A 136,223-nucleotide genomic window follows, 5' to 3' on the forward strand; every position below is an offset into this window, starting at 1 on the left:
CCTCAGTTGTGACATCAGTTGTTCCCTCTGTGGTTGCTTCAGTTGTTGCAAAAGTTGTGACATCAGTTGTTGCCTCAGTGCTTGCTTCAGGTGTTGCCTCTGTGGTTGCTTCAGTTGTTGCCTCTGTGGTTGCTTCAGTTGTTGCAACAGTTGTGACAGAAGTTGTTGCATCTGTTGTTGCTTCAGTTGTTGCCCCTGTGGTTCCTTCAGTCGTTGCAACAGTTGTGACATCAGTTGTTGCCTCAGTGGTTGCTTCAGTTGTTGCCTCAGTGGTTCCTTCAGTTGTTGCCTCTGTTGTTGCTTCAGTTGTTGCCTCTGTTGTTGCTTCAGTTGTTGCACCAGTTGTGACATCAGTTGTTGCCTCAGTGGTTGCTTCAGTTGTTGCCTCTGTTGTTGCTTCAGTTGCTGCAAGAGTTGTGACATCAGTTGTTGCCTCTGTGGTTGCTTCAGTTGTTGCACGAGTTGTGACATCAGTTGTTGCCTCTGTGGTTGCTTCAGTTGTTGCAACAGTTGTGACATCAGTTGTTGCCTCAGTGGTTGCTTCAGTTGTTTCCTCTGTTGAGACATCAGTTGTTGCTTCTGTGGTTGCTTCAGTTGTTGCCTCTGTTGTTGCTTCAGTTGCTGCAAGAGTTGTGACATCAGTTGTTGCCTCTGTGGTTGCTTCAGTTGTTGCCTCTGTTGAGACATCAGTTGTTGCTTCTGTGGTTGCTTCAGTTGTTGCCTCTGTTGTTGCTTCAGTTGCTGCAAGAGTTGTGACATCAGTTGTTGCCTCTGTGGTTGCTTCAGTTGTTGCACGAGTTGTGACATCAGTTGTTGCCTCTGTGGTTGCTTCAGTTGTTGCGTCAGTTGTGATATCAGTTGTTGCCTCTGTGGTTGCTTTCTTTGTTTCCTCTGTTGTTCCCTCAGTTGTTGCAACACTTGTGATATAATATTTTGCCACTGTTGTTGCTTCAGTTGTGACATCAGTTGTTGCCTCAGTGGTTGCTTCAGTTGTTGCCTCTGTTGTTGCTTCAGTTGCTGCAAGAGTTGTGACATCAGTTGTTGCCTCTGTGGTTGCTTCAGTTGTTGCAAGAGTTGTGACATCAGTTGTTGCCTCTGTGGTTGCTTCAGTTGTTGCAACAGTTGTGACATCAGTTGTTGCCTCAGTGGTTGCTTCAGTTGTTTCCTCTGTGGTTGCTTCAGTTGTTGCACCAGTTGTGACATCAGTTGTTGCCTCTGTGGTTGCTTCAGTTGTTGCCTCTGTTGAGACATCAGTTGTTGCTTCTGTGGTTGCTTCAGTTGTTGCCTCTGTTGTTGCTTCAGTTGCTGCAAGAGTTGTGACATCAGTTGTTGCCTCTGTGGTTGCTTCAGTTGTTGCACGAGTTGTGACATCAGTTGTTGCCTCTGTGGTTGCTTCAGTTGTTGCGTCAGTTGTGATATCAGTTGTTGCCTCTGTTGTTGCTTTCTTTGTTTCCTCTGTTGTTCCCTCAGTTGTTGCAACACTTGTGATATAATATTTTGCCACTGTTGTTGCTTCAGTTGTGGCATCAGTTGTTCCTACTTTTCTTGTTTTGTTTTTTTCTGTTGCATTAGTTGTTTTATCCTTCATACTGGTGATGTCTTCTATTGGTATGCTCGTTGCCTTAGGTTGTCCTTGTTGATCACTTTTGTGTATGACATCCACTGATTCATGTGATAGCTCTGTTGACAACAGTGTTAGAGATTTTTTATCAACCTACGTTCAGATTTATTTTCCCTAATCATCAGTGTCCTTCTCATTCAATCTGAATGTTTTGGCATTTGGCAAGACACCCAGATGTTCGTATATTCAAGAATTCTGCCTGGGCTCCAAAAGTTGCAGCCATTTCTTTTTTCAAGTCAACTCATTAATCTTGGACCCAAGGTGAACAATCATAATATTGTTCCTATGTATTTTTCTCTTTTTCAGAACATACAGGACCGTTAATTAAGTCCTAAATTAAGGAGAATGAGCAGGGAATTACCTGTGATAGAGACGCCACAGGCCTGACCTGAACCTGCACCGTTCTGATTTGACACTCAGCCTCCATATATGGGACATGGGACACAGTCAGATATACATCTGACTCTACTTTTCAAAGCTGTGTTCTTAGTTTCCCTCATCCAGGTCCAGAATCCTTTTGGCTAATTTTATTTGTCAGATTCTGCTGCCATCCTGGCTCCAGCTCCAGCTTTTCATCTGACTTATTAGATAGCCTCTTTGATGTAGTGCAATAACATAAGATTTTTTGTCATCAGATAGTTCAGTATTCAAGTAGATGTTAAAATGACTGCCTTGGCACTGCTTTGTCAGTCAGATAGCACTGACTTCACTCAGGCTGAAACCCTGCTCATCATTTTAACCATGTCTTTGGCCTTCTTGTCATAAATGGCCTTGGTATAAGTCACTTTAAATTACGATGTTAGGTCCATCTGTCATTTTTCAGAATTAAAAAAAATGTCTGTTTCCCAAAAACTGCTGTAAAATAATAAACTTAGCACAAAAAGTAAGAAAATTTGTGTTTGGTAGATTATTTCTTTGTTGTAACAATGCTTCTTGGCAATAAATCTTATACCGTTGGAAAGCCTGTTTATTACCCTTTTTAAATGATGCCTAATTTGTAAGAAACATGAATTTGTGGGATGTGCAGCAGAGCTGAGTATGTGGGTTGCACCCATGATAAATGTGCCAAATCTTCTCTGCCAATGCCTAACAGCTGATTCTGCTATTGACTCTAGTTGGGTGTTTGGTAGATTGGATGATTGAAGTCTGAAGAAACAAGCCATATTGGCAATTTAACAATGTATTCATTTAACAAACAGGAGCCTCAGTAGCACATGGAAGAACCATACACAGCCACAACAGCCTGGCTCCTCCTCCTCATGCTGTTTACCAGCCTGGTCACACACTGCTGTGGGATGGCATCCCATTCTTCAACCAGCATTTGTCGCAAGTCAGCCAATGTGGTTGTGTTGTGTTAGTCTCTGATAAACCCCACTCTGTGGGGGTGAGCATTGTCACTAGGGGAGGATAAAAATATCAATTAATCGATGCATCCCAATATTTCCCCCCTCATTTCAATCATCACAATTTCCAAGAGGAAAGAAATATTAGTAAAGTTGACATGCACTTTAATTTTTCAGTGTTTATACAGAACTGTCATGTTTTTTACTTTTGTACTCCTTATGCACAAATATGTTATTGTTGTGCAAATTTTTATTTTCAGATGTTCTATTGCTAAAAAATGTGAGATGACCTACAACATATGTTCACATGGGCATGAAAATAAATATCAAAAATTGTCAACAGGTCATTTGTATATTTCTACTTCTTACTGAATCAAGATCAAAGCATTTAAATCAATATCGAATCGATATCGAATTGAATTGCAACCTAAAGAATCGAAATCGAATTGAATCATGAGGTTCTTAGCAATACCCTAATTGTCACCTTAGAAGATAAAGTTCAGTCCCAGTGTGGAGACATGGGATTGCCAGAGGTTGCAGAATCACATCTTGATATCTCTCTGCATTGAGATTGCCTCCAAGGATAACAAGCCTAGTTTTTCCAGTGAGGGAGATGCTGCCCAACACCATCACACTGCCTCCACCAAAAGATGTTACTCTATCGGTGCAGCAATCAGCATAGCGTTCTCCACGTCTTCTCCAAACTTTGACCCTACAATCCAACTGCCGTAGGCAGAATCTTGACTAATCGCTGAACATAATCCTCCACGTTTTCAGGTTCCAGTGCAATTGTTTGCATACCAGCGCAAACGGGCCTGATGATGAAGGGCAGTCATGGTGGGCCTCTTAGCAGCCCTATGAGACCGGAGACTGGAGATGCAGTCTGTTTCGGACTGTATGGGCAGAGAGCCGTCCTGCAAACCTTGCCTGCAAATCTGTAGAAGACAGCCTACGGTACCTAAGTGCTGACAGGGTGCAGAAAAGGTCTTCTTGGGACGCCTGCTTAATTGCCTGTCTCTGACATCCCCCCCTTATATGGAACTTGGCCTTCAGTTTGGAGATGGCACTAGGGCTCACTCCAAACAACAACACACCAGCTTGAAGTTGCCCTATCTCATGGGCTCTATCCAGATCAGTCAAGCATGGCATGCCGATTCTTGGAGCAGACACCTACTGACCACTGTAGCAGGGCCTTACTGGGGGTACCAGAGGCTCAAAACAAGAGTCAGTAGCAACAGTAAAATAAGCTGTTTGGCATTGGCAGAGAAGATTTGGCAAACTTTTCATGTTCACAACCCACAAACTCAGCTCTGCTGCTCATCCCACAAATGCATGTTCCTTACAAATGTAAGATTTATTGCCAAGAAGCATTGTTACAACAAAGAAATAATCTACCAAACACAAATATTCTTACTTTTTGTGCTAAGTTATAAATTAATATTTTCCTTTAAAACTACTTCAGCCTGAAAAACACAGGCTTTATGAAAGATGAATTACATTTTTTAACCCTTTAAAGGCCAGTATGTTTAGACAACTCCAGTGTTTTTAATTAAAAAAAAAAGCAACCAAAAATAATTTCCATATATATGGCTATTTTCTTTTTAAAAAGCTGGCAAATGTTGGTCAAGATAAAACCAAAATTGTGGGTACATGTTGCAGAGATGAACTGCCTTTACACTGAGCATGAGTCTTAAGTACCACCTTTGGGCAAAGCACATCTTTGCTAATGTTAGCTAACAAGATGCTAACAACAACAGGGGATCAAGCCATGGTCATGCCACTCACTTCAGCTGTTTCAGGCAAGTTTTCTTCTTCAGCTGCTCAGATAAATGCTGAAAAATGCCCCAAAACTTCGTAGCAAATCCTGTTCACAATATTAATCCAGTGTAGAAATCCACGAAGGAATTGGCAAAATTGAGGTTAATTAGTGAACTTTACAAGCTAAAGACGGAAAATATGATGCGTTCAGGTAACCTTAGTAAATTAGACGACTGTATTCTATATGTAATGGTATGTTCAAATGTCACATAAAAATAGGAAAATTTAGTTTTTGATGAGAAAATTAAATAAATGCAGTTGTTAATATGTGTTTATATGTGAGAGATACAATAGATGTGACAGGCTGAATCATAGCTTTTTAACTGAAGCACTACCCAGCTAAGACCACTTGTAGTTTAAATATTTGACCTTATTTTGTCTGTCCACCAAAAGTATGGATAGTGGTATCAATAAGGACTCAGATCAGCCCTTTCAATGTGCTACACATAGAATTAAAAGAATATAGATAAAACACTTGACAATAACAACCTTCAAAAACCGTGATTTATCATGATTAATCACAGTGCAGTGATGTGATTAACTTGAATATTTTTTAATCGAGTAACAGCACTAATACATATATATATATATATATATATATATATATATATATATATATATATATATATATATACGAGTCAATCATTTAAAACTACTTCAGCCTGAAACATAAATCTAAATATATTAATTATATTTCAGGGAAATAAACCCTTTAAAGGTCGGTATGTTTACTCAACTCTCATTTTTATATAGGACAAAATCAGACAAATGCAAAAAAAAAAAAAAAAAAAAAGAAAGAAAAAAAAACACATTTTTTTACACATACACTTATCATTTCAGTAGCAAGGCACCCTTGTAGAAAACAGTAAAAGTTTAAAATTGTATGGCATGCTTTAAATGGGAAAAAGTAGTGCCATCTGGTGGACAAATACAAAAATGAAAAAAATAAAAGCTTGTCATCCAAGATGAAATCCATCAAAAAGGAATTATTAGCTTATATTAACATAAATGTGTGTACAAAAATGGCACTTTCAATAACTTTTGTGCAGCTTAGCCATTCACGGCTAATTAAGAAACTAAGAAGACCATACTAAAAAATTAACAAAGTAAATAAGCTCTGGCAAATGTGAGCTATAATCATTCAAAACAGCCAAGATGGCTTGAAAAAAAAAAAAAAAACTGAGTGGAACAAAATGCCCTTATTATTACTGAAGGGTCAGTCATGGCTAAATATCAGAATCATCGTTTTTTAACATGTTTTACTGTTTTGATGGTTAATTTTAATCCAGACTTTTGTGGATGTGTAATGGCACAGCTAACTTTGATGTAAGTTTCAATTTTTTACAACCCCATTTCCAAAAATATTAAGGTGCTGTGTAAAATGTAAATAAATTGAGGGTAAACTTGATCCACTACAGTTTGCCTATCAAGCCGGGAAAAGTGTGGATGATGCCAAGCTCTTTATTTTAGACAGAGTCTATAGGCAAATTGAAAAGCCAAGAGCTCATGCCAGACTTTTATTTGCTGACTTTTAATCAGCTTTTAATAAAATGCAGCCTCATATTTTAATTGAGAGACTCTCCTCTCATTTTAAATTGCCTGCTCAGATTTTATTGTTGCTCTTAAATTTTTTAACAAACAGAGTCCAGCGGGTTTTAGTGAATGGTCAAATGTCCAAGCTTTTAATGTCCAACACTGATTCTCCTCAGGGCTGTGTCCTTTCTCCCCTGCTTTTTGTCTTGTACACAGACAGCTGTAGGGCTAGCCAAGAGGGCAGCTATCTGGTCAAGTTTCTCAGATGATACGGCTCTGCTGTCTCTTCTTCAGGGTTCTGAGTCAGGTCATGGGGATGCTCTATCAATGTTTGTTAAATGGTGTGATGACAGCATCCTTGACCTTAATGTCCAGAAAACTAGAGAACTGGTAATTGATTTCAGAAAGACTGGCCAGGGGCCTTCACCTGAGGCCAGCATCATTCATGGTGAAAAGGTACAAATTGTTGACTCTTACAAGTATCTTGGAACTGTGTTTGACTCCGACCTAAAATTTGTTCAGAACACAGAGTCCATAGTCAAACATGGTCAGCAAAGGATTCACTTGTTGCGGAAGCTGAACTCTTTTAGTGTTTCTGAGGGCATCTTATCTTGTTTTTATCATTCTTTTATTGAAAGTCTTTTAACATTTTATTTTGTGTGTTGGTTTAATGGACTGTCTGTAAAGGACAGGAACAGTCTAAACCACGTAGTTAAAGTCTGCTCCAAGATTATTGGTGTCCAGCTGGAGGACCTAAGCTCCCTCTGGAAGAAACGTGTGGTCCAGAAAGCCAGAGGAATAATAGATCAGCCTGACCACATTCTCTCCTCTGACTTTTTTCTTATGCCCTCTGGGCGGCGCTACCATGCACCCCCAAGGAAAACAAACAGATACTCGAACTCATTTATCCCTTCAGCTATCAGGCTGTTAAATGCTGAGAGGTGAACAGAATCTGATTGGTGTGTCTTACTTCTTAATGCGTCCTTGACATTGTATTTATTTTACTTATTCTATTATTGCTGATCCTGCGGATCTGTTGGCACTGACACGTGAATGTGGTTGTTTATATGCTGCGGTGAATGTTTTGGATTTGTTTGTTTTTGACTGTTTAGATTGTTTCAATAAAGCAGGGTAAACGGTAAATGGAATTGCCCTTTGGGGATTAATAAAGTCGTCTGAATCTGAATCTGAAATAAAAGCAGATGTCAATGGTTGTCAAATCTAATAGACCCATATTTGATTCATAATAGAACATAGACAACATATCAGATGATGAAACTGAGACATTTTACCATTTCTTGAATTTAAAGGCACCAACATTTCTCAAACAAGTAGGGTTGGGGCAACAAAAGTCTGGAAGAGTCAGCTGGCAAAGATTAAGGATAGGTATTGTTGCAGGGTGAACTATTTCCCCTCAAGCTTTCACAATGACTAATGACTAATGACTAATGACTAATGACTAACTTCAAATGGTTCTTTTAATTTCCTGCACTCATGCATTGAACCAGAAAATTCCACAACATATTTCCTGATATACAACAGGTGTTATTGTTATTTTTATCTTTATGGGTAACAAAACCCACCCCATGATTTCTACAGCACATTTTCAAAGATGACATTTACCAGAGCACTGCACAGGAAACTGACTTCAATAAAAACACAAAACCAGATTGGACATGAAAAACAAACACTGTAAAATAAGTTTAAATATGAAAGCTACTAAAAACATCACACACAAAATACACATTAAAGACAAGGGCTGCAAGCAGCACTGATCGGGCCCGCGCATCTTCACGCAGCTCCGGGTTTGTTGCACAACGGGCTTGTGGCATAGCTGCTAAATTCATTTTTTTAGAGACATCTTTCCAACACAAAACATCTACAGTTCTCTGAGGTGTCATGTCTGTTACAGCCAACATGAAACAATAATACACGGTGAAGCCAACTAAAGCATGCCATAAAATATTGCTTTGTCTTAATAAAGGTGGCTCATTGAAATATGCATTAATTCTAGTTATGATGACTGAGTCAATTTGCAGCCATGCCCTGTGGGTCATATTCTGCACAGACAAAGCAGCAGCAAATCTTCTAGCTGCTGATCAAATTTGAAGAGGATCAGAACACTCCCTGAAGTTAATTCTAGAAGGATCCCTGGAAATAGTTTCTTTTTTTTTTCAATTATTTTTTCAATTATTATTATTATTATTATTATTATTATTATTATTATTATTATTATTATTATTATATTTTTTTAGAAAAATTAAAATTCAAAATGCCTGACTTCCTGTTGATTTGGTGACATGAGTCAAGAGGCCTTTTTTAGGTCCTGTTATGCTGAATATTTGTGCAAAATATCAAGTATTTAGGTTGTATGTGGGGGCTGATTTTTAAAAAAATTAAGGGGGCACCACTGAGCCAATTTAGCCGCGCCCACAAACTAAACCGATATGTAACGTTTAATTATTTTCCACTGTGCTTATTCCTACCAATTTTCATGGCAGTGCAAGCCCTTTAAAGCCCTTCAAAACCCTTCACAAGACTACTTCCTCTTTTATGGTGACTAATAGGTCACCATGGCAACAGATTTAGCGTCAGATCTGTGGGTGTGACAATATATACCATGGGAACACTCAAAGTATGTTTCACACCAATTTTGTGTCAGATTAGGTCAAGTTTACAGGAGCTGCATTTGTTTATTTGAAACAAAGTCTGTTTCTGTGTCACTTTGGGACATCAAAGTTAGATTATCACATGGCTACGCCCTTTTAATTTTGTGCACGAGCCTGAGAAGTTTTCTTCACAAAGGTGTCTTCTAGCAGACACCTCAGTTTTGAGTCAAATAGAAGAAACCTTCAGAGGAGATACTCCTGGAAGAACACCTGGAAATAGCTAGGGTTGACCAATGTTGCTACAAAAAATCAAAATGGTGGATTTCCTGTTGACTTGGCGATATGGGTCCAAGAGCCTTTTTTGTAGGTCCTGGCAAAATACATATACCTTCCCATTTTCAAAATTCTAGGTTGAACTTGCTGCCGGGGCCGATTTTTTTAAATTTTCTTGGGGGCGCCAATAAGCCATTAGGCCAAACCAACAAAACAAATTTATATTAATGAGCTTGTTCATGCACTTAGAATTTTATTAACCAAGTTTCATAGCTGTATTATGGATAAGGAGTATCAATAACAGTATCAATTAAAAAAAAAAAAAATTAACATTCCCATCCCTACCAGTTAAATCTAGATGAGATTGACAGTATGGATGTTAAACCACCTAAGTGGAAGGAAGTGCAGGGCGAAGTGAAGCATGCAAAGGCATCTTCGGCCCCGGGGCCAAACGGAGTCCCCTACAGGGTTTATATAAAAACATGCCCGATGCCCTTAAGTTAAGCTGGTCTTCTTATAATAAGGTTTGGTCTTTATTATAATACTAATGATCCACTTTTGTACCATCTGACTCCTGAAGGTGAAGGGGAAGATTTTTTCCAGCATCATTTCACAGAGGTTATCCAGTTATTTAGACAAAAATTAAAGTAATAGACACAACAGTGCAGAAAGCAGGGATTCCAGGTTTTGCAGGACACACAAGCATAATTTAGGCAACTAAGGTGGAGTGAAAACATAATTTAGAGGTATTAGGATGGATATTAGTACTGCAAATTTCACAACAAGGGGGCAAAGATTAGAGGTAGGTATTGTGGCAGAGTGCACTATTTCCCCTCAAGCTTTCACAATGGCAATGGCAGTCATTTTTAGAGTTTCCTAGTGGGTGGTAGGTGAGGAGAGACAGCGGGATGGGATGTGCTTCCCACCGATCAGGGCTTACACTGATGAGATGACACTGGTGACCACAGAGCACCATGAATGAAAAGGCTACTAGATAGTCTTAATAAGAATCCCAAGTGAGCTAGCATGGAGCAGGGTGGTTTCCCACTTGACAGTTTTCTATTTTTTTTTTTTTTGTTTGTGCACAGTAAATTACAATTGTTGTACAGCTTTCACAAGGAAAGTACATATGAGGGTTTGTGCAGGTGAGGTTAAGAACTCGAGAGGGCTTTTAATTAGACCTCACCATGTAAATTGTCATTCGCCAATGGTGATGAGCGTAGACGTTAAAAAAGAAGAAAAACAAAACTTCAGTCCTGGTGAAGTGCTGGTTTCTTGCCTCCCATTGGTCTGCATGGCTGACTTGTGGAGGCAAATAATACTGAATGGGGATTTCTCTGTGGGATATGGAACTTTCTCTGAGCTCTGAACATATCTTTCTACTTTTTAAAGCCTAAATGAAGTCTGTAGGTGGACCTGAGCTGGAATTACAGGGCTTATAATGATGTGTGTATGAAGATGTTGTACTTATGTAATAACGTATGGTTACGCCTGGAGTTTCCTTGCTGTTAGGGAACCTCTGATTCACAAGAACAAGTTGATAACTGCAAACATCATGTAGTCAGACTCTCACAGCAGCATTAAAGCTTCTAGCTCAGACGCTAAGGGTCTGAGGTCAAATATTAACACGAGTTAAAGTCAATGACACGGTGACATTGTGACAGTCACACCAACGCCATAAATGCCACAGCAACTCAGATATCAGCAACAACAGCCACAGCTCAAAGGACATTATCCTCTGACATGTCTGTTACTCCTCATCAGAAACATCTGCTGGATAAGAGCAAATATTCTGAGACTGGACAACTGTTTATGGACTGTTCAGACACCCTAGAATGAAAGATAGTCCAGATTATAGGAGACTTGAGGATCCTGCTCAGGTTGGGGCAAATAAATAAAAGTTCAGACATTATTTTCAGATCAGTTTTTTACAGAATCATCATAAACTACTGGTGTTGAAATCCTGGGAGGGAATGCCCCAACTGTTATAAAAGCTCAGTTCTGATAGGCAGTGGATAAGTTATAAAGTGACCAAATTATCACAATAAACTGCTGACAGTGGCTAAATCCTAGGTGGCAATGGCATTAACATCAAAATCAGCAGCTAGCCATGACTATATCCTGGAATAAGGTGGCAAAACATCATAATCAACTGCTGGCTGTGATTAACTACATTTTTTGTAAAGCTCAGTTCAGTTTGTCTATCTACCCCCAGGCCTGATTACTGTCAGACCTGTTGAATCCAGAAATCCCTTAAATAGAATCTGTCTGACAAACTGGAGAGGCTAAAAGATCACAAAAAGCAGCACATCATGGCACCATCTAGAGAAATTCAACAACAGATGAGAAACAAAGTCACTGACATCTATCAGTCTGGAGAGGTTACAAAGACATTTCTAAGGCTTTGGGACTCCAACAAACCATGTTGAGAGCCATCTGATACTTCAAGGGTTATGACTTGTTTTTAATCATTAATCCCAACATGAATTGATTTCGTGCTGCAGATCTACAGTTGTTAATGTACCCAACATTTATCTGTTCTTTACTCCCTGGTAATGCGCCCAGCTAAACAATGCAGATTCAACGATTGTCCTTGAAAGATGTCTGGGATGTCTCACTTTATCACTTTAATTCCTGGCACTGACCCATCATTTTATAGGAAACCTTCAATGGCACTGAGCGGCACAATTATTTTATAGTAGTTTTATATTGTAATAGTGATTGTAATGCAAAACAACACAGAGAAGTTTCATACAAAGTGTTAATTTTGGCAGCTATTTCAAATTCATTTTCCTTTAACACTTACATCAGCCATATTTTGAAACTGGTGTAAACACTCAAGATAATACACTATCACTTCTTTTAAATATACTGATAAAAATACTGACACCCTTTGAAAGCTCTTTGACAATCTCTGCTTGTGTTTTGCCCATTATGGAGAAAAATCCTGGATTTTGGATGTTCAGCTGTTTAGCACAAACATTTAGGTCTCCTTAATGAAAACTAAACCAACTATCCATCAGAGATTTTGTCAAAACAGACAGTGGTGCAACTGGGTAAAAAGAATAGGGCCACTGAAGTTTCTCATTTTTTTTTTTTAATCCAATGTTTTTCTCATTTCTTAGATAACAGTCAGAAGTCTTTGATCAAGATCAGAATTCTTGGATTAAAGTCAGGATTTTAGGATCAATGCCAGAACTCTGAGATCAAAGTCAGATTTCTAAGATCAAAGTCAGATTTCTAAGATCAAAGTCATATTTCTAAGATCAAAATCAAAACTCTAAGATAAAAGTTGGAATTCTGAGATTACAGTCATAATTTTGAGACAAAAATCAGAGGTCTTAGATCAAGATCAGAATTCTTAGGTGAGCAGGTGGCCTAGTGGTTGGGGGCGCTCCCCATGTGTGCAGGCGGCCCGGGTTCGGGTCCGGCCCGGGTCCGGCCCCCCACTCTTGACCCTGTTTCCGACTCTGTCCACTGTCCTCCCCTGTCTAGTGATGGCACAAAAATGCCCAAAAATGAATATTAAAAAAAAAAAAAAAAAAAAAAAAAAAAAGATCAGAATTCTTAAAGTCAGATTTTAGGATCAATGTCAGAATTCTGAGTTCAAAGTCAGAATTCTAAGAATGAAGATGGAATTCTGAGATGAAAGTCAGAGTTTTGAGGTCAATGATTAAATTCTGGGACCAAATTCAGATTTCTGACATTAAAGTCGGAATCCTGAGATTAAAATCAGAGTTCTGAGGTCACGATGATAAATCTGAGATCAAAGTCAGGATTTTGAGATTACAGTCAGAATTTTGAGATCAAAGTCAGAGTTCTGAGATCATGATTTATGTGAGATCAAAGAAAGAATTAACCTGTCAGGTTAATTCTGCTTTCCCAGATGGATGTGTTTCACACATCCATCTGGGAAAGCTTCAATAGGAAACGTTTGAGAAAAGGCATAGGCTTTGAAAAAAACTGGGAGTGTGATTGGGTGAAGGTTCTGTCCATCACATCTCTACAGGCCAATCAGAGCAACAGAACATGTGATGTAGCTGCTATCAAGCTGCACGTGCGCAGCTACTGAGGAATAACGCGAAACATGGTGACTATAGACATGTAAGTACTCGACTTTTGTGGTTTTTGAAAAGAAAACAACTCACGGCTGTTCTTTGTTCTTCTTTTAACGAAGAAATGTCATCAAGTTCTGATAAAACTGGCACTTAAAGGTAGAATATCTGACATTTTACACTTAAATGTGATAAAAATCAAATATATGCTATGTAAATGTTTTTCGGAGTACAGTATCAACACACTGAATTAAAACTTAGGTACCCTGTAGTTTTGTTTATATGGGATGTTTATAACTCTGTCCCAGACCGGATTGGGGTGGTAACCTTCACCTCTGGCACACGCCCCTCTCCTCCTAGATGCGCCCCCAGGGGCAGCAGTGCTGCTGCAGGTAAATGTTTCACCCAAACAGCTGAAGGGGGTGTAAATGGCAGACTCCAGTCCGAAGCGGCCGACCTAAGGCCTGCCACCGGCTTCCCCTCCACCTAAAAAGTCTCAACATTTGTCTAGGAAACCCTCTGACAAAGTGAGAGGAAAAACTAGAGTTAATATCGTACTTGCTTTTCCTTGGTGGCGAGCCCTACGCGACGCTAAAAAGCTCTCTGACTCAGAACTGGCTTTGTTTCTCATGGATGCCTAAGTAGGCTACATCTTTTCATTCATTATGCGCATTGTCTCAACATTTGTCCAGTGTTGATTTATTGACACAGCACTATTCTTATGGTTGGACATTTAAGCTGAGTGTGATAGAGCGGCTGAGATAAATGTGGGGTAAAAATGAATGGAAGCTAGGTGTGCTAATGTTAGCCTGCTGCTAATAAATGGAGGCTGCAGACGGAGGTAGCTCGACTCAAATTAGGTAGTTTCTCAAATATGTTTATCTCAGATCACCCAAGTCTTGTTTGAAGCTGATGTTTTCATGTTTAATTGATGCTATAACATAACCGGCCAGGATAAGAGGAGCTCGTGAAATGGTTTACTGCAGCTAAAAAAGATATTAGCAGTAAAGGTTGCCTTGAACGTTACATATAAACTTGTATATGATTGGTGTTCAGGATCAACAGAGGCTAAAGGGGGAGGCTTCAAAGTGGCGGAGGTGTGTCAAAAACTCCTCTATGTATACATTTTCAAGGCTTTGCTCTCCTTCAACACCTAGTGGAAAAAAAATCGCATTGTCTACCTTTAAGCAGCATCCATGCTAATCTCTTCCTCCATAACTGCACCAGCTCTTGCTGCTGCTTGATTACGTCACGACTCTGCTGCACCTGAAAGTACTGCCCCTCATCGCTGATCGGTCCTGTCACTTTCTAACCGGGCCCAAATGGTTCGGATAGGAGCTTTGCAAGATGGATTCGCCAGTGAGAAACAAGGAAATGGGCGTGCCCATCTACTTTGCAAGGTTAAGGCAGAATTAGATTTAAGGTAGATTTCTAAGATAACAGTCAAAATTCAGAGATCATGGTCAGAATTTTGAGATCAAAGTCAGAATTCTTAGATCAAAAGTGACTGTAAAAATTGACTATAAAATAATAAAATTCTCGTGTTTTCCTTTACGAGGTTACTGATTAAGATTAAGAACGAAATAGGAGGGAAATTTTCAGTGCTTTAAACTTCTTTCTGCACATTTTTGCCTTTGTAAATGCAAATGTAATTTACTGTTTTCTACCCAATGATTTGTTTTATTCTTAATGGAAAAGGTTAGTTATTTGGTTAGACAGTATTTATTTAAGGCCCTTTAACTTAACTAACATGCGAATTGAGTGTTGGTTTAAGGGCTTGTAACTTACAGTAGAAGTAGTAAGAGAACACAACGTTCAAACTTTATATAATGCCACAAAATGCTCATAGACGAGTAAAGTTAGGTGGAAAATATTTCTTTTTCTGATGAAATGGATGGTTAAGCAGGAGGACTGCAAAGTTGTAAGGAACTCTGAATGCCACAATTAGATGACCCCCTAAAAGTCTGATCCTAGAACCGGCCCTGTATTTACAAAATGTAAGATGTGAATGAGCAAACTCCACACTCATTAATTTTAATATCTTTAATATCTGAACAGCAAACAGTCATAACTGAGGGGTGCAGATGTCTGAGCGGTTAGTTCCATGGTTGAACCAACTATTGTGGTCAGAACTTCAGTATTTTATCCGAGGTGTAATCTTGACTTTCCTGCAGCAATCGTATGAGGCTAAGAGCATGACTCACTCCTCTTCTAACAGTTATCAATTCACTGCAAACAGTTAATATATAGTTTTTTTCCCCTTGAAACTCCCCTGTGACTAACTTCAAACGGTTCATCAAATTTTCTGCACTCCAGAAAATTTCACAACATATTTCCTGATATTCGACAGGTTTTATTGTTATCTTTATCTTTATGGGCAATAAAACCCACTCCATGATTTCTACAGCACATTTTCAAACATGACATTTACCAAAGAACTACACAGGAAACTGACTTCAATAAAAACACAAAACCAGATTGGACATGAAAAACAAACATTGTAAAATATGTTTAAATATGAAAGCTACTAAAAACAAGAATTCATACAATAAAAGACACTGAGGCAAAGACCACCTGGGTCTGATTCTGAGTTAAAACCCAGAAACTGAAAATACTTTTTAAGACATGATTTAAAAGATAATGGAGCCAGTCTGAGCTCCACAGAAAAGACTGGAATTTTTAAGAAGAGGCTTTACTCTGGTTTTAGAGACAACAAAGTGAATCAGCAGATCTTAAACATCCTTAAGGGTATTAAACTTGTTAAAGGTCACAAATGACCTGGGATCAGATAGCAAAAATATTAAAATGTTAAAATGAATTCTTAAATGAATGAGGAGCTGGTGGAAGGAGGTCAAATGAGGGGGCTATGTCCATATTTTTAAGTACCTAATAAAAGACGAGCAGTGGTATTTTGGACTGAATGTAAACGTGCAGAGAAGCCTGGTTTACTCTTATAAAATGTAACTGTAGAGTTCCAAATGTGCTTAAAGAAAAGCTCACATCAAAACATTTAAAAATGCACTTATTTAGATCAGGAATATTATTTTTAAAGATGTATTTAAATTCAGTTTTTGGACCTGAGTAATTCAAACCCTGGCCATGGTTAGGCTGTACAACATGTACATGGACTAAGGTTTAAAAAGTGCTTTATTATTCAAATAATTTTTTAAAACTTCATTCAATGTTTTTATTTTAATTTAAGTTTTAATAGTTCTTACTGCTGGTGTGTGAGTTTAGTTTTTATTTTCCAAAGGTCTTTGTTTTAGTTTAGCTTTTATTAGTTCAGTGTTAGTTTTCTCAGTATTGGTTAACTTTAGTTATGTTAGGTTAGGTTTGGTCTGATCTGGTCTGGTTTAGTTTGGTTAGGCTAGGTTAGGTTAGGCTAGTGAAGGTTTGCTTGAGTTAAGTTAGGTTTAGTTCAGCAAGGCTTTTAAGATTAAGTTAAATACATTTGGTTAAGTTGGGTTAGGTTAGGTCAGACTAGGTTGAACTTTGTAAGCTCAGTTTAAGTAAGGTTGGGCTAGGTTTGGTTTGTGAGGTTAGGCTCAGTAAGATTAGGTAAGATTTGGTTTTTTAAGGAATGGTTTAGTAGCTTAGGTTTAGGATTATGATAGGTTAGGTAGCTTTTGTATAGTTAGGTTAAGTTAAGTTTGGTTAGTTTGGTAGGTTTGGTTAGGTTAGGTTACATTAGGCTGGGTTTGGTTCGGGTTAGGTTTAGTGACTTAGGTAAAGTTCGGTTAGGTTATATAAGTTGGGTTTGGTTTAGGTTAGGTTAGGTTAGGTTAGGTTTAGTAGCTTGGGTAAAGTTGAATTAGGTTATGTTGTGTTAGATTAGGTTGGGTTAGGCTCGGCTAGGTCAGATAGATTAGGTAGGTTAGTGAAGGTTAGGCATTGTTAAGTTAAGTAAGGTAAGGCTAGGCTAGGCTTGGACGGGCAAGGTTAGGTTTGGTTAGACTAGTTTGGTTAAGTTTATTTTAGCTGTGCGTAGTTTATTTTTGTTGTTTTTTTACATTCAAAACTCATCTAAACAGGTCAAATGATTATAAAGAACACCAAAGATAAAATCAAGACAAAACAGGAATGTAAAGGTGCAGTCTGGAGCCTTTTCCTGCTTTACCTATTCTGGTAATAGGGGATATGGAATACTTTTCAGGGGGTCAGACCCAGAAGGGCAGGACTAAGGGAATGTCTTCCCATTTTAAAACATACATTTAAATAGACTGCCCCTTACTTTTATTTGATATTTAAATGTTGCATCTGGATACAACTCAAGACCTTCTTCAACTAAATCAGACGTTTCAGACTCAGGTCTGGGTGTTTATATCAGTCTGCTGCTGCTGTCAAAGACAAACTAGAGATTTTGTCTGTAGTTTTAGTTTAGTTTTGTAAGCACACAATACAGTTTCTAATTGGTTTTCATTTTAATTTTAGATATTTCATTAGTTTTAATAATAACAACATTGACACAGACAGTCTGGGTTCAAGTTCAGCCTGTCTGCTCTCTCACGTGTCATTCCCTTCCTTCTCATCCTGACTCTATCCGCTGTCCTACCTCTATTGATGAAGGCATGAAATGCAAAATAAATGTATTATATAAAAATATAAAATTAAAAAGGAGAGGCATAACCGTTCTGTTTCAGCCATGCAAAAATCTTTAGAAGAAAATGATGAAAAAAGGCTCGCTCTCCAACGTTAAAAAAATGCAAAGCAAATCTTCAATCCATCAATTTATCATCTTGTGTTTTAATTATTTTAATTGACGAATTCCTGATTATTTGTAGTTTTAGTAGAATAATTTATTGCCCATCCCTCATGTTTTGGTATTACATAATTTCTGCTACAACGTCCGAGACTGTTCATGTATAATTTGGTACATTCTTAACTGTAATAGAGAGATTAAATGAAGGATTAAATCTTACCTTGTGTAGGTCTAGCAGCTGAAAAGGAGCAGATGAGTGCAAAAGTAACAATCACAAAAATTGACGACAGTGCCATCACCCCATTACATTCCAGCTTTCTAAATCTCACTGATGAGTGTCAGTGATGGAGTCCAAACTTTCAGTACATTTGTCAAAAATAAATTAAATAAATACAAGTCTCTGATGAGTCTGGAGAGGAATGAGCTCTGCCGGCCGCCCTCTGAATGTTCTGTCAGGCAGGTGAGGGAAATTTTAGAGATAACATCAGAGATAAGGTTTATCAGCACAATATTAAACTTTCAACCTTAGCTCAAGAGCACGTTTTCTGAAAGCCCTTCCTTGTTTTTTATATTCCCATTAAAACTACGTAATAGTTAGCCACAGCCTGAGTCACTGAGGATATTATAAAACAAAACAGCCAGAGGACAGCAACAGGTCCGAAGTTCTTTCCTAGGAAATTGAAACTTTCATCCAAAGTGTGATCATTCAATTAAAGATGCACAATCACCAGTTCACAGACTCTACAGCCCAGTTCAGACCAGAGGTTCACCAGTTAACATGTGGAACTACTTGCAACAGATTGCTCTGCAGTGTTCTGTAAACCTGAGTTTACAACTGGAGGAGACGATGCATCATTAGGAAAACGAATCTCAAAGTCACTCAGAATAAACAGATTTAATGCTTAACAGTCCTGGGTCTTCTCTGCTGGATATTTCCTTTTCAGATGCTCCAAATGTTTTCTATTGGTATAAAGGTCTGGACTGCAGGCAGGCCAGTTCAAGACCCAGACTCTTGTATTGTGAAGCCATGCTGCCGTGATGGGTGTGGTATCTGATCTCGCATTGTCTGGCCGAAATAAGGCCTTCCCTGAAGGAGACATCTGGTTGGGAGCATATGTTGCTCTAAAACCTTTATCTACTTTCAGCATTGATACTTCCTTTCCAGATGTGTAAGCTGCCTACGCCATGGGCACTAGGATTTAGGGGTAGGGGTAAGAGAAAGGGACTGAGCCTGAAAGCAGCATGGGACGTAGATCCTTTGGGATCATCTACTATTCAGAGTCTTGGAGGCAGACTCGGTTTCTACTTCCACGGAAAACCTAATGACTTTCAGTTTGATAAAGTTTATAGTTGAGTCCGCCTCAGACTTGACGTCTCGCTGTAATGCTTACAGTTCAGATTTTTAATTGTGGAGAGTCAAAGTTCACTGCAGCTATCAGCAGTGTTCATGAACAGTAAAAAATAGCTCAGGAGCTCCTCCTGTTTTTAAAAATATTTCATCTGCTGACTTTGGTTTACTGCCCATTTTGGCCTTGTTCTCAGATGAATCCAAGAAAGCAGGCCTTCTTAAATCCCAGTTATTAACAAAAAATTCTGTGTTAAAAATACTCATTTTTTGCCGTTTTCTTTTTTTTTTTTTTTTTTTGACAAATTTGGATGCTTGTTTGCCGTTTTGCCCAAATTTGCCACTTGTTATCAATTTTCGCCACTTTTTGTGCCCATTTTTGCTCTTTTTGTCCTTTTTGCCACTTTTAAATAATCGTCTGCCACTTTTTGATCCATTTTCACTACTTTTAAACCACTTTTTCTGCCTATTTTTTTTTTTTTGGCTGTTGTCTCTTTTACTGATTTTTGTCACATGCAACCCAATTTATGCTACTTTTCAACCAATTTACACCAGTGTCCCCCATTTCCTTTAACTCAGTCTTTGCCACTTTAAACCCATTTTCATTTCAATTTTTAATCTCCTTTTTTTTTTTTTTTTTTTTTTACCATTTTTCCTGACCATTTTTGTCTCTCTTTGTCCTTTTGGCCACATTCTGATTCATGCCAATATTTGCCGGTTTTTTTTCTGTTTTTTAAATATATCTTGCTACTTTCAACCCATCTTTTTGTCACTTTATGGCCCATATTCACTACTCTTCAATTGCTTTCCACCACATTTTCTGCCCATATCTGCCATTTCAAACCTATTTTTCCCCCTTCTTGCCCATTTTGACAACTTATTAAAGATATATTTTTGACATTTTTATTCCTTCATTAAAGGAGGAGGACAGTGGATATAGTCAGAAACAGGGAGGAGAGAGTGGGGGAGGGACATGCAATGAATAAAGTATCCATCCGTCCTTATATCCTTCCACCCATCCATCATCCCTCTGACCATCCATCATCCATCCATCCATCCATCCATCATCCATCCATCCAGCCATCCATCCATCCATCCATCCACCCAGCCATCAATCATCCGTCCGTCCATTAATCAATCCACTCAACTAACCATCAATCATCCATCTGTTCTTCTGTCCATCCACCATCAGTATGACCATCCATCATCCATCCATCATCCATCTGACATCCATCATCCATCCATCCATCATCATTCTGACCATCTTTCCTCCATCCATCCACCCACCCTTTATCTGTTTGTGCATCTGCCCATCTGTGCAACTACTGATAATCCATCTATCCATCATCGATCTGTCTGTATGTCCATCCATCCATCCATCCATCCATCCATCCATCCATCATCCATCCATCCATCATCCATCCATCCATCATCCATCCACCCTCCATCTGTGCATCTGTCCATCCATCCATCCATCCATCATCTGTCTGTTGATCCATCCATCCATCCATCCATTGTCTGTCAATCCATCATCCATCAAATCATCTATCAACGCACCCATCCATCCATCCATCCATCCATCCATCCATCCATCCATCCATCCAGGCATCCATCCATCATCCATCCATCCAGCCACCCATCCATCCATCATCTGTTTGTTCATCCATCCATATGTCCATCCATCCGACCATCCATCTATCATCCATCCATCCACCATCTGTCTGTCCATCCACTCATCCATCCATTCATCATCTGTCATCTGTCAAACCATCCACCCATCTGACTGACCATCTATCCGTCCGTCAGTTCTAAATCTTTATTGCTACCGCCAGTCTTGCCATTTTTTTTGCCACTTCAGACTTTTGTTTTTGTCTCTTTAAGAATTTTTTTGCCACATTTTTACCCCTTTTCGCCACATTCCTGGTCAATTTAGGCTTTTTTTCCCTCATTGTGCCTATTTTTTGCCTTTTTAACCCATTTTGACACTGTAACCCCTTTTCTTTTTTGGCACTTTGAATCCATGTAACCCTTTTTTGGCTCATCCTGATGTTGAATATATTTATCTGGCCAGTTTTTACCTCTTTTTTGCCTTTTGCTCTTTCCTGCCTCTTTTCATGATCATTCAATCATTATCCTTTACAGTTGTCTCTGTTACTTCTAATTTATTTCTTGGTATCCTGATGTTTGTGCATATCATGGCTTAGCTATGAAGTCTAACTTTCCTAATGGTGTGGTTCAGTGTTCCTATCTACATTGCTAACCCTACCAATAAAAAGGTAATTCTGATTTGAGCAAAGAGGTTGACATTTTTAAAAGGCTATATTTTACTACAGCATGAATAAAGACCTCTACCGGCCCCCGGTTGCAGTCCTTATGGACGGCCTTTCACATAAATCTACAACAAGGTAAAGCTGCTCAGATCTAAAAGGGCTGTAAATATATATTAAATACCAATTAACTTATTGCCCATAAAGGTCAGCGCCCTTCCTTCAGTTTTAGATTAGTTTTAGAGTTGGTGACACTCTGCTTTAGTCTGAGTCACTGTGATAATGTGATCACATCCAACGCCCAGAGAAAGGCAGCAGGTCCAAAGTTCTGTCAGTGTAACTAAAGACACATATCACCTGAAGTACAAGAAGGTTTGGCTTTATGATGACCAGTCACACGCAATTAACCACATGACTGCTAGAGTATGCAGCTACAGTCCTAAAGGTTCAGAACTACCATAAATCCTTAAAAAAGACCTGTAGGCATTGTTCCCTCTAATTTTCAAAACTCCTGAGCAGACATTTCACTCCCCTGAGCACCTACTCCATCAACTGTGGGCACCATCTGATGCGTACGCTACGTCCACACAGCAGCACCTTGGCATCACCTCTCCAACCCCAAATATCATTACAAGTGACTATAACTATAATGATTAATAATCATTGTTCAAGACGTGAATATCACCATTCAGTTATTCACAAGCCACTCTCAGTTTTAGCTAGCCTCAATTTTGATGTCTGGAAATCCTGTTTATTTTTAATCAAGGTTCATGTCAAGGCTTTACAGTCCTTTGAATTGTAAAAGAAAACTGTAATTATAACCTACAAGCATTTGTCCATAGGTGAAAACAGATATTAACAAAGTTTGCAGTTTAATAATAATAATAATAATAATAAATTGTATTTGTAACGCACCTTACATTTAAAGAAAATCTCAAAGTGCTACAGGGTTAAAAACAAGAGAACAGCAAGATGAGTGAGTTCAGCCAAAAGCTTTTTTGAAGAGGTAGATTTTTAGTCCTCGCTTAAAAGCATCAATAGTCTGTGGAGCCCTCAGGTCATCTGGGAGGGCATTCAACAGACTGGGAGTGGCCGAAGAGAATGCCCAATGGTGTTGAGCTTTGTCTTTGGGGGTTTGAGGAGGTAGGTGCCTGTGGAATGGAGTGTCTGTGAGGAGGTCTGTGGGGTGAGGAGTTCCTTAAGGTAGGGGGGGCATGTCCATGGATGCACTGGTGGGTGAGGAGGGAAACTTTGTATTCAATCCGGAGTGGGACAGTGATTTGAGGATGGAGGTGACGTGATCGTACTTTCGCACCCTCATCAGGATCCTGGCCATGCTGTTCTGAATGTATTGAAGCCTATTTAGGCTCTGGCCAGGGATCCCAATGAGGAGTGCGTTGTAGTAATCCAGCTTGGAGGCAACAAAAGCGTGGATGAGCTTTTCTGCATCGGAGAGAGTGAGAGAAGGTCGGAGTTTGGCAATGTTCCGGTGGTGGAAGAAGGATGTCTTGCAGAGAGAGTTTCATATAAAAAGGCAGAAATCTAGAACATCTTGGACGAGACAAAACACATGCTCTGTCCTCATGCTTTATCAACCTAATCACAGACAGGTCTCCTAAAGGACTTCTGCCAGCACATTACAGAGAAATCACACTGTTAGAAACATCAGGGCTTAAATCCTTTTGTTATCAGTCCATTATAGGAGATCAACTCATTCCTGGTCTCATTGTAGATCATTTTAGCTAGATTCATTCTTTAAAGCATCATATTTACATAAAAAAAGACATCCATTCAATGTTAAAGATGATTAATATTTTTTTATTAAAATAGATATTTAAAAATAGATTATTTGAATGTGTTACATTAAGTTAACACGTGGGAAAGATGTAATCAGCTGTTTTAACTGTCATTACTGAAATAAATGATTAAAAACAGAGAAATGTACAGCTCTACTCCCTTCAGCTGAAATATTTCTAACTACTGTAGAAGTTTTTTTTTCCTTTTCCCTCTGTTTCTCACTGCTCTGCTGATCACTCATTAGGATGTAAGAGATTAGGATGTTTTTGATCGGTTAATCATCAATATAAAGTAAATATAATATTTCCTGCAATGTGGCACATATCAAATGTTTTGATAATGAGCTCATATTGATGTTTAATTACTAGGGTGTATCGTTGTGATAACATATAGAAGTGGAATGTTAATGAATCAATAATTCAACAGTCTGGAGCTCACTAAGGAGAGAGAGAGAGAGAGAGAGAGAGAGGAAAGAGAAAGGGCGGTTATTCATAGACAGCAATGACCCACCAATGCGCCATGGTCAGAGACGAGCTTTAAAGCAGGAGAAAAGTTCAGTTCTGTGTTGGATCCTTTTCTCCTCTAGAGGAAAGAAGCCTCAGGTTTACACCACCAACACGTTAGCTTGTGTTCGTCTGTCTGTGAGTGGTGTCAGTGTTTGCGTTGTTGTGTCAATGACATGAAGCCAAAAGTGTTTGTGCAAAGATGCACCACAGACGCAGCAATAGACTCGGCCACATGGCAGTTAATTCGGGAAAAAAACCCTCCTTTTATGTGTAAATCAGTCATTGAAACAGGCATCCAATTCACACACACACGGGCACTAGGAGCCAAGCAACTCTCACCTCTGAGGCCCCCATGGAGGTAGAAACCCCAGGCAACAGTACCAGCTAGCCTGTGCAATAATGCGCCTTTGATCAATGCGCATATTAGAAAAAAAACAGTGAAAACTCGTCAGAGATATTTGACTGCGCAACTTTTTTTTCTTCTGATAGAGGTGGAGAGCAGTGCAAAATTGCGCAGAAAACCCTCCTTAGAGGGAAAAGTGCCTGTAGGTAAAGACTGGTTCACCTTTTGGGGTAACCTTAAGACACCCAGGTCCATAACTGTGTCCCATTTCCTGACAGAATTACAAGAAAATGGTGGACTCCGGATAATAATCCTCCTCATATGAAGACCTGACAGTCTACAGTTTTGTAAATAAAAGTTCAGCGTGTTATTGGAGGATTTAAGGTCAGTCAAAAGTCCTGGGTGGGGTCCAGCATGCACAAAAACTCTTCTGCCAGAGTTCTTCCCTTAGAGGAAGCAGTGTTTAGAAGAGAAAAGAAGAGAAGAAGAGAAGAAGAGACATTCACATGGTTAAATTGGTTTAATATGGCAGAAATGGGTTGAAAGAGGCTGGGGGAGATAAGAAATGGGTTAATAAGGGGTTACAAAGTGGTGAAAAGCAGTTAAAAGGTTGCAGAAATGGGTTAAAAAGAGGCAAAAATGGGCAAAGGTGGCAGAGTTGGTTTAAAATGGGGTTTAAAAATCACATTTTTTTTAGTATCAGAATCCAATTAAAGCTAGGCACACGTTTCAGCTTGAAAATGAGGAAAATTTTGGAGAAGATGCCAGCACCATTGATCCTGATCCAACGCCAGTACTAATCTCATCTATACATCTCAACTGGGATGGCTTATCTACTAAGTTTTCAGGGGTCCCTCTATGCCCATCAGTACCTCTGACCTTACCCTCACTCCCCAGCCCTGGAACCTTTGGTTCTTAGACTGGCCTTCCAGGTGTAACAGAAAATTTCTGTTGTCTTTTAAATTTTTTCAAATTTTGTTTTTTTTTCTCATTGTCTCAGTCTTTTGCTGTAGCTCTGTATATCACCTATCATCAGTCATTATTAGCTATAAAAAAAATCTAAGTCTCACGGAGGATTGAAGTCAGGAACATTTTATTAATATAAAGTGCATCAAAAGCATCAAAGCAGTAAAAAACATTAACATTTCATTAAACACATTATGAATAAAATAATCATTTGTTCACTAAATTTCTCCTCACTCTCATCATCATAGCTGTTAGCTACATTAGCTGTCGGTCATCCATGCTCAGGGTTTTATTTGGTTCTGATTAAAGGAATGGTTTAGACCACCACAACCATTCCTTTACCTGAGGTCAGAAGGTTTACAGAGACCAGAGTTTCTGTCATTCAAGATTAAGAGAGAGTTGAGCAAAGAAGGACTTAACTTTGAAATAATGAGGCACCAATATCTAAAGCAGAGCCTGTGAAGGGAAATAGGATTGCAGAAAGTGCTGGGATACCACAAGGTTCATTCCTAGGCCCACTGAAGTTCACAGTTTGCATATATTACTGTGAACAGAATATTTCAAATTCATCGCTATGCAGGTGATTCTGTCTTTTACACATGGGCTTGTGATATAAATAAATAAATAAATAAATAAACATATATATATATATATATATATATATATATATATATATATATATATATATATATACAGTGCTTTACAAATTTATTAGACCACCTGTTATATTTGTCTTAAAGACCATCCAGCATCATGAAGTGCTTTAATGTGGACTCTTTCATTTTCAGTGAGCTCTCCACTTTGTACCATTTTGAACAGGAATGAACGATCTCAAACTGAATTCACCTTTTAATACCCAAATTTGAGCCGGCTCACATGGCTTCTCTGAGAAGTCAGAAATTAATCAAGCATAACATTCAACCACTAAAACTCATTTTTCTGTTCAGGAATGCAAGTTAATAACTATAATTTGACATATTGATCAAGAAATCATAATGTGCTTTACTATTTTTCTGTTTTTATTAAATCAGTAAATTTGAAAATTCATAGATAACAATAATAATTCTATTTTAGCATTAAAAATATCATTTGGGTTAAAGAGCTTCTACATATTGGTGTATTAACCATTGCAGAAACAAAAAATGGTTTTGGTAAATACCAATGCTGTTAATTTAGGGCAGCTGTGGCATAAACCTTACTTTGGTTAGGGTTAGGGTGGTCTAATAAATTTGTTAAGCACTGTATATATATATATATATATAGAGAGAGAGAGAGAGAGAGAGAGAGAGATCATGTAAAACTGTGTTTTTTGCGTATTCTCTTTCTCAGTCTTGAAGGATGGAATCAGACAGAACCTCTGCTTTCTAGAAGTCAGGCACTTTTGTTGATTTCCAAACTGAAACTGAATCAGTAAAGAAAACTTTTGTTTCCTTCTGAACTTCCTTCCACAACTTGAACAACCTAATAACCCAGGCATGCTGTGGGAATATCATTGATTTATTTACATATTTGTTTGCACATCTGAACACCTTAATGTTACTGACTTTTTTACCATTGTAACTCTGAATTGCTGCCAGGTCTCCTCATATGAGAGCTCTTAGATCTCTGTGGGTCATACCTGATTAAATAACGGCTACATACAAATAAATAAATAGAAATAAAATGCTGGTGGGCTAGCTACGTAGACAAAGTCCTTGAGGTTGACAGCTGAGGTTCAGGTCTGACTTGTGTCTTCTTTCCCTGTTCTCCGTCTCCATCCACTGTTCGCAGATCATATGAGGTTTTTAAGACTGTGGTATTGTGTTTAGATCAAAATATACTTTTTATAGGTGCTTTTCAACTGCAGGAACCTTCCCCAGGAACTCTGAAACTTTTGAAGAGGTCAATGTCTTTAGACCAGGGTCTAAATTTAGTTCTGGAAAGGAAAGTTCCTACTTGGCTGAAGTTCTTTCCAAAGGCCTAGGAACTATAGGACATGGGGATGCAGTCCTGAACATTTCTTAATTTGGCACAAAATTGCCTTAAAATTCTGCACAGAAATGTATATAAAGGATTATAGAGTCTGTTTGTCCTCAATCCAGACTCTTCATAACAGAACATTGAAATAAAAATTATAAAAGGTATAATCTTTGTCTCTCTAAAGCTTGGCTGTGTCAGGATGCCTGATTTGTCCAATGCCCCTTTTGGAACCACAGGTACCATTCAGTTCCTTGAAGATAAGTTCCTGGGACTAAAAGTTCTGGGTACTTTTGGTCGAAGAGCACCTTATATATATCGTGTTTAGCCAGTTTTGAACTTTCTTCTTGGCTTCTTTCATTTCCTCCAGGGGCTAAAAACCTCTTTGCTGCTGTGTTTTCAGTTCATTTTCTAAGACCTAGTTTCTTATTGCTCTGCTCAGGCATCTCAGGATGTCCTGATCTGAGGCCTGTTGATCCTCATCTGGGGAAACAAGGAAGAAAGAAACAGAGATATGATGTTAACTCATTTTTAAGTTGGATATGAATGTACTTCTTGGGACAGATTATCAGAAATAAAGATAAGTCTTATGTGTTGGTGTGGACTTAAAAACTGACTGATTGGTTGGTTGGGCTTCTCTGTGGTCGGCCGAGACCAGCAGGTTGAGCGTACCCATTAGATGGAGTGATGTGTCTGTGAGCTGGTTGTGATGGGGAGAGTCTGTCTGATGGTCTGTAGCTGTTTTGTGTCGGTGGTCTGCTTGATTGGTAGGCTGGTGAGGGCTGTCTTAAACCGTTTGGCTGCTGTCTGTATGCGGCAGTATCATCGCTGGTAAACATAGGGTTCCTGTACATTTCTGGAAGGAGAGCAACAGTAAGGGTCCAATGAATGATCATATACAAAAAGATGAATATTTAAAGTTTCAACTGATTTAAACAACAAAAACAACAGTAGGGTAACAATCTGAGTCTCTCAGCAACAACAACAGGGGTCTATATATTACTGCCAACCATTTTTGTTTTTTTAAATAAAACAAAATGGAGAAACCAGCTGGTCACCAATCACGGTTTAGAAATAGGAATGTAAACAAAGGAAAAATGTCCTTGCAGGTTTTCATTTTCCACAGAGAAATTAGTAAATGTTCTTGTTTTGTGTTCAGATAAATAAAGGTAAAATCAATGAATGGACTGCTAGTGATGTAACATGAATGTTACATCACCAGTTTTCCATTTTCTTTCTTCTTTTTGATCTAAATGTAAAAACAAGAAGAAAAGGAAAGAAGGAAGATCAAATAATGGAACATTTGGGCTGCAACATTCTTTTATTTACATTTGTCTTGTGACTTGTGAAAAAAAAAAAACTTTATTTGTATAGCACCTTTAAAAACAGAGGTTTACAAAGTGCTTTGACAACAGCAGAATCACAGTTACAAAGCAAAACACAAACTGCAAAATGTCACAAGAAAGACAAAACCCCCACAACAGAAGAACCCATGAAAAACTCAGCCAGCAAAGTAATTACCAAATCATAAAAACTAGCTGAACATTCAAAAGATAAAAACGGTGTCCGTTTAGAAAGTCATCATAAAAACCAAGATATGTAAGATTCTGTAATAAAAATGAAGACCAAAAATAAAAATAAAAAATAAAAACCCAGAATAACCTAGACCAATCCAGGCAACACAGGAAGTGACTACATAAAATAGACCTAAGGACCAGAAATGTAAAAGCATTTTAAAATAATATAAAGAGACAAAAAGGAAAATAAATCAAAATCATAAGAAGGAGAATAAAAAAAATTAAAATGTAAAGAGATTAACAAGTCAGCATACAAAATAAAAATTCTAGACAGTATAAGATATTAATCATAATCATGATAATGATAATAGTCTGGTAAAACCGACATAGCAGCAAGAAAAGGGGGACACAATAAAAGCAGGGGGGGCTCTGAAAAGCGAGTAAGAGAGGTGGAGATATTGTATAAGAATTAATAAGCATAAAATACAAAGTTGCAAAGAGCAGATATAGAGGTTTTAAGTTTAAATTTGACAGTAAAGTAGAAGAACTAGAGAGGAAGAGAGTAAGAGACATTAGACGACATCACATAAAAGCAAGTCTATAAAAATGAGTTTTAAGAAGTGATTTAAAAGCTGTCACTGATTCAGCATGACTTATCTCCTCAGGCAGGTCGTTCCAAAGTCGAGGCGCCCTGGCAGAGAAGGCCCTGTCACCTTAAGTCTTAAGCCTCGACCTTGGAACGACCAGGAGGCCTCCGCCCGAGAATCTAAGGCTGCAGCCTGGCTCGTAGGGGGTTAAAAGTTCTGTTAAATAGCTTGGAGCCAGGCTCTTCAGTGCTTTAAAAGTAATTAGTAAAATTTTAAAATCAATTCTAAAACTTACAGGGAGCCAGTGTAAGGATGCTAAAATGGGAGTAATGTGATGCCGTCTGTTAAAACCAGTTAGAAGCCTAGCTGCTGCAGTCTGGGCTAACTGTAGGTGAGAGAGAGATTTTTGAGTGATTACGGAGAGAAGAGACTTACAGTAATCGAGTCTGGAGAAGATGAAGGCATGGATGACTTTTTCAAGGTCTGACTGGCTGAGTATTGATTTTATTTTGGTTATAGATCTGATGTGGAAAAAACATGACAACAAAACTTTACCTATATGGGTGGAGAAGGTGAGACCTGAATCAAATATTACTCCTAGATTTCTGGCTGTGGGTCTGACGTTTTCTGAGAGGGAACTGAGATTGGACTGTATGAGCTGGGTGGAGTTTTGAATGTTGAAAAGTATTATTTTTGGTTTTGAGTTATTGAGTTGAAGAAAGTTCTGAGCCATCCAGCAGTTGATATCATTTAGACAGTCTGTAACAGCAGCTAGGCTTCTAGGGTCCTCAGGTCTCAGGGGCAGGTATATCTGAGTGTCATCTGCATAGCAGTGAAAGGAGACCTTGTGATTCTGAATTATTTGACCAAGGGGCAACATATAAATAGAGAATAAAATCGGACCTAACACTGAACCTTGCGGTACACCATAGGTAAGGGTAGAGGTAGAGGAGAAGTGTTTACCTATGGTGACCGCAAAGGTTTGCTCTTAAAGATAAGAATAAAACCAGCTAAGTGCAGTGTCCCTGATGCCCACCAAGTCTCTAAGACGTTCTATTAAAACACTGTGATCAACCATATCAAAAACTGCACTGAGATCTAAAAGAATTAAAATGGCTCCCTCCCCTCTATCTGCTGCTAAAAACAAATCATTGGTCACCTTGAGGAGGGCCGTCTCAGTGCTATGACCTGCTCTAAAACCAGACTGAAATTTCTCAAAGAGGTTGTTGTGAGACATAAAAGATAAAAGCTGTGTAGAAACCACCTTCTCTAAAACCTTGGATAAAAATGGAAGTTTTGAGATAGGTCTAAAATTATTAAAATCAGAGGGGTCAAGGTTCAGTTTCTTTAAAAGAGGTTGGACCACAGCGTGTTTAAAAACAGAGGGAACTACACCTTCTGTTAAAGAACTATTAATTATTGATAAAATATTGGGTCCAACCATGCTAAAAACCTCTTTGAGAAATTTGGTGTGAATAAAATCAAGACTGCACTTGTTTTCATCTGGGCTAAAATTTCAGCTAAAAAGGACAAGGATACCGGCTCAAAACTACTAAAACAATTAAAAATGTCCCTATTTGTGTTTAAAATCCGGGAAGGGGGTGTAATGTTATCCCTGATGTTCTTTACTTTGTTATTAAAATAGTCTAAAAACTTCTTATGTCTCGTTGGAAGCATCAGTAAAAATGGGAAGGGGAGGGGGTGGTGATTGACTCTAAAACCTTAAATAAAACTCTAGGCTTAGAATGATTAACTAAAATTGAATTAGAATAAAAAGCTGCCCTTGCATCTTTAACTTCCTTTTGGTAGTTTTTCATTGCATTCTTCCAAATATCTTTAAAAACTTGCAAACCTGACTTTTCCATTTTCTTTCCTTTCTCCTACAATCCCTCTTTAGCTCATGTCTGGACTCTGTCAGCCACGGCTGGGGTGTACTGTTTGACCTTTTTACTTTAAAAGGGGCGACAGAGTCCAGGCCAGATTTACAGGTGTGATTTAAAAGAGAGACAAGCTCTTCTGTGTTAAAATTTGGGTTAAAGGCAGTTAAAGATGCAGAATCAAAGATCCCCTTAAACTTACCAGCAGACTCCGAATTAAAAACCCTTCTAAGACCAGGTGCATTTTCAATAAAAGCTGGCTGGGATAAAACCATGTTGAATAAAACCAGTTTGTGGTCTGATACACAGATATCCTTAGAGATAAAACCATCCGGATTAAGACCACTGTATAAAACCAGGTCCAGCGCGTGGCCTCTAGAGTGAGTGGGTTCCTGTATTGCCTGGGTGAGATTAAAAGATTCAAGAGTTTCCATAAAATCAAAGGACAGAGATTGTGAGGGACAGCATACATGTATATTAAAATCACCTAAAATAAGAATTCTGTCATGTTTGGAAATAAAATGGGATAAAAACTCTTAAAACTCTTGAATAAAAACACTATTGGGCCTTGGTGGTCTGTATACTATAATGATTAAAACAGGATCTTTTTATTTGACAATAAAAGCAAGGTGTTCAAATGAATTAAAACTGTTATTTAAAATGAGGGAGCATTTAAAAATGTTCTTATAAATGACAGCAACGCCCCCACCCCAGCCTGATAGCTGGGGCTGCTGAGGGTAGGTAAAATCAGGAGGAGTTGCTTCTATAAGGGGACTGTGGTCTTCTGGGGTCAACCAGGTATCAGTTAAAACAAGAAAGTGTAGGTCATTCTGGGTTACAAAATCATGACATAAAAACATTTTGTTGTGAAGTGATCTGATGTTTAAAAGTCAGAAGTTTGATGGGTTACTGTTAAAAGCTGGGCGGGGTAGCTGAGGTAGCAGGGGGATGTGGATTAAATTGGAGTGAGTCAGAGGTCTGATGGGTGGTGGACGAGATTGTCTGGTGGTGGTGTAGACGGGGATGGGGGACTCCGAGACTGTAGGGAGGGGGGAGGAGGGAAGGGGGAGAGGAGCAGGGATGTGGGTGTGGTTTGAGGGAGCAGTGAGATCAGGAGACAAGGGATTATAGTGAGGGAGAGAAGGTGTGGTCTTACCTGGGGTGCATGAACTGATGGCTGCAGACTGTCAGACACGTTGTGAGGAGTGGATGGCATATAAAATGTTTGCAGACAGCATTCGGCTACCCACCCAGTTAGGATGAATCCCATCATGTAGAAATAATGACTCATTATCCCCAAAAATATTAAAACTGTCTATTAAGGTAAAATTATGGGTGGAGCAGGTGGAGTGGAGCCAGGTGTTGAGAGCCAATAAGAGGCTGACGCGCTCCGCTCCACGGCCAAGTGTGGGGATGGGGCCAGAGATAAAAACAGCCTTTCCTATGTCCTTTAAAAGGTTAAAAAGCAAGTTAAAATCCTTTAGGTGCGTTCTGATTCCTGGTGGGTGGTGTCGTTTGTGCCAACATGAATGGCAATCTTTGTAACAGAGGGGGGGAGTGAGGGGAGGAGGTGCAGGAGTTTGTCCAGGATGACAGGGACGGTCGCTTCGGGAAAACAGTGAGTGATGGAATTAAGGAAACCAATAATCCTGGTTATGAAGTCACCAATGATTAAAGTGGAGGGGGGGATTAGAGGACGAGTAGATGTGCGGACACTGTTGCGGTTCCCAGTAGAGCCCTGTACTGGAGCCCTAGGCCCGAGGGGCCTGAGGGGCCCGACAGTCCGACAGCCCGAGGGCTGGGCTTCAGGCAAATGATCATATCATTACCTCAGACACGGGCCGGGCTCGGGCTCTTTTGTTTTAAACCTGCCAATAAGAGCAATGTGTTGTGTTTGTGTTTAACCAATTTAAATGGCAACACTTGAATGCAGCAGCCGCTCTGCCCCCTCCCTTCCCGCTCTACGTGTCCCAGCCAGCGGTGGCAGCAGCGAGTGTGCTTTTAGCGAGTGTGCTTTCAGCGCAGCTGGAAGAGTGATGGAAGAAAGGAGGACTGGACTTGCCCCTGAAACTGTGGATGCTATTCTTTTTCTGCATGATGCCAAGTAAACAGACTGTTCTTCTTGTGGTGTTTAAAGAACAGAGTTTGCCATGTTAAGCAGCTCACTGTTGTTGAATTGGACGTCGCCATGTTCAGAATTGATTAATAGTTCTACTATAGAATATAAGTGTTTATTTGTTAATAGGCCTACAATTGCTGTGATATGCAGGTCAGCTGTTGCTGTGCACTGCTGCATTGCGCGCGCGTGCAAAAAAAACAAACAAAAAAAACAAAGTCGGGCTTCATACAGGTTCGGGCCTGATAATTCTGAAAACCTGTCGGGCCAGGCTGGGCTAGGGCTCCACCCCCTCAGGCCCGGGCCGGACTCGGGCCCAGATAATAGGCCCGTGCAGGGCACTAGTTCCCAGGAGGCGGACTCTCGGTCCGCGCAGATGATGGTGGATTTGGGTGGGTGGACGTCGCAGGTGCAGAGGACAGAGTGGTGTCTGCCTCACACGGACAGCCCGAGCGTCTGTTGACAGCATCGCGCACCATCCTACACTGTAAACCCTGATTTTGTTTCTACTTAAACTTTTTAGCAATCATTACTTATTCTTTTATGTTTTGTCAAAAATAGTTGACATTACCAAATCAGATTGGTTGTTTTTACTATTCAGCTGAAAGATGCAATGCAATGATCATGTTAAGCTGAGATAATATGTTCAGTTCTTTAAGGGGAGGGGCTATTTCAAAATTTTCAAAAACACCTTGGGTGAGACTGTCAGTACATCTGTTGGCACTGGCAGGCAATGCTTTCATCATGGCTTCCACACGTGGTGGAGCCAATGCTTTGCCTCACCGTGTCTCCACCCCACCAGGGAGGCTGATCTGGATCACCGTCTGGATTCAGAAATGTATTTAAAGGACTCTTCACCATTGGGAGATAGGGCTAATGGTGGAAGTCTGCATTTTCTGAGTGCTTGTGTAGTTTCATATTGTGGCAAGCAGTGATGAGGAATGGCTCCCAGATAAGGTGAATAAGTCTGACAAGCTCTCGCACAGGAAGCATGAGGAGTTATTATTTATTCTGAACCACAGATACAGTCACGTACAGACAGGGTGGTCTGCAACATTGACCCCCTCACTCATGGTGTCACTTCAAAAAACACTTCTCACTAAAACACAAACTAATAAACTAAACATGCATAATTACAACTTTGCAATGAACATGAACATTATAAAAACAGTAGAAGAATACATTCTTACACACAAAGCACTCCCAGAAGTCCCTGCTACAGGTGACTACTTCCTGGATTGCTACAATATATTTTTATGTAAGTTAAACTTAGCATTGTTATTTCATACAACTTAGACTTCATTTATGTGAACTAATGATTTTTACTAAATACTACTACTATACACTTAATATGCCTACTGCATAAAATTAAGGTTCTGTGTTTATACAACTTAACCTCTTTCGTATCAGCTTGTGTAAAAACTAAAGTGGTATAAGGCAATTGGTTTACTCGTGCTTATTAGTAATGTCAACTAATTCGGGTTTAGAGTGTACAGCGTATCTGCATGGTCGCGGTGGGACGAGCAGTGCTGTCAGAGCTCCACACTCAGGGAGGAGACGAAGCTGCCACGGTTAGAGCAGGACCACTCGATTCAGGAGGGGCTGAAGCTGGAGGAGCCACTGAATCAGTGGGGTGGACCGGGTCCTCATGCGTCAGGGCAATAAAGCGGTTGGAGAGGGAAAGCCGAGATGGTGAAGAGGCTGTCCCGCGAGCCACAGTTGCCCAGGTTGGTGGCGCTGGCTTCGGCATTGAGCTGTGAACTGGGGGCGCCAAGAACCCCGTTTCCAAGCCGGCCCCGTGTTTTGAGGAGTCAGCGACCTGATCCACATGTGCAGCTGAACAGGAAACGTCCTCCACCAGATGCCACAGGAGAGGAAGGCTGCTCGCTTTGGCTGCTGGACCCTCAGCGCGGCCCGGCACACTGCCGGGATACATGGAGGAGACCCGGGGAGAGTGGCTGCTGAGGCAGAGACCAGCGCAGAGACCAGCTGATCTCGGGCTGATGGTGAAGCTTGTTGTCCACTAGCTTGCATGAAGGAGATATGCTTGGCCTGAGCTGTGGCTATGGAGATGAAGCCATTTATGAGCTCCTTCTTTTGTCTGATTTCTGATTTGACGCGTTGGAGATTGTCTTTTTAACTGAGAGTTGGTGAGATTGCAGTCCACACACACAGCCATGACGAATGTTCCAGTAGAAGCTTTAAGAACAGTTTAGCTTACTCCTTTCTCCTGTTGATCTGCAACTGCGGGGCTTCAGGAGCTGTCTGCGTTTGTTGGCAGAATGCTACAGCCCAAGTGTTCTGTCCTCGGATTTTCCTTTTTCGTCCAAACATAAAATAAGAACAATAGGTTAAAAAGGAAGATCAACCAATAGAACACTGGTGATGTAACATTCTTTTTTTCCACATCTGTGTGACTTGTAAAGGTGTTGTGAAAAAGGAATGCTACAGCCCAAGTGTTCTTTTCTCTGATCTCCAAGCATAAAACAAGAAGAAAAGGGGTAAAAGAAAGGAAAATCAAAGAATTTTTGTGGAACACTGGGGCTGTAACATTCATTTTCACATTTGTTTGACCTGCTGCAGGTGTTGCGAAAAATAAACATGCTACATAACCAGTGTTCTGTTCTTTGATCTTCCTTATTTGATCCAAATATATAGGCCCCGTCCACACAGAAACGAATTCAGGTGTATACGCAAAAATTTGTTGTCGTATCGGCGTTTCATCCACACGGAAACGGCGATTCGGGTGACTGTAAATGATGCTTTTTGAAAACAGGTCCCAGAGTGCATAAATCCGTAAACAACTACCGTTTCGTCTCTCTGTGGATGGCTATCCGCATCTTTCTTGAAACGCTTATGTCACATAAAGCATAGCTCTCTTAAGGCACCTGCGCGGGTCTGGCCAAAACAATCATGGCTGACTACAGGGTTGTGTTTGTGCTACAGAAGCTACTGAGCTTGTTATGGCTTTTACAGCAAAATCGGATGCTCCTTTACCACCACCACGAAACGTATACACCATATGTTCTTAAATCCAATGCAGAAAACAACCAGAAGGGCAACTAAAAGAAAGTTTGTGTCAGTTTTCTGTGATCTTCTTCTTCTCCTTTGGTGCATTTCTGTGGAAGCGTTACAGTGCCATGTACAGGCTTGGCATATGCACTACAGTGTTTTCAGTCATTTAATGGTTCCATGTTTACACAGATATTTCCTGAAACGATTCCGTCTTTATGGAAAACTTTTTCAAAATGAAACGGCAATATATCGTTTTCGTCTCCGTGTGGACGGGGCCTTAGACAAGAAGAAAACGAAAAAAAGGAAGATCAAAGAACAGAACACTGGGGCTGTAACATTCTTGTTCACATTTCTGTTAGTTCGTGCAGGTGTAATCAAGTAAAAGAATGGTACAGCCCCTACATTTTCACCATATGGGTAAACTCCAATCAGCTTTATTTGTGAAGCACTTTGAACCCCTAGAGGGTGCTGAGGCTATTTTTAGTCTTTTTTGGTCATTTCAAGGTTTGATTTTGTTGGGAATATAAATAAATAAAAAAAAAAATAAATATAGATAGATAGCTAGATAGATAATGAAAAAATGGAAAAAAAAAAGTGCAGTATTCTTTTTTTATTTTTATTTTCATTTTTTATTTTCATTTTTATTGTTTTGCTATTTATGTGTGACATCCAACTTTTGGTCACCAACACTTATTTTAATTATGTATTTAAATCTTTAAATTTTATAAATAATAATGAATAAAAATCAAAGTTGTTGCTCATTATTAACATTTTCAAGGCTGTGATAATCCCCTTCAAGGATCCAATTTGCACCTTCTTCATTTAAAATATTTAATTTTTTGTGTTTTCATATTATAAACATCAGGGTTTTATGCACTTAAACTGGAATTAAAAGGGTTAAATTCCTGAAATTAAAATGACATTTGATATTTATGATGATGCCTGATCTTGAAAATTGAATGCAAAAGAAGTTGGGAAAAAAACATTAATGTTTATTATTTTCATTATTTATGTATGCTGCCATTTTTGAAAACTACCTTAAGTGTAACTATTTCTTCTACACCGTCTCAGGGCTTACACATAAAAACCTGCAGCTCAAAGTGCTTTACAAAGAATACACAGACAGAAAACAATACTAAAAGTAGAATAAGAGGGATAAAACAATAAAGAATGAGTTAATACAAAGAAATAAAATTGATACACTGAAAAGTGATAAAATAGAAGGTCAATAAAGTCAATCAAATCAGAGATACAAACTAGAGCTAAAGGGTAGGGTTACATGGACCATGTAAATGGTGAAAATGATGCAAAGGTTGAGAGTTTGATTCCCATGATCCAGTCAGATTACGAGAAAAACTCTACAAAAGTTGAAGTCTATTGACTTGTTTGTTCATGAGTAGTTATAACCTATCCACCCTTTTTACTGTAATTATGATAAAGTGATGACACCAGCATGGTACTCCTCCCACTGACCTTCAGCCCTGCCCCACCATGTCCATCAATCACATAATCACACCCTGTGGCACTCTTTTTTCTCTCTGATATCATTTCACCATCTCATAACTTCATCATTTTATCTTTATAACCTTAAATTAAATCTGGCAAGGGGGTAATGACAACAGGTGGGGCAGTTTCCAACCTTTAAAAGGGCATTTGTTGTGTTTTTCCCTTCATTCTAAACTGTAATTGTGCTATAACTTTAACATCACTCCTTGGAAAGTTGCCACAGATTCAAGAGGATCTCATGCGAGTGTTATAAAGGCCTTACCAGAGCTGCAACTGTTTGTTCTGGACCGTTCTAAGTCCTCGTTCAGCCACTGATTCAACATCTGCTTTTTCATGTCTCTGTTTCTGCAAGCACAGCACAGAAAAAAAAACACATTTTATCACCGAGGAAACATTTATCCTGCAGCTTTAGAAAGTTAAACTAAAGAAAACTAGACTAAAACATGCAACAATAAGTACAGCTAATATTCATGTTTACTACAGTGTATTACCTTACCTTACCTTACTTAATCTAACCTAACATGATCTAACCTGACCCAGTGTGATCTAAACTCACCTAACTTAACCTAACCTAACCTAATCTAACCTTACCTAACATGATCTAACCTGACCCAATGTGATCTAAACTCACCTAACTTAAGCTAGCCTTATCTAACCTAACCTAACTTACTCTAACCTGACCTAACATGATCTAAACTCACCTAAATGAACCTAACATGATCTAAACTCACCTAACTTAATCTAACCTAACTGAATTTTATCTAAACCTACCTAAATTAACCAAACATGATCTAAACTAAACTAATTTAACCTAATCTAGACTTATCTAACCTAACCTAACTTAATCTAACCTGACCAAATGTGATTTAAACTCACCTAACTTAACCTTACCTAATCTAACCTAACCTACCCTAATCTAATCCAACCTAACCTGACTGAATTTTATCTAACCCAACATGATCTAAACTCACTTTACTTAATCTAACATAATCTAACTAAATCCAACCTAACCTGACATGATCATTACTTACCTAACTTAATCTAACCTTACCTGATCTAACCTAACTTAATCGAACCTTACCTGATCTAACCTAACCTAACATAACCTAACCTAACCTAACCTGACCTAACCTTACCTAACCTAATCTAACCTAGACTAACCTAACCTAGACTGACCTAGCCTAACGTAACCTAGCCTAACCTAACCTTATCTAACCTTACCTAACCTAACCTAACCTTACCTTACCTAACCTAACCTAACCTTACCTTACCTAAACTAACCTTACCTTACCTAACCTTACCTAAACTAACCTTTCCTAACCTTACCTAACCAAACCTAATCTAACCTTAACTAACCTAACCTTACCCAATGTGATCTAAACTCACCTAACATAAGCTAGCCTAACTTAATCTAACCTTACCTAACATGATCTAACCTGACCCAATGTGATCTAAACTCACCTAACTTAAGCTAGCCTTATCTAACCTAACCTAACTTACTCTAACCTGACCTAACATGATCTAAACTCACCTAAATGAACCTAACATGATCTAAACTCACCTAATTTAACCTAATCTAGACTTATCTAACCTAACCTAACTTAATCTAACCTGACCAAATGTGATTTAAAATCACTTAACTTAACCTTACCTAATCTAACCTAACCTACCCTAATCTAACCCAACCTAACCTGACTTAATTTTATCTAACCCAACATGATCTAAACTCACCTTACTTAATCTAACATAATCTAACTAAATCCAACCTAACCTAACATGATCATTACTCACCTAACCTAATCTAACCTTACCTGATCTAACCTAACTTAATCAAACCTTACCTGATCTAACCTAACCTAACCTAACCTAACCTAACCTAACCTTACCTAACCTAATCTAACCTAGACTAACCTAACCTAGACTGACCTAGCCTAACCTAACCTAACCTAACCTTACATAACCTAACCTTACCTAACCTAATCTAACCTAACCTTAACTTACCTAAACTAACCTTACCTTACCTAACCTTACCTAAACTAACCTTTCCTAACCTTACCTAACCTAACCTTAACTAACCTTACCTAACCTAACCTAGACTAACCTAACCTAACCTTACCTAACCTAACATTACCTAGACTAACCTAACCTAGACTAACCTGACCTAACCTGCCCTAACCTAACCTTACCTTACCTAACCTAACCCAACCTAACCTAATCTAACCTAAACTAAACTAACCTTACCTAACCTAACCTAACCTAACCTAACCTAACCTAACCTAACCTAACCTTATCTAACCTAACCTAACCTAACCTAACCTAACCTAGACTAACCTGAACTCACCTTCCCTAACCTAACCTTACCTAACCTAATTTTACCTAACCTAACCTTACCTAACCTTACCTAACCTAACCTTAACTAACCTTACCTTACCTAACCTAACCAAATCTAACCTAACCTAGACTAACCTGACCTAACCTTCCCTAACCTAACCTAACCTTACCTAACTTTACCTAACCTAACCTTAACTAACCTTACATTACTTAACCTAACCTTCCCTAACCTAACCTTACCTTCCCTAACCTAACCTAACCTAACCTAACCTAAACTAACCTAACCTAACCTAACCTTACCAAACCTAACCTTACCTAGACTAACCTAACCTAGACGAACCTAACCTAGACTGCCATAACCTAAACTTACCAAGCCTAACCAAACCTAACCTTACCTAACCTAGACTAACCGAACCTAGACTGACCTAGCCTAACCTGACCTAACCTTCCCTAACCTAACCTAGACTAACCTAACCTTACTTAACCTAACCTAACCTAACCTTACCTAACCTTACCTAACCTAACCTTAACTAACCTTACCTAACCTAACCTAACCTAACCTAGACTAACCTCACCTAACCTAACCTAGACTAACCTAACCTTACCTAGACTAACCTCACCTAACCTAACCTAGACTAACCTAACCTAACCTAACCTTGACTGACCTAGTTTAACATAACCAAACCTAACCTAACCTAACCTTACCTAACCTAACCTAACCTAACCTAACCTAACCTTACCTTACCTAACCTTACCTAAACTAACCTTTCCTAACCTTACCTAACCAAACCTAATCTAACCTTACCTAACCTAACCTTACCCAATGTGATCTAAACTCAACTAACATAAGCTAGCCTAACCTAATCTAACCTTACCTAACATGATCTAACCTGACCCAATGTGATCTAAACTCACCTAACTTAAGCTAGCCTTGTCTAACCCAACATGATCTAAACTCAACTTATTTAATCTAACATAATCTAACATAACCAACCTAACCTAACATGATCATTACTCACCTAACTTAATCTAACCTTACCTGATCTAACCTAACTTAATCGAACCTAACCTGATCTAACCTTAACTAACCTAACCTAACCTAATCTTACCTAACCTAATCTAACCTAGACTAACCTAACCTAGACTGACCTAGCCTAACCTAACCTAACCTAACCTAACCTTACATAACCTAACCTAATCTAACCTAATCTAACCTAACCTTACCTTACCTAAACTAACCTTACCTTACCTAACCTTACCTAAACTAACCTTTCCTAACCTTACCTAACCTAAACTTAACTAACCTTACCTAACCTAACCTAGACTAACCTAACCTAACCTAACCTTACCTAACCTAACATTACCTAGACTAACCTAACCTAGACTAACCTGCCCTAACCTGCCCTAACCTAACCTTACCTTACCTAACCTTACCTAACCTAACCTAACTTAACCTAACCTTATCTAACCTAACCCAACCTAACCTAATCTAACCTAAACTAAACTAACCTTACCTAACCTAACCTAACCTAACCTAACCTTATCTAACCTAACCTAACCTAACCTAACCTAACCTCATCTAACCTAACCTAACCTAACCTAACCTAACCTAACCTAGACTAACCTGAACTAACCTTCCCTAACCTAACCTTACCTAACCTAATTTTACCTAACCTAACCTTACCTAACCTTACCTAACCTAACCTTAACTAACCTTACCTTACCTAACCTAACCAAATCTAACCTAACCTAGACTAACCTGACCTAACCTTCCCTAACCTAACCTAACCTTACCTAACTTTACCTAACCTAACCTTAACTAACCTTACATTACTTAACCTAACCTTCCCTAACCTAACCTTACCTTCCCTAACCTAACCTAACCTAACCTAACCTAACCTAACCTAACCTAACCTAAACTAACCTAACCTAACCTTACCAAACCTAACCTTACCTAGACTAACCTAACCTAGACGAACCTAACCTAGACTGCCATAACCTAAACTTACCAAGCCTAACCAAACCTAACCTTACCTAACCTAGACTAACCGAACCTAGACTGACCTAGCCTAACCTGACCTAACCTTCCCTAACCTAACCTAGACTAACCTAACCTTACTTAACCTAACCTAACCTAACCTTACCTAACCTTACCTAACCTAACCTTAACTAACCTTACCTAACCTAACCTAACCTCACCTAACCTAACCTAGACTAACCTAACCTTACCTAGACTAACCTCACCTAACCTAACCTAGACTAACCTAACCTAACCTAACCTTGACTGACCTAGTTTAACATAACCAAACCTAACCTAACCTAACCTTACCTAACCTAACCTAACCTAACCTAACCTTACCTTACCTAACCTTACCTAAACTAACCTTTCCTAACCTTACCTAACCAAACCTAATCTAACCTTACCTAACCTAACCTTACCCAATGTGATCTAAACTCAACTAACATAAGCTAGCCTAACCTAATCTAACCTTACCTAACATGATCTAACCTGACCCAATGTGATCTAAACTCACCTAACTTAAGCTAGCCTTGTCTAACCCAACATGATCTAAACTCAACTTATTTAATCTAACATAATCTAACATAACCAACCTAACCTAACATGATCATTACTCACCTAACTTAATCTAACCTTACCTGATCTAACCTAACTTAATCGAACCTTACCTGATCTAACCTTAACTAACCTAACCTAACCTAACCTTACCTAACCTAATCTAACCTAGACTAACCTAACCTAGACTGAACTAGCCTAACCTAACCTAACCTAACCTAACCTTACATAACCTAACCTAATCTAACCTAATCTAACCTAACCTTACCTTACCTAAACTAACCTTACCTTACCTAACCTTACCTAAACTAACCTTTCCTAACCTTACCTAACCTAAACTTAACTAACCTTACCTAACCTAACCTAGACTAACCTAACCTAACCTAACCTTACCTAACCTAACATTACCTAGACTAACCTAACCTAGACTAACCTGCCCTAACCTGCCCTAACCTAACCTTACCTTACCTAACCTTACCTAACCTAACCTAACTTAACCTAACCTTATCTAACCTAACCCAACCTAACCTAATCTAATCTAAACTAAACTAACCTTACCTAACCTAACCTAACCTAACCTAACCTTATCTAACCTAACCTAACCTAACCTAACCTAACCTCATCTAACCTAACCTAACCTAACCTAACCTAACCTAACCTAGACTAACCTGAACTAACCTAACCTAACCTAACCTTACCAAACCTAATTTTACCTAACCTAACCTTACCTAACCTTACCTAACCTAACCTTAACTAACCTTACCTTACCTAACCTAACCAAATCTAACCTACCCTAGACTAACCTAACCTAACCTTCCCTAACCTAACCTAACCTTCCCTAACCTAACCTAACCTAACCTAACCTAAACTAACCTAACCTAACCTAACCTTACCAAACCTAACCTTACCTAGACTAACCTAACCTAGACGAACCTAACCTAGACTGCAATAACCTAAACTTACCAAGCCTAACCTAACCTAACCTTACCGAACCTAGACTGACCTAGCCTAACCTGACCTAACCTTCCCTAACCCCCCTAGACTAACCTAACCTTACTTAACCTAACCTAACATAACCTTACCTAACCTTACCTAACCTAACCTTAACTAACCTTACCTAACCTAACCTAACCTAACCTAGACTAACCTCACCTAACCTAACCTAGACTAACCTAACCTTACCTAGACTTACCTCACCTAACCAAACCTAGACTAACCTAACCTTACCTAACCTTACCCAACCTAACCTAACCTAACCTAACCTAACCTTACCTAACCTTACCTAGACTAACCTAACCTAGACTGCCCTAACCTAAACTTACCTTACATAACCTAAACTTACCTAACCTTACTAAACCTAACCTTACCTAACCTAGACTAACCTAACCTAGACTGACCTAGCCTAACCTAACCTAACCTTCCCTAACCTAACCCAACCTAACCTAATCTAACCTAAACTAAACTAAACTAACCTTACCTAACCTAACCTAACCTAACCTAACCTTCCCTAACCTAACCTTACCTAACCTTACCTAACCTAAGCTTACCTAACCTCACCTAACCTAACCTAACCTAACTTAGACTAACCTAACCTAACCTAACCTAACCTAACCTTACCTAACCTTACCTAACCTAACCTTAACTAACCTAACCTTACCTAACCTAACCTAACCTAACCTAGACTAACCCAAGCTAACCTAACCTAACCTAATCTAACCTAGACTAACCTAACCTAGACTGACCTAGCCTAACCTAACCTAACCTAACCTAACCTTACATAACCTAACCTAACCTAACCTAATCTAACCTAACCTTATCTAACCTAAACTAACCTTACCTTACCTAACCTTACCTAAACTAACCTTTCCTAACCTTACCTAACCTAACCTTACCTAACCTAACCTAGACTAACCTAACCTAACCTTACCTAACCTAACATTACCTAGACTAACCTAACCTAGACTAACCTGACCTAACCTGCCCTAACCTAACCTTACCTTACCTAACATAACGCAACCTAACCTAATCTAACCTAAACTAAACTAACCTAACCTAATCAACCTAACCTAACCTTATCTAACCTAACCTAACCTAACCTAGACTAACCTGAACTAACCTTCCCTAACCTAATTTTACCTAACCTAACCTTACCTAACCTTACCTAACCTAACCTTAACAAACCTTACCTTACCTAACCTAACCAAATCTAACCTAACCTAGACTAACCTGACCTAACCTTCCCTAACCTAACCTAACCTTACCTAACTTTACCTAACCTAACCTTAACTAACCTTACATTACTTAACCTAACCTTCCCTAACCTAACCTAACCTTCCCTAACCTAACCTAAACTAACCTAACCTAACCTAACCTTACCAAACCTAACCTTACCTAGACTAACCTAACCTAGACGAACCTAACCTAGACTGCCATAACCTAAACTTACCAAGCCTAACCTAACCTAACCTTACCTAACCTAGACTAACCGAACCTAGACTGACCTAGCCTAACCTGACCTAACCTTCCCTAACCTAACCTAGACTAACCTAACCTTACTTAACCTAACCTAACGTAACCTTACCTAACCTAACCTTAACTAACCTTACCTAACCTAACCTAACCTAACCTAGACTAACCTCACCTAACCTAACCTAGACTAACCTAACCTTACCTAGACTAACCTCACCTAACCAAACCTAGACTAACCTAACCTTACCTAACCTTACCCAACCTAACCTAACCTAACCTAACCTTACCTAACCTTACCTAGACTAACCTAACCTAGACTAACCTAACCTAGACTGCCCTAACCTAAACTTACCTTACATAACCTAAACTTACCTAACCTTACTAAACCTAACCTTACCTAACCTAGACTAACCTAACCTAGACTGACCTAGCCTAACCTAACCTAACCTTCCCTAACCTAACCCAACCTAACCTAATCTAACCTAAACTAAACTAACCTTACCTAACCTAACCTAACCTACCCTACCCTAACCTACCCTAGCCTAACCTAACCTAACCTGACCTTACCTAACCTAACCTAACCTTAACTAACCTAACTTTACCTAACCTAACCTAACCTTACCTGACCTAACCTAACCTTACATATCCTTACCTAACCTAACCTTACCTTATTTAACCTAACCCAACCTTACCTAACCTTACCTAAACTAACCTAACCTTACCTAACCTAACCTTACCTAACCTTACCTAACCTAGACTAACCTAACCTAACCTAACCTTACCTAACCTAACCTTACCCAACCTAACCTAATCTAACCTAAACTAACCTAACCTTACCTAACCTAGACTAACCTTACCTAACCTAACCTTATCTAACCTTACCTAACCTAACCTAATCTAGACTAACCTGACCTAACCTTCCCTAACCTAACCCAACCTAACCTTATTTTACCTAACCTAAACTTACCTAACCTTACCTAACCTAACCTAACCTTAACTAACCTTACCTTCCCTAACCTAACCTAACCTAACCTAACCTAACCTAACCTAACCTAACCTAGACTAAACTAAACTAAACTTACCTAACCTAACCTTACCTAACCTAACCTAACCTAGTCTAACCTGAACAAATCTTCCCTAACCTAACCTTACCTAACCCAATTTTACCTAACCTAACCTAACCTTAACCTTACCTAATCTAACCTTAACTAACCTTACCTTACCTAACTTAACCAAATCTAACCTAACATAGAGTAACCTGACCTAACCTTACCTTACCTAACCTAACCTAACCTAACCTAACCTAACCTAACCTAACCTTACCTAACCTAACCTTAACTAACCTTACATTACTTAACCTAACCTAACCTTACCTAACCTTCCCTAACCTTACCTTATCTAACCTAACCTAACCTAACCTAACCTAACCTTACCAAACCCAACCTTACCTAGACTTACCTAACCTAGACGAACCTAACCTAGACTGCCATAACCTAAACTTACCAAGCCTAACCTAACCTAACCTTACCCAACTTAGACTAACCTAGACTAGACTGACCTATATTACCTGACCTAACCTTCCCTAACCTAACCTAACCTAACCTTACCTAATTTTACCTCACCTAACCTTACCTAGACTAACCTCACCTAACCAAACCTAGACTAACCTAACCTTACCTAACCTTACCCAACCTAACCTAACCTAACCTAACCTTACCTAACCTTACCTAGACTAACCTAACCTAGACTAACCTAACCTAGACTGCCCTTACCTACACTTACCTTACATAACCTAAACTTACCTAACCTTACTAAACCTAACCTAACCTAACCTAGACTAACCTAACCTAGACTGACCTAGCCTAACCTAACCTAACCTTCCCTAACCTAACCCAACCTAACCTAATCTAACCTAAACTAAACTAACCTTACCTAACCTAACCTAACCTAACCTAACCTAACCTAACCTTCCCTAACCTAACCTAACCTAACCTAACCTTAACTAACCTAACTTTACCTAACCTAACCTAACCTGACCTGACCTAACCTAACCTTATCTATCCTTACCTAACCTAACCTTACCTTATTTAACCTAACCCAACCTTACCTAACCTTACCTAACCTAGACTAACCTAACCTAACCTAACCTAACCTTACCTAACCTAACCTTACCCAACCTAACCTAATCTAACCTAAACTAACCTAACCTAACCTAACCTAACCTAACCTAACCTAACCTAACCTAACCTTCCCTAACCTAACCTAACCTAACCTTAACTAACCTAACTTTACCTAACCTAACCTAACCTGACCTGACCTAACCTAACCTTATCTATCCTTACCTAACCTAACCTTACCTTATTTAACCTAACCCAACCTTACCTAACCTTACCTAAACTAACCTAACCTTACCTAACCTAACCTTACCTAACCTTACCTAACCTAGACTAACCTAACCTAACCTAACCTAACCTTACCTAACCTAACCTTACCCAACCTAACCTAATCTAACCTAAACTAACCTAACCTTGTCTAACCTTACCTTACCTAACCTAATCTAGACTAACCTGACCTAACCTTCCCTAACCTAACCCAACCTAACCTTATTTTACCTAACCTAACCTTACCTAACCTTACCTAACCTAACCTAACCTTAACTAACCTTACCTTACCTAACCTTACCTAACCTAACCTAGACTAACCTGACCTAACCTTCCGTAACCTAACCTAACCTAACCTAACCTAACCTAACCTTACCTAACCTAGACTAAACTAAACTAACCTTACCTAACCTAACCTAACCTAGTCTAACCTGAACTAACCTTCCCTAACCTAACCTTACCTAACCCAATTTTACCTAACCTAACCTAACCTAACCTTACCTAACCTAACCTTAACTAACCTTACTTTACTTAACCTAACCTAACCTTACCTAACCTTAACTAATCTTACCTTACCTAACCTAACCTAACCTAACCTAACCTAGACTAACCTGACCTAACCTTCCCTAACCTAACCTAACCCAAGCTAACCTAACCTAACCTAACCTAACCTAACCTAACCTAACCTAACCTAACCTAACCTAACCTAGACTAACCTAACCTTCACTAACCTGAACCAACCTAACCTAACCTAACCTAACCTAACCTTACCTAACCTTACTTAACCTTACCTAACCTAACCTTACCTTATCTAACCTAACCTAACCTTACCTAACCTTACTTAACCTTACCTAACCTAACCTTACCTTATCTAACCTAACCTAACCTTACCTAACCTAGGATAACCTGACCTAACCTTCCCCAACCTAACCTAACCTAACCTAACCTAACCTTACCTTGACTAACCTTACCTTACCTAACCTAACCTAACCTTACCTAACCTAGACTAACCTGACCTAACCTTCCCTAACCTAACCTAACCCAACCTAACCTAACCTAACCTAACCTTACCTAACCTTACCTAACCTAACCTTAACTAACCTAACCTAACCTAACCTAACCGAACCTAGACTAACCCAACCCAACCCAACCTAACCTAACCTAACCTAACCTAACCTTACCTAACCTAAACTAACCTTACCTTAACTAACCTAACCTTACCTAACCTAACCTAACCTAACCTAACCCTACCTAACCTTACCTAACCCAACCTAACCTAAGCTAGCCTAACCTAACCTTACCCAACCTAACCTAACCTAACCTTACCTAACCTTACCTAACCTAACCTAAGCTTACCTAACCTCACCTAACCTAACCTAACCTAACTTAGACTAACCTCACCTAACCTAACCTAGACTAACCTAACCTTACCTAACCTTACCCAACCTAACCTAACCTAACCTAACCTTACCTTACCTAAACTAACCTAACCTTACCTAACCTTATCTTACCTAACCTTACGTAACCTAGACTGACCTAGCCTAACCTAACCTAACCTTACCTAACCTTACCTAAATTAACCTAACCTTACCAAACCTAACCTAACCTAACCTAACCTAACCTAGACTAACCTGACCTAACCTTCCCTAACCTAACCTAACCTAACCTAACCTCACCTAACCTTACCTAACCTAAGCTTACCTAACCTAAGCTAACCTAACCTAACCTAACTTAGACTAACCTCACCTAACCTAACCTAACCTAGCCTAACCTAACCTTACCCAACCTAACCTAACCTTAACTTAACCTAACCTAACCTTACCTAACCTTACCTTACCTAACCTAACCTAACCTAGACTAACCTAACCTAACCTAACCTAACCTAACCTTAACTAACCTAACCTTACCTAGCCTAACCTAACCTAGACTAACCCAAGCTAACCTAACCTAACCTAACCTAACCTAACCTAGACTAACCTTACCTTACCTAACCTTACATTACCTAACCTAACCTAACCTTATCTAACCTTACCTAACCTAACCTAACCTTACCTAACCTAACCTAACCTTACCTAACCTAACCTAACCTAACCTAGACTAACCTAACCTAACCTAACCTATCCTAACCTCACCTCACCTCACCTAACCCAACCTAGACTAACTTCACCTAACCTAACCTAGACTAACCTAACCTTCACTAACCTGAACCAACCTAACCTTACCTAACCTAACCTAACCTTACCTAAACTAACCTAACCTTACCTAACCTTACCTAACCTAGACTAACCTAACCTAACATAACGTAACCTAACCTAACCTAACCTATCCTTACCCAACCTAACCTAATCTAATCTAAACGAACCTAACCTTACCTCATCTAACCTAACCTAACCTAACCTAACCTAACCCAACCTAACCTAACTTAACCTAACCTAACCTAACCTAGACTAACCTGACCTAACCTTCCCTAACCTCACCTAAGTAACCTAACCTAACCTAACGTAACCTAATTTTACCTAACCTAACCTTACCTAACCTTACCTAGACTAACCTAAACTAACCGTACCTTTCCTAACCTTACCTAACCTAACCTAGACTAACCTGACCTAACCTTCCCTAACCTAACCTAACCTAACCTTACCTAACCTAACCTTAACTAACCTTAAATTACCTAACCTAACCTAACCTTATCTAGCCTTACCTAACCTTAACCTTACCTGACCTAACCTTCTCCAACCTAACCTTACCTAACCTAACCTAACCAAACCTAGACTAACCTAACCTAGACTAACCTAACCTAGACTGCCTTAACATAAACTTACAACATCTAACCTAACCTAACCTAGACTAACCTAACCTAGACTGACCTAGACCAAACTAACCTTACCTAACCTAACCTTACCTAACCTAACCTATTCTAACCTTACCTTACTTAACCTTACCTAACCTAACCTAACCTAACCTAACCTTACCTAACCTTACCTAACCTAACCTAACCTAACCTAACCTAACCTAGACTAACCTAACCTAACCTATCCTAACCTCACCTCACCTAACCTAACCCAACCTAGACTAACTTCACCTAACCTAACCTAGACTAACCTAACCTTACCTAACCTGAACCAACCTAACCTAACCTTACCTAACCTAACCTAACCTTAACTAACCTTACCTTACCTTACCTAACCTAACCTAACCTAGACTAACCTGACCTAACCTTCCCTAACCTAACCTAACCTAACCCGACCTAACCTAACCTAACCTAACCTAACCTTACCTAACCTTACCTAACCTAACCTTAACTAACCTAACCTTACCTAACCTAACCTAACCTAACCTAGACTAACCCAAGCTAACCTAACCTAACCTAACCTAACCTTACCTAACCTAAACTAACCTTACCTTAACTAACCTAACCTTACCTAACCTAACCTAACCTAACCTAACCCTACCTAACCTTACCTAACCCAACCTAACCTAACCTAGCCTAACCTAACCTTACCCAACCTAACCTAACCTAACCTTACCTAACCTTACCTAACCTAACCTAAGCTTACCTAACCTCACCTAACCTAACCTAACCTAACTTAGACTAACCTCACCTAACCTAACCTAGACTAACCTAACCTTACCTAACCTTACCCAACCTAACCTAACCTAACCTAACCTTACCTTACCTAAACTAACCTAACCTTACCTAACCTTATCTTACCTAACCTTACGTAACCTAGACTGACCTAGCCTAACCTAACCTAACCTTACCTAACCTTACCTAAATTAACCTAACCTTACCAAACCTAACCTAACCTAACCTAACCTAACCTAGACTAACCTGACCTAACCTTCCCTAACCTAACCTAACCTAACCTAACCTCACCTAACCTTACCTAACCTAAGCTTACCTAACCTAAGCTAACCTAACCTAACCTAACTTAGACTAACCTCACCTAACCTAACCTAACCTAGCCTAACCTAACCTTACCCAACCTAACCTAACCTTAACTTAACCTAACCTAACCTTACCTTACCTAACCTTACCTAACCTAGACTAACCTAACCTAACCTAACCTAACCTAACCTTAACTAACCTAACCTTACCTAGCCTAACCTAACCTAGACTAACCCAAGCTAACCTAACCTAACCTAACCTAACCTAACCTAGACTAACCTTACCTTACCTAACCTTACATTACCTAACCTAACCTAACCTTATCTAACCTTACCTAACCTAACCTAACCTTACCTAACCTAACCTTACCTTACCTAACCTAACCTAACCTAACCTAGACTAACCTAACCTAACCTAACCTATCCTAACCTCACCTCACCTCACCTAACCCAACCTAGACTAACTTCACCTAACCTAACCTAGACTAACCTAACCTTCACTAACCTGAACCAACCTAACCTAACCTTACCTAACCTAACCTAACCTTACCTAAACTAACCTAACCTTACCTAACCTTACCTAACCTAGACTAACCTAACCTAACATAACGTAACCTAACCTAACCTAACCTATCCTTACCCAACCTAACCTAATCTAATCTAAACGAACCTAACCTTACCTCATCTAACCTAACCTAACCTAACCTAACCCAACCTAACCTAACTTAACCTAACCTAACCTAACCTAGACTAACCTGACCTAACCTTCCCTAACCTCACCTAAGTAACCTAACCTAACCTAACGTAACCTAATTTTACCTAACCTAACCTTACCTAACCTTACCTAGACTAACCTAAACTAACCGTACCTTTCCTAACCTTACCTAACCTAACCTAGACTAACCTGACCTAACCTTCCCTAACCTAACCTAACCTAACCTAACCTTACCTAACCTAACCTTAACTAACCTTAAATTACCTAACCTAACCTAACCTTATCTAGCCTTACCTAACCTTAACCTTACCTGACCTAACCTTCTCCAACCTAACCTTACCTAACCTAACCTAACCTAACCAAACCTAGACTAACCTAACCTAGACTAACCTAACCTAGACTGCCTTAACATAAACTTACAACATCTAACCTAACCTAACCTAGACTAACCTAACCTAGACTGACCTAGACCAAACTAACCTTACCTAACCTAACCTTACCTAACCTAACCTATTCTAACCTTACCTTACTTAACCTTACCTAACCTAACCTAACCTAACCTAACCTTACCTAACCTTACCTAACCTAACCTAACCTAACCTAACCTAACCTAGACTAACCTAACCTAACCTATCCTAACCTCACCTCACCTAACCTAACCCAACCTAGACTAACTTCACCTAACCTAACCTAGACTAACCTAACCTTACCTAACCTGAACCAACCTAACCTAACCTTACCTAACCTAACCTAACCTTAACTAACCTTACCTTACCTTACCTAACCTAACCTAACCTAGACTAACCTGACCTAACCTTCCCTAACCTAACCTAACCTAACCCGACCTAACCTAACCTAACCTAACCTAACCTTACCTAACCTTACCTAACCTAACCTTAACTAACCTAACCTTACCTAACCTAACCTAACCTAACCTAACCTAACCTAGACTAACCCAAGCTAACCTAACCTAACCTAACCTACTTAACCTAACCTAACCTAACCTAACCTAACCTAACCTAGACTAACCTAACCTAACCTAACCTAACCTAACCTAACCTAGACTAACCTTACCTTACCTAACCTAACCTTACCTAACCCTACCTAACCTAACCTAACCTTACCTAACCTTACCTTACTTTACCTTACCTCACCTTACCTAACCTAACCTAACCTAACCTAGACTAACCTAACCTAACCTATCCTAACCACACCTCACCTAACCTAACCTAACCTAGACTTACTTCACCTAACCTAACCTAGACTAACCTAACCTTAACTAACCTGAACCAACCTAACCTAACCTTACCTAACCTAACCTTACCTAAACTAACCTAACCTTACCTAACCTTACCTTACCTAACCTTACCCAACCTAACCTAATCTAATCTAAACGAACCTAACCTTACCTTATCTAACCTAACCTAACCTAACCTAACCTAACCTAGACTAACCTAACCTTACCTAACCTTACCCAACCTAACCTAACCTTACCTAACCTTACCTAACCTTACCCAACCTAACCTAACCTTACCTAACCTTACCTAACCCAACCTAACCCAAACTCACCTTACCTAACCTAACCTAACCTAACCTAACCTAACCTAACCTAACCTTACCTAACCTAAGCTTACCTAACCTCACCTAACCTAACCTAACCTTACTTAGACTAAACTTACTTAGACTCACCTAACCTAGACTGACCTAGCCTAACCTAACCTAAACTAAACTAACCTAACCTAACCTAACCTAACCTAACCTTACCTAACCTAGCCTAACCTAACCTAACCTAACCTAACCTAACCTAACCTAACCTAACCTAACCTAACGTATCTTAACTTAACTTAACTTAACTTAACTTAACTTAACTTAACTTAACTTAACTTAATTTAACCTAACCTAACCTAACCTTACTTGATCTAAACTAACCAACTTAACCTAACCTCTCCTAACTTAACCTAATTAAACCAAATCTTATCTAACCTAACTTGACCTAACTTAACCCTAATTATCTCTTGTCATTGTTCATGACAGTTAAACTGCTGAGCTCAAGCTTAAGTTCACAAACAATTTCCTTGTTTTTCAATCTTTCTTATTCTCCAGACAACATCTAGGCTTTCCTCACTGTCACTGTAGTCCAGAAATGCTGTATAATTCATGTGAGCAGATGTGTTGAATCACTGTGGGTTTCACCTCTTTTGAGAGATTTTGTTCCTCAGTGTGAATGCTGCCAGGACTCCGACCAGCACCATGAGAATGAGGAGCATCCCACTCAGGCCAGCGATGAAGGCCGTCTTCTGTATGGGCATGCTGCAGTCATCGCTTAGGTACCAGTTAGATTCCACATTTGCGCAGCTGAAACAGGAAACAGAGTGATCTCTGTGATACCTTTACAAGGAACCGTAATTCATGGGATTGCCCCTGGAAAACTACCACTATAATAAATCAAAAAATTGAATCAGAGCTCGACTGTTAAATAGAAAATCAGTTATTTACTGATTCTAGATGATCAATATCAAATCTGAGTAGTTGCAGGTTTAAGGTGTAAAACTCAATAAAAACAAATTTAAAAAGATCCTCTTTCAGCAAAGGGTCAAGATACACCCCAATTCCAAAAAAAAATTGGGTCATTGTTTAAAATGTAAATAGAAACATAAGTCAATGATTGTCAAATCTCAAAAACCCAGATTTTATTCACAATAGAACATAAACAACATATCAGAAGTTGAAACTGAGAAATTTCATGATTTCGTGAAAAATATTAGCTCATTTTGAATTTGATGGCAGCAACACATCTCAAAAAGTAGGGACAGGGCCATGTTTACCATTGTGTAGCATGCCCTCTTCTTTTAACAACAGTCTTTAAACATCTGGGAAGTGAGGAGACAAGCTGATGTAGTTTTGGGAGAGGAATGCTGTCCCATTCTTGTCATCAGAGATGCAGACTTTTAAACTGTGCTAGGATAACAAGCTGGATCATCCCTCTCCTCCTTAGTCCACAGGACAAGGCATCCGTGGTTTCCAAAAAGTATTACAAATTTGAATACATGTGACCACAGATCAGTTTTGTATGTTGTCTCAGTCCATTTAAAATGAGCTTTGCTCCAGAGAAGATGACAGCATTCTTGGATCCTGTTCACACTTTTTCCATACTTGAAAACACCCTCTTTTAAGAATAACATATATGCTGTTACTGATTACGGTTTACTGCTGTTATTTTATTTATGTTAACACAGGCTGCTGTGCAATATTACAAATGCACAATATTCCCACTGTCATACACACCCCTGTTTACATTGCACCAGTCAGGACGTTAGTTTTCTCTTTTGTATATTTGTACTTGTATAGGTTGACCTGTTGACAGTTAACCAAATTATTTTCAGAATGTTCTTCCAGCTGCTTTTCATTAAAGCTGCTTACTTTTCCTGCCTTTTGTTGTCCTATCCTTACTTTTTGAGACGTGTTGCTGTGATAAAATTCAAAACGAGCTTATATTTTTCACGAAATGGTAAAATGTCTCAGTTTCAACATCTGGTATGTTGTTTATTTTCTACTGTGAATAAAATATTGAGATTTGACAATCCTTGACTTCTGTTTTTATTTACATTTTACACAATGTCACATTTTTTTTGGAATGGGAGTTGTCTTGAAAATATCAGTGTGAAACAGTAAAAGAGGAGGGAGACACAGACAGGAATATTAAAGTGTTGGTATGTGTAAAGTTTAACTGTAACTCATCAAATGGACTCAGACTTACTCGCAGATTGCTCCGGCAGTTTTGAATACTTTGCACCGTCCACCATTGAAGCATCGTTTATAATTATCATGTTCAGGATGGCAGGCCGTCACACAGAGTATCTTCCCATTGATGTTCTTTGCCTGATAGAAATTTGCATCCTCTGAAAGACCCACACATTGTTCTGAAGAATGGTAAAAAGAAGATAGAAAGACTCAAAAAAAGTGCTGACAGAGTGCATGCAAAACAGTTATTGGCACTGATATGACAGGGTCAGCAAGACTAGTCAGAAACAGGTACTGAAATTAAGGTATTGCAGCGTTCAAAAATGAAATCTTAATTAGTTCCATTCCCTGTCCTTTCCTGTCAAAGTACTGCTGCCAGCATCAATGTGTCATCAAGATACAGTCAAGATCTGATATCAACACATTAGTTTGTTTAAATAGCATCTTCACTGGGGGGGAGGGGGCTTCTACCTGAGATGGGATCCCTAAGGGGGTTATATACTGTAGGTTGAAGTACAGTTGGGGCCACCATGGATCCTGCAGACAATCCTGCTTGGGACCCATATTCATTACCCAAATACTGTATAACCCAGATAATGGTGGAGAGGGATTTTTGGTTGGCCTGCTAGGATGTCCTGGTAAAATAGAGGGCTCAGGGAGAACAGGGATTGGCTAAAGCTGATCACAGAAGGAGTGGAGAACTGTTGACCTGGAATAGTGATGTTGTTTGGTAGAACAAGAAAACTTTAAAGACCTTGAAAACTCAACCCACATATCTTATGAGGAGGCAGAGTTTGATGATCCGGGGGAAGCCATCTGTCCTTGGCAAAGATCTCTGAGGTAGTCTTAAAAGTTTTTCTGGCAGGGCATCGGATGTAGCTAAGATCAACACCAGAACACTAAAGGCTAAAGGGAATGAACGCTGTTGGCTGTCCTGGATGGCATGCTTAGGGGCCTGTGAAATGGCAGACCGGGATGATGGTTCCCATTTTTAAAAATGGGTTGGAAGGGTGTGCTCTAACTTTTGAGGTATTTTACCATCCCCCCAGGAAAGTTTACTCTGAGACGCTGGATAGGAGGCTCTAATGAATTTTGGGTTTATGAGGAAGCAGGTTTGAAGAATCTGTTCTGTGGTTTAACATTTTTCTGCGCATGTAAAGAACAAAATTAAGGAACCCCATTTCCACCACTTAAAAAAGAAAAATATATAAAGATATATAAAGTTAGTAGAAGTAACTATCTGAAAAAGGTCTTTAGTCAAAATTATGATAAATGAGAAAGAATGATGGGATAACTCGTCAAAATGAGAAGTAAGGCCAAGATTATGAAATAAAAATTGAAATTATGTAATGACAGGTAAAAACTTGATAAATGGTATGTTAGTAAACAAAAATATGAGATAGAAAGTCAACATCAGGAGAAAAAAGGGGAAAGCATGAGATAAAATGTCTGATTTATAAGATAAAATGTTGAAATTAGGAGATAAAAGGTTGCAACCATGAAATAAAAAGAAAAAAATTTGATTAAAAAGTATAGTTAATTAGATGTAGACAAAAGTAAGGGAAAGAAAGTCAAAATAATCAGTTAAAAAGTTGAAACCATGACAGAGAAATGTCAAAAGTGAGATAAAAGGTCAAAACAATGAAATAAAAAGTCAAAACATCATTAAGAGTGGAGATCATAAGATTGAATCTCAACATTATGAGATAAAATGTCAAAATGATGAAAATATGTGAGATGAAATGTCACATTTTTAGACAAAAGACAAAAACATGACAGAAAGTTAAAACATGGAATTGAAAATTGAAATTATGAGATTAAAGTTTAAAATGATGAAATAAAAAATTAAATCATGATAGTGACTTTAAATTATAAGATCAAATGTCAAAACGTGATAACATGTTAAACTTATGAGATACAATGTCAAAATTCTGAGATAAAATGTAAAATTTATGAGAGAAAATGTGAAAATTACGAGATGAAACGTCACATTTTTAGATAATAGACAAAACATGACAAAGTCAAAGCATGGGATAAAAAAAATCACAATCATTAGATTAAAAAAATCTAAATTATGAGATTTAAGGTTGAAACAATAAAATCAAAGATCTTAAATGTGATTAAAAAAATAGGAAATTAAATGTCAAAATCAAGATAAAATGTTAAATTTATGAGGTCAATTGTCAATTATGAGATGAAATGTCAAACTTATACGATGAAATGTAGTAATCATACAAATCACAACTCTGAGTTAAAATGTCAAAATTATGACATAAAAAAACAAGATAAAATGTCACGAGATGGAATTTAAAGTTTTGACGTATCTAATTTGAAATACTTATTATCTTATAATCATGGCTTTTTGTCCAAAAATTGTGACTTTCTATCTTCTAATTTTGACTCACTACCTTATATCTTTAGAGTTCTTATAATGTAAATTCACTTTTACATCCCATAGTTAGGACTCACGATCTTGTAATTTAGACTTTTTTTCATGATTACCTAATCATCATATATTTCTTTTTCAGTGACAGAATAGGCTTCCATACACAAACAGAAAAACCTGACAAATTATAAAAATGGTAAACTCTTTCTAACACATGGCTTTTCATACATTCTGTACGAGCTGGGGTACTGACTTGTAAGATCAAGCTTTGTTGTCTGCACCGACGGGGGCAGGCCTGTAAGGTTGAAACTTGGACAGTCTGGAAATATAGAGAAGAAAAGATTAAAGGGTGAACTCTACAGTTGACAAAGAAAATTAGACATGACTCTTTGTTCCTACCGTCTCTGCAGCTATTAATGCTGTCGACAGCCTCCTGAATGATCTCCACATCGCTCTCATAGATTTCATCAGAGCCCTCTTTATTTGGGATCTCCAGGATCACATCATGTGTGACGTTAACTCTGGAAACAGAAGAGTGGGTTCATGTCACTATGGGTGAAATACAGCAGGATCTCAGGATGCAACACATGTGATTTATAGTGAGACATGGTAATTCTGGATATAGATAGTACTAATACAGAACAGGCTTTAAGTTTACGTTGGACCTCATTCACTAAATGTGTTCATAAAAACAACTACTTCTAACAGGATCCTGACATTTACCCAAGGTTTCATCTGTGATTTGGTCTAAGAACACTAGAGGGCACTGTTACTCATATTTGAGTGCTGCTATGAAGGTAATATCATTGTACTCAAATATGCTGGATAAAGAAAGGAACATAATTTAAAAGATTAATACTAATTAAAGCAGGCACCCATATATAGAGGCCAGAGTCTGCAAAGCAGCAGGCCTGCTCTTCACTATATGGACAAATGCATTCAGCCACTCAAATAATATAGGAAGGGCTGTTATGGTCAGATTGTATTTAAATCCTTGTGTTTTAATACAGAATTCTTTCCCACTCCTCTTTGCAGAATTGTTTTACTGGTATTTAAGCTACATCAGATGGTTTTCCACCATGAACAGCCCGTTTTAGGTCATGCCACTGCATCTCAACCAGTAAGTGAAGTAGATTAAAATATTCCAAGCCAAACACCATGGCTCCATCTAAGGAGGTTAAGGAATAGATGTTACAAAGACATTTCAAAGGCTTTGGGACTCCAGCCAACCACACTGAGAGCCATTATCCACGAATGGAGAAAACTTGGAACAGTGGTGAACCTTCCCAGGAGTGACCAGCCTACCAAAATGACTCCAAGAGTGCATAGACGACTCATCCAGGAGGTCCAGAAAGAACCAAGAATAACATCTAAGTCAAAATTTAAGTCCAGACTTTGACTAGACCACTCCAAGACCTTCATTTAGTTTTTTGCACATTCAAAGGTGGACCCGCTGGTATGTTTGGGATCATTGTCCTGCTCCATTACCCAAGTGGTCTTGAGCTTGAGATCATTCCAAGGTTTTCTGGGAGACAGCAGAATTCATGGTTCCATCAGTTACAGCAAGTGGTTCAGGTCCTGGTCCAGACCACCACACTACCACCACCATGTTTGACTATTGTTATGATGTTCTTTTGATGAAATGTGGTGTAAGTTTTATTTCAGATGGAACAGACTACCTTTCAGATAGTTCAGTTTTTGTCTCGTCAGTCAACAGGATATTTTCCCAAAAGTCTAGAGGATGACCAGGATGTTTTTAGTCAAATATGAGATGAGCCTTGTGTTATTTTTGGTCAGCAGTGGTTTTGGCCTTGGAAATCTCTCATGATGTTTATGCTCAGCCTCTTTCTTATTGTTGAATCATGAACACTGGCTTTAACTGAGTCAAGTGAGACCTGCAGGTCTTGAGATGTTGTTCTGGGCTCTTTCGGGACCTCCTGGATAAGTTGTCCATGTGCTCTGGAGTCATTCTGGTAGGCTGATCATTCCTGGGAAGCTTCACCACTTTTTATACCAGCAATCGTTCCCTTATGTTGACTGTCTTTTGTTGGCGGAACTGAAACCCTTGTTCCTTGCCAGTTCCATCCAAAAGTTTCCAACTATGGCCTATTATTTGGCAAAAATTGAGGAGAAATAACCCCAACACCTCTAGCTCCACCAGCATTCTGTCTTCTTCCTTTGATAAAGATGCCATCAAAGTTAACAAGCATTCCATCCATACCTTTAAGGGTCTGGATTCATCCATGCACTCTTGGAGTCATTTTGGTAGGCCTGCTACTCATGGGGAGGTTCACCACTGTCTAGAGTTTTCTCCATTTGTGAATAATGGCTCTCAGCGTGGTTGGTTGGAGTCCCAAAGCCTTCAAAATGTTTTTGTAACCCTTTCCAGACTGATAAATGCAAATGACTTTCTCATCTGTTCTTGAATTCCTTTAGGTGATGCGATGATGTATGGCTTTTTGAGATCTTGTAGCCTACTTCTCTTTGTCAGGCAGGTTCTGTTTAAAGGATTTCTGGATTCATCAGGTCTGACAGTAATCAGGCCTGGGTATGTCCAAATCCTGTTTGAAATAATTAGAATTTTTTAATTTAGTATCTCTTCCAACCTCTCTCCGGTCAGATGAAAATTAACAGCTTAATGCGTTGACATGTACAGTATCTGCAAAACCTGATAAAGCAGGCTACATATGCCCAGATTAGATAGGTGTGGTAATCTAGATCAGACGTCCTGGTTGACGTAAATATTTCTCCTGACACGGCTATTATACAGTCCAGTGCATCTTTATCGAAGTCCAGATTCTGCTATCTGCTCACCCCAACCTCTCCTCTGTGACAGCTGTGTCCCTCCTGAGTCTCATCTGAGATTAAAAACAAAACAAAACAAAACGATTAATAACCAGTTTAAAATGTTATTTTTCCACCTGATTTAAAAAATGTTTTGCAAAGCATTTATAATTCTTTACCTTCTCCACAGTGTTGGTAGAGAACCTGGTCAGTGGACTGCCTGGACTATAAAGGAGCAAAATAACAAGATGAAGAAAAAACACTAAGGCTATTTTTTGTTATTTCAATGCCAAGTATTAATCTGCCATCTATTTTTAAGTACATTACCTTACACCAGTGACATTCACTTCTTTAAAGTTTTGTACCTTCCTATCTCTGTAATATTTATCCATCTGGAAATACAAACAGAAATAGTACTTAAATCGGTCATTAAACCACTTTTACACTGCCTCTTAAAGTTTTTTATAGATCAATAAAAGGGTAATACATCCAAGGGGGTCTCTCTGCAGAGGGAAAACAACATCAGTGGATCTCACCTGTTCAGTGAAGTTTCTAACAAAGTCCTGGTACTCCGGTGATGTTTTATCTTTATATTTGTCGTCAAATTCCTGGTTGACCTCCATAATAACCACTACTGCTCTACTAACTACCTCTGTCAAAGCAAATACATCATGAATTAGTATAAGTAACTTGAAGAAAACAACTCAAAGATGTCTAACTGAAACTTAAAAGTGCTTCTCTAAAAATAGAGTCATATACCTGGGGTGACATCAGGAATAAATTCTTCACATAGTCCCCCCGTGAATCCAACAAGACATGTGCAGTTGAATCCATTGTCTGTTCCTCCATTCTGGCAATCTAAGGGCTTTCTGGTGGTAGTTGGTGTTGTGGATAAAGGTGTTGTGACATGAGGTGTTGGTCTGTTTGTGGCAGCTGTTGAAACCTTGGTTGTGCCCTCAGTTGTTGGTCTACTTGTTGCACCAGTTTTTTGTCCAGTTGTTGCATCAGTTGTTGGTTCTCTTGTTACCTTGGTTGTTGGTCCACCTGTGGCATCGGTTGTGGCATCAGTTGTTGGTCTACTTGTTGCATCAGTCATTGGCCTACTTGTGGCATCAGTTGGTCCACTTGTGGCATCAGTTGTTGGTCTACTAGTTGCCTCAGCTGTTGGTCTATTTGAGGTCTCAGCTGTTGATCCACTTGTGGCATCACTTGTTGGTCCACTCGTGGCCTCTGCTGTTAGGCCACCTGTGGCTTCAGTTGTGGCAACAGTTGTTGCAGCGACATCCATTGTTGTTTCAATTGTGGCATCAGCTGTTGGTCTGCTTGTGGCCTCAGTTGTTGTTCCATCAGTGACATCCATTGTTGGTCCACTTGTTGATTTAGGTGTTGCTTTAGTTGTTACACCAGTTGTTGCTTCAGTTGCCTTAGTGGTTGCTTCAGGTGTTTCTTCAGTTGTTACATCAGTTGTTGCATCAGTTGTTGTCTCAGTTGGTGCTCCCTTTGTTGCTTCAGATGTTACATCAGTTGTTGCCTCAGTATTTGCTTCAGTTGTTGCCTGAGTTGTTTCTTCAGTTGTTGCCTCAGATGTTGCCTCAGTTGTGGCCACAGTACTTGCTTCAGTTGTTGCCTCAGTATTTGCTTCAGTTGTTGCCTGAGTTGTTTCTTCAGTTGTTGCCTCAGATGTTGCCTCAGTTGTGGCCACAGTGTTTGCTTCAGTTGTTGCAACAGCTGTGACCTCAGTTGTTGCCTCTGTGGTTGCTTCAGTTGTAGCAACAGTTGTGACATCAGTTGTTGCCTCAGTTGTTGCATCAGATGCTGCCTCAGTTGTTGCTTTTGTTGTTGCTTCAGTTGTTGCCTGAGTTGTTGCCTCAGTTGTTACATCAGTTGTTGCTTCAGTTGTTGCTTCAGTTGTGACATCAGTTGTTGCCTCACTTGTTGCTTCAGTTGTTTCCTCACTTGTTGCCTCAGTTGATGCCTCAGTGGTTTCTTCAATTGTTACATCAGTTGTTTCCTCAGTTGTTGCTTCAGTTGTCGCCTCAGTTGTCACCTCAGTTGTTGCTACAGTTGTTGCTTCAGTTGTTACATCAGTTGTTGCCTCACTTGTTGCTTCAGTGGTTGCCTGAGTTGTTTCTTCAGTTGTTGCAACAGTTGTGACATCAGTTGCTGCCTCTGTGGTTGCTTCAGTTGTTGCAACAATTTTGACATCAGTTGTTGCCTCTGTGGTTGCTTCAGTTGTTGCAACAGTTGTGACATCAGTTGTTGCCTCAGTTGTTGCATCAGATGCGGCCTCAGTTATTGCTTTTGTTGTTGCTTCAGTTGTTGCCTGAGTTGTTGCCTCAGATGTTGCTTCAGTTGTTGCCTCAGTTGTTGCTTCAGTTGTTGCTTCAGTTGTTACATCAGTTGTTGCCTCACTTGTTGCTTCAGTTGTTGCCTCACTTATTGCCTCAGTTGATGCCTCAGTGGTTTCTTCAATTGTTACATCAGTTGTTTCCTCAGTTGTTGCTTCAGTTGTCGCCTCAGTTGTCCCCTCAGTTGTTGCTTCAGTTGTTGCCTTAGTTGTTGCCTCAGTTGTTGCCTCAGTATTTGCTTCAGTTGTTGCCTGAGTTGTTTCTTCAGTTGTTGCCTCAGATGTTGCCTCAGTTGTGGCCACAGTGCTTGCTTCAGTTGTTGCAACAGCTGTGACCTCAGTTGTTGCCTCTGTGGTTGCTTCAGTTGTAGCAACAGTTGTGACATCAGTTGTTGCCTCAGATGTTGCTTCGGGTGTGACATCAGTAATTGCTTCAGTTGTTACATCAGTTGATGCCTTAGATGTTGCCTCAGATGTTGCCTCAGTTGTGGCCACAGTGCTTGCTTCAGTTGTTGCCTCAGTATTTGCTTCAGTTGTTGCCTGAGTTGTTTCTTCAGTTGTTGCCTCAGATGTTGCCTCAGTTGTGGCCACAGTGCTTGCTTCAGTTGTTGCAACAGCTGTGACCTCAGTTGTTGCCTCTATGGTTGCTTCAGTTGTAGCAACAGTTGTGACATCAGTTGTTGCCTCAGATGTTGCTTCAGTTGTTGCAACAGTTGTGACATCAGTTGTTGCCTCAGTTGTTGCATCAGATGCTGCCTCAGTTGTTGCTTTTGTTGTTGCTTCAGTTGTTGCCTGAGTTGCTTCAGTTGTTGCTTCAGTTGTTGCCTCAGTTGTTACATCAGTTGTTGCTTCCGTTGTTGCGTCAGTTGTTGCTTCAGTATTTGCTTTAGTTGTTGCCTGAGTTGTTTCTTCAGTTGTTGCCTCAGATGTTGCCTCAGTTGTCTCCTCAGTTGTTGCTTCAGTTGTTGCCTCAGTTGTGACATCAGTTGTTGCCTCTGTGGTTGCTTCAGATGTTGCAACAGTTGTGGCATAAGTTGTTGCCTCTCTTGTTGCTTCAGTTGTTACCTCAGTTGTGACATCAGTTGTTGCCTCAGTGGTTGCTTCAGTTGTTGCAACAGTTGTGACATCAGTTGTTGCCTCTGTGGTTGCTACGGTTGATGCAACAGTTGTGACATCAGTTGCTGCCTCTGTGGTTGCTTCAGTTGTTGCAACAATTGTGACATCAGTTGTTGCCTCTGTGGCTTCTACAGTCGTGGCCTCAGTTGTGATATCAGTTGTTGCCTCTGTGTTTGCAACAGTTGTTGCAACAGTTGTGATATCAATTGTTGCCTCTGTGGTTGCAACAGTTGTTGCCTCTGTTTTTGCTTCAGTTGTTGCAACAGTTGTAACATCAGTTGTTGCCTTTGTGGTTGCTATAGTTGTGGCCTCAGTTTTGACATCATTTGTTGTCTCTGTGGTTGCCCCAGGTGTTTCCTCAGTTGTTGCTTCAGTTGTCTCCTCGGTTGTTGTCTCTGTGGTTGTTTCAGTTGTTGCAACAGTTGGGACATCAGTTGCTGCCTCTGTGGTTGCTTCAGTTGTTGCAACAGTTGTTACATCAGTTGTTGCCTCTGTGGTTTCTTCAGTTGTTGCAACAGTTGTGACATCAGTTGTATCCTCTGTGGTTGCTTCAGTTGTGGCCACTGTGGTTGCTTCAGTTGTTGCACCAGTTGTGACATCAGTTGTTGCCTCTGTGGTTGCTTCAGTTGTTGCCTCTGTGTATGCTTCAGTTGTTGCAACTGTTGTGACATCAGTTATTTCTTCAGTTGTTACATCAGTTGATGCCTTAGTTGTTGCCTCAGCTGTTGCTTCAGTTTTTTCCTCAGTTGTTGCTTCAGTTGTTGCTTCAGTTGTTGCCTCAGTATTTGCTTTAGTTGTTGCCTGAGTTGTTTCTTCAGTTGTTGCCTCAGATGTTGCCTCAGTTGTCTCCTCAGTTGTTGCTTCAGTTGTTGCCTCAGTTGTGACATCAGATGTTGCTTCAGTTGTTGCCTCAGTTGAGACATCAGTTGTTGCCTCTGTGGTTGCTTCAGATGTTGCAACAGTTGTGACATCAGTTGTTGCCTCAGTGGTTCCTTCAGTTGTTGCCTCTGTGGTTGCTTCAGTTGTTGCCTCTGTTGTTGCTTCAGTTGTTGCAAGAGTTGTGACATCAGTTGTTACCTCTGTGGTTGCTTCAGTTGTTGCCTCTGTTGTTGCTTCAGTTGTTGCCTCAGTGGTTGCTTCAGTTGTTGCCTCTGTGGTTGCTTCAGTTGTTGCAAGAGTTGTGACATCAGTTGTTGCCTCTGTGGTTGCTTCAGTTGTTCCCTCAGTTGTGACATCAGTTGTTACGTCTGTGGTTGCTTCAGTTGTTGCAACAGTTGTGACATAAGTTGTGGCCACTGTGGTTGCTTCAGTTGTGACATCAGTTGTTTCCTCTGTGGTTGCTTCAGTTGTTGCAACAGTTGTGACATCAGTTGTTTCCTCTGTGGTTGCTTCAGTTGTTGCCTCTGTGGTTGCTTCAGTTCTTGCCTCTGTTGTTGCCTCAGTTGTGGCCACTGTGGTTCTTGCAACAGTTGTTACATCAGTTGTCGCCTCTGTGGTTGCTTCAGTTGTTGCACCAGTTGTGACATCAGTTGTCGCCTCTGTGCTTGCTTCAGTTGTTGCCTCTGTGGTTGCTTCAGTCGTTGCAACAGTTGTGACATCAGTTGTTGCTTCTGTGGTTGCTTCAGTTTTTGCAACAATTGTGACATCAGTTGTTGCCTCTGTGGCTTCTACAGTCGTGGCCTCAGTTGTGATATCAGTTGTTGCCTCTGTGTTTGCAACAGTTGTTGCAACAGTTGTGATATCAATTGTTGCCTCTGTGGTTGCAACTGTTGTTGCCTCTGTTTTTGCTTCAGTTGTTGCAACAGTTGTAACATCAGTTGTTGCCTTTGTGGTTGCTATAGTTGTGGCCTCAGTTTTGACATCATTTGTTGTCTCTGTGGTTGCCCCAGGTGTTTCCTCAGTTGTTGCTTCAGTTGTCTCCTCGGTTGTTGTCTCTGTGGTTGTTTCAGTTGTTGCAACAGTTGGGACATCAGTTGCTGCCTCTGTGGTTGCTTCAGTTGTTGCAACAGTTGTAACATCAGTTGTTGCCTCTGTGGTTGCAACAGTTGTTGCAACAGTTGTGACATCAGTTGTTTCCTCTGTGGTTGCTTCAGTTGTGGCCACTGTGCTTGCTTCAGTTGTTGCAACAGGTGTGACATCAGTTGTTGCCTCTGTGGTTGCAACAGTTGTTGCCTCTGTGTATGCTTCAGTTGTTGCAACTGTTGTGACATCAGTTATTTCTTCAGTTGTTACATCAGTTGATGCCTTAGTTGTTGCCTCAGCTGTTGCTTCAGTTTTTTCCTCAGTTGTTGCTTCAGTTGTTGCTTCAGTTGTTGCCTCAGTATTTGCTTCAGTTGTTGCCTGAGTTGTTTCTTCACTTGTTGCCTCAGATGTTGCCTCAGTTGTCTCCTCAGTTGTTGCTTCAGTTGTTGCCTCAGTTGAGACATCAGTTGTTGCCTCTGTGGTTGCTTCAGATGTTGCAACAGTTGTGACATCAGTTGTTGCCTCAGTGGTTCCTTCAGTTGTTGCCTCTGTGGTTGCTTCAGTTGTTGCCTCTGTGTTTGCTTCAGTTGTTGCAAGAGTTGTGACATCGGTTGTTGCCTCTGTGGTTGCTTCAGTTGTTGCCTCTGTGGTTGCTTCAGTTGTTGCCTCTGTGGTTGCTTCAGTTGTTGCCCCTGTGGTTGCTTCAGTTGTTTCAGCAGTTGTTACATCAGTTGTTGCCTCTGTGGTTGCTTCAGTTGTTGCCCCTGTGGTTGCTTCAGTTGTTGCAACAGTTGTGACATCAGTTGTATCCTCTGTGGTTGCTTCAGTTGTGGCCACTGTGGTTGCATCATTTGTTGCACCAGTTGTGACATCAGTTGTTGCCTCTGTGGTTGCTTCAGTTGTTGCCTCTGTGGTTGCTTCAGTTGTTGCAACAGTTGTGACATCAGTTGTTGCCTCTGTGGTTGCTTCAGTTGTTGCAACAGTTGTGACATCAGTTGTTGCCTCTGTGGTTGCTTCAGTTGTTGCAACAGTTGTGACATCAGTTGTTGCCTCTGTGGTTGCTTCAGTTGTTGCAACAGTTGTGACATCAGTTGTTGCCTCTGTGGTTGCTTCAGTTGTGTCCCCTGTTGTTGCTTCAGTTGTTGCAACAGTTGTGACATCAGTTGTTGCCTCAGTGGTTGTTTCAGTTGTTGCCTCTGTTGTTGCTTTAGTTGTTGCAAGAGTTGTGACATCAGTTGTTGCCTCTGTGGTTGCTTCAGTTGTTGCCTCTGTTGTTGCTTCAGTTGTTGCAACAGTTGTGACATCAGTTGTTGCCACAGCTGTTGCTTCAGTTGTTTCAACAGTTGTGACATCAGTTGTTGCCTCTGTGGTTGCTTCAGTTGTTGCCACTGTGGTTGCTTCAGTTGTTGCCTCAATTGTCACACCAGTCGTTTCCCCTGTGGTCCCCTCAGTTGTGGCAACTGTGATGGCTTCAGTTATTGCAGCAGTTGTGACGTCAGTTGTTGCCTCTGTGGTTTCTTCAGTTGTTGCAACAGTTGTGACATCAGTTGTATCCTCTGTGGTTGCTTCAGTTGTTGCCTCTGTGGTTGCTTCAGTTATTGCAACAGTTGTGACATCAGTTGTTGCCTCTGTGGTTGCTTCAGTTGTTGCCTCAGTTGTGACATCAGTTGTTGCCGTTGTGGTTTCCTCAGTTGTTTCTTCTGTTGTTGCAACAGTTGTGACATCAGTTGTTGCCTCTGTGGTTGTTTCAGTTATTGCCTCTGTGGTTTCTTCAGTCGTTGCCACAGTTGTGACATCAGTTGTTGCCTCTGTGGTTGCTTCAGTTGTTGCCTCAGTTGTGACATAAGTTGTTGCCTCAGTGGTTGCTTCAGTTGTTGCCTCTGTTGTTGCTTCAGTTGTTGCAAGAGTTGTGACATCAGTTGTTGCCTCAGTGGTTCTTTCAGTTGTTGCCTCTGTGGTTGCTTCAGTTGTTGCCTCTGTTGTTGCTTCAGTTGTTGCAAGAGTTGTGACATCAGTTGTCGCCTCTGTGGTTGCTTCAGTTGTTGCCTCTGTTGTTGCTTCAGTGGTTGCTTCAGTTGTTGCCTCAGTGGTTGCTTCAGGTGTTGCCTCTGTTGTTGCTTCAGTTGTTGCAAGAGTTGTGACATCAGTTGTTGCCTCTGTGTTTGCTTCAGTTGTTCCCTCAGTTGTGACATCAGTTGTGGCCACTGTGGTTGCTTCAGTTGTTGCAAAAGTTGTGAAATCAGTTGTTACGTCTGTGGTTGCTTCAGTTGTGGCAATAGTTGTGACATAAGTTGTTGCCTCTGTGGTTGCTTCAGTTGTTGCCTCAGTTGTGACATCAGTTGTTTCCTCAGTGCATGCTTCAGTTGTTGCCTCTGTGGTTGCTTCAGTTGTTGCAACAGTTGTGACATCAGTTGTTGCCTCTGTGGTTGCCTCAGTTGTGGCCACTGTGGTTCTTGCAACAGTTGTTACATCAGTTGTCGCCTCTGTGGTTGCTTCAGTTGTTGCACCAGTTGTGACATCAGCTGTTGCCTCTGTGCTTGCTTCAGTTGTTGCCTCTGTGGTTGCTTCAGTTGTTGCAACAGTTGTGACATCAGTTGTTGCCTCTGTGGTTGCTTCAGTTGTTGCAACAGTTGTGACATCAGTTGTTGCCTCTGTGGTTGCTTCAGTTGTTGCAACAGTTGTGACATCAGTTGTTTCCTCTGTGGTTGCTTCAGTTGTTGCCCCTGTGGTTGCTTCAGTCGTTGCAAGAGTTGTGACATCAGTTGTTGCCTCAGTGGTTGCTTCAGTTGTTACCTCTGTTGTTGCTTCAGTTGTTGCAAGAGTTGTGACATCAGTTGTTGCCTCTGTGGTTGCTTCAGTTGTGGCAATAGTTGTGACATCAGTTGTTTCCTCTGTGGTTTCTTCAGTTGTTGCCCCTGTGGTTGCTTCAGTCGTTGCAACAGTTGTGACATCAGTTGTTGCCTGAGTGGTTGCTTCAGTTGTTGCAACAGTTGTGACATCAGATGTTGCCTCTGTGGTTGCTTCAGTTGTTTCCTCTGTGGTTGCTTCAGTTGTTGCAACAGTTGTGACATCAGTTGTTGCCTCTGTGGTTGCTTCAGTTGTTGCAACAGTTGTGACATCAGTTGTTGCCTCTGTGGTTGCTTCAGTTGTTGCCTCTGTGGTTGCTTCAGTTGTTGCAACAGTTGTGACATCAGTTGTTGCCTCTGTGGTTGCTTCAGTTGTTGCAACAGTTGTGACATCAGTTGTTGCCACTGTGGTTGCTTCAGTTGTTGCAACAGTTGTGACATCAGTTGTTGCCTCTGTGGTTGCTTCAGCTGTTGCCTCTGTGGTTTCTTCAGTTGTTGCCACAGTTGTGACATCAGTTGTTGCCTCTGTGGTTGCTTCAGTTGTTGCCTCATTAGTGACATAAGTTGTTGCCTCAGTGGTTGCTTCAGTTGTTGCCTCTGTTGTTGCTTCAGTTGTTGCAAGAGTTGTGACATCAGTTGTTGCCTCAGTGGTTCCTTCAGTTGTTGCCTCTGTGGTTGCTTCAGTTGTTGCCCCCGTGGTTGCTTCAGTTGTTGCAACAGTTGTGACATCAGTTGTGGCCACTGTGGTTGCTTCAGTTGTTGCACCAGTTGTGACATCAGTTGTTGCCTCTGTGGTTGCTTCAGTTGTTGCAACAGTTGTGACATCAGTTGTTGCCTCTGTGGTTGCTTCAGTTGTTGCAACAGTTGTTACATCAGTTGTTGCCTGAGTGCTTGCTTCAGTTGTTGCCTCTGTGGTTTCTTCAGTTGTTGCAACAGTTGTGACATCAGTTGTATCCTCTGTGGTTGCTTCAGTTGTGGCCACTGTGGTTGCTTCAGTTGTTGCACCAGTTGTGACATCAGTTGTTGCCTCTGTGGTTGCTTCAGTTGTTGCACCAGTTGTGACATCAGTTGTTGCCTCTGTGGTTGCTTCAGTTGTTGCCTCTGTGGTTGCTTCAGTTGTTGCCCCTGTGGTTGCTTCAGTTGTTGCAACAGTTGTGACATCAGTTGTTGCCTCTGTGGTTGCTTCAGTTGTTGCAACAGTTGTGACATCAGTTGTATCCTCTGTGGTTGCTTCAGTTGTGGCCACTGTGGTTGTTTCAACAGTTGTTACATCAGTTGTTGCCTCTGTGGTTGCTTCAGTTGTTGCAACAGTTGTGACATCAGTTGTTGCCTCTGTGGTTGCTTCAGTTGTTGCCTCTGTGGTTGCTTCAGTTGTTGCAACAGTTGTGACATCAGTTGTTGCCTCTGTGGTTGCTTCAGTTGTTGCAACAGTTGTGACATCAGTTGTTGCCTCTGTGGTTGCTTCAGTTGTTGCCTCTGTGGTTGCTTCAGTCGTTGCAACAGTTGTGACATCAGTTGTCGCCTCTGTGGTTGGTTCAGTTGTTGCCTCAGTTGTGACATCAGTTGTGGCCACTGTGGTTGATTCAGTTGTTGCAACAGTTGTGACATCAGTTGTTGCCTCTGTGGTTGCTTCAGTTATTGCCTCTGTGGTTTCTTCAGTCGTTGCCACAGTTGTGACATCAGTTGTTGCCTCTGTGGTTGCTTCAGTTGTTGCCTCAGTTGTGACATAAGTTGTTGCCTCAGTGGTTGCTTCAGTTGTTGCCTCTGTTGTTGCTTCAGTTGTTGCAACAGTTGTGACATCAGTTGTTGCCTCAGTGGTTCTTTCAGTTGTTGCCTCTGTGGTTGCTTCAGTTGTTGCCTCTGTTGTTGCTTCAGTTGTTGCAAGAGTTGTGACATCAGTTGTGGCCACTGTGGTTGCTTCAGTTGTTGCAACAGTTGTGAAATCAGTTGTTACATCTGTGGTTGCTTCAGTTGTGGCAATAGTTGTGACATAAGTTGTTGCCTCAGTGGTTGCTTCAGTTGTTGCCTCAGTTGTGACATCAGTTGTTTCCTCAGTGCTTGCTTCAGTTGTTGCCTCTGTGGTTGCTTCAGTTGTTGCAACAGTTGTGACATCAGTTGTTGCCTCTGTGGTTGCCTCAGTTGTGGCCACTGTGGTTCTTGCAACAGTTGTTACATCAGTTGTCGCCTCTGTGGTTGCTTCAGTTGTTGCACCAGTTGTGACATCAGTTGTTGCCTCTGTTGTTGCTTCAGTTGTTGCCTCAGTGGTTGCTTCAGTTGGCGCCTCTGTTGTTGCTTCAGTTGTTGCAAGAGTTGTGACATCAGTTGTTGCCTCTGTGGTTGCTTCAGTTGTTGCAACAGTTGTGACATCAGTTGTTGTCTCTGTGGTTGCTTCAGTTGTGGCCACTGTGGTTGTTTCAACAGTTGTTACATCAGTTGTCGCCTCTGTGGTTGCTTCAGTTGTTGCAACAGTTGTGACATCAGTTGTTGCCTCTGTGGTTGCTTCAGTTGTTGCCTCTGTGGTTGCTTCAGTTGTTGCAACAGTTGTGACATCAGTTGTTGCCTCTGTGGTTGCTTCAGTTGTTGCAACAGTTGTTACATCAGTTGTTGCCTCTGTGGTTGCTTCAGTTGTTGCCTCTGTGGTTGCTTCAGTCGTTGCAACAGTTGTGACATCAGTTGTTGCCTCTGTGGTTGCTTCAGTTGTTGCCTCAGTTGTGACATCAGTTGTGGCCACTGTGGTTGATTCAGTTGTTGCCTCTGTGGTTGCTTCAGTTGTTGCAACAGTTGTGACATCAGTTGTCGCCTCTGTGGTTGGTTCAGTTGTTGCCTCAGTTGTGACATCAGTTGTGGCCACTGTGGTTGCTTCAGTTGTTGCAACAGTTGTGACATCGGTTGTTGCCTCATTGGTTGTTTCAGTTGTTGCCTCTGTGGTTACTTCAGTCGTTGCCACAGTTGTGACATCAGTTGTTGCCTCTGTGGTTGCTTCAGTTGTTGCCTCAGTTGTGACATAAGTTGTTGCCTCAGTGGTTGCTTCAGTTGTTGCCTCTGTTGTTGCTTCAGTTGTTGCAAGAGTTGTGACATCAGTTGTTGCCTCTGTGTTTGCTTCAGTTGTTGCCTCAGTGGTTGCTTCAGTTGTTGTCTCTGTTGTTGCTTCAGTTGTTGCAAGAGTTGTGACATCAGTTGTGGCCTCTGTGGTTGCTTCAGTTGGTGCAACAGTTGTGAAATCAGTTGTTACGTCTGCGGTTGCTTCAGTTGTGGCAATAGTTGTGACATAAGTTGTTGCCTCTGTGGTTGCTTCAGTTGTTGCCTCAGTTGTGACATCAGTTGTTTCCTCTGTGGTTGCTTCAGTTGTTGCAACAGTTGTGACATCAGTTGTTGCCTCAGTGCTTGCTTCAGTTGTTGCCTCAGTGGTGGCTTCAGTTGTTGTCTCTGTGGTTGCTTCAGTTGTTGCAACAGTTGTGACATCAGTTGTTGCCTCTGTGGTTGCCTCAGTTGTGGCCACTGTGGTTCTTGCAACAGTTGTTACATCAGTGTTCGCCTCTGTGGTTGCTTCAGTTGTTGCACCAGTTGTGACATCAGTTGTTGCAACAGTGCTTGATTCAGTTGTTGCCTCTGTGGTTGCTTCAGTTGTTGCAACAGTTGTGACATCAGTTGTTGCCTCTGTGGTTGCTTCAGTTGTTGCAACAGTTGTGACATCAGTTGTTGCCTCTGTGGTTGCTTCAGTTGTTGCCCCTGTGGTTGCTTCAGTTGTTGCAACAGTTGTGACATCAGTTGTTGCCTCTGTGGTTGCTTCAGTTGTTGCAACAGTTGTGACATCAGTTGTTGCCTCTGTGGTTGCTTCAGTTGTTGCAACAGTTGTGACATCAGTTGTTGCCTCTGTGGTTGCTTCAGTTGTTGCAACAGTTGTTACATCAGTTGTTGCCTCAGTGGTTGCTTCAGTTGTTGCCTCTGTTGTTGCTTCAGTTGTTGCAACAGTTGTGATATCAGTTGTTGCCTCAGTGGTTCCTTCAGTTGTTGCCTCTATGGTTGCTTCAGTTGTTGCAAGAGTTGTGACATCAGTTGTTGCCTCAGTGATTGCTTCAGTGATTTCCTCTGTGGTTGCTTCAGTTGTTGCAAGAGTTGGGACATCAGTTGTTGCCTCAGTGGTTGCTTCAGTTGTTGCAACAGTTGTGACATCAGTTGTTGCTTCTGTTGTTGATTCAGTTGTTGCGTCAGTTGTGATATCAGTTGTTGCCTCTGTGGTTGCTTCCTTTGTTTCCTCTGTTGTTCCCTCAGTTGTTCCAACACTTGTGATATAATATTTTGCCACTGTTGTTGCTTCAGTTGTGGCATCAGTTGTTCCTACTTTTCTTGTTTTGTTTTTTTCTGTTGCATCAGTTGTTTTATCCTTCGTACTGGTGATGTCTTCTATTGGTATGCTCGTTGCCTTAGGTTGTCCTTGTTGATCACTTTTGTGTATGACATCCACTGATTCATGTGATAGCTCTGTTGACAACAGTGTTAGAGATTTTTATCAACCTATGTTCAGATTTATATTCCCTAATCATCAGTGTCCTTCTCATTTAATCTGAATGTTTTAGCATTTGGCAAGACACCCAGATGTTCGTATATTCAAGAATTCTGCCTGGGCTCCAAAAGTTGCAGCCATTTCTTTTTTCAAGTCAACTCACTAATCTTGGACCCAAGGTGAACAATCATAATATTGTTCCTATGTATTTTTCTCTTTTTCAGAACATACAGGACCGTTAATTAAGTCCTAAATTAAGGAGAATGAGCAGGGAATTACCTGTGACAGAGACGCCACAGGCCTGACCTGAACCTGCACCGTTCTGATTTGACACTCAGCCTCCATATATGGGACATGGGACACAGTCAGATATACATCTGACTCTACTTTTCAAAGCTGTGTTCTTAGTTTCCCTCATCCAGGTCCAGAATCCTTTTGGCTAATTTTATTTGTCAGATTCTGCTGCCATCCTGGCTCCAGCTCCAGCTTTTCATCTGACTTATTAGATAGCCTCTTTGATGTAGTGCAATAACAGATAAGATTTTTTGTCATCAGATAGTTCAGTATTCAAGTAGATCTTAAAATGACTGCCTTGGCACTGCTTTGTCAGTCAGATAGCACTGACTTTACTCAGGTTGAAACCCTGCTCATCATTTTAACCATGTCTTTGGCCTTCTTGTCGTAAATGGCCTTGGTATAAGTCACTTTAAATTACGATGTTAGGTCCATCTGTCATTTTTCAGAATTAAAAAAAATGTCTGTTTCCCAAAAACTGCTGTAAAATAATAAACTTAGCACAAAAAGTAAGAAAATTTGTGTTTGGTAGATTATTTCTTTGTTATAACAATGCTTCTTGGCAATAAATCTTATACTGTTGGAAAGCCTGTTTATTACCCTTTTAAATGATGCCTCATTTGTAAGGAACATGCATTTGTGGGATGAGCAGCAGAGCTGAGTATGTGGGTTGCACCCATGATAAATGTGCCAAATCTTCTCTGCCAATGCCTAACAGCTGATTCTGCTATTGACTCTTGTTGGGTGTTTGGTAGATTGGATGATTGAAGTTTGAACAAACAAGCCATATTGGCAATTTAACAATGTATTCATTTAACAAACAGGAGCCTCAGTAGCACATGGAAGAACCATACACAGCCACAACAGCCTGGCTCCTCCTCCTCATGCTGTTTACCAGCCTGGTCACACACTGCTGTGGGATGGCATCCCATTCTTCAACCAGCATTTGTCGCAAGTCAGCCAATGTGGTTGTGTTGGTCGCTTTGGCACGAACGGCACGCCCAAGCTGATCTCACAAGGTTGTCTCTGATAAACCCCACTCTGTGGGGGTGAGCATTGTCACTAGGGGTGGGCAAAAATATCAATTAATCGATGCATCGCAATATTTCCCCCCTCAATTTAATATCGATTCAGCAAATCCTCTGAATCGATTCACCTCCTGGCCAGTGGGGGTCACTGTGCATGTGATTCGCATTGTATGGACGGAGGCAACACTCAACCAAACAACAACCAACCATAACCATGTTATGTGAGGTTTATCACAATTTCCAAGAGGAAAGAAATATTAGTAAAGTTGACATGCACTTCACTTTTTCAGTGTTTATACAGAACTGTCATGTTTTTTACTTTTGTACTCCTTACACACAAATAAGTTATTATTGTGCAAATTTTTATTTTCAGATGTTCTATTGCTAAAAAATGTGAGATGACCTACAACATATGTTCACATGGGCATGAAAATAATTATCAAAAATTGTCAACAGGTCATTTGTATATTTCTACTTCTTACTGAATCAACATCAAAGCATTTAAATCAATATCGAATCGATATCGAATTGAATCACAACCTAAAGAATCGAAATCGAATTGAATCGTGAGGTTCTTCGCAATACCCAGCCCTAATTGTCGCCTTAGAAGATAGAGTTCAGTCCCAGTGTGGAGATATGGGATTGCCAGTGGTTGCAGAATCACATCTTGATATCTCTCTGCATTGAGATCGCCTCCAATTATAACAAGCCTGTAATGATGTGTGTATGAAGATGTTGTACTTATGTAATAACGTATGGTTATGCCTGGAGTTTCCTCGCTGTTAGGGAACCTCTGATTCACAAGAACAACAAGGTGATAACTGCAAACATCATGTAGTCAGACTCTCACAGCAGCATTAAAGCTTCTAGCTCAGACGCTAAGGGTCTGAGGTCAAATATTAACACGAGTTAAAGTCAATGACATGGTGACATTGCGACAGTCACACCAACGCCATAAATGCCACAACAACTCAGATATCAGCAACAACAGCCACAGCTCAAAGGACATTATCCTCTGACATGTCTGTTACTCCTCATCAGAAACATCTGCTGGATAAGAGCAAATATTCTGAGACTGGACAACTGTTTATGGACTGTTCAGACACCCTAGAATGAAAGATAGTCCAGATTATAGGAGACTTGAGGATCCTGCTCAGGTTGGGGCAAATAAATAAAAGTTCAGACATTATTTTCAGATCAGTTTTTTACAGAATCATCATAAACTACTGGTGTTGAAATCCTGGGAGGGAATGCCCCAACCGTTATAAAAGCTCAGTTCTGATAGGCAGTGGATAAGTTATAAAGTGACCAAATTATCACAATAAACTGCTGACAGTGGCTAAATCCTAGGTGGCAATGGCATTAACATCAAAATCAGCAGCTAGCCATGACTATATCCTGGAATAAGGTGGCAAAACATCATAATCAACTGCTGGCTGTGATTAACTACATTTTTTGTAAAGCTCAGTTCAGTTTGTCTATCTACCCCCAGGCCTGATTACTGTCAGACCTGTTGAATCCAGAAATCCCTTAAATAGAATCAGTCTGACAAACTGGAGAGGCTAAAAGATCACAAAAAGCAGCACATCATGGCACCATCTAGAGAAATTCAACAACAGATGAGAAACAAAGTCACTGACATCTATCAGTCTGGAGAGGTTACAAAGACATTTCTAAGGCTTTGGGACTCCAACAAACCACGTTGAGAGCCATCTGATACTTCAAGGGTTATGACTTGGTTTTAATCATTAATCCCAACATGAATTGATTTCGTGCTGCAGATCTACAGTTGTTAATGTACCCAACATTTATCTGTTCTTTACTCCCTGGTAATGCGCCCAGCTAAACAATGCAGATTCAACGATTGTCCTTGAAAGATGTCTGGGATGTCTCACTTTATCACTTTAATTCCTGGCACTGACCCATCATTTTATAGGAAACCTTCAATGGCACTGAGCCGCACAATTATTTTATAGTAGTTTTATATTGTAATAGTGATTGTAATGCAAAACAACACAGAGAAGTTTCATACAAAGTGTTAATTTTGGCACCTATTTCAAATTCGTTTTCCTTTAACACTTACATCAGCCATATTTTGAAACTGGTGTAAACACTCAAGATAATACACTATCACTTCTTTTAATGATAAAAATACTGACACCCTTTGAAAGCTCTTTGACAATCTCCGCTTATGTTTTGCCCATTATGGAGAAAAATCCTGGATTTTGGATGTTCAGCTGTTTAGCACAAACATTTAGGTCTCCTTAATGAAAACTAAACCAACTATCCATCAGATATTTTGTCAAAACAGACAGTGGTGCAACTGGGTAAAAAGAATAGGGCCACTGAAGTTTCTCATTTTTTTTATCCAATGTTTTTCTCATTCCTGAGATAACAGTCAGAAGTCTTTGATCAAGATCAGAATTCTTAGATTAAAGTCAGGATTTTAGGATCAATGCCAGAACTCTGAGATCAAAGTCATATTTCTAAGATCAAAGTCATATTTCTAAGATCAAAGTCATATTTCTAAGATCAAAATCAAAACTCTAAGATCAAAGTTGGAATTCTGAGATGACAGTCATAATTTTGAGACAAAAATCAGAGGTCTTAGATCAAGATCAGAATTCTTAGGTGAGCAGGTGGCCTAGTGGTTGGGGGCGCTCCCCGGGGCGCCCGGGTTCGGGTCCGGCCTGTGGCCCTTTGCCGAGTGTCTCTCCCCCCGCTCTTGACCCTGTTTCCGACTCTGTCCACTGTCCTCCCCTGTCTAGTGATGGCACAAAAATGCCCAAAAATAAATATTAAAAAAAAAAAGATCAGAATTCTTAAAGTCAGATTTTAGGATCAGTGTCAGAATTCTGAGTTCAAAGTCAGAATTCTTAGAATGAAGATGGAATTCTGAGATGAAAGTCAGAGTTTTGAGGTCAATGTTTAAATTCTGGGATCAAAGTCAGATTTCTGACATTAAAGTCGGAATCCTGAGATTAAAATCAGAGTTCTGAGGTCACGGTGATAAATCTGAGATCAAAGTCAGGATTTTGAGATTACAGTCAGAATTTTGAGATCAAAGTCAGAGTTCTGAGATCATGATTTATGTGAGATCAAAGAAAGAATTAACCTGACAAGCCAGATGGATGTGTTTCAATAGAAAATGTTTGAGAAAAGGCATAGGCTTTGAAAAAAACTGGGAGTGTGATTGGGTGAAGGTTCTGTCCATCACATCTCTACAGGCCAATCAGAGCAACAGAACATGTGATGTAGCTGCTATCAAGCTGCACGTGCGCAGCTACTGAGGAATAACGCGAAACATGGCGACTATAGACATGTAAGTACTCGACTTTTGTGTTTTTTTTAAAGAAAACAACTCACGGCTGTTCTTTGCTCTTCTTTTAACAAAGAAATGTTGTCAAGTTCTGATAAAACTGGCGCTTAAAGGTAGAATATCCGACATTTTATACTTAAATTTAATAAAAATCAAACATATGCTATGTAAATGTTTTTCGGAGTACAGTATCAACACACTGAATTAAAACTTAGGTACCCTGTAGTTTTGTTTATATGGGATGTTTATAACTCTGTCCCAGACCGGATTGGGGTGGTAACCTTCTCCTCTGGCACACGCCCCTCTCCTCCTAGATGCGCCCCCAGGGGCAGCAGTGCTGCTGCAGGTAAATGTTTCACCCAAACAGCAGAGAGGAGTGTAAATGGCAGACTCCAGTCCAAAGTGGCCGACCGAAGGCCTGCCACCGGCTTCCCCTCCACCTAAAAAGTCTCAACATTTGTCTAGGAAACCCTCTGACAAAGTGAGAGGAAAAACTAGAGTTAATATCGGACGTGCATTTCCTTGGTTGCGAGCCCTACGCGACGCTAAAAAGCTCTCACATGACTCAGAACTGGCTTTGCTTCTCGTGGATGCCTAAGTAGGCTACATCTTTTCATTCATTATGCGCATTGTCTCAACATTTGTCCAGTGTTGATTTATTGACACAGCACTATTCTTATGGTTGGACATTTAAGCTGAGTGTGATAGAGCGGCTGAGATAAATGTGGGGTAAAAATGAATGGAAGCTAGGTGTGCTAATGTTAGCCTGCTGCTAATAAATGGAGGCTGCAGACGGAGGTAGCTCGACTCAAATCAGGTAGTTTCTCAAATATGTTTATCTCAGATCACCCAAGTCTTGTTTGAAGCTGATGTTTTCATGTTTAATTGATGCTATAACATAACCGGCCAGGATAAGAGGAGCTCGTGAAATGGTTTACTGCAGCTAAAAAAGATATTAGCAGTAAAGGTTGTCTTGAACGTTACATATAAACTTGTATATGATTGGTGTTCAGGATCAACAGAGGCTAAAGGGGGAAGCTTCAAAGTGGCGGAGGTGTGTCAAAAACTCCTCTATGTTTACATTTTCAAGGCTTTGCTCTCCTTCAACACCTAGTGGAAAAAAAATCGCATTGTCTACCTTTAAGCAGCATCCATGCTAATCTCTTCCTCCATAACTGCACCAGCTCTTGCTGCTGCTTGATTACGTCACGACTCTGCTGCACCTGAAAGTACTGCCCCTCATCGCTGATCGGTCCTGTCACTTTCTAACCGGGCCCAAATGGTTCGGATAGGAGCTTTGCAAGATGGATTCGCCAGTGAGAAACAAGGAAACAGGCGTGCCCATCTACTTTGCAAGGTTAAGGCAGAATTAGATTTAAGGTAGATTTCTAAGATAACAGTCAAAATTCAGAGATCATGGTCAGAATTTTGAGATCAAAGTCAGAATTCTTAGATTAAAATTGACTGTAAAAATTGACTATAAAATAATAAAATTCTCGTGTTTTCCTTTAGGAGGTTACTGATCAAGATTAAGAACAAAATAGGAGGGAAATTTTCAGTGCTTTAAACTTCTTTCTGCACATTTTTGCCTTTGTAAATGCAAATGTAATTTTAGTTATTTGGTTAGACAGTATTTATTTTAGGCCCTTTAACTTAACTAACATGCGAATTGAGTGTTGGTTTAAGGGCTTGTAACTTACAGTAGAAGTAGTAAGAGAACACAACGTTCAAACTTTATATAATGCCACAAAAGGCTCATAGACGAGTAAAGTTAGGTGGAAAATATTTCTTTTCCTGATGAAATGGATGGTTAAGCAGGAGGACTGCAAAGTTGTAAGGAACTCTGAATGCCACAATTAGATGACCCCCTAAAAGTCTGATCCTAGAACCGGCCCTGTATTTACAAAATGTAAGATGTGAATGAGCAAACTCCACACTCATTAATTTTAATATCTTTAATATCTGAACAGCAAACAGTCATAACTGAGGGGTGCAGATGTCTGAGCGGTTAGTTCCATGGTTGAACCAACTATTGTGGTCAGAACTTCAGTATTTCATCCGAGGTGTAATCTTGACTTTCCTGCAGCAATCGTATGAGGCTAAGAGCATGACTCACTCCTCTTCTAACAGTTATCAATTCACTGCAAACAGTTAATATATATATATATATATATATATATATATATTTTTTTTCCTTGAAACTCCCCTGTGACTAACTTCAAATGGTTCATCAAATTTTCTGCACTCATGCGTTGAACCCGAAGATTTCACAACATATTTCCTGATATTCATAAACTTGTTAAAGGTCACAAATGACCTGGCATCAGATAGCAAAAATATTAAAATGTTAAAATGAATTCTTAAACGAATGAGGAGCTGGTGGAAGGAGGTCAAATGAGGGGGCTATGTCCATATTTTTAAGTACCTAATAAAAGACGAGCAGTGGTATTTTGGACTGAATGTAAACGTGCAGAGAAGCCTGGTTTACTCTTATAAAATGTAACTGTAGAGTTCCAAATGTGCTTAAAGAAAAGCTCACATCAAAACATTTAAAAATGCACTTATTTAGATCAGGAATATTATTTTTAAAGATGTATTTAAATTCAGTTTTTGGACCTGAGTAATTCAAACCCTGGCCATGGTTAGGCTGTACAACATGTACATGGACTAAGGTTTAAAAAGTGCTTTATTATTCAAATAATTTTTAAAACTTCATTCAACGTTTTTATTTTAATTTAAGTTTTAATAGTTCTTACTGCTGGTGTGTGAGTTTAGTTTTTATTTTCCAAAGGTCTTTGTTTTAGTTTAGCTTTTATTAGTTCAGTGTTAGTTTTCTCAGTATTGGTTAACTTTAGTTATGTTAGGTTAGGTTTGGTCTGATCTGGTCTGGTTTAGTTTGGTTAGGCTAGGTTAGGTTAGGCTATGGAAGGTTTGCTTGAGTTAAGTTAGGTTTAGTTCAGCAAGGCTTTTAAGATTAAGTTAAATACATTTGGTTAAGTTGGGTTAGGTTAGGTCAGACTAGGTTGAACTTTGTAAGCTCGGTTTAAGTAAGGTTGGGCTAGGTTTGGTTTGTGAGGTTAGGCTCAGTAAGATTAGGTAAGATTTGGTTTTGTAAGGTATGGTTTAGTAGCTTAGGTTTAGGATTATGATAGGTTAGGTAGTTTTTGTATAGTTAGGTTAAGTTAAGTTTGGTTAGTTTGGTAGGTTTGGTTAGGTTAGGTTAGGCTGGGTTGGGTTTGGTTCAGGTTAGGTTTAGTGACTTAGGTAAAGTTCGGTTAGGTTATATAAGTTGGGTTTGGTTTAGGTTAGGTTAGGTTAGGTTTAGTAGCTTGGGTAAAGTTGAATTAGGTTATGTTGTGTTAGATTAGGTTGGGTTAGGCTCGGCTAGGTCAGATAGATTAGGTAGGTTAGTGAAGGTTAGGCATTGTTAAGTTAAGTAAGGTAAGGCTAGGCTAGGCTTGGACGGGTAAGGGTAGGTTTGGTTAGACTAGTTTGGTTAAGTTTATTTTAGCTGTGCGTAGTTTATTTTTGTTGTTTTTTTTTTTACATTCAAAACTCATCTAAACAGGTCAAATGATTATAAAGAACACCAAAGATAAAATCAAGACAAAACAGGAATGTAAATGTGCAGTCTGGAGCCTTTTCCTGCTTTACCTACTCTGGTAATAGGGATATGGAATACTTTTCAGGGGGTCAGACCCAGAAGGGCAGGACTAAGGGAATGTCTTCCCATTTTAAAACATACATTTAAATAGACTGCCCCTTACTTTTATTTGATAAGATTTGATTTGTAAGCACACAATACAGTTTCTAATTGGTTTTCATTTTAATTTTAGATATTTCATTAGTTTTAATAATAACAACATTGACACAGACAGTCTGGGTTCAAGTTCAGCCTGTCTGCTCTCTCACGTGTCATTCCCTTCCTTCTCATCCTGACTCTATCCGCTGTCCTACCTCTATTAATGAAGGCATGAAATGCAAAATAAATATATTTTATAAAAATATGAAATTAAAAAGGAGAGGCATAACCGTTCTGTTTCAGCCATGCAAAATCTTTAGAAGAAAATGATGAAAAAAGGCTCACTCTCCAACGTTAAAAAAAATGCAAAGCAAATCTTCAGTCCATCAATTTATCATCTTGTGTTTTAATTATTTTAATTGACGAATTCCTGATTATTTGTAGTTTTAGTAGAATAATTTATTGCCCATCCCTCACGTTTTGGTATTACATAATTTCTGCTACAACGTCCGAGACTGTTCATGTATAATTTGGTACATTCTTAACTGTAATAGAGAGATTAAATGAAGGATTAAATCTTACCTTGTGTAGGTCTAGCAGCTGAAAAGGAGCAGATGAGTGCAAAAGTAACAATCACAAAAATTGACGACAGTGCCATCACCCCGTTACATTCCAGCTTTCTAAATCTCACTGATGAGTGTCAGTGATGGAGTCCAAACTTTCAGAACATTTGTCAAAAATAAATTAAATAAATACAAGTCTCTGATGAGTCTGGAGAGGAATGAGCTCTGCCGGCCGCCCTCTGAATGTTCTGTCAGGCAGGTGAGGGAAATTTTAGAGATAACATCAGAGATAAGGTTTATCAGCACAATATTAAACTTTCAACCTTAGCTCAAGAGCACGTTTTCTGAAAGCTCTTCCTTGTTTTTTATATTCCCATTAAAACTACGTAATAGTAAGCCACGGCCTGAGTCACTGAGGATATTATAAAACAAAACAGCCAGAGGACAGCAACAGGTCCGAAGTTCTTTCCTAGGAAATTGAAACTTTCATCCAAAGTGTGATCATTCAATTAAAGATGCACAATCACCAGTTCACAGACTCTACAGCCCAGTTCAGACCAGAGGTTCACCAGTTAACATGTGGAACTACTTGCAACAGATTGCTCTGCAGTGTTCTGTAAACCTGAGTTTACAACTGGAGGAGACGATGCATCATTAGGAAAACGAATCTCAAAGTCACTCAGAATAAACAGATTTAATGCTTAACAGTCCTGGGTCTTCTCTGCTGGATATTTCCTTTTCAGATGCTCCAAATGTTTTCTATTGGTAAAAAGGTCTGGACTGCGGGCAGGCCAGTTCAAGACCCAGACTCTTGTATTGTGAAGCCATGCTGCCGTGATGGGTGTGGTATCTGATCTCGCATTGTCTGGCCGAAATAAGGCCTTCCCTGAAGGAGACATCTGGTTGGGAGCATATGTTGCTCTAAAACCTTTATCTACTTTCAGCATTGATACTTCCTTTCCAGATGTGTAAGCTGCCTACGCCATGGGCACTAGGATTTAGGGGTAGGGGTAAGAGAAAGGGACTGAGCCTGAAAGCAGCATGGGACGTAGATCCTTTGGGATCATCTACTATTCAGAGTCTTGGAGGCAGACTCGGTTTCTACTTCCACGGAAAGCCTAATGACTTTCAGTTTGATAAAGTTTATAGTTGAGTCCGCCTCAGACTGATGTCTCGCTGTAATGCTTACAGTTCAGATTTTTAGTTGTGGAGAGTCAAAGTTCACTGCAGCTATCAGCAGTGTTAATGAACAGTAAAAAATAGCTCAGGAGCTCCTCCTGTTTTTAAAATATTTCATCTGCTGACTTTGGTTTACTGCCCATTTTGGCCTTGTTCTCAGATGAATCCAAGAAAGCAGGCCTTCTTAAATCCCAGTTATTAACAAAAATACTCATTTTTTGCTGTTTTCACATTTTTTTTTTTTTATTTGACAAATTTGGATGCTTTTTTGCCTTTTTGCCCAAATTTGCCACTTGTTATCAATTTTCGCCACTTTTTGTGCCCATTTTTGCTCTTTTTGTCCTTTTTGCCACTTTTAATTAATCGTCTGCCACTTTTTGATCCATTTTCACTACTTTTAAACCACTTTTTTGCCAATTTTTTATGCTACTTTTCAACCAATTTACACCAGTGTCCCCCATTTCCTTTAACTCAGTTTTTGCCACTTTAAACCCATTTTCTTTTCCATTTTAAAACTCTTTTTTTTTTTTTTTTTTTTTTTTTTTTTACCATTTTTCCTGACCATTTTTGTCTCTCTTTGTCCTTTTGGCCACATTCTGATTCATGCCAATATTTGCCGGTTTTTTTTCTGTTTTTTAAATATATCTTGCTACTTTCAACCCATCTTTTTGTCACTTTATGGCCCATATTCACTACTCTTCAATTGCTTTCCACCACATTTTCTGCCCATATCTGCCTGCATTTCAAACCTATTTTTCCCCCTTTTTGCCCATTTTGACAACTTATTAAAGATATATTTTTGACATTTTTATTCCTTCATTAAAGGAGGAGGACAGTGGATATAGTCAGAAACAGGGAGGAGAGAGTGGGGGAGGGACATGCAATGAATAAAGTATCCATCCGTCCTTATATCCTTCCACCCATCCATCATCCCTCTGACCATCCATCATCCATCCATCCATCCATCCATCATCCATCCATCCATCCATCCATCCAGCCATCAATCATCCGTCCATCCATTAATCAATCCACTCAACTAACCATCAATCATCCATCTGTTCTTCTGTCCATTCATCATCAGTATGACCATCCATCATCCATCCATCATCCATCTGACATCCATCATCCATCCATCATCATCATTCTGACCATCTTTCCTCCATCCATCCACCCACCCTTTATCTGTTTGTGCATCTGCCCATCTGTGCAACTACTGATAATCCATCTATCCATCATCGATCTGTCTGTATGTCCATCCATCATCCATCCATCCATCCATCCATCCATCTATCATCCATCCATCCACCATCTGTCTGTCCATCCACTCATCCATCCATTCATCATCTGTCATCTGTCAAACCATCCACCCATCTGACTGACCATCTATCAATGTTCTGTATCTGTCCGTCAGTTCTAAATCTTTATCGCTACCACCAGTCTTGCCACTTTTTGCCACTTCAGACTTTTGTTTTTGTCTCTTTAAGAAATTTTTGCCACATTTTTACCCCTTTTCGCCACATTCCTGGTCAGTTTAGGCCTTTTTCCCTCATTGTGCCTATTTTTTGCCTTTTTAACCCATTTTGACACTGTAACCCTTTTTCTTTTTTGGCACTTTGAATCCATGTAACCCTTTTTTGGCTCATCCTAGCCCCTTTTTTCCCCATTTTTTTTTTTTTTACCCTTTTTCTGACTATTTTGGCCTCTTTTAACCTCTTTTGCCACTCTATTCACACCTAATTTTGCCACTTTCAACCATTTTTTGCCACCTTTTGGCCCATTTTCACCAATCAACAAGAAAGTATGCCAAAGGTTTATTGGGCTCTGATGTTGAATATATTTATCTGGCCAGTTTTTAACCTCTTTTTTGCCTTTTGCTCTTTCCTGCCTCTTTTCATGATCATTCAATCATTATCCTTTACAGTTGTCTCTGTTACTTCTAATTTATTTCTTGGTATCCTGATGTTTGTGCATATCATGGCTTAGCTATGAAGTCTAACTTTCCTAATGGTGTGGTTCAGTGTTCCTATCTACATTGCTAACCCTACCAATAAAAAGGTAATTCTGATTTGAGCAAAGAGGTTGACATTTTTAAAAGGCTATATTTTACTACAGCATGAATAAAGACCTCTACCGGCCCCCGGTTCCAGTCCTTATGGACGGCCTTTCACATAAATCTACAACAAGGTAAAGCTGCTCAGATCTAAAAGGGCTGTAAATATATATTAAATACCAATTAACTTATTGCCCATAAAGGTCAGCGCCCTTCCTTCAGTTTTAGATTAGTTTTAGAGTTGGTGACACTCTGCTTTAGTCTGAGTCACTGTGATAATGTGATCACATCCAACGCCCAGGGAAAGGCAGCAGGTCCAAAGTTCTGTCAGTGTAACTAAAGACACACATCTCACCTGAAGTACAAGAAGGTTTGGCTTTATGATGACCAGTCACACGCAATTAACCACATGACTGCTAGAGTATGCAGCTACAGTCCTAAAGGTTCAGAACTACCATAAATCCTTAAAAAAGACCTGTAGGCATTGTTCCCTCTAATTTTCAAAACTCCTGAGCAGACATTTCACTCCCCTGAGCACCTACTCCATCAACTGTGGGCACCATCTGATGCGTACGCTACGTCCACACAGCAGCACCTTGGCATCACCTCTCCAACCCCAAATATCATTACAAGTGACTATAACTATAATGATTAATAATCATTGTTCAAGACGTGAATATCACCATTCAGTTATTCACAAGCCACTCTCAGTTTTAGCTAGCCTCAATTTTGATGTCTGGAAATCCTGTTTATTTTTAATCAAGGTTCATGTCAAGGCTTTACAGTCCTTTGAATTGTAAAAGAAAACTGTAATTATAACCTACAAGCATTTGTCCATAGGTGAAAACAGATATTAACAAAATTTGCAGTTTAATAATAATAATAATAATAAATTGTATTTGTAACGCACCTTACATTTAAAGAAAATCTCAAAGTGCTACAGGGTTAAAAACAAGAGAACAGCAAGATGAGTGAGTTCAGCCAAAAGCTTTTTTGAAGAGGTAGATTTTTAGTCCTCGCTTAAAAGCATCAATAGTCTGTGGAGCCCTCAGGTCGTCTGGGAGGGCGTTCAACAGACTGGGAGCATCTGAAGAGAATGCCCAATGGTGTTGAGCTTTGTCTTTGGGGGTTTGAGGAGGTAGGTGCCTGTGGAACGGAGTGTCTGTGAGGAGGTCTGTGGGGTGAGGAGTTCCTTAAGGTAGGGGGGGCATGTCCATGGATGCACTGGTGGGTGAGGAGGGAAACTTTGTATTCAATCCGGAGTTGGACAGTGATTTGAGGATGGAGGTGACGTGATCGTACTTTCGCACCCTCATCAGGATCCTGGCCATGCTGTTCTGAATGTATTGAAGCCTATTTAGGCTCTGGCCAGGGATCCCAATGAGGAGTGCGTTGTAGTAATCCAGCCTGGAGGCGACAAAAGCGTGGATGAGCTTTTCTGCATCGGAGAGAGTGAGAGTAGGTCGGAGTTTGGCAATGTTCCGGTGGTGGAAGAAGGATGTCTTGCAGAGAGAGTTTCATATAAAAAGGCAGAAATCTAGAACATCTTGGACGAGACAAAACACATGCTCTGTCCTCATGCTTTATCAACCTAATCACAGACAGGTCTCCTAAAGGACTTCTGCCAGTACATTACAGAGAAATCACACTGTTAGATACATCAGGGCTTAAATCCTTTTGTTATCAGTCCATTATAGGAGATCAACTCATTCCTGGTCTCATTGTAGATCATTTTAGCTAGATTCATTCTTTAAAGCATCATATTTACATAAAAAAAGACATCCATTCAATGTTAAAGATGATTAATAATTTTTTATTAAAATAGATATTTAAAAACAGATTATTTAAATGTGTTGCATTAAGTTAACACGTGGGAAAGATGTAATCAGCTGTTTTAACTGTCATTACTGAAATAAATGATTAAAAACAGAGAAATGTACAGCTCTACTCTCTTCAGCTGAAATATTTCTAACTACTGTAGAAGTTTTCTTTTCCTTTTCCCTCTGTTTCTCACTGCTCTGCTGATCACTCATTAGGATGTAAGAGATTAGGATGTTTTTGATCGGTTAATCATCAATATAAAGTAAATATAATATTTCCTGCAATGTGGCACATATCAAATGTTTTGATAATGAGCTCATATTGATGTTTAATTACTAGGGTGTATCGTCGTGATAACATATAGAAGTGGAATGTTAATGAATCAATAATTCAACAGTCTGGAGCTCACTAAGGAGAGAGAGAGAGAGAGAGAGAGAGAGGAAAGAGAAAGGGCGGTTATTCATAGACAGCAATGACCCACCAATGCGCCATGGTCAGAGACGAGCTTTCAAGCAGGAGAAAAGTTCAGTTCTGTGTTGGATCCTTTTCTCCTCTAGAGGAAAGAAGCCTCAGGTTTACACCACCAACACGTTAGCTTGTGTTCGTCTGTCTGTGAGTGGTGTCAGTGTTTGCGTTGTTGTGTCAATGACATGAAGCCAAAAGTGTTTGTGCAAAGATGCACCACAGACGCAGCAATAGACTCGGCCACATGGCAGTTAATTCGGGAAAAACCCCCTCCTTTTATGTGTAAATCAATCATTGAAACAGGCATCCAATTCACACACACACGGGCACTAGGAGCCAAGCAAATCTCTTCTCTGAGGCCCCCATGGAGGTAGAAACCCCAGGCAACAGTACCAGCTAGCCTGTGCAATAATGCGCCTTTGATCAATGCGCATATTAGAAAAAAAACAGTGAAAACTCGTCAGAGATATTTGACTGCGCAACTTTTTTTTCTTCTGTGCATAGAGGTGGAGAGCAGTGCAAAATTGTGCAGAAAACCCTCATTAGAGGGAAAAGTGCCTGTAGGTAAAGACTGGTTCACCTTTTGGGGTAACCTTAAGACACCCAGGTCCATAACTGTGTCCCATTTTCCCATTTCTTGACAGAATTACAAGAAAATGATGGACTCCGGATAATAATCCTCCTCATATGAAGGCCTGACAGTCTACAGTTTTGTAAATAAAAGTTCAGCGTGTTATTGGAGGATTTAAGGTCAGTCAAAAGTCCTGGGTGGGGTCCAGCATGCACAAAAACTCTTCTGCCAGAGTTCTTCCCTTAGAGGAAGCAGTGTTTAGAAGAGAAAAGAAGAGAAGAAGAGACATTCATATGGTTAAATTGGTTCAATATGGCAGAAATGGGTTGAAAGAGGCTGGGGGGTTAAGAAAGGGGTTAATAAGGGGTTACAAAGTGGTGAAAAGCAGTTAAAAGGTTGCAGATATGGGTTAAAAAGAGGCAAAAATGGGCAAAGGTGTCAAAGTTGGTTTAAAATGGGGTTTAAAATGTGCACAATCACATATTTTTCAGCATCAGAATCTAATTAAAGCTAGGCACACTTTTCAGCTTGAAAATGAGGGAAATGTAGGAGAAGATGCCAGCACCATTGATCCTGATCTAACGCCAGTACTGATCTCATCTACACACGTGGACAAAATTGTTGGTACCCTTCTGTTAACGAAATAAAAACCCACAATGGTCACAGAAATAACTTGAATCTGACAAAGGTAATAATAAATAAAAATTCAATGAAAATTAACCAATGAAAATCAGACATTGCTTTTGAACTGTGGCTCAACAGATTTAAAAAAAAACAAACAAACTCATGAAACAGGCCTGGATAAAAATGATGGTACCTTTAACTTAATATTTTGTTGCACAACATTTTGAGGCATTCACTGCAATCAAACGATTTCTGTAACTTTCAGTGAGACTTCTGCACCTCTCAGCAAGTATTTTGGCCCACTCCTCATGAGCAAACGGCTCCAGTTGTCTCAGGTCTGAAACGTGCCTTCTCCAGACGGCATGTTTCAGCTCCTTCCACAGATGTTCAATAGGATTTAGATCAGTGCTCATAGAAGGCCACTTCAGTATATTTCAATGTTTTGCTCTTAGCCATTCTTGGGTGTTTTGAGCTGTGTGTTTTGGGTCATTATCCTGTTGCAAGACCCATGACCTGCGACTGAGACCAAGCTTTCTGACACTGGGCAGCACATTTCTCTCTAGAATACCTTGATAGTCCTGAGATTTCATTGTACCCTGCACAGATTCAAGACACCCTGTGCCAGATGCAGCAAAGCAGCCCCAGAACATGACAGAGCCTCCTCCATGTTTCACAGTAGGGGCAGTGTTCTTTTCTTGGTATGCTTCATTTTTGCGTCTGTGAACATAGCGCTGATGTGCCTTGCCAAAAAGTTCCAGTTTTGTCTCGTCTGTCCATAGGACATTCTCCCAGAAGCTTTGTGGCTTGTCAACATGCAGTTTGGCAAATTCCAGTCTCGCTTTTTTATGATTTGTTTTCAACAGTGGTGTCCTCCTTGGTCGTCTCCCATGAAGTCCACTTTGGCTCAAACAACGACGGATGGTGCGATTTGACACTGATGTACCTTGACCTTGGAGTTCACCCTTAATGTCTTTGGAGGTTGTTCTGGGCTCTTTTGTTACCATTCGTATTATCCATCTCTTCGATTTGTCATCAATTTTCCTCCTGTGGCCACGTCCAGGGAGGTTGGCTACAGTCCCGCGGATCTTAAATTTCTGAATAATATGTGCAACTGTAGTCACAGGAACATCAAGCTACTTAGAGATGGTCTTATAGCCTTTACCTTCAACATGCTTGTCTATAATTTTCTTTCTAATCTCCTGAGACAACTCTCTCCTTCACTTCCTCTGGTCCATGTTTAGTGTGGTACACACCATGTCACCAAACAGCACAGTAACTACTTGTCACCCTTTAAATAGGCCGACTGACTGATTACAAGTTTGTAGACACCTGTGATGCTAATTAGAGGACACACCTTGGTTGAACATGTCCCTATGGTCACATTATTTTCAAACTTTTCTAGGGGTACCATCATTTTTGTCCAGGCCTGTTTCATGAGTTGGTTATTTTCAAAATTCTGTTGAACCACAATTCAAAAGTAATGTCTAATTTTCACTGGTTAATTTTCATTGAATTTTTATTTATTATTACTTTTGTCAGATTCAAGTTATTTCTGTGACCATTGTGGGTTTTTCTTTCATATACACAGGGAGTTTTCAGGGGTCCCTCTATGCCCATCAGTACCTCTGACCTTACCCTCACCCCCCAGCCCTGGAACCTTTGGTTCTTAGACTGACCTTCCAGGTGTAACAGAAAATTTCTGTTGTCTTTTCAAATTTGTCAAATTTTGTTTTTTTTTCTCATTGTCTCAGTCTTTTGCTGTAGCTCTGTATATCACCTATCATCAGTCATTATTAGCTATAAAAACAAAAATCTAAGTCTCATGGAGGATTGAAGTCATGAAAATTTTATTAATATAAAGTGCATCAAAAGTATCAAAGCAGTAAAAACATTAACATTTCATAAAACACATGATAAATAAAATAATCATTTGTTCACTAAATTTCTCCTCACTTTCATCATCATAGCTGTTACACTAGCTGTCGGTCATCCATGCTCAGGGTTTATTTGGTTCTGATTAAAGGAATGGTTTAGACCACCACAATCATTCCTTTACCTGAGGTCAGAAGGTTTACAGAGACCAGAGTTTCTGTCATTCAAGATTAAGAGAGAGTTGAGCAAAGAAGGACTTTACTTTGAAATAATGAGGCACCAATATCTAAAGCAGAGCCTGTGAAGGGAAATAGGATTGCAGAAAGTGCTGGGATACCACAAGGTTCATTCCTGGGCCCACTGAAGTTCACAGTTTGCATATATTACTGTGAACAGAATATTTCAAATTCATCGCTATGCAGGTGATTCTGTCTTTTACACATGGGCTTGTGATATAAATGTATATATATATATATATATATATATATATATATATATATATATATATATATATATATATAAATACAGTGCTTAACAAATTTATTAGACCACCTGTCATATTTGTCTTAAAGACCACCCAGCATCATGAAGTGCTTTAATGTGGACTCTTTCATTTTCAGTGAGCTCTCCACTTTGTACCATTTTGAACAGGAATGAACGATCTCAAACTGAATTCACCTTTTAATACCCAAATTTGAGCCAGCTCACATGGCTTCTCTGAGAAGTCAGAAATTAATCAAGCATAACATTCAACCACTAAAACTCATTTTTCTGTTCAGGAATACAAGTAAATAACTATAATTTGACATATTGATCAAGAAATCATAATGTGCTTTACTATTTTTCTGTTTTATTAAATCAGTAAATTTGAAAATTCATGGATAACAATGATAATTCTATTTTAGCATTAAAAATATCATTTGGGTTAAAGAGCTCAGGCACTTTTTTTGATTTCCAAACTGAAACTGAATCAGTAAAGAAAACTTTTGTTTCCTTCTGAACTTCCTTCCACAACTTGAACAACCTAATAACCCAGGCATGCTGTGGGAATATCATTGATTTATTTACATATTTGTTTGCACATCTGAACACCTTAATGTTACTGACTTTTTTACCATTGTAACTCTGAATTGCTGCCAGGTCTCCTCATATGAGAGCTCTTAGATCTCTGTGGGTCATACCTGATTAAATAACGGCTACATACAAATAAATAAATAGAAATAAAATGCTGGTGGGCTAGCTACGTAGACAAAGTCCTTGAGGTTGACAGCTGAGGTTCAGGTCTGACTTGTGTCTTCTTTCCCTGTTCTCCGTCTCCATCCACTGTTCGCAGATCATATGAGGTTTTTAAGACTGTGGTATTGTGTTTAGATCAAGATATACTTTTTATAGGTGCTTTTCAACTGCAGGAACCTTCCCCAGGAACTCTGAAACTTTTGAAGAAGTCAATGTCTTTAGACCAGGGTCTAAATTTAGTTCTGGAAAGGAAAGTTCCTACTTGGCTGAAGTTCTTTCCAAAGGCCTAGGAACTATAGGACATGGGGCTGCAGTCCTGAACATTTCTTAATTTGGCACAAATGTGCCTTAAAATTCTGCACAGAAATGTATATAAAGGATTATAGAGTCTGTTTGTCCTCAATCCAGACTCTTCATAACAGAACATTGAAATAAAAATTATAAAAGGTATAATCTTTGTCTCTCTAAAGCTTGGCTGTGTCAGGATGCCTGATTTGCCCAATGCCCCTTTTGGAACAACAGGTACCATTCAGTTCCTTGAAGATAAGTTCCTGGGACTAAAAGTTCTGGGTACTTTTGGTTGAAGAGAACCTTATATACATAGTATTTAGCCAGTTTTGAACTTTCTTCTTGGCTTCTTCATTTCATCCAGGGGCTAAAAACCTCTTTGCTGCCGTGTTTTCAGTTCATTTTCTAAGACCTAGTTTCTTATTGCTCTGCTCAGGCGTCCCAGGATGTCCTGATCTGAGGCCTGTTGATCCTCATCTGGGGAAACAAGGAAGAAAGAAACAGAGACATGATGTTAACTCATTTTTAAGTTGGATATGAATGTACTTCTTGGGACAGATTATCAGAAATAAAGATAAGTCTTATGTGTTGGTGTGGACTTAAAAACTGACCGGTTGGTTGGTTGGGCTTCTCTGTGGTCGGCCGAGACCAGCAGGTTGAGCGTACCCATTAGATGGAGTGATGTGTCTGTGAGCTGGTTGTGATGGGGAGAGTCTGTCTGATGGTCTGTAGCTGTTTTGTGTCGGTGGTCTGCTTGATTGGTAGGCTGGTGAGGGCTGTCTTAAACCGTTTGGCTGCTGTCTGTATGCGGCAGTATCATCGCTGGTAAACATAGGGTTCCTGTACATTTCTGGAAGGAGAGCAACAGTAAGGGTCCAATAAAGATCATATACAAAAAGATGAATATTTAAAGTTTCAACTGATTTAAACAACAAAAACAACAGTAGGGTAACAATCTGAGTCTCTCAGCAACAACAGGGGTCTATATATTTTACTGCCAACCATCTTTGTTTTTAAAATAAAAATAAACGGAGAAACCAGCTGTTCACCAATCACGGTTTAGAAATGGGAATGCAAACAAAGGAAAAATGTCCTTGCAGGTTTTCATTTTCCACAGAGAAATAAGTAAATGTTCTTGTTTTGTGTTCAGATAAATAAGGGTAAAATCAATGAATGGACTGCTAGTGATGTAACATTCTTTTTCCCATTTGTGTGACTTGGTGCAGCGTTGTTGAGGAAAAGAATGTTACATCACCAGTTTTCCATTATCTTTCTTCTTTTTGATCTAAAGATAAAAACAAGAAGAAAAGGAAAAAAGGAAGATCAAATAATGGAACATTGGGGCTGCAACATTCTTTTATTCACACTTGTCTTGTGATTTGTGAAAAAAGAATGCTACAGCCCAAGTGTTCTGTCCTCTGATCTTCCTTTTTCATCCAAACATAAAATAAGAACAATAGGTCAAAAAGGAAGGTCAACCAATAGAACACTGGTGATGTAACATTCTTTTGTTCCACATTTGTGTGACTTGTGAAGGTGTTGGAGAAAAGGAATGCTACAGCCCAAATGTTCTGTTCTCTGATCTCCAAGCATAAAACAAGAAGAAAAGGGGTAAAAGAAAGGAACATCAAAGAATTTTTGTGGAACACTGGGGCTGTAACATTCATTTTCACATTTGTTTGACCTGCTGCAGGTGTTGTGAAAAATAAACATGCTACATAACCAGTGTTCTGTTCTTTAATCTTTATTTTGTCATTCAAACCTAAAAATTATTGGAAAAAAGGAGGATCAAACAACAGAACACTGGTAATGTAACATTCATTTTCCCTAAATGTGTGACTTGGTGAAGGTGTTGTGAAAAATATATTGTTACGTTACCAATGTTCCATTCGGTGACCTTCCTTTTTCATCCAAAAAAATAAATAAATAAATAAAAAAAAAAATAAGAACAAATGGTAAAAAAGGATGATAAACCAATAGAACACTGGTAATATAACATTATTATTTCCACATCTGTGTGACTTGTGAAGGTGCTGTGAAAAAAGAATGCGACAGCCCCGGTGTTCTGTCCTTTGGTCTTCTTTTTTTGATTCAAACACAGAAAGAAGATCAAAGAATGGAACACTAGGGTTAAATATTTTTTCCCATTTCTGTCACTAAGTGCAGGTGTAAAGAAAAAAATGTTACATCCCCAGTCTTTGATCTTCCTTCTGTTTGATCCAAACATGAAAATAAGTAGAAAAACGTGAATAAAGGGAAATTTAATGAATGGACTACTGGTAATGCAACATTCTTTTTTTCACATTTGTGTGACTTTGCGCAGGTGTTGTGAAATAAAAAGAATGCTACAGTCCAAGTATTCTGTTCTTTGATCTTCCTTATTTGATCCAAATATATAGGCCCCATCCACTGGGAAACGAATTCAGGTGTATACCCAAAAATTTGTTGTCGTATCGGCGTTTCATCCACACGGAAACGGTGTTTCGGGTGACTGTAAATGATTCTTTTTGAAAACAGGTCCCAGAGTGCATGAATCCGTAAACCACTACTGTTTCATCTCTCTGTGGATGGCTATCCGCATCTTTCTTGAAACGATTATGTCACATAAAGCATAGCTCTCTTAAGGCTCCTGCGCGGGTCTGGCCAAAACAATAATGGCTGACTACAGGGTTGTGTTTGTGCTACAGAAGCTACTGAGCTTGTTATGGCTTTTACAGCAAAATTTGATGCTCCTTTACCCCCACCACAAAACGTATACACCATATGTTCTTAAGTCCAACGCAGAGAACAACCAGAAGGGCAACTAAAAGAAAGTTTGTGTCAGTTTTTTTTCTTCTACTTCTCCTTTGGTACATTTCTGTGGCAGCGTTACAGCGCCACGTACAGGCTTGGCATATGCACTACAGTGTTTTAATGGTTCTGTGTTTACACAGATATTTCCTGAAACAATTCTGTCTTTACGGAAAACTTTTGCAAAACGAAACGGCAATATATTGTTTTCATCTCCGTGTGGACGGGGCCTTAGACAAGAAGAAAACGAAAAAAAGGAAGATCAAAGAACAGAACACTGGGGCTGTAACATTCTTGTTCACATTTCTGTTAGTTCATGCAGGTGTAATCAAGTAAAAGAATGGTACAGCCCCTACATTTTCACTGTATGGGTAAACTCCAATCAACTTTATTTGTGAAGCACTTTGAACCCCTAGAGGGTGCTGAGGCTATTTTGCATCTTTTTTTGGTCATTTCAAGGTTTGATTTTGTTGGGAATATAAATAAATAAATAAATAAATATAGATAGATAGATAGATAGATAATAAAAAATGGAATTAAAAATGTGCAGTATTCTTTTTTAGTTTTATTTTAATTTTTATTGTTTTGCTATTTATGTGTGACATCCAATTTTTGGTCACCAACACTTATTGTAATTATGTATTTAAATCTTAAAATTGTATAAATAATAATGAATAAAAAAGTTGTTGCTCATTATTAATACTCTCAAAGCTGTGATAATCCCCTTCAAGGATCCAATTTGTACCTTCTTCATTTAAAATATTTAATTTTTTGTGTTTTCATATTATAAACATCAGGGTTTTATGCACTTAAACTGGAATTAAAAGGGTTAAATTCCTGAAATTAAAACGATATTTGATATTTATGATCATGCCTGATCTTGAAAATTGAATGCAAAAGAAGTGGGGAAAAAAAAAACATTAATGTCTATTATTTTCATTATTTATGTATGCTGCCGTTTTTGAAAACTACCTTAAGTGTAACTATTTCTTCTACACCGTCTCAGGGCTTACACATAAAAACCTGCAGCTCAAAGTGCTTTACAAAGAATACACAGACAGAAAACAATACTAAAAGTAGAATAAGAGGGATAAAACAATAAAGAATGACTTAATACAAAGAAATAAAATTGATACACTGAAAGGCAATAAAATAGAAGGTCAATAAAGTCAATCAAATCAGAGATACAAACTAGAGCTAAAGGGTAGGGTTACATGGACCATGTAAATAAATGGTGAAAATGATGCAAAGATTGAGAGTTTGATTCCCATGATCCAGTCAGATTACTAGAAAAACTCTACAAAAGTTGAAGTCTATTGACTTGTTTGTTCATGAGTAGTTATGACCTATCCACCCTTTTTTCTGTAATTATGATAAAGTGATGACACCAGCATGGTACTCCTCCCACTGACCTTCAGCCCTGCCCCACCATGTTCATCAATCACATAATCACACCCTGTGGCACTCTTTTTTCTCTCTGATATCATTTCACCATCTCATAACTTCATCATTTTATCTTTATAACCTTAAATTAAATCTGGCAAGGGGGTAATGACAACAGGTGGGGCAGTTTAAAGGGCAAACCTTTAAAAGGGCATTTATTGTGTTTTTTCCTTCATTCTAAACTGTAATTGTGCTTTAACTTTAACATCACTCCTTGGAAAGTTGCCACAGATTCAAGAGGATCTCATGCGAGTGTTATAAAGGCCTTACCAGAGCTGTAACTGTTTGTTCTGGACCATTCAAAGTCCTCGTTCAGCCACTGATTCAACATCTGCTTTTTCATGTCTCTGTTTCTGCAAGCACAGCACAGAAAAAAAAACACATTTTATCACCGAGGAAACATTTATCCTGCAGCTTTAGAAAGTTAAACTAAAGACAACTAGACTAAAACATGCAACAATAAGTACAGCTAATATTCATGTTTACTACAGTGTATTACCTTACCTTACTTAATCTAGCCTGGCTTAATCTAACCTAACCCAACGTGATCTAAACTCACCTAGCTTAACCTAACCTAACCTAAGTTAATCCAACCCAACTTTATCTAACCTAACCCAATGTGATCTAAACTCCCCTAACTTGACCTAACCTAACCTAACCTAATGTATCTTAACTTAACTTAGCTTAGCTTAACTTAACCTTACTTAATTTAACCTTACTTGATCTAAACTAACCAACTTAACCTAACCTCTCCTAACTTAACCTAATTAAACCAAATCTTATCTAACCTAACTTGACCTAACTTAACCCTAATTATCTCTTGTCATTGTTCATAACAGTTAAACTGCTGAGCTCAAGCTTAAGTTCACAAACACTTTCCTTGTATTTCAATCTTTCTTATTCTCCAGAAAACATCTTGGCTTTCCTCACTGTCACTGTAGTCCAGAAATGCTGTATAATTCATGTGAGCAGATGTGTTGAATCACTGTGGGTTTCACCTCTTTTGAGAGATTTTGTTCCTCAGTGTGAACGCTGCCAGGACTCCGACCAGCACCATGAGAATGAGGAGCGTCCCACTCAGGCCAGCGATGAAGGCTGTCTTCTGTATGGGCATGCTGCAGTCATCGCTTAGGTACCAGTTAGATTCCACATTTGCGCAGCTGAAACAGGAAACAGAGTGATCTCTGTGATACCTTTACAAGGAACCGTAATTCATGGGATTGCCCCTGGAAAACTACCACTATAATAAATCAAAAAATCAAATCAGAGCTCGACTGTTGAATAGAAAATCAGTTCTTTACTTAGAAATTCTAGATGATCAATATCAAATCTGAGTAGTTGCATGTTTCAGGTGTAAAACTCCATAAAAACAAATTAAACAAGATCCTCTTTCAGCTAAGGGTCAAGATACACCCCAATTCCCCCCAAAAATTGGGTCGCTGTTTAAAATGTAAATAGAAACATAAGTCAATGATTGTTAAATCTCAAAAACACATATTTTATTCACAATAGACATAAACAACATATCAGAAGTTGAAACTGAGAAATTTCATCATTTTGTGAAAAATATTAGCTCATTTTGAATTTGATGGCAGCAACACATCTCAAAAAAGTAGGGACAGGGCCATGTTTACCATTGTGTAGCATGCCCTCTTCTTTTGACAACAGTCTTTAAACATCTGGGAAGTGAGGAGACAAGCTGATGTAGTTTTGGGAGAGAAATGCTGTCCCATTCTTGTCATCAGAGATGCAGACTTTTAAACTGTGCTAGGATAACAAGCTGGATCATCCCTCTCCTCCTTAGTCCACAGGACAAGGCGTCTGTGGTTTCTAAAAAGTATTACAAATTTGAATACATGTGACCACAGATCAGTTTTGTATGTTGTCTCAGTCCATTTAAAATGAGCTTTGCTCCAGAGAAGATGACAACATTCTTGGATCCTGTTCACACTTTTTCCATACTTGAAAACACCCTCTTTTAAGAATAACATATATGCTGTTACTGATTACGGTTTACTGCTGTTATTTTATTTATGTTAACACAGGCTGCTGTGCAATATTACAAATGCACAATATTCCCACTGTCATACACACCCCTGTTTACATTGCACCAGTCAGGACGTTAGTTTTCTCTTTTGTATATTTGTACTTGTATAGGTTGACCTGTTGACAGTTAACCAAATTATTTTCAGAATGTTCTTCCAGCTGCTTTTCATTAAAGCTGCTTACTTTTCCTGCCTTTTGTTGTCCTATCCTTACTTTTTGAGACGTGTTGCTGTGATAAAATTCAAAACGAGCTTATATTTTTCATGAAATGGTAAAATGTCTCAGTTTCAACATCTGGTATGTTGTTTATTTTCTACTGTGAATAAAATATTGAGATTTGACAATCCTTGACTCAGTTTTTTATTCACATTTTACACAATGTCCCAACTTTTTTGGAATGGGAGTTTTCTTGAAAATATCAGTGTGAAACAGTAAAAGAGGAGGGAGACACAGATGGGAATATTAAAGTGTTGGTATGTGTAAAGTTTAACTATAACTCATGAAATGGACTCAGACTTACTCGCAGATTGCTCCAACAGTTTCGAATGCTTTGCACCGTCCACCATTGAAGCATCGTTTATGATTATCACGTTCAGGATGGCAGGCCGTCACACAGAGTATCTTCCCATTGATGTTCTTTGCCTGATAGAAATTTGCATCCTCTGAAAGACCCACACATTGTTCTGAAGAATGGTAAAAAGAAGATAGAAAGACTCAAAAAAAGTGCTGACAGAGTGCATGCAAAACAGTTATTGGCACTGATATGACAGGGTCAGCAAGACTAGTCAGAAACAGGTACTGAAATTAAGGTATTGCAGCGTTCAAAAATGAAATCTTAATTAGTTCCATTCCCTGTCCTTTCCTGTCAAAGTACTGCTGCCAGCATCAATGTGTCATCAAGATACAGTCAAGATCTGATATCAACCCATTAGTTTGTTTAAATAGCATCTTCACTGGGGGGGAGGGGGCTTCTACCTGAGATGGGATCCCTAAGGGGGTTATATACTGTAGGTTGAAGTACAGTTGGGGCCACCATGGATCCTGCAGACAATCCTGCTTGGGACCCATATTCATTACCCAAATGCTGTATAACCCAGATAATGGTGGAGAGGGATTTTTGGTTGGCCTGCTAGGATGTCCTGGTAAAATAGAGGGCTCAGGGAGAACAGGGATTGGCTAAAGCTGATCACAGAAGGAGTGGAGAACTGTTGACCTGGAATAGTGATGTTGTTTGGTAGAACAAGAAAACTTTAAAGACCTTGAAAACTCAACCCACATATCTTATGAGGAGGCAGAGTTTGATGATCTGGGGGAAGCCATCTGTCCTTGGCAAAGATCTCTGAGGTAGTCTTAAAAGTTTTTCTGGCAGGGCATCGGATGTAGCTAAGATCAACACCAGAACACTAAAGGCTAAAGGGAATGAACGCTGTTGGCTGTCCTGGATGGCATGCTTAGGGGCCTGTGAAATGGCAGACCGGGATGATGGTTCCCATTTTTAAAAATGGGTTGGAAGGGTGTGCTCTAACTTTTGAGGTATTTTACCATCCCCCCAGGAAAGTTTACTCTGAGACGCTGGATAGGAGGCTCTAATGAATTTTGGGTTTATGAGGAAGCAGGTTTGAAGAATCTGTTCTGTGGTTTAACATTTTTCTGCTCATGTAAAGAACAAAATTAAGGAACCCTATTTCCACCACTTAAAAAAGAAAAATATATAAAGATATATAAAGTTAGTAGAAGTAACTATCTAAAAAAGGTCTTTAGTCAAAATTATGATAAATGAGAAAGAATGATGGGATAACTCGTCAAAATGAGAAGTAAGGCCAAAATTATGAAATAAAAATTGATATTATGTAATAACAGGTAAAAACTTGATAAATGGTATGTTAGTAAACAAAAATATGAGATAGAAAGTCAACATCAGAAGAAAAAGGGGAAAGCATGAGATAAAATGTCTGATTTATAAGATAAAATGTTGAAATTAGGAGATAAAACGTTGCAACCATGAAATAAAAAGAAAAAAAATTGATTAAAACCTATAATTAATTAGATGTAGACAAAAGTAAGGGAAAGAAAGTCAAAATAATCAGTTAAAAAGTTGAAACCATGACAGAGAAATGTCAAAAGTGAGATAAAAGGTCAAAACAATGAAATAAAAAGTCAAAACATCATTAAGAGTGGAGATCATAAGATTGAATCTCAACATTATGAGATAAAATGTCAAAATGATGAAAATATGCGAGATGAAATGTCACATTTGTAGACAAAAGACAAAAACATGACAGAAAGTTAAAACATGGAATTGAAAATTGAAATTATGAGATTAAAGTTTAAAACGATTAAATAAAAAATTAAAATCATGATAGTGACTTTAAATTATAAGATCAAATGTCAAAACATGCAAATTTTCAATTTATGAGATGCAATGTCAAAATTCTGAGAAAAAAATGTTGAAATTAGGAGATAAAAGGTTTTGACCATGAAATTAAAAGTAAAAATGTGATGTTAGACAAAAGTATGAGAAAAAAGTCAATATAATCCGTTAAAAAGTTGAAATCATGACAGAAAATGTTAAAAGTGAGATAAAAGGTCAAAACAATGAAGTAAGAAGTCAAAAACACCCTAAAAAGTGGGGATCATAAGATTGAATTTTAACATTATGAGTTAAAAATGTCAAAATGAGGAGATAACTGACAAAATATGTGAGATGAAATGTCACATTTGTAGATAAAAGAAAAAACACATTAGATAGAAAGTTAAAACATTGGATAGGAAATTGAAATCATGAGAGAAGTAGGGTTTAAATTACGAAATTAAAAAAATTAAAGTCATGATAGTGACTTGAAATTATAAGATCAAATGTCAAAAACGTGATAACATGTTAAACTTATGAGATACAATGTCAAAATTCTGAGATAAAATGTAAAATTTATGAGAGAAAATGTGAAAATTACGGGATGAAACATCACATTTTTAGATAATAGACAAAACATGACAAAGTCAAAGCATGGGATAAAAAAAAATCACAATCATTAGATTAAAAAAATCTGAATTATGAGATTTAAGGTTGAAACAATAACATCAAAAATCTTAAATGTGATAAAAAAAACAAAAATAGGAAATTAAATGTCAAAATCAAGATAAAATGTTAAATTTATGAGGTCAATTGTCAATTATGAGATGAAATGTCAAACTTACACGATGAAATGTAGTAATCATACAAATCACAACTCTGAGTTAAAATGTCAAAATTATGACATAAAAAAACAAGATAAAATGTCACGAGATGGAATTTAAAGTTTTGATTTATCTATTTTGAAATACTTATTATCTTATAATCATGGCTTTTTGTCCAAAAATTGTGACTTTCTATCTTCTGATTTTGACTCACTACCTTATATCTTTAGAGTTCTTATAATGTAAATTCACTTTTACATCCCATAGTTAGGACTCATGATCTCATAATTTAGACTTTTTTTCATGATTACCTAATCATCATATATTTCTTTTTCAGTGACAGAATAGGCTTTCCATACACAATCAGAAAAACCTGACAAATTATAAAGATGGTAAACTCTTTCTAACACATGGCTTTTCATACATTCTGTACGAGCTGGGGTACTGACTTGTAAGATCAAGCTTCGTCGTCTGCACCGACGGGGGCAGGCCTGTAAGGTTGAAACTTGGACAGTCTGGAAATATAGAGAAGAAAAGATTAAAGGGTGAACTCTACAGTTGACAGAGAAAATTAGACATGACTCTTTGTTCCTACCGTCTCTGCAGCTATTAATGCTGTCGACAGCCTCCTGAATGATCTCCACATCACTCTCATAGATTTCATCAGAGCCCTCTTTATTTGGGATCTCCAGGATCACATCATGTGTGACGTTAACTCTGGAAACAGAAGAGTGGGTTCATGTCACTATGGGTGAAATACAGCAGGATCTCAGGATGCAACACATGTGATTTATAGTGAGACATGGTAATTCTGGATATAGATAGTACTAATACAGAACAGGCTTTTAAGTTTACGTTGGACCTATTTCACTAAATGTGTTCGTAAAAACAACTACTTCTAACAGGATCCTGACATTTACCCAAGGTTTCATCTGTGATTTGGTCTAAGAACACTAGAGGGCACTTTTACTCATATTTGAGTGCTGCTATGAAGGTAATATCATTGTACTCAAATATGCTGGATAAAGAAAGGAACATAATTTAAAAGATTAAGATTAATTAAAGCAGGCACCCATATGTAGAGGCCAGAGTCTGCAAAGCAGCAGGCCTGCTCTTCACTATATGGACAAATGCATTCAGCCACTCAAATAATATAGCAAGGGCTGTTATGGTCAGATTGTATTTAAACACTTGTGTTTTAATACGGAATACTTTCCCACTCCTCTTTGCAGAATTGTTTTACTGGTATTTAAGCTACATCAGATGGTCTTCCACCATAAACGGCCCGTTTAAGGTCATGCCACTGCATCTCAACCAGTAAGTGAAGTAGACTAAAATATCTCAAAAAGCCAAACACCATGGCTCCATCTAAGGAGGTTAAGGAATAGATGTTACAGAGACATTTCAAAGGCTTTGGGACTCCAGCCAACCACACTGAGAGCCATTATCCACAAATGGAGAAAACTTGGAACAGTGGTGAACCTTCCCAGGAGTGACCAGCCTACCAAAATGACTCCAGGAGTGCATGGACGACTCATCCAGGAGGTCCAGAAAGAACCAAGAACCCTTTTTAATTTAGTATCTCTTCCAACCTCTCTCTTCCGTCAGATGAAAATTAACAGCTTAATGCGTTGACATGTACAGTATCTGCAAAACCTGATAAAGCAGGCTACATATGCCCAGATTAGATAGGTGTGGTAATCTAGATCAGACGTCCTGGTTGACGTAAATATTTCTCCTGACACGGCTATTATACAGTCCAGTGCATCTTTATCGAAGTCCAGATTCTGCTATCTGCTCACCCCAACCTCTCCTCTGTGACAGCTGTGTCCCTCCTGAGTCTCATCTGAGATTAAAAACAAAACAAAACAAAACGATTAATAACCAGTTTAAAATGTTATTTTTCCACCTGATTTAAAAAATGTTTTGCAAGGCATTTATAATTCTTTACCTTCTCCACAGTGTTGGTAGAGAACCTGGTCAGTGGACTGCCTGGACTATAAAGGAGCAAAATAACAAGATGAAGAAAAAACACTAAGGCTATTTTTTGTTATTTCAATGCCAAGTATTAATCTGCCATCTATTTTTAAGGACATTACCTTACACCAGTGACATTCACTTCTTTAAAGTTTTGTACCTTCCTATCTCTGTAATATTTATCCATCTGGAAATACAAACAGAAATAGTACTTAAATCGGTCATTAAACCACTTTTAGACTGCCTCTTAAAGTTTTTTATAGATCAATAAAAGGGTAATACATCCAAGGGGGTCTCTCTGCAGAGGGAAAACAACATCAGTGGATCTCACCTGTTCAGTGAAGTTTCTAACAAAGTCCTGGTACTCCGGTGATGTTTTATCTTTATATTTGTCGTCAAATTCCTGGTTGACCTCCATAATAACCACTACTGCTCTACTAACTACCTCTGTCAAAGCAAATACATCATGAATTAGTATAAGTAACTTGAAGAAAACAACTCAAAGATGTCTAATTGAAACTTAAAAATGCTTCTCTAAAAATAGAGTCATATACCTGGGGTGACATCAGGAATAAATTCTTCACATAGTTCCCCCGCGAATCCAACAAGACATGTGCAGTTGAATCCATTGTCTATTCCTCCATTCTGGCAATCTAAGGGCTTTCTAGTGATAGTTGGTGTTGTGGATAAAGGTGTTGTGACATGAGGTGTTGGTCTGTTTGTGGCAGCTGTTGAAACCTGAGTTGTGCCCTCAGTTGTTGGTCTACTTGTTGCACCAGTTGTTTGTCCAGTTGTTGCATCAGTTGTTGGTTCTCTTGTTACCTTGGTTGTTGGTCCACCTGTGGCATCGGTTGTGGCATCAGTTGTTGGTCTACTTGTTGCATCAGTCATTGGCCTACTTGTGGCATCAGTTGGTCCACTTGTAATATCAGTTGTTGGTCTACTAGTTGCCTCAGCTGTTGGTCTATTTGAGGTCTCAGCTGTTGATCCACTTGTGGCATCACTTGTTGGTCCACTTGTTGCATCAGTTAAGGCATCAGTTGTTGCAGTGGCAGCCATTGTTTGTCCACTTGTTGCATCAGTTGTTGCTGCACCAGTGACCTTGGTTGTTGGTCCACCTGTGGCGTCAGTTGTGGCATCAGTTGTTTGTCCACTTGTGGCATCAGTTGTTGGATCTCTTGTTACCTTGGTTGTTGGTCCACCTGTGGCATCAGTTGTTACATCAGGTGTTTGTCCACTTGTTGCAACAGTTGTGGCATCAGTTGTTGCAGTGGCAGCCACTGTTTGTCCACTTGTGGCATCAGTTGTTGCCTCAGCTGTGACCTTGGTTGTTGGTCCACTTGTGGCATCAGTTGTGGCATCAGTTGTTGGTCCACTTGTGGCATCAGTTGTTAGTCCACTTGTAATATCAGTTGTTGGTCTACTAGTTGCCTCAGCTGTTGGTCCATTTGAGGTCTCAGGTGTTGGTCCACTTGTTGCACCAGTTGTATGTCCACTTGTGACCTCAACTGTTGATCCACTTGTGGCATCACTTGTTGGTCCACTCGTGGCCTCTGCTGTTAGGCCACCTGTGGCTTCAGTTGTAGCAACAGTTGTTGCAGTGACATCCACTGTTGTTTCAATTGTGGCATCAGCTGTTGGTCTGCTTGTGGCCTCAGCTGTTGTTCCATCAGTGACATCCATTGTTGGTCCATTTGTTGAATCAGGTGTTGCTTCAGTTGTTACATCAGTTGTTTCTTCAGTTGTTAAATTAGGTGTTGCATCAGCTGTTGTCTCAGTTGGTGCTTCCTTTGTTGCTTCAGTTGTTACATCAGTTGTTGCCTCAGGTGTTGCATCAGCTGTTGTCTCAGTTGGTGCTTCTGTTGTTACATCAGTTCTTGCCTCAGTTGTTGCCTCAGTTATTGCCTCAGTTGTAGCTTCAGTTGTTGCATCAGGTGTTGCATCAGCTGTTGTCTCAGTCGGTGCTTCCTTTGTTGCTTCAGTTGTTACATCAGTTGTTGCCTCAGTTGTTGCCTCAGTTATTGCCTCAGTTGTAGCTTCAGTTGTTGCCTCAGGTGTTGCATCAGCTGTTGTCTCAGTCGGTGCTTCCTTTGTTGCTTCAGTTGTTACATCAGTTGTTGCCTCAGGCGTTGCATCAGTTGCTGCCTCAGTTGTTGCTTCATTTGTAGCTTCAGTTGTTGCCTCAGTTGTTGCCTCAGGTGTTGCATCAGCTGTTGTCTCAGTTTGTGCTTCAGGTGTTGCTTCAGTTGTTACATCAGTTGTTGCCTCAGTTGTTGCTTCAGCTGTTACATCAGTTGTTGCCTCAATTGTTGCTTCAGTTGCTGCCTCAGTTGTTGCCTCAGTGCCTGCCTGAGTTGTTGCCTCAGTTGTTGCATCAACTGTTGTCTCAGTCGGTGCTTCCTTTGTTGCTTCAGTTGTTACATCAGTTGCCTCAGTTGTTGCTTCAGTTGTTGCCTCAGCTGTTGCATCAGTTGCCTGAGTTGTTGCCTGAGTTGTTGCTTCAGTTGTTGCTTCAGTTGTTGTCTCAGTTGGTGCTTCCTTTGTTGCTTCAGTTGTTGCCTGAGTTGTTGCCTCAGTTGTTGCTTCAGTTGTAACATCAGTTGTTGCCTCAGTTGTTACATCAGCTGTTGCATCACTTGTTGCCTCAGGTGTTGCCTGAGTTGTTGCCTCAGTCGTTGCTTCAGTTGTTGCATCAGTTGTGACATCTGTTGTTGCCTCAATTGTTGCTTCAGTTCCTGCCTCAGTTGTTGCCTCAGTGCCTGCCTGAGTTGTTGCCTCAGGTGTTGCCTCAGGTGTTGCATCAGTTGTTGCCTCAGTTGTTGCTTCAGTTGTTGCTCCAGTTGTTACATCAGTTGTAGCCTCAGTTGTTGCATCAGTTGCTGTCTCAGTTGTTGCCTCAGTTGTTGCTTCAGTTGTTGTCTCAGTTGTTGCTTCCTTTGTTGCTTCGGTTGTTGCCTGAGTTGTTGCTTCAGTCGTTGCTTCAGTTGTTACATCAGTTGTTGCCTCAGTTGTTGCATCAGATGCTGCCTGAGTTTTTGCCTCAGTTGTGGCCTGAGTTGTTGCTCCAGTTGTTGCTTCAGTTGTTGCCTCAGTTGTTGCCTCAGTTGTTGCTTCAGTTGTTGCTTCGGTTGTTGCTTCGGTTGTTGCTTCAGTTGTTACATCAATTGTTGCCTCAGTTGTTGCTTCAGTTGTCACCTCAGTTGTTGCCTCAGTTGTTGCTTCAGTTGTCTCCTCAGTTGTTGCTTTAGTTGTTGCCTCAGTTGTTGCCTGAATTGTTGCCTGAGTTGTCTCCTCAGTTGTTGCTTCAGTTGTTGCCTCAGGTGTCTCCTCAGTCGTTGCTTCAGTTGTTCCATCAGTTGTTGCTTCAGTTGTTACATCAGTTGTTGCCTCAGTTGTTGCCTCAGCTGTTGCATCAGTTGTTGCTTCAGTTATTACTTCAGTTGTTGCCTCAGTTGTTGCTTCAGTTGTTGCTTCAGTTGATGCTTCAGTTGTTACATCAGTTGTTGTCTCAGTTGTTGCTTCAGTTGATGCTTCAGTTGTTGCTTCAGTTGTTGCTTCAGTTGTTACATCAGTTGTTGCCTCAGTTGTTGCCTCAGCTGTTGCATCAGTTGTTGCTTCAGTTATTACTTCAGTTGTTGCCTCAGTTGTTGCTTCAGTTGTTGCTTCAGTTGATGCTTCAGTTGTTACATCAGTTGTTATCTCAGTTGTTGCTTCAGGTGATGCCTCATTTGTTACATCAGTTGTTGCCTGATTTGTTGCCTCAGTTGTTGCCTCAGTTGTTGCCAGAGTTGTTTCCTCAGTTGTTGCTTCAGTTGTTGCCTCAGTTGTCGCCTCAGTTGTTGCTTCAGTTGTTGCATCAGTTGTTGCCTCAGTTGTTGCCTCAGTTGTTGCAGCAGTTGTTGCCTGTGTTGTTGCTTCAGTTGTTGCCTCAGTTGTTGCCTCAGTTGTTGCTTCAGTTGTTGCCTCAGTTGTTGCCTCAGTTGTTGCCTCAGCTGTTGATCCAGTTGTTGCTTCAGTTGTTGCCTCAGCTGTTGTTGCCTCAGGTGTTGCCTCACCTGTTGTCTCAGTTGTTGCCTCAGCTGTTGTCTCAGTTGTTGCCTCAGCTGTTGCCTCATCTGTTGTCTCAGGTGTTGCCTCAGCTGTTGTCTCAGTTGTTGCCTCAGCTGTTGTCTCAGTTGTTGCCTCAGCTGTTGTCTCAGTTGTTGCCTCAGCTGTTGTCTCAGTTGTTGCCTCAGCTGTTGTCTCAGTTGTTGCCTCAGCTGTTGCCTCATCTGTTGTCTCAGGTGTTGCCTCAGCTGTTGTCTCAGTTGTTGCCTCAGCTGTTGTCTCAGTTGTTGCCTCAGCTGTTGTCTCAGTTGTTGCCTCAGCTGTTGTCTCAGTTGTTGCCTCAGCTGTTGTCTCAGCTGTTGCCTCAGCTGTTGTCTCAGTTGTTGCCTCAGGTTTTGCCTCAGCTGTTGTCTCAGTTGTTGCCTCAGGTGTTGCATCAGCTGTTGTCTCAGTTAGTGCTTCCTGTGATGCTACAGGTGTTGCGTCAGTTGCTCCAGTTGTTCCTTGTTGATTATTTTCCAGCATCTTGTCTCTGGTCCTTTCTGATTGTACTGCTGAACAAAAACAGTGACACATAATTTATTTTGTCCCTCATGTTTTCTGCTGTATTTTCTTTTTTAACTGTTTTTGCTCTCCCCATGTAGGGCCAGAATCATTCCCACCAGGATTTTCTTTCAGCAGTTTTTTTGCCCTCCTGGTTTGAACTCTAAATTTTTATTTGAATTCTTCAAGCTGCTTTGTGACTTAGTGCTATATCTTTGGTAAGATTATTGTCAGCAGACAATTCAGTGTTCATTTAGAGGCTGAATTTGACAGTCTTAGCACTGTTTTATTTTCTTATTACTGCTGAAAAACAGTGGCTACACTCAACGTGTTCACAGACCAGGTTTAACCACCTATCTCTAGGATCTCTCAACAAGAGTTTGATAGTGTTGTATTGAAATTTCAGGAAGGTCTTTTATTATTAGCAGTCTAACTCAGCTGGATCTCTTACTGATCCTGATTTCGTGAGAGTCACGCTTGATTCATTTGTCCCCCAGAAACAGAACTTTTATTTCAGAGACTAGCTCCCTGGTTGTCTCCAGCAAACATTGGTGGCATTTGAAAGTGTTTGGTACTGGTTCTGCTTGAGTTTTTAATCATCTGTCTGGTTCTACTCCAGGTTTCTTTCTTTTAATGTGATGTTTTTCACTGTAACTTTGCTAACTGCTGCTCTGAATTAAAGGTGATTAATGATGGGTCTTAATCAATAATAGAACAGAGAATATGGTCAAGATCTGCCCTGTTTGTATTTCCCACCAGGGGCTGATACTATGGGGGTTTCAGAATGTAAACAATTCATTCTAAAATTTGGAGCGAGAAATGCATTTGAAAGATTTTTAAATCAATTCAAACATGTTGGCCGACACATGGTCCATTTACCTGAATAAGTTGTTGGCAATGTTTTAAAAAAGAAAACTATAATTACAGGGACATGTATGTACTATTGATAAATATTGACAGTTTTACTCCATGGTATTGTGGCAGTTTCTTAGTATAATGGCTCATATGTCAAAAAGTTTACCTCCAGATGTTATTAAACTAGTTCTGAATGCCTTGGTTCTGTCCCAGCTTCATTTTGGCTCTATAATTTGGTCCAGTGCTTTAATAAAAGACTTAAAAAAATTACAAGTGGCTCAGACTAAAGCAGCTCGGTGTGCCCTACAATGCTCATATAGAACCAATGTAACAGACATGTATGACAGACTTGGCCGGCTAACCGTGAGACAAAGATTCACTTATGTTTTGTTAAATTTTCTCAGGAGTATAATTATGACACAATCTCCAAAGTTAATATATGAAAGACTATCTTCTCAGTTTGCTCAATATCATTACCAAACTAGAAGTGCAACCGAAAGAAGGTTCATACTACCAATAATTAGAACAGGTATGATACAAAGAACAGTCCTGTACAGAGCCATGGTGGGCTGGAATTCATTACCAATGTATATTATTCAAGAAAATGAAAAGGAGAGGTTTCATTTTTTGTTGAAACAGTACCTCATAATATTTTATTAACAGTAATGAATTTCATTGAATAAACAAGCACTTTCAGAATGCTGGCATGGTATGAAATGTATTTTCACCTCTTTTTTCCTTGGAATTATTGTGTGTAATCATGGGATGTTTGACCCATTTCTGTGATAGGTCATTCATTTATGTGATTATTACAATGTGGCATGTAAATCTATGTTTATGCATGCATGCAATATCTGATGGTAGAAAGACATTAAATTTGATGAGTTTAGAATGTGATTATGACTTAGTGTTTAGCATCATGTTTGTTAAATGGATGGTCGTTTTGTTTCTCTTCTGTATGTATATGTTTTTATTTTTACTTTTAGAGGAGCTGTTTTTGTTTTTGTTTTTGACCATGTTTGTTTGTTTATGTTTTATTGTGTGTTGACGTGTATGACCTCATGTGTGTTGGACCCCTGGAAGAATAGCCAATGCTTTTGCTAGTGCTAATGGGATCCTAATAAAGAAAGAAAGGTATAGTACTATAAGACTATTATTATCATCATCATCATTATTAGGAGCATTATAATGATAATACATGCTAAATAAATAAACAAATAAATAATAATAATAATGATTATTATCATTATTATTATTGTTGCTAACATTATTATCATTATAACTCAAACCTGTTGAAAGTGAAGGAACTCAATATTATATTATTATTATGTTTATCATCATTAATTTTATCATTATTGGTAGTAGTAGTAGCTGTAGTATTATAATAATAATGATAATAATAATAATAATAATAATAATAATAATAATGTTACAACAAATAGCCTTTTGAAACTAAAGGAATTTCCGTTATCATTATGATACTATTATTATTATAATAATTATTATTATTGATAGTAGTAGTAGTAGTGGTAGCTGTAGTAAAATAATAATAATAATAATAATAATAATAATAATAATAATAATAATATATTATTATAATTGTTACAACCCACAACCTGTTGAAACTAAAGGTATTGCCACATTATTATAATACCATTATTAGAAGTAGTTGTGGTAGCTGTATAATAGTATGATATTAATATTAATATTGATAATGGTAATAATAATAATAATAATAATAATAATAATAATAATAATAATAGTACCATTACAATCCAAATCCTGTTGTAACTGAAGGAAATGTCATTACAGTTATATTAATATTACTATTATTAGTAGCAGTAGTAGTGGTAGCTGTAGTGTAATGATAATAATATTGATGATAATAATAATAAACAATAAATTAAAGAATAGTAAAAAAAAAAAAGTATTTCTGCATTTCAAGCACTTTAACACCTGCCCAGAACTCCCCAAATTGACATAAAATTCCATGCTTGTTTATATTTACATGCTCTAGTATTTATTTATTTTTGGGTTTGTAGAGATAGCCAGCCATGCTGTGGTTTTACTGTTCCTCCAGAACAAAATAATTCTCCATTATTGTTACAGAAACTGTTAAAGAACCTGGTGAGTTACTGCTGATGAAGTTGTGTGTTTTACTATATATTTTAATTAACACTCTGTCACAACATTAATATTTCCAAATCAAAGTTAACTAAGTTAAATCTTTAATCAGTACTTTATTGAACAGGTGTTGTCAGGATGAATTCAGAGTTAATTTCTGCCCTTAAACTGTGAACTAATAAAGATAATATTCTGAAGAACTTAGATCTGTACTCTTACAATCCAGTTCATCTCTGCTTTATCACTGCTGTCTCTAATAAAATTAATGACATTTAAGTCTAACATTTTTACTCTGATAGAGGAAGGGGAGAGTTTAATGGAGGTATAAATCTTACCGTGAGACGAAGGAGAGCAGGCGAGTAAAAGGAAAATCACAAACGTTGAAAAAAGAGCCATCACCCTATGGATTCCAGCAGACAGAATCTCTGCTACGTCTGAGCTTTAAAACATTTAACAACAACAGAAAATAATGATAGGGTCAAGTTTGAGTGAGTCCTACAAGGGCTGAGCTCCACAGTCGTCCTCAAAATGCAGTGTCAGGAAGGAGAGTGAATTTAAGATAAGAGGTCAATCTTCCCTGATAACAACCTACATCATGGAGCTGTAGAAAATCTGACCTTGGCTCAGGTTTATTGCACACCTTAACACACCTTTACTCTCTTTTACCTGTGTGAGCAATATCATCAGCTTTATATTGCCTTTAACTCCACGTAGATTTTATCATCAACTCAAGCCACTGCAGGGATTTTAGAATATACATTCTGGCAGAGCAACACAACAGATGATTCTCTACTGAAATAAATGACAAATGTAATCATCAATTATAAACTGAATGTGAGATCAGGTATAATTAAAAAAAGAAAATGTTTGATAAAGTGCCCTCTGAAGTGTCCTCTAAGAGGAAAACATTCGATAAAGTGCCCTCTAAGAGGAAAATGTTTGATAAAGTGCCCTCTAAAGTGTCCTCTAAGAGGAAAATGTTTGATAAAGTGCCCTCTGAAGTGTCCTCTAAGAGGAAAATGTTTGATAAAGTGCCCTCTGAAGTGTCCTCTAAGAGGAAAACATTCGATAAAGTGCCCTCTGAAGTGTCCTCTGCCAGAGGACTCATACTGGTCAGACAAACTGGACTCTGGTGGTCAAACATGCTTGGGCACAGCCTGGATCTTCTTGTATGAATTTACCCTCAGATAGTGTGCAGAGTTGTTTGCAATTTTCTGGTTAAAAAGCTAATACCCAATATTGTCTGTTTTCTGTTTTTGCTTCTGTGGTGTCAAATAGGGGTCGATATGGTTTAATTTGCTGTATGAAAGTTTATAAATGTTTACAGGTGTATTCACCTGTACCTGTAGGCCATAAAACCAGTGAGACAATGCCTCTAAAATTAATGATTCATGCTGCAAGCATTGGTCCAGTTGTTACTGGTCAAAGGTGAGTGTTTATCTGGATTAGACCATAGCTTTGGGTCGTACACTGTAAAAGTCCCTGAAGAATTTCCAGAGGACATTTCCTTACAGCCTGGGGTCTGATAGCATGATAACAGTGAGAAACAGTTCAGTTTTTTTCCTCAGAAATCAGAGCTCCTGTTTCCTCAAATTATTCTTTAAAACTCAGAGACGCTCTGGCTCCTTGGAAACATCATTGAGCAATAATGTCAACAAACACTCCCTTGATATTTGACCCTGTACACGTATAACGTGACGTGATCAAATACAACATGTTAATAGTCATTGTGTTAGTATTTATTTAGAGATTACTACATTTGAAAAAGCCTTTATAATACTGAGCTGTAAAAGATCATGAAACTCTAATATTCCATTAAGGTTGGGCTCTTTTTTGTGGTGCATGACACATAAAGTATACCTAGTTAACTGTGTGCACATAAAGTACAACCACAGTTCCAAAAAAGTTGGGACACTGTGTAAGATATAAACAAAAATGATTGTCAAATCTCATAAACCCATGTTTTATTCACAAAAGAACAAAAAGAGTGTATCGGGTGTTGAAACTGAGACATTTTACCATTACATGAAAAATATGAGCTCATTTTGAATTTTATTACATCAGCACATCCCAAAAAAGTAGGGACAGGGCAACAAAAGGCTGGAAAAGTAAGGGGAAAATCATCTACAGTCCATCAAAAGATTCAGAGAATCTGGGGAAATCTCTGTGAGCAAGGGACAAGGCTGAAGGCGCCCTCAGGGGCCACTCCATTAAAAACAGGCATGATTCTGCACTGGAAATCACTGCATAGGCTCAGGAACACTTCCAGAAATCATTGCCTTTCAACACAGTTGGCCGTGCCATCCACAAATGACAGTTAAAGCTGGATCCAGAAACACCACCATCTTCTCTGGGCTGAAGCTCATTTAAAATGAACTCAGGCTACATGGAAAACTGTTCTGTGATCAGAGGATCAAAGTTCTTTTTAGAAACCACAGATGCTGTGTCCTGTGGACTAGGTTGTTATCCTGGTGCAGTTTTAAAGCCTGCATCTCTGATGGTATGAGGTTGCATTAGTGCCTATGGTGTGGGCAGCTTACACATCTAGAAAGACACTATCAATGCTGAAAAGTACATAGTGGTTTTAGAGCAACATATGCTCCCATCCAGACAACGTCTCTTTCAGGGAATGCCTTGACTATTTCAGCAAGACAATGCTAAACCACATCTATCACAACAGCATTGCTTCACAGTAGAAGATTCCTGGTCCTGAATTGGCCTGCCTGCAGTCCAGACCTTTCACCAATAGAAAACAATTGGAGCATCAGAAAAGGAAAAATCCAGCAGAGAAGACTCGGGACTGTTGGGCAGCTAGATTCCTACATCACACAAGAACGGGACAACATTCCTCTCATCAGCTGGTGTCCTCATTTCCCAGATGTTTACAGACTGTTGTTAAAAAAAAAGAGGAGATGCTAAACAGTGGTAAACATGGCACTGTCCCTTTTCCTTTTTTTAAGATTTGCTGCTGCCGTCAAATTTAAAATTAGCTAATATTTTTATTGAAATGGTAAAATAATTAAGTCTCTACATCTGATATGTTCTTCATGTTCTATTGTGAATAAAATATGTGTTAAATATTGGCATTATTCTCCAGGTTTCTAACTGAAACACCCACACCCTACATATTCAGTTTTGTAATTCCTGGCGTGGTGTTTTATGTTCGTCTGTTTGCTGAATCACAGCATTAAAGTTACAGTTTAACCTTTTCATAAAAATGTTTATGAATGTTGTGTAACAATGAGTAAGAATCATTCAGTTTCTGACATGCTAAGATCTGGAATAAAAATCTTATCCAACACGTTGTACTATTTACTTGTCTACATGGCAACCTGATAAACAATAAAGAGGTTTTATAATGACAGAGTTTACAACTCAGCATCAGCTCTTTTAGTGTCAATGTGAAGATTTTAGTTCTCTGACCTCTGACAGAACAAAGACAAAAAATGGCAGAAAGTGGCAAAAATAGGTAAGAAGTGGCAAAAACAGGTAAAATTTTTTTTTTTTTTTTTTTTTTTTTTTAAGAAAAGGCAATGTGGCACAAATTGTTTAGAAGTGGCAGAAAAATTGGGAAAACAGCAAAAAAGGGTTATAAGAAGCAAATGATAGCAAAAATAGGTTAGAAGCAGGAAAAGGGACTTGAAAGTCGCAAGAGTGGCAAAAAGTTGTACAATTGGATTAATAGTGGAAAAAACGAGTTTGAAAATTGGGCAAAAGTTACAAAATTCAGCAAAAAAATGCCCCATACAGGGTTATAAGGGGGGAAAAGTGAAAAAACTTGGTCAATAGCAGCAAAAATAGATTAAAGGCTGCAAAAATGGGTGAAAAGTTGCACAAGTGGATTAATAGTGGAAAAATTACTTTAAAAATTGGGCAAAAGTGGCAAATTAAAAAAAAAGCCCAAAAATTGGGTTTAATGCAAAAAAATTGAAATGTTGTCAAGAATGGGTCACAAGAGTTAAAAAATTATGGAAAGTGGCACAAATGGGTTTACAGTGTCAGAAAAGTGGGGAAAATAGGTAAAAAGACATTAATGTGAGTCAATAGTGGCAAAAATGGTCAAAAAGTTTCAAAATTAGGTTATAAGGGGTGTAAAAGTGGCAAAAGGAGTTAAAAGGGGCAAAAGAAAAAGTAATAGAAAAACAGTAAAGATGGGTAAAAAGGGGCAAAATGGTTGAAATGTTTCACAAGTGGATAAATAATGGAAAAGGAAGTTCAAAAATTGGGCAAATAGAGGCAAAATAAATCAAAAATGTCCCAAAAAGGGTTATAAGGGGAGAAAATGTGGGGCAAAAATGGATTAAAAGCAGGAAAAATTGGTGAAAAGTTGCCAACAATGGGTCAAAGGGGTTAAAAATAGTGGAAAGCGACACAAATGGGTTAACAGTAGCAGAAAAGTGGGGAAAATAGGTAAAGAGAAGGAAATGTGGGTTACTAGTGAAAAAAATGGTCAAAAAGTTTCAAAATTAGTTTATAAGGGGTGTAAAAGTGGCAAAAGGGGTCAAAAGGGGCAAAAGAAAAAGTTGAAAAAGTGCCCTGGAGGGGTGAAAGGTCAACATCAGAATCATCATCAGTTTAAAATAAAGCCAGCTTTTTTGTCATGAACTATGACAGACCTTTGACTTCACTGTGATTTTATGTCACAGTAAATTGCTCCTCCCCCTGAGCACGCTCAGTTCACACCCTTCAGTCATAAACAGAATCAGAGATTCACTGATATCTGACCTGACAGGTGATAAAGCTATTTTTAATCTGATCACCACGTCATGGGAAGAAATGATGGAAAAATAGAGCTTTATGATTCTAACCAGGGCTGCCGCACGGTAGTAAAATGCCACCGTGAGGTAAAACACGCTGGACAGTGACTAGTGGGGTGGTTTTTCACCTTTGACCTCCAAAATCTCATTAGACGTTCTAATTTTTCTGCAGCATTTCATTTTGATGGTACCTGTGGAGAACCTCTAGTCCCAGCACTCTAAACTACCCCTCCATTACAACAAAAGTCGGGACGCCTTAACCCTCAAAGTGGATGTAGAAACATAAGGGTGGGATTGATTGGGAGTGAGCTTTAGATTAGTTCTCTGACAGTCTGACACCAGTATTAGCCTCACTAGTAGGAGTTCTGTATTTATGTACCCAGCCTTATTTCAGACCTGTCTCTCGTTTCTACTGAAAAATCCTGTAAAGTTGTAAAATCTGAGCAGAGAGGAGTAGAACAGAAGAAGTGGATGTAAGTCATCATAAATATGTTCAGTTTTTGTTTCCTGGCAGAGAATGAGGCACTGACTTTATCGCTGCAGAGTTACACAATGAGGATGAACAGGAAGCCAAAGGTTACGATAGACTAACATCATAAAGGTGTAAAAAACTGATGAGGACATCTGAACAGGCCTTCTAAACCCTTAACTACACAACAAGCTATTTTTATCATCAGTATTACCATTATATTTACTACTTTTATTTTTATCAGCCCACCACCACAGGCTATTTTTATCATCATCATCATTATCATTACTATTGTTATTTTCATTATTATTACTGCTGTTATTGTTGTTATGATTTTATTGTATTATTGCTGTTATTATTAGTGTTATCATCAGTTTCCCCAACAGGTCTGCCAACAGGATAGTCTGGGCCCCTGACAAACCCAGACAATGGGCTCTCACCCCAGCTGTGATTTATTGATGTTATCAGTGCATGTGTGCTGGATCAGTAGCATTGGTGCTAGCATCCAGGCTAACAGTTTCCTCATTTTGGAGCTGAAAAGTGTGTCAAACTACACCGCTTTCCACATTATTAAGCAAATGACATTTTTCTCTTATGTTCCTAAATATTAATGTAAATGACAGTCACAAGTATTTTTCAAGTTATCAGCCGTTAGAGTATAATTCAAATGTTTTTGGACAAACTTCATAATGATAACCATTATATTTTTAAAAATAGAAACCTCAAAATGCACTTTTCAACATGGTCCACATTATTAAGCAGGCCACAGGTTTCAAGCAATTTAGGAAAGAAAAAGGATCTATCTGCTGCCGAAAAGTGTCAAATAGTGTAATGCCTTGGACAAGGAATGAAAACATTAGATATTTCATGAAAAATTAATCATGATCATCATACTGTAAAGGAATTTGTAGCTGATTCAGAGCACAAACAGGTTTGTGCAGATAAAGACATAATGAGGAAGGTTTCTGACAGACAAATTCATCAGATTAAGAGAGCAGATGCTAAAATGTCATTACAAAGCAGCAAACAGGTATTTGAAGCTGCTGGTGCCTCTGGAGTCCCACCAACCTCAAGGTGTAGGATCCTCCAGAGGCTTGCAGTTGTGCATAAACCTACTATTCAGACGCCCGATCCAATGTTCACAAGCAGAAACGGTTGCAGTGGGCCCAGAAATACATGAAGACTCATTTTCAAACAGTCTTGTTGACTGGTGAGTGCCGTGCAACCCTGGATGGTCCAGATGGAGGAGTAGTGGATGGTTAATGGATGGCCACCATGTCCCAATAAGGCTGTGACATCAGCAAGGAGGGGGTGGAGTCATGTTTTGGGCCGGATTCATGGGGAGAGAGCCCCTTTAGGGTCCCTGAAGGTGTGAAACTGGCCTCGGCAAAGTATATAGAGTTTCTGACTGACCACTTTCTTCCATGGTAAAAAAAAAAAAAAAGAAAAAAAAAAAAGAAGAGCAATTCCTTCTGTAGCAAAATTTTCTTCGTGCATGACAATACACCATCTCATGCTGTAAAGAATCCCTCTGTGTCATTGGCTGCTATGGGCATAAAAGGAGAGAAACTCATGGTGTGGCCCCCATCCTCCCCTGACCTCAACCCTACTGAGAACCTTTGGAGCATCCTCAAGCTAAAGATCTATGAGGATGGGTGGCAGTTCACATCAAAACAGCAGCTCTGGGAGGATATTCTGACATCTTGCAAAGAAATTCAAGCAGAAACAACTCACAAGTTCAATGGATGCAAGAATAGTGAAGGTAATATCAAAGAAGGTCTCCTATGTTAACATGAAACTTGGCCTGTTGAGATGTTTTTGATTGCAATAGCTTTTGATTTCAGTAAACATAACCCCCTAATGCTGTAAATTCAACAAATGACCTTTTTCAGTTTTTTACAACCGATACAATGTTTTAAAACTGTTGTGCTTAATAATGTGGAACAGTGTATTTTGAGGTTTTTATTTTTTTAAAATTATGGTTATCATTATGAAGTTTGTCCAAAAACATTTGAATTATGCTCTAACAGCTGATGACTTGAAAAATACTGACTGTCATCTGCATTAATATTTAGGAACATAAGAGAAAAATGTCATTTGCTTAATAATGTGGAAAGCAGTTTTTATTGGGTTATGGTGATGACATTTTTTACCTATTGGGTTATGGTGATGACATTTTTTACCTATTTTTGTCATTTTTTTGTCCTCTTTTCCCTATTATTGAATTACTTTCCATTAAAGTTGTCTCAGGTTTTGTTACTTTATTTTCTGGCATCCTGACGTTCAATGCACATCATGGCTTTGCTATCATGTCTGACATTCCTTATGGTTTGACTTCCCTAAGGGTTTAGTTCAGTGTGCCCATTCGCATTGTTAAAATCGCTTATAAAACAGTAATTCTGTTTGAAGAAAAGGGATTTTTAATTTTAAAAGGCAATATTGTAGTACAGCATAAATAGAAGGAGTAGACAGTGCCATAGGAGTAGAGTCCTGTTGTTGTCTCTGTTTGTCTTCGGTCATTATTATTATTTTTCTACCATAAAAGGTCACATTCCTGTGAGATGGAAATTACCAGAAACACAAAAATTGGCATTCTAACGGGTAATCCTGTACATAATCGTCCCAAGAAATATGAGCTCTGGTTGAATGGTAAAACAGTATCATAGGGTGTAAAAATAATTCAGTGCCAATGAAACTAAGTTTACCAAGGAAGTGTGTGAACAGCACTGCAAAACTCAAAAACCCTTCCATTCTCTTCGTGTTATTTAGGAGTCAGTAATGGAAACTTTCCATAAGACGACTCAATGAGACTGGGGCTTCAATACAGAAATCAATACAGAAATTTAATTGTGATGAGGCAATTGATGCAATTAGTTGCATCTTTTTTATTGCATTTTAAAATAACTCTATTACACATTCAAAGCTGCTTTTGTTTCATTTTGGATTTTTCTACTGTCTTGCATTTATACTGTATGACCCTTTTTGACTTTTTATGATCCAATTAATCAATAAACAATCTGCAGATTATTCAAAAATGAAAGCGATTCTTAGCAATGGTCATTTATTTTTCTTTAATGAAGCAAAATGAACTGAAATTCACTGAGTATTACTGTTGATTTTTGTTTGGACAGAGGCATCTTAATGCCCCCCACCCCTTCAAAAAAAGAAACAAACAAAGAAAACTTCTAACAAACATTAATAAATAATCTAAACTCTAGAAACTGTACAAAAATAAAGACTCTTGTAGAAGTGGCACTTCTCAGGTTTACAAGATTTTAGACAATAAACTCTCTGAAACTGTTGAACAAATGATTGTAAAAATAAAACAAAAGCGGAGATATAAAGTCATTCTACAAGAGGATAAATCTGATCAAAGTCAGTGTTAAATATTTCAGTTTTTTGTCTTGATTCTTGGCCGTGTTTCTCCAAACTGAGCTCAAATTAGAAACCATAATTTGTGAATGCTTTTTAGGTTTTCAGTGTTTTTTGAAAATCTCAGATCAAGGTCACAATTCTGACTTTGATCTCAGGATTCTGACTTTAATCTTTAAATTCTGACTTTGAGCTTAGTCTGACTTTGAGATCAGAGTTCTGACTTTAATCTTATAAATCTGACTTTAATCTTAGAATTCTGACTTTAATCTTCAAATTCTGGCTTTGATGTCAGAACTGGACAAAAAGGTGAATCTCAAAAAACTTTTAGTGACCCTCATCCTCTTCCATATTTACATCATTTGAACTTCTTTCCGTTTTAGCAGCTTCACCGGAACCAGGAACGGGTTTAGGGGTGAGCAGGCTCCAACAACACCTGTGTCCTGATTGGCTGCGGTGTTGCTAGCAGATGATTGGCTATCTGCATTCTGTGGTGGTGGTTCAACTCCTCCACTGTGAGTGTCTGCTGGTCTGTCTGCCTCTGGAGCCGGCGGCAACTGATTCTGAGCCCCGAGTCGCTCCTTCAGGTGTCTGAACAAGTCTTTGGCCATCCTGGTGTGGGAGCGTGATAGGAGAGTCTTGTACACCTGTGGACAGGAAGAGGAGGGGCTTATCAATCAAAATTATTGTCACTGGTTATAGAAGATCTAGACACTCAGTATTTTAATACCAGAGTGACAGCACACTCTAAAATTCGGACTCTTTAAGACCAACATGATGACAAATATGCAACGCTTTTTTCCGTTTAGCATTGCTCCTTTTTAACTCCCCGTGCAACTTAATGCCTTGAATTTTATCTGCTTTTTCACACATCTCACAAGATACTAGTACGTTTTTTTTTTTTTAACATGTTGAACCCAGATTTCCTTAAACAAGCCTTTAAAAAGGATGTAATGGTTCACAGAGGTCATGGTTCAGATCATACCTTCATGGTTCGGGTCAGATTTGATGAAATATTCAGATATATTTCATTCAACATGTCAAAAACCTAAAACCTCTGATGGGTAAAAATCAGACTCTTAAAGATATTTAATGACTTTTCAAGGCAGCTTTACCTGCTGCAGGTGTTTCTGCAGCTTGTTGCAGTCAAGCTGTAGAAGTTCCTCAGGCAGAGACATCAGCAGATCCAGCATGATGGCACCCTCTAGTGGATACAGAAAGACATAGTGAACAGATTTATTTGGATGCAGAGAGAGGGAGATTTGGCTACGATAAACTACAGAAAAAATCCAAGACATCAACAGGAACAAAAACAGAGTAATTATTGTTAATGGCTTAGTATCATGATCTGATATTAGGTCTGGGTATCACCTCCGATTGCCTAAATTGGTTTGAATCTGACTCACAAGGTCCTGATATGATTTTTTTCCTGTTCAATTTGATTTGATATATCATCAATTTTTGTAGGGCAGTGGTTTTAAAACATTTTGCCTATGGCAAACCACAGCTAAAGCTAAAATCCTAATGCATACCACTTTCATAGCCATGTAAGGAGCAAGTACAGGTCAGGTCTCAAGTAGCATTTGAGTCAAAAGTATTGACCCCCTTGGATGTTTTTGTCAATATGGTAAATGCCTTTCAAGGCCAGCTTCTGAGAAGCATCCCCACAGCATGATGCTGCCACGGCCATGCTTCACAGTGGGTATGGTGTGTCTGTGGTGATGTGCAGTGTTTGGCAACTTTTCTGACTTACACTTTTCAATAACCTTTTTCTGAGCTGCTTGGAGTGTTCTTTTGTCTTCATGGTGTAATGGTAGCCAGGAATACTTATTAACCAGTGACTGGACCTTCCAACCACAGGTGTCTTCATACTACAATGGGACACATTCACTGCACTCAGGTGATCCCTATTTCACTAACTGTGAGACTACTAACACCAACTGGCTGGACCTCTGTTGAATTAGGTCAGTCACTTTAAAGGGGGTGAATATGACATTACTTTGTAGAAATCTGTTTTCACTTTGACATTAAAGAGGGTTTTTTGTATTTTTTTGTCAAAAATCCAGTGGTTTGTCTGAAAATTTGTTAAGTTAGAATTTCAGAAAGCACATTTTGTTTTTGCCGAATGAATTAAGTGATGAGCTGTGGTTTGTTAAAATGACACCCAGTGGAGGGGGTTTACGACTCACCCATGGCAGTGAGGTGACACTCCTCTTCAGGCTTCAGGACTGCGCTCAGGTACCTGTAGATCCGCTCAAAGTCCACCACACAGTTAACCCCCAACATCCTGGGATGATCCTCCCAGGGGGGGCTGGAGAGACGGGGAGGCATGGGCTGAGTGGGGGGCGCTGGAGAGGGGGAGAGGCTAGAGGGTGAGGAAGCAGGATAGGGGGAAGGGAGTGGGGGAGGACTGGAGAAGAGGGGTAGCTGTTCTGAGGGTTTCTGAGTGATTGTTCCCCTGGCTGGGGAGTCCAAACCAGGTGTGACAGGTCTGGTCATTAGGGTCTTAGCAGGAGTAACGGGGGTCTGTGAAGCAGGCTGTGTAGGTACAGGAGCAGCAGTCTGAGGCAAGGGGATGTCAGTGTTTGGGACATGAAACACCTGAGAAGGAGCTGGGAGTCTACAGGGGGCGCTCATAGTGGGGGCCAGGGTCTTCGTGACCAGGAGAGGAGGGGTGAGGGGGCGCACACCTACAGGGGAGGAGGGAAATATCAGGAAGGAATGCCTAATCATTAGACTGTTAAAGTTCATTTAAAGGGATACTTCGACATTTTGGCAAATTCGCCAATTGCCATAAGTCTCATAGTCTTAGTAATAGGTTCTTTTCCTTTAGTTGTCGGTGCAAGCTGTTTTTAGATCTGGGGGCACTGATATACCAGCTGCACAGCTAACGCTATGGAAGCAGACAGAATTTTTTGCTTTCCCTCATTAAACTCATCAAATACAGAATCCAACAACTCCAAAACGCTCTCATGGACAAGTCGTAACCTGCAAAAATGTTGAAATATCCCTTTAGACACGTCAGACTGACTGAAATCACTCTAAATCTCATTTCTACCAGTGACTGGTAGTAAAGTTCGTCTGTTAAAGCTCTAAGTGGTGCAGTTCTACATATTGGCTATGACCCCTATACTTCAAAACAAAGGGATTTTTAGCACAGGTTTGATTTACCTGTAGGGCGGTTGAACCAGATCCAGATCGCTAATGACTTAGTCTTGCAGACCTCCTACTACAGGTCTGGACAGATGAAGGGAGACGAGTCTAGAGGAGTCTAGGACTGAGCTAAGAGGCTAGCTGAGCCTCTTTAACCACTTTTCTGTGCTTATAATGAAAACACAGATATACTATTCAAGCTTTGATGACATCATCTTTTGTTAAAAGCCCACTAAAAATCTTAAAGAATGACATCATCAAAGGCAGAGGAAGGAACGCTGGTTAACCTAAGAATGTTGTCGCTTCTTTCCCTCCATTTTTGCCGAAAAGTTAGCCATGGCTGTCAACTTTTGGAAGAGTGGGTGGAAACGAGTTGTCATGATATGTTGTTCATGGGCGAGCTGGAACTAAAAGCTGAATCCTGTTTGACATATGCTTTTCTTTTTCACAATTTGTTGCTTTTTCAAAGCATAAAAGGCCAAATTTGTACCAAAATTAGAGCCAGTTGGGGGCCAAAAGACCAGCTATTGCACTTGCAAACATAAAAACTGCCCACTAACCTAATAAACCACAAACATAAAACAAATTTGCAGTTTTAATGCAATTATCCCACAAACCACAAATTTTTTGTTCGCCATGAAAGAGGAAGATGTTTTTTCAGAGTCCTAAAACACTGGTAGAGCCATGAATCATAGCAAGCGTGGATTAAAATGTGTCAAGACAGCTTTCTGAGGTAATTATAATTAATGTCCAGAAACACTGTTTATCCAGCCAGTTGTACTGTTTTATAATAACTTAAAATCCCTATTCACTTAAAATTTGTTTCTAGTCACGGGAAGTTTGTACCATGTATGTTTAAGCCGCACTTACTTGCTTTAGTAGGGAGAGCCAGCACAGCCTTAGCATGTGAGTTTTTTCAAGTGCAGAAAAAGCTATGGTTTTGTCATCTCTCTATGAACTGTGAAATGACTTATATTTGGATCAGATGAATCCCCGCTGTAAGCTTAACTCTGAAGAACCCCTTGGAATTCCCAGAATTTTCCAAAATTCATATTGATCCTTATAGCATCCTATAATGTAATAATTTCCCGAAAATGTAATAACGCCTGAAAATTTAATAAAATTTGCACTTAACTTGATCAAATGTAAAAAAAACCCAAAAACAAACAAACAATAATGTAATAACTTCACCAATAATGTATTGGTGAAGTCAATACATTATTGGTGTCATAGTTTGAGAGAGACAACTTGCGCCGGCTTTATTGACAACAATACTACTTCCGGGGCAGCATCTGATATTGTAATATTATTTTTTTTAAAACTGATAATGTAATACTTGACAGATAATGTAATATATATGTTCATTTTCAGTCAAGAGTTCTACATTTTGTCTTTTAAGAATCTAAGAGTGTTTTATACACTGGATTTGAAACAACAGAATGACTATTGGATAAAATTGCAGACCTTGAGTACCATCCAGCCATATGCACATGTGCAAACACTCAGGGACATACAACTACATCCTGGTCTTACTGAGTGGGTGATGGACAGTATGTCAGCTGACCACTATGTCACTTGACATAGAGTAAGATGTCAATTTGACATTGTAAGTGATATAATAATCATTTATGAATGGATACGTAGGCCTATTTTTATGTCAGGTGTCATGTAATGTGTATGTAGGTGTTATGAGTGCTTATGTATACCCTCTTCAAATGAAGTGTTACTGAAAGTTGTTTTGTTGGATTGTGGTTGTTTTCATGAGGTAGTGATTTGTTTGAAATCTGTGAAGTGAAGAGGTACATTTAGGGAAGAGTTACCTGGGGTCTCCAGTGCTGCTCAGAAGCTTATCTGAGCTGGAATTCTGGTCTCACAAGGAGGTAAGTCCATCACCCACTCAGTAAGACCAGGATGTAGATGTATGTCCCTGAGTATTTGCACATGTGCATATGGCTGGATGGTACTCAAGGTCTGCAATTTTACCCAATAGTCATTCTGTTGTTTCAAATCCAGTGTATATAACATTCTTAGATTCTTAAAACACAAAATGTAGAACTCTGGACTGAAAATGAACATATTTATTACATTATCTGTCAAGTATTACATTATCAGTTTTGTAAAAAATGTTATTACAATATCAGTCAGGGTATTTTATTACATTATTGGTGAAGTTATAACATTATTGGGTTTTAATACATTTTTGATCGAGTTAAGTGCAAATTTTATTACATTTTCAGGCATTATTACATTTTTGGGAAATTATTACATTATGGGGGCTACAATCCTCAAAATTTTTAAGCCAAGATTCATGGCTCTATGAGTGTTTTAAGTCTGTGGGGAAAAAAACTTCCTGTTTCATGGCGAACAAAAAAATCTGCATGACTATGTTTTTTATGTGATTTTGTAGATTTGCATTTGGAAATCTTACTTCTGGAGGCAGAGCCTAATGAAAGAGTAGGCAGGTATGTTGAGCTCCATTTAGTTTTTTTTTTTTTCCCTCCATGCTCCTGATGTCTGATACAAGTGTTCCCACCATGATCAGCACTAAGTTTACGTACCTGGTACAGCTGTTGATCGAAACATCGGTCTAGGGGGGACAGTGCGATCTGCAGGTCTGCTTGGATTGATGTTCTGTGTGTGGAGCTGGGGCGGGTCACAGTTCTTGAGAGTGCAAGGCTCCGTGGATGACACGATCAGCATCTGACAAACAGAAGGGAGAAGATAGTATACCCGAACAAGTAAATGCAGGAATTAAAACAATACTGCATTGAGAAATATAAATTTAGTTATGAGAATGTAATGTGAACAGGACATATTAGACTAGGGAAGCCTGTTACAGTCTAACTTATTGATGGAAAAGACTAGTTGCCCATTCAAAAATAACAGATAATGGATTGTTTTAAGCCATGATGTATTGAAAAATAAATGAAAATTCAAACCACCTGAAATAACTGATTTAGTTAAACTGATTGATATTAGATATGTTCGTTAAATCGATTGATGATAGTTTGTGGTCACCTGAGCGAAGGCTGTGTTGATTGTCGCTTCGAGGGTTCCCGTCACAGAGGACGCCATGTCAGTCCACAGCTCTATGGGCTTTTTGGCCCTCCTCTCCTGCCGTCTCTTCTCGCGAAACTGGTGACTGGCACACAAGATAACTTTGTTCTTCAGAGCAGCCACCTCCGCCTGGATCTGAGCAGGAAAACACATATAGGAATCTTATAAAAAGCTAAAACCTTTATTCATTAAGCAAAGTTACAGTTATCTAGTCTGATGCTGAAATATGTGTACAAAAAGATCAGAAATGGATCAATTAAGTCAGACATGTAAAATAGATGTGAGGATAGTGATGTCTGGAAAATAAAATGAAAATCATTAAGGGGAGAAAAACAATTCAAAGTTATGTTAAAGTTAAAGTGGTAATAACTCAAATCATTTAGACTTTTTATCTCATTAAAAACTTGTATTCTCATAGTCAAGATTTTTAGCACAAAATTTTGATGTTTTAATCCAACAATTTTGACATTTAGTTCATCATTTTGATATTGAGCTCATGATTACTCATTTTCTTGTCATTTTTGTGACTTTTTGATCATGAATTTAATTTTTATCCCAGTTTAAGTCTCTCATATCATAGTTAAGAATGTGGGCTCCTAGACTGGACTTCTATGCTACCAATGTGACTTTTATCTCAAAATTTAACAATTGATACCATTATTTTGACTTCCTAACTCAAATGGTGACTTTTTACCTCATACCCATGACTGATTGGCTCATAATTTGAGTTTTAAACTGATTTAATATATGTTTTAATGTCCCAATTATGTTTTTGGCTCCTGATTCTTAATTTTACTCAATAATTGGGACTGTTTTATGTCATTATTTTAAATTAAATTATAATAATTGAATACTTTTTCTCATTCATTTGAAGTTTTTATCTCCCAGTTATGATTTTTAGTTCTGAATTTTAACATTAATGAGGACTAATTAATCCAGATATCTTGAAATTTTATAATTTGACTATAACTCGTAAATTTCACCTTTATCTCATCAATAACTTTTCTACTCCTAAGCATTATTTTTTCCTCCTTCTTTGAATTTTTCCCACATAATTATTTTTTAAATCTAGAAATACTGAAATTTTGTGTCAAGACTTTGACTAACGCCATAACCGCAAAACCCTTCTCTCACGTGTTCATAACTACGACAACCAAATACGACTGAAGGTCTCTAATTAACATGGTAACATTTTTAACCCAAACACGAGGGCATCAAAAGAGTATCAAATCGTCGAACTCGTGTTACTCTTTATAACCAAACATTAATGTTCGTCATTATTGTCCTTTTGAAATACGTTGATATAAATTAAATAAACCTTTAAACGATCCTTTACCTCTGAGACAGACCGAGTTCGGACGTACGTCTCCAGGGCAGAATAGTCGATGTCTCCCCGTCCATCGTCGGTCCTTGCCAGCCTCCTCAGCCCGTAAAGGAGCTTAGAATGCTCGGCTCTCTGCCATTTGACGGACCTCTCTTCTGCCGGCGCAGGTCTGGACGGTTTGGACCGTTTCCGAGGAGGGGGCTTCATGTTGGCACAAGAGGGCCTGAAATCACTGAAAACATTGAGAACCGGACAGAAAGATGGCCGAGAATCGCGAGGGGAGAAATGAGAACCCCTTACAGAAACGTTTTCAGTGATTCAGTCAGTAAAAAATAATGTTTATTTTACCGTTGAAACGAATTTACAACGGGCACTCGCAAGAGAGACAACTTGCGCCGGCTTTATTGACAACAATACTACTTCCGGGGCAGCATCTTCAAAATAAAAGCATTTCCTTAGATTTCTGCGACGCCATGGGTGTCTTGTGGAGAATATATAAGTCAAATCTTAATACAGGAACTGTAAAACTATTTTCTCAATATTTTCTAATTCTCTCTTCTAAGTTTGTCAAAACAACAAAAGACAAGGTTTTATTGTATGAAGACAGTGTTATTGTAATCTTCAGTATGAGCATAAACACTGAAGTTAAAATTAAAAGATAATTTTTTAGTGACTTTTAATAAAATATTAATATATTTTCAAATGTTCAAATTTCAGCACTGTAAATTATCCAAACTTAATAGCAATGATTCCGTACAGAAATGTCATCACCATATGTGTGCCGTAGAATTTAAAGTAAGATACAACTGTAGTAAAACAAAACAATTTAGATACTTATACCAAAAACGCTGAACGAATAAATAAATTATCCTGTGCAATTTGCAGGGGTTTGCCTGTAAATTAAAAACAAAAAAATTTAAAAAAGAATTTAAAAAAAGAATTAAAAAAAAACAGAAGGGGTCAATATACTTTTTAATAAAAGAGATATACAAAAAATAGGGATATACATACATATACGCTGACTGAAGACTGGCATTCAGTAATGCACAAATGTGTGTCAAAGTACAAAAGGATATGCATAGATACACTAATCAGAACATACTTGCAACAACAACAACAGAACACGGTCTTTCTAAAGGCACTACAACAGACAATACTGAACATCAGTTCCAGGCATTCAAAGGGCTTAAACACAAGCGGTACACATACCGACATACACCATATATAAATGCATATGGACGGATGCATTAATGCCTGCGCATAAAGTAACTGACAAGAAAAAAAAATATATATATATTGCGTTTTAACTTGAAGGCAAGTGATTTAACTTCCGGATTAACACAAACTGCTCACGAACATAACGCCCTCGTTTATGACTATCAGGTATTGTAAGTTCGTATTCGAACAGACTTACCCTCTGATTTAAGCTGTTAAAGTTCATGCACCACAACCCTGCCAGAACCATAAAACAGACCACATCTGTACCTGCAAGACTTCTCGCAGGGATAAGAACCACAAAGAGCTGACAGTCAGTGGTTCTAAGGCAAGAATCTAGCACTGACAAACGCGTTTAGTCGTTAGCATATGGCTTTTGGTTAAAATTAGACACCCACCCGAGATTTATAGACCAAAGCATTTTAAGTTGTTGTCACTAAAAGAGCTTATTGGCAGCGGTGGGATTCGAACCCACGCCCCCGAAGAGACTGGAGCCTTAATCCAGCGCCTTAGACCGCTCGGCCACGCTACCGTTGGACGGTGTATGTAGTAAAATTTTCATCAGATCTGAAATATTGGCTGTTACACTGGGTTTATTATGTGTTCTTACAATTTTATGTTCTGTTTTGACGTGTCGCGACAAGATTTCGAGAAATAAACAGATAAAACTTACGTGCATATGTCCACAGCTGTTAACATTAGTGGCTTTAAAAGTTGGTGACTGAATTGATGAAAGATTTAGGTTTCCAGAAACAGTTCTACTAGTCTACAGGTCATGGCATTTCAAAACCACTAGAGTTTTAACCTTCAATGTAAACTCTAAACTCATGAAACAAAGCATTTTTCTATAATCTCTGAAGACCTGATCTCTTGTTTTATTTTCTTCCTCTTGTTCAGGATCAGTGGTACCTGATCAGTTTAAAAATGGTCATCAGAGTGACTCTGTTGTTGAGTGGTCATCAAAGTAACTCTCTGACTGTTGAGTGGTTTTCAGAGTGACTCTGTGACTGTTGAGTGGTCATCAAAGTAACTCTCTGACTGTTGAGTGGTCATCAGAGTGACTCTGTGACTGTTGAGTGGTCATCAAAGTAACTCTCTGACTGTTGAGTGGTCATCAGAGTGACTCTGTGACTGTTGAGTGGTCATCAAAGTAACTCTCTGACTGTTGAGTGGTCATCAAAGTAACTCTGCCTGTTGAGTGGTCATCAGAGTGACTCTCTGACTGTTGCGTAGTCAAAAGAGTAACTCCATGACTTTGGATAGTGTCAGAGTAATTTTATGACTAGAGTGGTGCGGGAAAGAGTCCTAAAACACGGACGTGAGTTAGCATTTTAGCACTTCTGGTTCCCTTGTCTGAAAGTCTATGGAATTTTTGAATGAGTTTTCACTTAAATGCCTGAAATAAGGTTTGTGGTGAACATTAGCCCAAGAGAGTTTAACATTTTATCCTACAACATAAAATACATCTGAAACGTGCCCCACCTTTTAATTGTGTGTCATTCCACAAAGGCGGTTGCTAAAAGATAGCTAACAAGGACTACAGCGTCTGTCAGGAAGACTGTACATAATCTGAAGCGTGACAGCTGAGCCTGCCATTCACATGCATCCGCGAATGATGAAGTTAAATTCAGTTGACCGTGTTGTAGTGTAATATAGCATGACATTAGCTGTTTTTACTTTAGTCAGTTAGATTAAAAAAACAGATATGATGCTTATATCATCAATTCATGAAGATTATCTTTATGGACAAAACGTGTAAGTTTCATAAACTTTCATTGGACACAGATCTTATTTTCAGCAATAATCCAAAAACCCACTGAGAAAAGGGCTCGATGCTAAGGGAAGCCATGCGACGCTAACTTCCAGGTATGCCTACAAAATTATGTCATGACTGCACCACTCTATTGAGTGGTACTCAGAGTGACTCTGTGACTGCTGTTGAGTGGAAATCAGATTGACTCCATGATTGTTGAGTGTTCATCAGAGTGATTTGGGGACTGTTGAAAAGTCATCAGTTTCTCCATGACTGTTGAGTGGTCATCAGAGTGACTCTGTGACTGTTGTTGAGTGGTTGTCAGAGTGACTCTGTGACTGTTGATGAGTGGTCATAAGAGTGACTCTGTGACTGTTGTTGAGTGGTCGTCAGAGTGACTCTGTGACTGTTGTTGAGTGGTCATAAGAGTGACTCTGTGACTGTTGTTGAGTGGTCATAAGAGTGACTCTGTGACTGTTGTTGAGTGGTCATCAGAGTGACCCTGTGACTGTTATTGAGTGGTCATCAGAGTGACTCTGTGACTGTTGTTGAGTGGTCATCAGAGTGACTCAGATTAACTAAATAAGAACAATGTATACTGTTTACGTTACCAACAAAACAGGGCAGTTTTCCTGGCAGATCTTCCAGGTAGATGTTGGGCTGACAGCAAACCTCCATCAGACACCACATCTAAAACAACAGAGATCCTTTAAGTAATGTCTTATCAGTCATATCTCATAATTGTTTGTTCTAAAGAGACAGTTAAATTATTCCCTTTACCACATCTTGCTTTAGTGAGAATGGTTTTTCTGTGTAAACTGATATTTTAATCATCCAGCAGAAGAGGTTTGGGAACTACTGGATTAGCAGATGATCCAGCCTCTTGCTAATACTGGTGTTAATGTGCTCCAGCCTCCTTTGTGTGTTTCATGTTGACTTTGACATGCTCATTAATCTGTTTGATCAGCTGCTCTCTCTCTCTCTCTCTCTCTCTCTCTCTCTCTGCAGAGGCTGTATGATGATGATGTTGGTGGATGAGTCACCCAGTCTTCACCACGTGACATCATGAATCACTGCACCTCTCTGCCACGGGCAGAACTGCATCCATCCTCACTCCCCTCCCCTCTTTTGACTTCTCTCCCCCTTTCATCTCCCCTTTTTTCTGTGTTATTTTTACCATCAGACTCTGGTTTGAGTCTATTTCTGTGAATCTAAATTTATCATCCTACTTTTATTCACTCGTGTCTCTTCATCGTGTCTTCAGCCTCTTCAAGTCCTCACACGCTCCTACTCACCTCCAGAACTTTGTTGGAGCGTGACATGAACATGCCTCTGCTGTTAGTGCTGTATGTGGGTGTTGGATCATCAGCCCAGAAGACGCCTCCGAGGGTGAGGGGGATGAAGGCGGGAGCCTCCGATCATGGTGATGATGACGGCTGTAACTTCTAAACATAATGGTGATGAGGATGATGAAGGCTGGAACCTCTGATCATAATGATGATGATGATGGTGAAGGCTGGAACCTCTAATCATGATGATGATGAAGGCTCAGACTTCTGATCCACCCTAGCAGCCTGATCATGTCCTCTTTGACTCAGTCTTCTGTGACAGGATCACTCAGGGGGATTATCATCATTAATTAAATCGATTAATCATCATTTATTCATCACAGGAACTTTTTGGCCTCAATCCTCTGATCTAAGCTGTTGAAAAAGCATGTTGTCTCATTTTTATCTGTCAGTATCAGTTCATGTTTTCACATTTTTACAGAGAATCCCTCCCTTAAAGGATCTCTACATATCACTAAGGCCATATGTGGGGGTGGTCAGGGTGTGAAGGAAAGAACTTTAAGCCAAACTGGGGGCCCATGGAGGTCAGCAGATCGTAGTCAACTGTTAAGTTAATCTGTAATAACTCTGTTTTATTTATTGAAGTAGCACTGTAGGAAAATATAGCCTTGTTAAAAATGTATCCCCCTTTTCTTAACACAGATTTACCTTTTATTGGTGCTGTTAATAATGTGCATGATCATACCAAACTAAACCATTAGGAAAGTAGTGTTAGACTTCAGGGCTAAGCCAAAATGTGAACAAACATCAGGATGCCAGAAAATGAAGTAGAATAAACTGAGATAAAAGTGGAAAAACTTGGTTGTATGTGACAAAAATTGAATGAAGGTGACAAAAATTGGTTGTAAGGGCTAGAAAAGTGGCAGAAAGGGCAAAAACCTGCAAAAAATGATTGAAAGTGGTAAGAAGAAGTTGTGTAAGTGGGTGAAAAGAGGCAAAAATAGGTGAAAAGCTGAGAAAATTATAGTGAAGCTACAAAAATTGGTTAAAAATTTTTTGAAAATTGCCTAAAAGTGGTAAAAAAGTGGCAAAAATGAGTTTAAAGTTGTCAAAAAAGTAACAAAATGGATGATAATTGGACAAAGGGGTTACAATTTTTTTTAAATGGCAGAGATCCGACAAAAACTGGTAAAAACAAAGTATTGGCAGAAAAGGTTAAAAGTTGTAAACAATTTTTCAAACATCTCAAAATGGCCAAAAGTAGGGAAAGGTGATAAGTGAAAAAAATAGGTATAAAGTGGCAAACAGGAAGGAAAGACTGGTTAAAATGTAAAAAAATAAAAACAAAAAAGTGGTAGAAATGGGTTAAAAGTGGTAAAATAGAGCAAAAATAGGAAAAAAGTGGCCAAAAATTGGTGATTGGTAGAAAAGGGTTTGGATCTAGGCATGTAGGGATGACGGTAAGAGTCTAGGGATGTAGAGATGAGGGTTTGGGTCTAGGGGTGTAGGTTTAAGGGCAAGGGTCCAGGGATGTAGGGATGAGGGTAAGGGTCCAGGGGTGTAGAAATGAGGGTATGGGTCCAGGGATAAGGTGAAGAGTTCAGGGATTTAGGGATGAGGGTTTGCGTCTAGGAATGTAGGGATGGGGGTATGGGTCAAGGAATATAGGGATGAGGATAATGGTCCAAGGCATGAGGGCAAGAGTCCAGGGATGCAGAGATGAGGGTTTGGGTCTTGGGATGTAGGGATGGGGGTAAGAGTCTAGGGATAGAGGGGTGAGGGTAAGAGTGAAGGGATGTAAGGATGACGTTAAGCATGTAGGGATGACGTTAAGCGTGAAGGGATGTATGGATGAGGGTAGGGGTCTAGGGATAGAAGGTTGTTGGTAGAGTTGAAAGATCAATGGATGTAAGAAGGGTTAAGGTCCATGGGTTTAGGGATGTAGGAATAAGAGTATGGCTTGATGGATGATACTCCCTTTTGATACCTGTATTTAGATTAGGAGACAAGTGATAAAAAGTAAATCCGAGTAGTCAAACCAGCACAATGAGACTGAGAAAGACAAACTTAAATATGTTTGTCATAGAAATGGGATGTGGTTGATCCGTGGTCTCTGCCCCTGGACAAGGTTTGACCCCATATTTAACGTGGTGTACATGAACTCCTGAAACACGTGAAATAAAAATTCTCTGTGTCCACAATGAAGCATTTGGTAATAAAAATAGTCGACTTTATTTGTTTCTTTCTGTGTAGCAAAAGTAGAGATTGACATGCGCGTATTTACATCCAGCAAACGCATGTTTATTACGATGGTTACAACAAAGTACATCCACAGACACACAATGGATTAAAGGTACACTGACGTCTTCATTTCTTCATCTTTGAGGTTTTTTTTAGGCTTTTTCATTGATGCTCGATTAGAAGATTTAGATGCAAGTATACATAAACGTGCAGACACTGTACCATCAGCTCTAGCCTCTTTCTTCATTGCATAAAAAACAATAAATTATTAAAAATACAAAAAATCCTTAAAAACCTAACGGCCTTGTTTTCATCTTCATTTGATAATGAGATTGTCAGATTTATTTTGGCTTCACACCAATACAGAAACGACACATAACTGCTTCTGTCCTGCTGACAGATGTCTTCAATAGACTGAAGATGTCATTGATCACTTATTATCTGGGCCCGGTATGTAAAGAAAGGAATCCTCAGCAGTACAATCCTTTTAAAAAACATTTTTTACAATCATTTATAAAGTTTCTGATCCACACAGTGAAAACCCCCTCGCCTTGTGTTTTTAAGTGGTTTAAAGGTAAAAGGATCTACTGTGGTTGGGATGTCACAGTGATGAGATGTAAGGCTGCAGATTTCTGCTCACATTCACTAAATGTCCAACAGACAGCATAGACACGTTAAGACGATGGTGAAAATGAGGAAATAAAAACTCTGAATGTCTCACTGAGCTAAAGGGCGCTTTAGTGGCACTTTAATGAAACCATAAAGCGTTTTAAAGGACAAGGCTGCTGATTTTCACCAAATAAACAAATTATTAATATGTATAACGATAGCTTATACTCTGCATTTATCCTCCTGTCTTTTCCTCCATCCCAGAGAGCTCAATCATGGTTAAAAGACTAAAGTAAAATCTCTTTAGTTGCTGCAGTTATTTAATTAAGAGTTCAGTTGTTCAACAAACTGTAACTGATACAAGCAAGCATCAGCGGTGACAAAATAAGCTTGACTAAACTAATTTGGTAGGAATCAGAGTAAGAATCTTGGAATAACATAAAAGTCAAAAGATATAGGGATGACGGTATGGATGAAAGAAGGTTCAAGGGTGTAGGGATGAGGTAGGGTCTATGGAAGTAGGGTTAGGGTTATAGGATGGAGGGATAGTGGGGTGGGGTTTAGGAATATTGGATTTTAGGGATGAGGTTAAGTGTCAAGAGATGTAGGAATGTAGAAATGGGTGTGTAGACCTAGGAAACGGGGATGTAAAGATGAGGGAAAGGGTTCAGGGATGTAGGGATAAGGATAGGGGTTGTAGGATGTAGGGATGAGGGCCAGGGTCCCGGGGAGTAGGGATGAGAGTAATGGTCTAGAGATTTAGGGATGTAGGGATAAGGGTCTAGGGATGTAGGGATGAGAGTAATGGTCCAGAGATTTAGGGATGAGTATAAGGGTTGAAGGATTTAGGGATGAGGGTAAAGGTCTAGGAATGTAGGGATGAGGGCTAGGGTCCTGGAGATGTAGGGATGAGGGTAGATTCAAGGGATGTAGGGATAAGGGTTAGGGTTGAAGGATGGGGAAGTGGGGATATGGATAAGAGGTGATAGATGTAGGGGTGGAGGGATGTAGGGATGAAGGTAAGAGTCCTGGAATATAGGGTTGTAGGGATGAGGGTATGGGTCTAGGGTTGGTGGGTTATAGGGATGAGGTTTAGTGTCGAAGGATGTAGGGATGAGGGTATGGGTCTAGGGGTGGTG

General features: G+C 39.2%; 3 protein-coding genes and 1 non-coding gene across 5 annotated transcripts; all 4 read right to left on the reverse strand.

The window, feature by feature from the left end:
* Positions 1–27,158: 27,158 nt before the first annotated feature.
* Positions 27,159–87,300, reverse strand: LOC121504992 (mucin-3A-like). The gene is made up of 13 exons (XM_041780105.1): positions 87,195–87,300; positions 61,779–64,934; positions 61,556–61,671; positions 61,347–61,411; positions 61,199–61,244; positions 61,050–61,093; positions 58,635–58,756; positions 58,489–58,554; positions 55,866–56,028; positions 54,302–54,463; positions 38,012–38,094; positions 27,749–27,987; positions 27,159–27,614 (listed from the first exon to the last, which is right to left on the reverse strand). The coding sequence occupies exons 1-13, from the start codon at positions 87,298–87,300 to the stop codon at positions 27,579–27,581; spliced, it is 4,404 nt and encodes a 1,467-aa protein (XP_041636039.1). The 3' UTR covers positions 27,159–27,578.
* A 4,859-nt stretch (positions 87,301–92,159) lies between these two features.
* On the reverse strand, positions 92,160–112,377 carry LOC121504993 (mucin-5AC-like). The gene is made up of 14 exons (XM_041780106.1): positions 112,181–112,377; positions 108,204–108,877; positions 104,831–107,723; positions 104,608–104,723; positions 104,399–104,463; positions 104,251–104,296; positions 104,102–104,145; positions 102,895–103,016; positions 102,749–102,814; positions 99,646–99,808; positions 98,078–98,239; positions 97,350–97,432; positions 93,458–93,696; positions 92,160–93,323 (listed from the first exon to the last, which is right to left on the reverse strand). The coding sequence occupies exons 1-14, from the start codon at positions 112,239–112,241 to the stop codon at positions 93,279–93,281; spliced, it is 4,779 nt and encodes a 1,592-aa protein (XP_041636040.1). The 5' UTR covers positions 112,242–112,377; the 3' UTR covers positions 92,160–93,278.
* Positions 112,378–119,551: 7,174 nt separating this feature from the next.
* snapc2 (small nuclear RNA activating complex, polypeptide 2) lies at positions 119,552–128,395 on the reverse strand. 2 transcript variants are annotated; one of them, XM_041778745.1, is made up of 7 exons: positions 128,326–128,395; positions 127,990–128,209; positions 126,615–126,788; positions 126,155–126,296; positions 122,633–123,133; positions 121,559–121,647; positions 119,552–121,090 (listed from the first exon to the last, which is right to left on the reverse strand). In XM_041778745.1, exons 2-7 carry the CDS (start codon positions 128,182–128,184, stop codon positions 120,797–120,799), a joined length of 1,395 nt encoding a protein of 464 aa, XP_041634679.1. In that variant the 5' UTR covers positions 128,185–128,209; positions 128,326–128,395; the 3' UTR covers positions 119,552–120,796. The 2 variants fall into 2 exon arrangements, with proteins under 2 accessions (XP_041634679.1, XP_041634678.1); XM_041778744.1 differs by having other exon boundaries at positions 127,990–128,380.
* A 1,247-nt stretch (positions 128,396–129,642) lies between these two features.
* trnal-aag lies at positions 129,643–129,724 on the reverse strand. The gene has a single exon. It is a non-coding gene; the product is annotated as a tRNA-Leu (tRNA).
* Between the last annotated feature and the right edge of the window lie 6,499 nt (positions 129,725–136,223).

This window comes from Cheilinus undulatus, linkage group 22 (genome assembly GCF_018320785.1).
Source record: "Cheilinus undulatus linkage group 22, ASM1832078v1, whole genome shotgun sequence".
NCBI lineage: Eukaryota > Metazoa > Chordata > Actinopteri > Labriformes > Labridae > Cheilinus > Cheilinus undulatus.

Coding starts and splice junctions, on each gene's coding strand:
- LOC121504992 (XM_041780105.1), bottom strand. CDS start 87,300: ATGGCCAGGATCCTGATGAGGGTGCGAAAGTACGATCACGTCACCTCC. Junction 61,245..61,346: donor GTGAATGTCACTGGTGTAAG/GTAATGTACTTA, acceptor GCTCCTTTATAG/TCCAGGCAGTCCACTGACCA. Junction 38,095..54,301: donor AACAAAATCTCTCAAAAGAG/GTGAAACCCACA, acceptor CTGTGCTTGCAG/AAACAGAGACATGAAAAAGC.
- LOC121504993 (XM_041780106.1), bottom strand. CDS start 112,241: ATGGCTCTTTTTTCAACGTTTGTGATTTTCCTTTTACTCGCCTGCTCT. Junction 99,809..102,748: donor GACGAAGCTTGATCTTACAA/GTCAGTACCCCA, acceptor ACCATTCTTCAG/AACAATGTGTGGGTCTTTCA. Junction 93,697..97,349: donor AACAAACAGTTACAGCTCTG/GTAAGGCCTTTA, acceptor CTCTCCTTCCAG/AAATGTACAGGAACCCTATG.
- snapc2 (XM_041778745.1), bottom strand. CDS start 128,184: ATGAAGCCCCCTCCTCGGAAACGGTCCAAACCGTCCAGACCTGCGCCG. Junction 126,789..127,989: donor GAACTCGGTCTGTCTCAGAG/GTAAAGGATCGT, acceptor TTTCCTGCTCAG/ATCCAGGCGGAGGTGGCTGC. Junction 121,091..121,558: donor TGCAGAAACACCTGCAGCAG/GTAAAGCTGCCT, acceptor TCCTGTCCACAG/GTGTACAAGACTCTCCTATC.